At 47.6% G+C, this 144,179-nt stretch overlaps 1 protein-coding gene across 1 annotated transcript; it reads right to left on the bottom strand.

Annotated features, from left to right (window-relative positions):
• Positions 1–8,371: 8,371 nt before the first annotated feature.
• LOC149367204 (uncharacterized) lies at positions 8,372–85,541 on the bottom strand. Its single transcript, XM_089554523.1, has 32 exons — positions 85,279–85,541; positions 73,491–73,532; positions 72,763–72,923; positions 70,599–70,847; positions 65,714–65,860; positions 63,352–63,547; positions 62,331–62,571; positions 61,794–61,959; positions 59,924–60,091; positions 58,727–58,876; positions 57,713–57,857; positions 55,369–55,652; positions 53,282–53,398; positions 52,207–52,535; positions 50,757–50,939; positions 45,162–45,432; positions 43,602–43,743; positions 42,532–42,638; positions 41,637–41,796; positions 39,378–39,736; positions 32,824–38,862; positions 31,766–32,086; positions 29,508–29,673; positions 26,629–26,804; positions 24,424–24,707; positions 23,333–23,673; positions 21,359–21,594; positions 18,182–18,548; positions 16,238–17,005; positions 14,829–15,274; positions 12,714–13,151; positions 8,372–9,287 (listed from the first exon to the last, which is right to left on the bottom strand). Exons 1-32 carry the CDS (start codon positions 85,322–85,324, stop codon positions 9,192–9,194), a joined length of 13,341 nt encoding a protein of 4,446 aa, XP_089410649.1. The 5' UTR covers positions 85,325–85,541; the 3' UTR covers positions 8,372–9,191.
• Positions 85,542–144,179: the final 58,638 nt, after the last annotated feature.

Genomic DNA, 144,179 nt, shown 5'->3' on the forward strand with positions numbered 1-144,179 from the left:
ATGCCATTTGGCCTTTGCAATGCGCCCGCCACCTTAGAGAGATTTATGGACACTATACTCCGCGGTTTGAAATGGGAAATATGCATGCGCTACCTCGACGACGTTGTAATTTTCGGAAAGACGTTCAGTGAGCACAACGACCGTTTAGCTTTCGTCCTGGACTGTTTGCGCCAAGCTGGACTTGTGCTTAACTCTAAAAAGTGCCACTTTGGTATGCGTCAAGCGTTAGTGCTTGGACACCTCGTTGATAAAGACGGCGTCAGACCTGATCCAGCCAAAACTGCAGCTGTCGAGTCGTTCAAGCCACCACAGTCTGTCAAAGAGCTGCGGAGCTTCTTGGGCTTATGCTCTTACTTTCGCCGCTTTATTCATCGCTTTGCGGACGTAGCTTACCCCCTGACTGGTCTACTTCAGAAAGATGTGGCTTTCGAGTGGACACCTGAGTGCGACTCCGCCTTTCGCAAACTAAAATTCCTTCTGACATCCCACCCAGTACTTCTCCACTTCGATCCCTCCGCTCCCACAGAGATTCATACTGACGCCAGCGGTGTTGGCCTCGGCGCTGTTCTCGTCCAGCGATGCGACAACAGAGAGCACGTTGTTGCGTATGCGAGTCGCTCACTCAGCAAGCCGGAGCGCAATTATACAGTCACCGAGCAAGAATGCTTGGCTGTCGTCTTCGCCACGCAGCGTTTCCGTTCCTATCTGTACGGACGACCGTTCACCGTCGTCACCGACCATCATGCCCTCTGCTGGCTCGTTAACCTTCGTGACCCGTGCGGGTGCCTTGCACTGTGGGCTCTCCGGCTACAAGAGTTCGATTACACAGTCGTTTAAAAGAGTGGCGGTCCACGTCAGCCATAGAGTTTCTTACTATTACCTAGAGGGAAAGCTGACAACCCGTCTATGGGAGTTTGCATGGAGGCCCCTCGTGACCACTTCAGCCACCATGGGCGCTCAAAGCATCATGGGGCGGTGAGCTACCGACTGCAGAACTACAACTTTTGGCCAAAAAATAATAGAAAAATAAAGCTGCTAGATAACTATGAATGTCCTAACATTCAATATCCTGCCTGTAGATTGCAACAAAGGAGCAGAAAAGCATGCAAATGCAAAGTTTGCCCAAAATATGAGATGGCTAGCTTTCCTATTGGCCAAGTAATGAACACTACAAAAACTAATATTTCATAATTAACAGGCGCATTTTTAAAAATATATGTTTAAAAAAATGTTGTTGCTTAGATACTTTAAGAGGTTTTTTAATGGCATTTCGGAAAAGTGAAACCTTTTATTGGCGTCATGTGTCTATGCATTTTCACTACTATGGTTATTGCACACTGCGTTCGCGCGAAAGTCGTCTGCGCACACACGAACAACGTTTTCGGAATGAAACGTCTTAGTAGTGCCACTCTGTGTTCCCGAAAAACTACGACTGTTCCGCAACAAGTAGCTCACCGCCCCATGATGCTTTGAGCGTCCATGGTGGCTGAAGTGCAGCGCCGCCAGCTTTCCCTCTAGGTAATAGTAAGAAACTCTATGACGTCAGCAGTGCATCCTTCTCCGAGCAGTGCTCCCACGTTTTTCGCTCTCCCAGTCAGTCCCTGATGTTTTGGCGCTGGTATGTTTTAGTGTGCGCGTCTGCGCTGCATATGGCGCGGGCGTCTGCAGCAAAGCAGTCTGTTTGCCGTGCTAATCCGCGCATGCGCACGCGCAGCGGGGATAGTGACAAGGGCTGGCGACGAGGTGACGGAGACCGCTGCGCGCGAAGCGTGGGAGGTGGAATCACATTCCGATTCGACGCCGGGAAGGAATTCCGAAGGGTGGTGTGCCGAAGTTCTGTTGAAGGGGGTACGTGGTTAGTCCTGGTAGATGTACTCTGGTACGCCGGTCGGGCTGTGAAGGTTGATGGCCCGTATCGCGAAAGTCAACAGCGGTGGCAAAATCCTGAAATGTTCTCGGGATTCTCGTAGCGAAAACAAACCAGAGGCGGGTGTTGAAAAGTTCGCGTATGGTCGCATTCATCGGTGCCGGGAGCCATTGAGAAGGCACCACACCATGCGTTCTCGTCGGGGACGGATGATGGCCGCTCGAACTAGCGTTGGTCCTGCTGCGACCTCTGAACATTGCGCGGTCGAGAATACTGAGGCGCTCGGTGTGCAGCAAAGTCCGTTGCGTTGGTTGAAAACGGCTCTGCCGGCCGCTGCAGAGAAGTGAACGTGTGGTCACAAGGCGGTGTCTGGCAGCGGGACAATTCCTCTCGAACTGTCTGGCGGATAGTGGAGGCAAGATAACTCGCGGAAGCAGTACCAATTGCAGCGACTGTTGTGGCCGTGTCCAAGCGCCCGAATTTCGGCGTTATTAGCCGCGTCTTCAAGTACTCAAATGTTCGGCAGTGCTGCGCAACATCGGCGACGGAGTTGAGGCTCTCCTTGCTGACAAGAAATGTATAGACGTCTTCAGCGAAGCCCTTAAGCAAATGGCCCACTTTGTCCTCGTCGGACATACGAGGCGAGGATATTGCCACGTATCATTGTAGTGTTTGTTCGTTCACGCTCAAGGCTGCAGGAAAGGGCTGTTATCATTTCTGTTCGTGACGCTAGAAGCGACCAGTCTAATCTCGATTGATCGCAGCCATGAAAGGCTGCATCTAGGTTTTTCCAGATTACTGTAGATGATCTTGTCCTGCTATCTGGAAGTTTCTTTGCCGGCTTTAAATTGAGCGATGCCGCGAGCGGCGGACATTCGTAGTTCGACGACCGCCGAGCACGCGTGTTGCTTACGCCGCCGCCGAGTGATTCAGTTCTTTTGAGGGCGCAAGTCAGCCCAAATAAAGAGCTTCGTTTGCAAGTCTTTCTGGTGTCTTCCTGACCGCTGGACTGCCGTCACTACAACGTGACATCCGGTGGAGGTGCTGGGTAGCCTTCCAGGTACCGGACAACCCCTGCAGGTCGTGACGCCAGCCCTTTGAGTTATTCGCCGAAAGACCTGACTCCAGTCTACCACGCAGCCTCTGGAGCCTCCAGCCATGACTTACGCCGCAGCAGTGCGCCGTCCTGTACCTCGACGACGAGACCCAAGCCCCTATCGCACTTAGCCAGCTGCGCTGGAGCGCCGCCCTCTCGCCCCAACTCGCCCGTCCTACGAGCGTCGTACACGGCCGAGGAAATGCGTCGAGTGGAGAACACCCGACCAGCCCCGCCCACAATGCTTCCAGTGCGGAGAAGCCGGTCACATTCTCCGGTACTGCCCATACAGGAGAATGGGCATCCGAGGGTTCCCTTACGACGCCCCACGACCCCAACCCGGCCAGCGACCAGCCGAAATCGAGTATTTTTTGCGTCGGGAAGGATACTCATCGCCGAGCCGCCTATCGCGTTCTCCGTCGCCATCGTCACCGCGCTAAGTATCTCCTAGCGTAGGCTACGCAGTGCGTGGACGTTTCCCCAGCCCCCGAAGGTTAAACTGAATAAAGCAGCCTCTGGAGGTGAGGTTGCTTCTGAGCGCAAGAACTAAGATCCTCCATCGACGAAAACAGAAGACCATGCCCCCTACGACGACGACGACCCCTACGACAACGACGACCCCTACGACAATGATGACCCCTACGACAATGATGACCCCTAAGACAATGACGACCCCTACGACGACGACGACCCCTACGACGACGACGACCCCTACGACGACGACGACCCCTACGACGACGACGACCCCTACGACGACGACGACCCCTACGACGACGACGACCCCTACGACGACGACGACCCCTACGACGACGACGACCCCTACGAAGACGACGACCCCTACGAAGACGACGACTACTACGAAGACAAATACGACGACAAAAACTACAACACCGACGACAACACCGACGACGACGACGACACGGCCAGACTTGAAGCTTTTACCGCTGCCCTTATACCTTATTAGGAATGCTAAAGGACTCTAAGTTCTCGAAGCATTCTCCGTGAATAATTTCATTTTAAAGCATCGAGACGATGCTTCTTTGGAAGGGGGGTAATGCCACGTATCATTGTAGTGTTTGTTCGTTCACGCTCAAGGCTGCAGGAAAGGGCTGTTATCATTTCTGTTCGTGACGCTAGAAGCGACCAGTCTAATCTCGATTGATCGCAGCCATGAAAGGCTGCATCTAAGTTTTTCCAGATTACTGTAGATGATCTTGTCCTGCTATCTGGAAGTTTCTTTGCCGGCTTTAAATTGAGCGATGCCGCGAGCGGCGGACATTCGTAGTTCGACGACCGCCGAGCACGCGTGTTGCTTACGCCGCCGCCGAGTGATTCAGTTCTTTTGAGGGCGCAAGTCAGCCCAAATAAAGAGCTTCGTTTGCAAGTCTTTCTGGTGTCTTCCTGACCGCTGGACTGCCGTCACTACAACGTGACAATATATACTTTGCAGAGTTTGAGTACTGCCTCAATATACTGCGTGCAAGTCTCACCGGGAAGCTGAGCCCGATGAGCCAGTGTCCGCTCGGCCCTCTTGTTCATCGCGGAAGAGTCACGAAAACACTTAGTAAGTTCTTCCACAAAGCATGGCCAGGATGTCAAGGCGTCTTCATGATTTTCATACCATGTAAGGGCCGTGTCCGTGAGCGAGAAAACGACGTTCGTTAGCTGGTCGTTTGTATTTCACTTGTAGCGTTGCACTCGTTGGTAATGCGTGAACCACTCGTCCACGTCGTCACCGGCTGCACCCGCGAAGGTGCAGGGTTCACGTTAATGCGGCCAGGAGCTGCTAAGTGCGGGGGGGGGGGGGGGGGGGGCTCGTCCATCTAGGGACATCTCGGGCACGGGAGGTGGTAGGCCGGCAAGACGTCGACTCCGGCGAGACTCAGGCGGATGTTCCGTTGTTGACTAGGGCGTACCCAGCAGGCCTCCACCAAGTTGTTACGGACGCAAAAGCTTTGCTCTAGATCGGTCCACGCTAGGCGCACCAAGTCGGTTCCCGATGGCGTTCAACCACCACCACATCCACTACGTTCGCTCTTCAACTCCTTCGTATTCGCTCGTCCGGGGCAATATAACCGCATGCTATCACTTGGCGTGATCACGGGGGCCAACTCTCTCCTTTTTACTTTTTATGACTAGGCGTCAAGGCTGTCGCCGGATGCTCCCTCCTGAGTTTTGTTTCCTACGGATGATACACACGGCGATTTTGACGGACGTATTTATTTATTTATTTCAGTACCCCCAGGGCCCGAGGGCATTACAGAGTGGAGTGGGGTACAAAAGACAAAATGAGAAAAGAACAGCAGTCACTAGTAACACAAAATGTGAACAAAAAATATGGCTCGCGCAAATAGGTTACAGCAAATACAATCCAGCAAATTAACAGTAATTAACACGAAATTATGAGTAAAAAATGAAAGTAAAGCATACCACGCAAAAAAAACAAACACAAGGAGCAAGTTGTTGAAAATGGCAGGAAAATACTGGTGCACATATTCTGTCATGTCCTTAAACAGCAGAATTTGTGAAGGGGAAAAAAAAAAAGGCCAGGTCTGTTCGGACTACCACATGAGCTGAAAAGGATATACGGCAGTGCGCAAGAACTACATGTACTATGTTACCATCAGGTTAGTTAAAGCTGATTTAAACACAGAATGGTCACATATTTCCACAACCGATCGGGGAAGGTGATTCCATTGTGCCGATGTGTTGGGGATGAATTAGTTGTAAAAGTGGTTTGTTTGGCTTGAAAGAATACCAACTTTATGACGATGATCGATCCGAGCTGAAACGTAGCAAGGTGGCGTTATAAATTTTCTCTTAATCCCTTCTTCAAGTAGTTGCTACTTTTGCGCTCGAATAAACCCTGCGTTGACTGCACTTGCGTTATACGGCTGTCCGGGGACTGGTTTATGATCTATGAGCTCAACTGTGTGCTCCATATTTGTGCCCAGTTGAAGACCGCTGTAAGGGCTCGTGAACATGTCAGTGCTTTCGAAAAGTACGGATTGCAGCTTGCCTGTCTCGCGTGCTGTGGAAAAAAAAGAAAAACCACCGTGCGTCGTTTTTTTTCTGTCCTATCGTTTTCAACGCCCATTAATCTTCGCAAGCCCGAAACAGTGCTGACGTTTGAAAGACGATCTTCGTGCGTCATCTGTATGATGTTGCGCAAGCTCTTGATAGCCAAAAACTGGCGTGATTTTCCTCGATTTATCAAAATCATTTGGTCGTGCCCTCTATGCAAAGATTCTTTTCAAGCATAACCACGTACTCGAAGATCCGTCAGTAAAATGTTGTATAAATGATTATTTACCTGATCGACGGCAGTTTCTACAGCGTGGGGGCCGTTTTTCTTAGTTTGTTCCACTCTTGCGGGTGTGCTTAGTGTTGCGGCTCTACTCGTTTTTCTTACAATTCATGAACAATATTGCGAACAATTCGACTTTTGTCGATGACGGCATGCTTCATCAAGGAATCAAAGCTTGTAAGACGGAAATTAAACTCCAGAATGCTTTAAAGAAAGTTGCGTCGTGCCATAAACAATGGCTTTTACCAATTTAATCTTGAAATATAACTAAATGGTCTCAGTGTGTGTTACGGGGGCAAGAAATGAAAATAATCCTAATCACCCAACAGTGCTGTTATACAAGATTTAACGAAGCACTATTATTTAGTAGTCCTCATTTACTGGAATTGACCTCGACAGTGAGACTGCTGCAGGTAACCGGCACTGCGACGCAGAAGTTGCTTTTAGTGCGTGTATACGTTCCTAGTCGCCACCTGGCTATTTTTTACTACCGTATATTGCCGATTATAAGTCGACTCCGATTATAAGTCTACCCCCAACTCGCGGCCCCCAATGGGCAAAAAAAGTTAGACTCCGAATTTAGGTCGACGCTGCCACATCCTGCGGTCCTAGCTCGCCCAAAAAATTTTTCATATGGCCGAGTCATAAAGAAACATTCATCTGTTCACGAGACATCTCTGACTCGTCGTCGATGTGAGGACACAGTCGCGATCGTCATCTTACGAGCCACTGCTACCGCTGGTTTGTCGATAACAAGTTGCTATCCTATTAAAACAAACCTTTGGTGCATATCTCAATTAAATTCGTTTTTTAAGCAGATCCAGTTTCGCACCGTGTCTGAAAACCATTATGGAATGGCGAGCGCACGGGGCATGATATTATCCGCGACTTGGTCGAAATTACTTTTGACCTCGCATATAGGCCGACTTTAAAACTCCGCATATACGTCGACTCCGATTATAAGTCGACCCCCCAACTTTGGAAGGACATTTCAAGAAAAAATGTCAACTTATGCACGGAAGTATATGGTATGTCCCCAGATTCCGCGTTTGCGCATCAGTTCTTCGCTGCATGCACGGTTCCAGAAATGATATTGGAAACAAGTGCCAATTTCCTCTCCAGACAGTACTTCTTTCTGGATGTTTAAGCATAGCCTGGTGTGTTCTCGACTCTATCCGCGTGCCTCGCAAGTACCGGTTGATCGATTCGGTTGCTTCGGAATTCCCGGAGATGTCACTGCTCTACTGGCATTACCTGGTGTTCACCTGTCTTACCTTTTCAATAAGACGAATAGCCGACAGAAAGTTGCGGAGACCCACTGGCTCGACTGCGGACTTTCTCTTGCATGTGATCGGCGATGTGTTCCCCCTTAACGGAACCAATCTCACCTCCACGAGCAGGTTAGAAAGGTATTCAGGGTCTTTGTTGCTTGGGTAGTCGCAATTGCCATGAAAGCAGAGTGCAATCATCTGCACGATGCCCACGGTGGAAACGGGGCTATTCCCTTATAAAAACGGTCTATAGACAGTCCATAGACTTCTTATTGACTCTATTGACTTCCTATAGATGTTGCTTTTTGTCTATTCATAGTCTATAGACTGTCTATAGACAAAAGTCTACTAAAAGTGTGCGGCCATAAATCTATAGATTCTCTACAGACTGTCTATGGCATTTGTATTGCCTATAGACTTTTGTCTATACACACTTTGTAGACTTTATAGACAGAAGTCTATAGACACTCTATAGACTGCCCAAAACTTTTTTGTAAGGGTTTGGTTATTGGTTTCGGGAAGAATGTCACAAATCAGCAACGACAGACCTCGCGTGTGACTTCTCTCCCGCATAAGACTTCTCAAAAGACCTGGCTGTCATCCAGCATTTTGCTATTGACGGCCATTTTGGCTTTTATTTCAAAATAGCAACTGTAGTAACCCCGTTCTTTTCCACAAGTTGGTTTAGGCAACAGTGCAGATAACGTTATAAAACATAATGTGCTTCATTCAGCTTGCATGCGGCGGCAAGATGAATCTTTGTGTTTCTGTTCGCAGAAGCGTCTTGTGTCAGTCTTGAGGGGGAAAAATATTAGGATCACCGGAAAAAAGACATGTCATAAATACAACTTTATTGCTTCTCTATTCCTTAAAAGAGCAAGTCTACACACTACACGACCGACGTAGACCCTTCCGCATCCGCTTTACTCTTCTTGCCTTGGGGCTGTGGCCACTCTTCACGATGTCGCTGCGGCTGTCCTCTGTCCTCATGTTGTCACACGGAAGTTCCCGCGGCGCTGGCTGTCTACGCCGCTGTACAAGCGTCACCGCACACTTATAGCACCGTTAAAGCCGATGTACTAGAAGTTTAACCACGCAATCTAAGCATAGCAATGACGCAGTACTTTCTAAACGATGACTATGATGGGAGTAACAGGAAAAAAAAATGGCGCAGAGTTAATACGCACTAACATGCAATCAGTGGATGCTTGAAAAAAAAAAAGCACTGAAATGATGAACGAGGCATAGTCACCAACCACCACCTTTGCTAAAACGCAGCTAATGACACGCTAATTGCCAGGTTGTGACGCGGCTTCGCGAGACTGCTTGACACTGTATGGCTATACACAAGATGTACTCTTACCTCATCGTGCATTTTTTCAACACTTTATTGCATTGAACACTTTGTGATAGGATCGGTGGTAATAAAAGCAAACACCCCGGCAGAATGACAAAACAAGGCTGAATTCATTATTGTAAGAAGCTTCGATAGAAAATGCAACACAAGATAATAAACGCAAAGGAGTGTAAACAACATGAATCCAGCCTCTAGGAGCTAAAGAATTCTCGGATTTTCATTCCGACAAATGCGACTTTTTTATGTTCGTATGAAGGTTACACTTCGCCTAATTGGTTGATCTTAAAATGCGATCATTGCTTCTTCTGGGTTCGTAGCGTTTTGGTCTTGGGCCTCTTGTAGGTTTTACGCTCCGCCACTTCTTCGTACATCGCTGGCGAGAAGTCGGGCTGCAAGAAAGGAAAATCAGGAACTGTTATCGTCAAGTCTTCAGAGAGTATGATGAGCTCATGTTTGAACTGTTGCGAGAGCTACCAAGAAGTCAAAGCGTTTTTTCAATGAGATGTCATCGTTGCGTGCCAATGGCAAATGAATTATATTCATCATCATCATCAGCAGCAGCAGCCTGACTGCAACAAGGGCAAAGGCCTAAACCATGTCTCTCCAATTAACCCTGTCCTTTGCCAGTTGCGGCCATCGTATCTCAGCAAACTTCTTAATATCATAAGCCCACCTAGCGGCTATCTTGCCTTTGCACTACATGCCCTGTCCAAGCCTATTTGTTCCTCTTGATTTCGACCAGGATGTCATTATCCCGCGTTATTTATTTCAGGCTTCGGAATACCTCCTGTTAACAGGCGGTGAATAGCATCGGCGAGATTGTGTCTCCCTGCCTGACACCCTTCCTTGTTGGAATTTTAAGGCGGAAGCCTTTAATGTCTCATCGTTGTAAGCAGCAATTGTCGACAGAAAATGTCACGCTTTTCAATTGGTGGAAACGGTCGTGACGTCACAGTGCGCGAATTTCAAACGGGGCCAATTGCACTTTGGCTAGTAACCATGCAACCAATTGAAGGGATCGTATAGTGATGCTCCAAGTAAGTGGGACTGAGCTTAGTTAATTGCTTAATTACCCAATTAGCCTAATTAGCTTTACTAGTCAGGCCATATAAATAAATAAAACCGATTAAGATATTGGTCGAGCTCAGGAATCGAACCCCGGTCTTCGGCGTGAGAGGCGAGCATGCTATCCACTCAGCCATGCCAGCTTGATGGTTTGGAATGAACAAAGGCGCGTCTAGAGAATACGGTGTCTTCACTCACTCTCATCCTCCTCCATTTCCTTCCGGCGAGGTTTAGGTGTCCACCGACAAATGAGAGACAGATACATTTCCTTTCCTCAAAAACCAATTTACCGACGAGCGAGGCGTAGAACCGAATGGGCGATGGCGTTCTACGGACTCCTTGGCAGCGTTGCAAGACGCTGTCGCGTTCCACTCTTAGGGGTGAAGCTTAACATCTTAACCACACATCAGTGACCACACTTTAGGTCAAAAAAGTGCCCCCCCCCCCTGAATTTTGACGGGTGTCCACCGAGATATGTGAGACAGTTACTGCGTAATTTCCTTTTCTCAAATACAATTTTCATTTTCTTCATTACGGCTCCTCTTTATCTATCTTCTTTCACTCCCACTTCCTCCCTTCCTCTGCGGTGCGGTTCAGGTGTCCACCGAGATGACAGAGATTTACTGCGCAATTTCCTTTCCTCAAAAAGCGTTTCGTTCAAAGGGCAAGGCATCGCGCCGAACGGGTGGTGGCGTTAGGTGGACTCCCTGGCAGCGCTACAACGCGCTGTCGCGTTCCACTCCTAAAGGCGGAGCTTAAGCGTCATTAATTAGCAGTTAATTAGTATTCAGGCATTAATCAGTAATTAACAATTAATTAGTGATTTGCCATCACTTAGTAATTAGTACTCAATTATATGTGACGCCACCAGTGCCACAGAAACAGCGAAGGTGGTGCGGAAAACGCTTCCGCCTCTACCCACTTTAGACAGTCAAAGTGCCCCCTGAATTTTATTGCTGACTTTATGAAGGACTATGGTAGCTGTGCAATATGGCTATCTTCCAATATTTGCACATAATACTCTTCCACACCCTGATTCCGCAAAGCCTGCATGACAGCTGGTTTTTCCACTGAGTCAAGTGGTTTCTCGTAATCAATGAAGGCTATATATAGGGGTTGGCTATATTCTGCGCATTTCTCTACCACCTGAATGACAGTGTGAATGTGGTCTATTGTCGAGTATCCTTTACGAAAGCCTGCCTGATCATTTGGTTGATTGAAGTCTAAGGTTCTCCTGACCCTATATATTACTCCTAACTTAGCTGCTAGTCTGCCAGTAATTTTTTGGCTTGAATGCGCAAGCTCGTACGAACTACTTTCATGTTGGTACACACGTAGAGTTGGAAGTCAGCTTCCCCTTTATTGCTTTGTGCGGCTCTCTTGCCTCTTGCTTATATTTGTACCGTTTTAGTGCGTGCTGGGGTTTTACACCCTAAGATTATTGTGTCCCCTTCGGGACTCGTTTAGCCTCGTTAGTACCCATGGAGGTATCTAGTAACACTGCTTTACGAGCGAACCAAAACCTTCACACGTGAAATGAGATGTCTTGTCGCTGTGCCCTCCAGCCAACCTCAGTGCTTCTTTGTACCGACTGTCGTGCCTTGGCATCCTATTGTTCTTAGTATTCTCTGCTTTACTGTATAAAGATGGCGGGAATTGGGCTGCATTTAATAATTTGGAGAGTAAAATTTATCTAGCGTGCCCTCACCTCTTTGCAGGGCCACCTGTAACACTTAGCCGCTTCACCTACTCCTCTCTCTAATGCACTTTTCTTCGCAGCGTACAAAACAGAACAATTTTAACTGTCTGCATCTCTTAATGAGGAAGGTTAGGAACTGCGCTAAAGGACGAAGAAAGCATGTAAATAAACCTATTAAGGAATGCGGCGCGACAAAAACGACAAACGAAGGAGTGGACTGGACAGGCGCTGACTGAACAACTGCTGATTCGAGATTGGATATTCAAGAAGACGAAGAAAGTTGTCACTGTTCACGCCCGAGCTGTTCTGAAAACGCACTTCAACCGAGTGTTGAACCGCTTCACGAACCTCTGCGTACAGGCCTCTGTGCGGGACGGAATGAAACAAATTTACGTCGATTGTGAAGCCTGTCTTTACATCCTTTCTGTCTTCGAGTTGTCGTATTACCTCTGGCGGGCCCCTTAACCATGATCACAGACCAAAAAGCCCAAACAGCTACTTTAAGGAAATAAACGACCACGATACCTCTAAAATGAACGAAGTAACCCGCAAGAACGTCCTGATAATGCATCTCTTACGTCGTTCAACGAAATATTTCCAGGATAAAAATGGTCTATAGACAGTCTATAGGCTTCTTATTGATTCTATTGACTTCCTATAGATATTGCTTTTTGTCTATTCATAGTCTGCAGACTGTCTATAGGCGAAAGTATACTAAAAGTGTACGCGCCATAAATCTATACATCGTCTGTAGACTGTCTATGGCATTTGTATTGCCTATAGACTGTTCTCTAGGATTTGTCCATAGACACTCTATAGACTTTATAGACAGAAGTCTATAGACAATCTATACACTGTCTAACACGTTTTTTGTAAGGGACCCTGCCGTCACCCGTGTACTGTGCGATGTCAGTGAACGTTCAAGAACCCCATGTGGTGGAAATTTCCGGAGCCCTTCACTACGGCGTCCCTCGTAGCCTGAGTGTCTTTGGGACATTAAACACTCATAAACCATAAACCTAACCTAACTTGTGAGAGAAAGGGCACGTACCGATCGCACTGGTCCCAGCGTGGGCGACACGCAGCGGGAGCAGACCGACTGGCCGACGCCGTCGTCGAGGCTGACGCACTCGCAGATCTGGCATTCGGGAGCGCTGGAGAGGGCCACCCTCCGGGCCATCACGTCCACGAACTTCTTGTTGACGGCGCGCTTCTCGAACATCTTCATCGAGCTGAAAAGCGTGCCGTTGCTCTCCAGGGCGAGCGGGACGCAGAAGTCCTTGGGCAGCCTGATCTGAGAGTGCATCTCGGGGTCACCCTGCAGCTCCTTGAGGTCCTTGGCGGTGAAGGCCAGCCGACGGTCGACGCCGAAGATGCGCTTGCTCTTGGACGGCTTGGAGGCGGTGCGCACGTTGAAGTCGTCGTCGTCCAGGATGTGCAGGTGGATGCCACGGTCGATCAGCATGCGGTAGATGTCGGCGTACATCGACTGCAAAGTGCAGACGAGGATAGACGGGTGAGGAGTTTGTTTGGGTGTGCAAAACCGAAATAATCAGCAGGCACACAAACCTTAGCTGCAAACCTTCTTGGTTTCACCCTTCGCCGCAGCATAACAGAGGTCTACCTCGAGCTCCGCCTCGACAAACGCCTTTACACCCCCCCCCCCCCCCCCCCTTCATCCACCACTCACGGTGCTGGAGGCTCGCCTTGTTCGGCACATCCAAATGAATACAGTCATCACCCAGTCTCACCTCTTTCTCTATCGCTATCGATCGGACTCTTCCTGTCCCAACTGCCCCTGTATCTATGCGGACCTGACCCATTGCCTCTTCTATTGGCCGGCTGCTCAGCAGTCGGGTCCCTACCCTCCACCTTCTCTATCCATCACCACCTGGCTCGACTGGCTTGACGCTGAAGGGGAGGAAGAACAACGACTTCTGTTCGCCCAGGCGGTCGACATGCTCGGCCTGTAATTTTTGGCCGAATAAAGGTCTTCTACTACTGCTACTACTACTACTACTACTACTACTACTACTGCTACTACTACTACTACTACTACTACTACTACTATGTATTGCGAAAGGCAGAGGGATTGAGACATTGCATGTCTAGCCTGAAAGCTGCGTATTTTTTTTAGACGGCTTTGCACGTTCCACCACCTGAAACCGAGCTCCTCAGTGTGAATTTTACTTTCTGTGGTCACGGCGCTGATAGTGCGCACTTATGCACTATCAGCGCGCTTTGAATCCGTACAATTTTTTGTTAGAAAAAAGAACACATAGCTGATAAACTATTCAGTAGAAAAATTTTAGACTAGTATGACCTTAGCTTGGAAGGCGAGGGAGGTACTACGTTAAAAGAAAAATAGTGAGCTTGTCCACAAGCATGAGTGTGAGCCCATTTCGCACTGATCGCTCTCTTTGTCAGCAAAAAAAAAAAATCGCTTTTTTTGTCGAAAGATGAACGTTGAGGGTAGAGAAAGCTGCAGCGAATTAACCGAGCTTCTCGGGCATACTGTGTCCACGCTGCTGGGAATACAGTTAGTTCTAATTAGCAATACAATACCATACCCAGCAATTCTGGATGTTTAAAAGCATTTTTGAACGGGAAACAGTTTATGAACGGAATATTTTCATATCTTGCAAGATTTAACTATAACTATGAGTATGTCCGCAGATCTCCTGTCAGCAGGCTTCCATTTTTTTTCCTATTAATGATTTGGCGATCGTCAAAACCGTTCTCCAATGGTTTTCTATGCCAGTATTAACTGTTCCATGCCAGCGATGGAAAAACTTAGATTTTGGTGCATATCGCAAGAATGGACCATTGCCTTCAATATTTCCATAATAGTACCACAATTTTCCAATATTCAAAATCTTTGCCCAAGTATGTTGGACATGTTTATGCAGAACTGATTCGCAGCAAACATATTTGGTACAGTCGGGGTCAAAAATCTGCAGACCACATGTTCATCAAACGAAGCCGATTGTTCTATTATTAGCCTGCGGCTGGAACCACACTTGCGGAGATGAAAGAACAAAATTTTGACTTTCACCTCCACAGGTGTGATTTACACCCGCCGACTAGTTGCAGAGTATCGGCTTCGTTTGAGGAACACGTGGTCCATAGACTTTTGTCTCCGACTGTACGTATTCCATCCACTCACGTTGTCGTCATCCGGCTTGCACGTCGTGCACTTCACCAAGATCATGGTCTGCATCGAGGCCATCCTGACCGGCAGCTGCCCGGCGTAGGCAAGGGCCGCGAACGGGTCGCTCTCTCCGTTACCGATGCTCAGGCTGCCGAAGGCCGACACGAGGGCTCGAATGCTGCTGAATATCTGCCCGTCGGCGGTCACCACGTGAGGCTTCTCGGCAACGCCGTCGCCTCCGAAGCCCACCACGGCGTAGCGGGTGTCCACGAAGCCACGGGCGGCGTAACGTTCCTCGATACTCTGAGCGATGCGGATGAGGTTGGGTATGACGTTCTTGTTGCAGATCTTGCGTTCCACCACGAAGATTACGTCAGCTGCGGTAGCGGGCGAGTCCTGGTCCGTGACTGTAGCGATGTCTCCGGCCAGCATCTCCGAACCGTCGGGCTTCTCGCAACGCACTGCAACGTTGAACGCAAAAAAGAAAGAGGTTATAGACTTGAATTCACGGGAGTCTTCTTCTAGTTTATTGTTTTGTTCCGTCCTCTACGCATGATATGCAGTTTTATGTGTCATTACGCGAACATAGAAAACATTTGGAAATCCGTCGACGTAAGCTGCGACTCAAGTTTTTTCACGCGATTTATCATTGTTCTGTTGGCATTGAAAGAGCGAAGTATATACTGGCACCTCATTATATATCTGACCGCGTGGACCATAGCTTCAAAGTTTCAAAGTACGGGAGATTGCCTCAAAAACTGACGCATTTCGATTGTCTTTTTTTCCCAGAACAATACGTGATTGGCACAAATTGTCTTCAGACACTGCTTGTATTATGCCTAATGATATTTTCTTTTCTACCTTATAATAACCATTTCAGTTTCGTGGTTCTGTGAAATTTTTATGTTTTTGTTTTTCTTTGTTTTGATGCAATTTGTACTTCTTTCCGTGGCTGACGCTGCTTGTGTTACGTTTGTTTTTTATGTATACCCTCCCCCACTGTAATGCCGCTTGGCGCTGTGGGTAAATAAATAAATAAATAGAGACGCTTACATTAAAAACAATAACTTATTGTCAACTGCATGGACTTCAAAGTGGGGGAACGCAAACTTAGGCAGAGTGTAGAAGGAAATTGCATGAGAAGAAAATTCATTTTAATTCATCTTCAGTTGACAACATAAAATTTTTAGCTTGAAGTGCGAGCGTAGGCCTTTCGCTTTATTAACTACGGCGCAACACGGCGCAAACGCTGTTCAGTAGCTAAAATTTCGGTTATGCCTAACGTCACCTTAAATAAGGCGTATGAAAACAGAGTATTGGTTGTTATGCGAGAAAGTAAGGCTTGTTTCTTTGTGTGTAAATGGCGCAGACTGTTGATGTTTTGTTGTTTTGTCTCGAAAAATCCAGTTAGAGCTTGTACTCACCGCAAGTCCTGGGCATGTCCAAGGGAACTCCGAACTCACGGCACTCTTCCCTGTAAGCTGCAGCGGTGACGCAAATCTTTCCTTCCATCTCATCGTAGCTAGCCGACCTCATGTCGTGCAGGCACATCTGCATGAACGGCTTCGGGTCGACCATCTTGAAGCAGCTGCGCAGCGGAGACTCCTCTTTTTCGAAGTACTTGGAACAGAGCGAAGTCGCGACGGGGTGCGTGACTGCCGGCTCCGCCAGGTTTCTCTGGCTTCTGCAGCGTCCCTGACCCACTTCCCATTCGCTGGCAAAGGCGCTTGCGTCACCTGTGACCTTCCTGTCGGGCGTCATCAGGTCAAGTTGGTCCTCGTAGTCGTACGTTCCTAGGAGGCCTCCGGTCTTGCCGAAATAGTCTCCCGTAACTTCAGTGACGCACTGGTCGTAGGCAAGGTTGCAGCTGATCTTCAGCCCGCTGGTGTTCTCCACGACGATGACGTGACCCTCACGGCGGATGGTTGTGCCGCCGACTTGAGTCGGAAGTTCGATCTTGCTTCCTGCCTTGGTGACCTTGTAGTCGGTGCTGATGTCGAAGCGGGTGCCGTCGCTGTGGACGGTTATGGACTTCTTGGTGACGCGCTGTCCGTCGCGAGCGTAGTTGATCACCACGGCGAAGTTGTCGTTGAGGAAGTCCTTGGCGAGCAGGTAGCTGCACTCGCCGGCGAACTCGAAGTGGAAGCCGTCGAAGGTGCGGTAGTGTTGAGAGCCAGCCATCAGGGCACGGGCTGCGAGACAGCGGGAAAGAGGTATTCGCTGAATGCAGAAAGCGAACATAACATTTAATTGTACGTTACACGCTGTTAGTATATGCATGTGATTGAACTATTCGCTTACTAACGTAATAGAAAAAGTTTTGCATACAAGGACGAACCATAGCGGTCCAGACATGTGAGCAAAACGTCTAAAGTAGAAAATTACAGCCTTCGAGGCAAGCGGGTAGGACAATACGAGGAACTAATTAGAAGCAATAGTCTTGTCCAGTGTGTTATGTGAAAGCGAGCAGTGAAAGCAAAACTTACCTAAAAAAATGAAAGCATATTTTGAAAAGCACGCGCGTTCGCCTCCTCAGTACAGGTATCTCCGTCCGCCTGCTCAGTATCTTACCGGTACTCAGCTATGGGGCAGAAACGAGGCTAACAAAGAGGGTTCAGATTAAGTTAAGGACAACGCAGCGAGCTATGGAATGAAAAATGGTAGGTGTAATGTTAAGAGACCGGAAGCGGGCAGAGTGGGTGAGGGAACAAACACGGGATAATGGCATCCTAGTCAGAATCAAGAAGAAGAAATGGCTCGGGACAGGACATGAAATGCGAAGGTGAGATAACCGGTAGTCCTTAAGGCTAACGGCATGGATTCCAAGAGAAGACAAACGTAGCAGGGGGCGGCAGAAACTTAGGTGGGCGGATGAGATTAAGAAGTTTGCGGGGATACAGTGGCCGCAGCTGGCAAAGGATAGGGTTAATTGGAGCGACATGGGAGAGGCCTTTGCCCTGCAGTGGGCGTAGTCAGGCTGATGATGATGACCCTGAAATAGATGCAGCGGAGGCCTCACCTGGCTTCGTCGAATTATCAGCTGAATGCTCTAGGCCGTCCGCACAAGGAAAAGGGGGTGGAGGGGGAAGGTCGTCATGTCTCCATTGATATAAGAGCCGATAGTGGTAGCCAGCGACAACCGATTTTCAACGAAATAATGGTTCAGGTAATCAAAATCTGGCAAGCATACGCCGGCTGTAGCCTAGACAGCGCCGCCACTTTCTTATGGGACAAGTTAGCCTCGCGGGAATCCACTACAACGTCGAGGGTTGTAGCAGATTTGAAAACTATTGCGTTCCTTACGCGTGATACCCGCGACAGTTGCAGCCGTGACCATTATCACCAAGTATGGCCGCCGAAGCTCTCACCTTTGAATGGCGGCAGCCAGTTGCGTGTGTCTGCGAGGCGGCTGTACTGGTAGTAGGCGTCCCACATCGAGTTGGCACCCACGTCGAAGTAGCTGTCGCGCACAGCCATCAGGCGGTCGAACTCGGGGTAGCTGGTGACGTCGAACGCCTGGGCGAGGCTATCCTTCTGGGCAGGCAACCTGACCTCGGCGCTGATCACACCGCGCTCGGGCGCGAACTCGTAGCGCAGGCCCGACCGCAGGTTGGAGTACTCGCGCACGGCGTCGGTGAACCCTTCCACTAGGCTGTCTTGGATCTGCTTCGCTGCCATGTCGATCGTTGCAGAGGCGAGGTCGTGCAGGCCTAGACTGTCGCTCACGGCGCGCACCTGTATCGCGGTCGGATAGAAAGAAAAGGACAAAGTAAAAAAATTCCTGCTTCACGTCTGAAGGCAAATATGTCAAAAACAGAGCTCGAACATCGTACGAAACACAGCTAGTTGGCCATGAAATTCCCGAACTGCTCAGAACTTACCCTCAGCTAGTCGACGCACTATCCGAGTCAAATTCATCGTCTGGGTTTCAGAAACGGGCGAAACATCTCCCTCTCAGTGTATAGTATGCATAGGAAATGAATCTGTCTCGCTGTGTGTACTGCGTACCTCGCTGTGCATTCATGTTTAAAATCGTGCTACCCATATTTCCCGCCAAAATTATGGTCTTCATAGTGTTATTGTATTAGTATCTTCATAGTGTTATTGTAGTTGTAATTGTAAGGTCATTGCATGCATTCTCTCTGCAGATCACTTCGGTGTATCCTTATATTTTGGTCGTTTTGCTTTCGTTAGTGCGTGTACATCGTTTAATATTGTACCTGGTCAGTGAAACACAACCTTTTTTGCTTTTGTTTCTTTTTATGCTTTCTTGCTTTTTCTCTCCATCAGTGCAGTGTTATTTTTGATCGTCGCGCCATTGTCTGAGGCTTTGTGTACAAGAGCGGTTCCGAGGCCCCGTCAGGCGTTTGAATACGTCCTTTGCCTCAGCTGTCCAGACAGGAAAATTGAATATGTATATGCATATACACTGTACCGGTTTCTGTCATGAATAAATGAATGAATGAATGAATGAATGAATGAATGAATGAATGAAAAGGAGCTGCGAGGACAAACTGACCCTGGATTGCATCGGAAGATTACCGTATTTACTGGCGTAAGGAACGCACTCCTTTCGTTTCGTTTGCTGTATGCAGATGGTGAAAGTGTATAATATGTTGTTATTGTTAGTAGCTATTTATTGATAACAATAACAGTGGAAGGAAAATATGTTGCTAGCCGTGGCATCTGTCATCGAAACCTGAAGCACCTGGGCTGCGGCTAGCGGGAATAAAAGGAAAGGGAGAGGGAAAGAAAGGGGGGAGGGATAGTGAGAAAGGATAGGGGTAGAGCCGCAATATGCACTATGTACAAATACAGGATATGTAAATACAGGATATGCAAATGTAAATAAATCTTAGGTTGCTTCTCTCGAGATTTTTCATGCATTTTTCGCTCACAGTCAACGACCACGCCGGGTTTTCTGCAACGCGAGCTCCGTAATGTCATCGCGTTAAAATTGTGATGCAACCGTTCGTGGTACAGTGGTTCAGAAGAACTTCTTGCTGGTCTAGATGGTGCATGCTGTAACAAAATAACTATAGAGCAGCCAAGACGAGCACAAGAAAGGACCACACAGCCATTACAACAAAAGTTTTAGACAGTCTATAGAGTGTCTATAGACTTCAGTCTATAAAGTCTATAGACTGTCTATAGACAAATCCTAGAGAACAGTCTATAGGCAATACAAATGCCATAGGCAGTATATAGAGAATCTATAGATTTATGGCCATACACATTTAGTAGACTTTTGTCTATAGACAGTCTATAGACCATGAATAGACAAAAAGGAATATCTGTTGGAAGTCAATAGAGTCAATAAGAAGTCTAGTAACACGTTCTGCTGGGCGAGTTGGCTCATATTGGTAAAGTAAAAGCCTTTAGCGCAAAACGACTAAGAACTTCATTTCTCGTACAGTGGGCCCTTCTTCCTCCTTTTCTTCGTTTCCTCTACAAGGATCTGTTTTGATCACCCACATTGCCTGGACAACGTGACGTGCAAGACGTCTGGCGTACTGCATTAGGAAAGGTCCTTTTGAGTTGGCTGTGTGATGCGGAAACGTGCTACCTTCTGTTCGTCATGCAAAGCGGCTGTGCCGGATCTTACGATCTGAGCTGTGGCGACTAGTGATAGCGCTCCTTTGTGTCTGCGTTCTGTCCCCGTCATTTGTTAGTTGTTCTGCGCTAAAAGCTTTTACTTTACCAATAAGAAGTCTAGACTGTCTATAGACCATTTTTATAAGGGAGGACTGGTGGGTGGTGGCCACCATCATCATTGGTGGCGGCATACGCGCGCGTGTGTGTGGGTAGTGTGCGTGTGAAGGTGGGTTTCATTGCACCCAGGGACAGTAATGCCTTCGCATTCCCACGCTTGAGCATTCTTAGCGTTCCAGGGGATTTGGAAGAGCACTGGCGATGTATAATACGCCGCACCCAGAAACAAACTTCCGAGGCTTTAAACACCTCAGAAAAGGTGCAAACCGTCATTAATACCGTAGAGTGATAGGCTTTGATGGATTAGGTAGGGCACTCTTTGCGGCGTTTCTGATCTGTGCAAGTTGCTGGGCGAATTGGTTGGTTACAATGATTCTGAGAAAAGCCGCTCTGGCAGGCGAGGACAAGAAGCGGGCATAACCCTTATAAAAATGGTCTATAGACAGTGTATATAGACATCATATAGACTATTGCCTTCCTATATATAGTTATTTTTGTCTATTCATAGTCAACATTCTATTCATAGTCTATAGACTGTCTATAGAAAAATCTATTAAAAGTGTATGCCCATAAATCTATAGATCGTCTACAGACTGTCTATAGCATTTGTATTGCCCATAGACTGTTCTTTAGGATTTGTCTATAAAGAGTCTGCGGACTTTATAGACAGACGTGTATAGACAGTCTGTAGGCTGTCGAACAAAATTTTTTTTTCAGGGAAAAGGGCTAAACTGCACTTCTGTTCTCTGCAATGCGCAGAGAAGCTCTTTTTCGTGTTTTTTATAACCGTGAGCACGTAAAGCTTGCGCGTGTTTGTATGCGCCAGAACTGACCTTTCTGATAGCGTTCTGGGCGACGTCATTGATGTACTGTACGTGCGGGTGGTAGACCACGTTCTCGTACACGTCGCCGACAGCGCTGCTGACAGTCTCGTAAGCGTAGCGGTAGCCTCTGGTCAAGGACTCGGCGTTGAACTTGTTCAAGGTGGCGAAGATGCGCTCCGCATACCGCCACATTCCTTGGATGAGGGCGTTCCTCTGGAGGCGCTCAACCAACGGCTTGGTGTAGGCTGCGGGAGAGGAGAAAAGATATCGTCAACCCAGGGTAAAAAGCTTCTGATCACAATTGGATTGAGTGGTGGCGCTAGGGTTCCTCAATGCTCTCGGCTAGCCGGCGTGTTTTCAGCGCCCTCTTGGTATTCGTGCGAAAATTTTTCAAATAGGTCCTAAGCAATGTCGCGACGTTCTGGACATTTAGACTGGTGTAAGTTCATTGCATCTGCTAATGCAAGTACATGCAAGCAATTTCCAATTTCTTGGTAATATAATTCAGTTCCCTGCATGTTTGCCAAGATCGGCCCAGGTTATGCATCCATAAATTTTAAGAAATCTCTTTCACTGCTTGATGTTGCATTTTCCTTGAATACCTGCTCGGTGGACTATGTGTCTTCTTTACTTGACTACGAAATAATAATCCACTTAATTAAGCATTGTAACACTTAGTGGGACAAAAATTGCGGCTCGCATTCGAAGCAAACATTACTGCTGTGTCCAAAACAGCGGGTGGTAGGCGCAAATGATTACGTATCAAAGGTCACTGCACTTTATTGTCAGAGCGCGATTAAAGACTCTTGGTTCACAACGTTTCCAACAGCACTTCAGCGCTCCCTACAGAGGCGCACACACGAAGCTTAGTTAAAAAAAAAAACGGATCTCATGTCTGGAAATTGTATTTAGCGGTTTGATCTCTTCCACGTTACCTCCAGGTTATCTAATCCACATGTTATCTCCCACGGTCTGCCACATGGGTTTATGAATGCCTTTAACACATCTTTGTGAAGCAATGGTTTCATGCATGTATTCCGCGCTTTGAGACCCCGATGGCCAGGTCAACGACCCGGACGTACGAGTGACGGTTCGACTTTGGTTCATATGAGTGGTATCAACGGAACACGCTATACAAATGACAAGCCCTCGAGACCACTTGTGATTGAAAGGCGGTGGTGATTTTATGCATTTACATTTAATTTTCAGTTCCTGACGGATCATGCTCGAGTTATTGAGGGACGCTGACCCTGGTTGACCGCGAGATATTCCTAGTCGCGTAATGTTTTAAGGAGAATGGGGAGAGGAAAATTTGCTGCAAAGGCTTCATCATCATCATCAGCCTGACTACACCCACTGCAGGGTAAAGGCCTCTCCCATGGCTCTCCAATTAACCCTGTCCTTCGCCAGTTGCGGCCACTGTATACCCGCAAACTTCTTAATCTCATCCGCCCACTTAACTTTCTGCCGTCCCCTGCTACGTTTGACTTCTTTTGGAATCCACTACGTTACCCTTAAGGACAGTGGTTATCTTGCCTTCGCATTACATGCCCTGCCCAAGCCCATTTCTTCCTCCTAATTTCAACTAGGATGTCATTAACCCGCGTTTGTTCCCTCACCCACTCTGCCCTCTTCCGATCTCTTAACGTTACACCTATCATTTTTCTTTCCATAGCTCGCTGCATTGTCCTTAACTTAAGCTGAACCCTCTTTGTTAGCCTCCACGTTTCTGCCCCATAGGTGAGTACCGGTAAGATACAGGTTTTGTATACTTATATCTTGAGGGAGATTGGTAAACAGCCATTCATGGCCTGAGAGAACCTGCCATATGCGCTCCACCCCATCCTCATTCTTCTAGTTATTTCCCTCTCATGATCCGGATCAGCGGTCACTACCTGCCCTAAGTAGACATATTATCTTACTACTTCCAGCACCTGGCTACCAAATGCGAACTGCTGTTTCCTTGCTAGGCTGTTGACTTACAGGAAGCCATTTCCATGATCCTGTTGAACATGGCGCGGACCCCAGCGGTTGACGGTCCGTAGCGCTCGCAGAAGCTGACCACTCCTTCGGCAATCCTGTTGAACAAGGCCTCCAGCTTGACCATCAGGGCCTGAGCGGCATCGCCGAGGGCGAGCGAGACGCGGTTGATGGCCACAACCAGCAGGCGCTCGATGAAGATGAGCGTCTTGCGGCTGGTCTGGGCGAAGCATTCGACCATGTCGGCGATCTTTTCACATCCATACTGAACCCAGACTGATGAGTACCGGGCCACGTAGTCGGTCAAGGCAAGGACCAGGCGGCTGGCGTCAGCCAAGACATTCCTGTGGAAAGAGTTGACCAGTCGGTGATATAGACTACTGTGTAATAAAATTGGTAAATTGATTTTTGAGGAAAGGAAATGGCGCAGTATCTGTCTCACATATCTCGGCGGACACCTGAACCGCGCCGTAAGGGAAGGGAGGAAGGTGGGAGTGAAAGAATAAAGAGGGAAAGAGGTGCCGTAGTGGAGGTCTCCGGAATAATTTTGGTCGCCTGGGGCTACAAGGAGGTGCACCGGCGCTACCCGGCCCCTTGTAAGGGTCTGGATCGCGCTGGCGAGCGCCTCCTCATCAAAATTCTCACTAACACTGTGCTGTGCCCGGCGGTGCTTAAACATTTTAATACATCCTTTGGTGGCGCGTGCCAGTTCTGTGGGGAGGTGGCTGACACCTTCCACATGGTTTGGGCGTGCAAATCAAACCCATCTATCCAACCCAACCCCACCAGAGAGGACTGAGAGGCGGCCCTGCTCGGCTGTCAAGACCTAAAGAGCCAAAAGGCCTTGGTTCACCGGACGCGGGCGGCGTTGCTTGCCAATGGGGCCCCGGAATAGGGGCTCCACCTAGTATTGTTAGGGAAAAGGGCCAATAGGGCCTACCCCAATCACCTCTCTGTAAAAATTTAATGCACGATAAATGTTTTTCACCACCGCCACCACCAGACGGTCTGCCGTCAAACCATCGACTACATGTTTATTCTTCACTCACACTTGGTGCGGGCATTGTCGTCGCTGCAAATTGAACTCTACTTACCCGACTGCTGTGACGAGTCCGGAGCAGGCCGACACCACTGTCTTGACGTAGAACTGATCCTGGCGGTACAGCTCCTTCAGTGCCGCAACTGCCCGTGTGAGCTCAACGTCCAGGGCGCGCCAGTCGTTGCTGAGGTCTTCCAGGAGCGGACGGATCTCTTGGTTCAGCGACCGACCCATCATGAAGCGCTTTGCACGCAGCTCTTGCTGTGTCTCCGTGCTGAAGCTCTGCCAGATGCCATAGAGCTGGTTTCGCATGCTGCTGTACTTGTTCAGGGCGTAGTCCTGGACATAGCGCAGCAGAAATGCAGAGTTCAGGCCTTTTGACGATTTGGCTAGGGTGCATCGTTTAAAGCATTTCCGCCGAGCAGACGACTTTATCCAGCTTTTCAGCAAATGTAACAAAACTTCTGTTTGGGCTAGATGGTGCGTAGCTTATCTTGAAATGAATTTAAGCGCACAAGAACACGTACACAAGAGGAGGAAAGGCACAGGACAAGTGCTAACTTCATCTGATTTAGTCGCAGGCAAGAAAGCAAATATATACATAAAAGGAGACATGCGCAGTAAAGAAACACATCGTCAGTTCACAATACGCGCTCAAGATACCTCTACCGTGCCGGCAAAAGATTAACAGACGTGTCACTCAGGAAGAGGGGGCATGATATGAGGGGGCATGTAGGGCAAGAGGGGGCATTAGGGGGCATATAGGAGGCGTATAGGGGGCAAGAGGGGACATGGGGGGCATATCAGGAAGAAGGGGCATGGCGTGAGGGGCATATATGGCAAGAGGGGGCATATAGGGGCATAAAGGGGGCATATAGGGGGCACGAGGGGACATGGGGGGCATATCAGGAAGAGGGGGCATGACAGTGTGAGTGACACGTCTGTTAATATTTTGCAGGCAGAGTACAGGTATCTTGAGCGCGTATTGTGAACTGACGATGTGTTTCTTTACTGCGCATGTCTCCTTTTAGGTATATATTTGCTCTCTTGCCTGCGAATAAATCAGATCAAGTTAGCGCCTGTCCTGTGTGTTTCCGCCTCTTGTGTGCATGTTCTTGTGCGCTTAAATTCATTTCAAAAAAAATTTTAGCAAATGATAACCTTAAATGAAACCCCAACCAGTTCTGGATCCCTTTTAACCGGAAGGTGCCTGCAGCACTCGCCAGTGCCCATATTCTGGGGCACCATGCAATGGCAAGTTGCATGATAGAGCGTTTCGTTCCCAATAAATTTATTTACGTGGCTCCAGCACCGCTTCTTACTCTAATCGGGGACAGCCCTCTCTGGATATGCAGTGGAAGGTACGAGCCCGAGACGCCGGCTTGCACAAGCGCGGTGATCGCACGCTGGCACGAGCCAGAAACAAACATGTGAGCGCCCTCTCGTAGCTCCCACTGCTTAGCCACAGAAAGTTGACCTCGAGTATAAAGCATATGTGGTTACCGTACGTCTTACAGCGGAATTTTAAAGTCTGGTGGAACTCTACGAATTGTCCGCGCATCACGAAACGCGCGCAAGTTTTTCTTTCGGCATACGTATTGAAGCACGCTGAACTCTTTATCAAAGGATTCTTTTTTTTTTTTTGATGAATGCGAGGACGGGGCTGCGTAGCATCTGCAATCCAGTTGCTGAAAGCGTGCTAGCAATATATGTTGGAATATTCGGGCCGTGTGTGTTTTGACTAAGACGATTGTGTCGTATTGCGCATTTCGCTGCTAATGGAAGGGATTGTACTTTTCCTTGTTTTTTTTTTTCAGCTTAATTTAAGGACAATCAGCGAGCTATGGAAAGAAAAAGTGATCGGTCCTACGTTAAGAGATCGGAAGCGGGCGGAGTGGGTGAGAGAAAAAACGCGGGTTAATGATATCCGAGTCGGAATAAAGAGGAAGAAATGGGCTTGCGCAGGGCATGCAATGCGAAGGCAAGATAACCGCTGCTCCTTAAGGGTAACTGAGCGGATTCCAAGATGAACCAAGAGTAGCAGGATGGCAGAAAGTTATGTGGGCGGATGAGATTAAGAAGTTTGCGGGGATATGGAGGCTGCAGCTGGCAAATGACAGGGTTAATTGGGGAGAGACATGGGAGAGGCCTTTGCCTTGCAGTGGGCGTAGTCAGGATGATGATGATGATGATCCGCAGAAGCCAGATTTTTTCAAGCACGCCTTAATGCAGGTGCAGTGCAATGTGAAGCATAGCTCACCGAAGCCTCCTTGCCGAGTTCTGGCCTCCAGCTAATTTCAGAAGACAAGAAGCGTTTCTCTCGAAGACCCAGTTTGATCAGGATGTCAGATACGCTGCGTCCAAGTGAGGTGTGCGACAGACGGAGCTCGTGCTTATCCATAGAAGCCGTGGCCGAAATTTTGGCTGTAGAGGCATCTGCAAAACAAAAAAACAAACGAAGAAATATCAACTGAGAGTGCGCGGTAACTTTGGGTCGTCTAGAATTGAGATGAATGTTTAAATGAATGAAAAAATTGTTTTTTTTTGTTAGACTGAATGAAATTTGCACGAGTAAGCTCGACATAAAATCATTTTCCTTGGGGAACTGACGTGCTTTATTTATTTATTTATTTATTTATTTATTCTTAGAAACAGTACAGAAACTCTTGGTTGGACCCATAGCCTTTACGGCTAGTGAGGGGTCCAAAACAAAACAAGCACAATACTACTGCAGACCGTGTAAAATAAAAAACTTCAAGGTTAACACACACAATTGATTCCTACATTTCCATGGAAATTAAATAGTGTTTTAAAGATGCCGAAAAGTTATTTTTTTCTTTAACTTCATTCGGGATTTCATTCCACACATGGGCTCCGCTGTATTCTAGGAGTCTCCGGCCGTACATATTGTAACAAGGTGGTAAATTAAATTGATTGCTAGTTGCAGCTCTTGTTTGTTTCACTGGTAATCTAAATAAACTAAGGGGCAGGGGGTTGTTAGATTTTATTACATTGTTTACTATTTCAGCTATCTTCAGTTTATATGCCATTGATAGGGGTAAGTTACGAAGCTGCTGAAAGAGTGGCCTGCTGGGGTATGTATTATTTGAATAAGTTATCATACGAATAGCTCGTTTTTGAAGGCGAGAAACAGGATCTAGGTATGTTTTATATGTACCACCCCATGCTTCCAGGCAATAAGATAATTGACTGTGCACAAAGGCGAAATACAGAACGCGTAGAACTGGAAGATCAAAGCAGTCCCTGGCTTTTAGTAAAACGTGACAACCATAGGCTAATTTGGAGCAAACATTATTAATTTGTTCTTTCCAGTGCATATCAGACGCGAACAGGACACCAAGATACTTCTATTGGGGCACCCTCAGCAGAGTCGTGTTGTCGATAGTTATAGATATATGATCGTAGTTCATGTTCTTCCTGCGCGAGTGAAACACGGTGTACTTTATTTTCTCAGTATTAAAGGTTAACCGATTACTTAATATCTCCATTCTCTTCAGAGGGTTATATGAATTTGCCACGGACGGAAAAGAAGATTTTATCTTTAGTTTCCTTTCGGGTGATGTATATGTACTATGCTTTATGAGAAGCAAGCAGCATTAGTTTCTGTTCTGTTCAGTGTATGCCTATGAATCTAATGGAAATGAAATGAAAATGGAATGGGGCTATGCATCCCCGCTTTTCTAACCATCCCCCTCCCTTTAAGCGCGCCCCTTCCAACCTCACAATCTCATGCTGGGCAATCAAAGAAGGCCGCCTGTGCGGAGATGTCGACTTGATCGTAGCCATGTAGGGTATTAGGCCGCGAAGATAGGTCTGTCTGCGAGAGAGGGTAGTTTGAGGACTTCAAGGAAACAAAGGTTGCGAGAATGCTAGCGTTGCCAATTGTTCGACCTCCCGCGACGAACGGAGGGTTTCTGAACACTGTTGTCGCGAAGCATGCATAATGGCTGTCAATCTACAAAGTTAACCCCATTTTCGCTCGGACGGAAAAGTACAAGAATTCGCATTTAACCTTGTCAATAAAAGAATGGAATGAGTTGCCCTCTAGTATCGCTACTATAACCCAGTTTTTCTTATTTCAGTCCGAATTGCTAACTTATCTGGAATCCCAGCGTCTTGAGTAACCAGATTTGCTTTTTATACCACTCACTCGCAAATCAGTATGTCCTCTTTCTTTGTTATTTGTGCATTTTTGTAAGAGCTTTTACGTTGTTATGTTCTTTCTCAGCTTGACGTATTAACCATCTGAAATGGTTTTTTGCCTTTGAAAATTGTGCTCTGATTTGCCCCCCCCCCCCCCCCCCCCCCCTGTGTAATGCCCCCAAGTGGGCCCTTAGGGTATTTGAATGAAAAATGAATAAATAAATCTGAAAAAGCTACCTTCAAAACAACTTTGTAATACTGCATGCCCATAAAGAAGGGTTCCATAAAACGAACGCCCGACTCAAACTCTCATAGATCAAGACTCTCCCAGAATTCCTCGACAACTGGAAACACTTTATCACCGACTTCGCTTGAATTCTGCATGTACAAACGGCTTGCGATACCGTTTTGGACAAACGAACAGTCCGCATTGTGACAATTGTGCCTCGATAGAAACTGTGGAACATATCCTACTTGTGTGCCCTGCGTATGCTAACTAGCGTGCGTACTATGAACATTGCATGCAGAAGCTCTGCCCAGTGCCCCTAACAATGGACGAAGTTTTAGGTCCCTTAGCCTGCCTTAGGCAACAGAGACTTGCAATGAACTTTCTGTTTGCATATTTAAGAGACATTGGACATCTCGATAAGCTCTAAATTCACTTGCACGTTACCTTCATGCATTCTTCATGCAGTGAACTTCGTCAGCCCATTTGTCGGACTATGCGCTCCATCATTCCATAGGTTACATCAATACTCGCCATTGCATCCTTAGTACCCATTTCATGGCCGCATTTTATCTTCGGGTTTTTTTTTTACCTCTTCCACTCTGCTCTCCTTCTGTCTTTATCTCCCAAATTCCCCTTCCTACGCAGAGTAGCATGCCAGCGATTTTTAAACGCCGGCTAAATTCTCTGCATTTCATTAAAGAGTCTCTCTCTCTCTCTCTCTCTCTCTCAAACTCTCAGGAACTCACCTGAATCAGTGACGACAACCTCCATATTGCTGTGCCTCTTGTTGATGCGCACGTGGGTCTTGGTTGGCGGAAGCTCGTTGAACTGGTGCTGGAGCGACATTCCGAACTCCTGGCCGCGGTCGTACATCTCACCCTTCAGTTGGTTGCGGTCACGACCGCTCTGAAGCTGTCGAAGAAGACACCGAGAAAAGGATAAGTATGCGGTTTATTTAACCTTTATGGAAAGAACGTTCATTTAAAGCATTTCTCGCCCGTGCCTGGGAATACAATTTCATTTTCTAACCTTCACACAACGGCTGAAGCGTCACTCCCTGCTGAAAAAAAGTTCTATGATGCAATAACCTCATAGAGGCTTCATCATAGAATATCATACAATTTGTATGATATATCATACAATTTGTATGATATTCCATGACAGCTCTATGATGACTGGATAATTTTACAAATGTTGATTTGATTTGATTTTTGTGGTTCAACGTCCCAAAGCGACTCAGGCTATGCGGGACGCCGTAGTGTAGGGCTCCGGAAATTTCGACATGTATGACATTTGTATAATAATTTTCTATGATTTGTATGATAAGTATATGATATTTGTATGACAAACTGTATGAGTTTATTGCGTCATACAACTTTTTTTCAGCAGGGTTGTGCTCCAGTTATTAATGAAATTAGCCCTCTTACCCTTTTATTAAATCTGACAGAAGAAAAAAAAAGGTGAATTAAAGAGAGAGAGAACCCGGACCGAGCTTGACCGGGCTTAAAGCCAATGCAAGATAAACAAAAACGAGCTGTATGTTAAAAAAGCAGAAAATTAAATTCATCTGGTGATAAAGAGAGCTCATAAGTAACACGCGAAAAAGAAAAATAGGCATCTAGTAACCGATGAGAAAAAAATGCTAACAATTAAGATTATGCGCTCCAGATATTTAATAGAAAAAAAGTTGGTACGTCATAAAACGTGTGAACACGGGCAAGATGGTACTCCAATAAAATTATTATCTCCAAGAATGAAACTTTTTCTGATATCTTCGAAGTCTACCGCTCTAGGAATGCTTACGAGGGGCACCTGACCTCTAAGTGGGGTCATGCATGCACCGAATGTGACTTGTATTAAATAATAAAGGAATCAGTGTAGATGGAAGCTTACGTAGAATTCCATTTGTACTTAGAGAATCAGTAAACACTGACACCGTGGCCCTGTAATCTTAGTGCGTTAAACATTCCGCGTGTCGCTTCCATCAAGGTGCCTTCATAGCACAACACTGCGGCCCGCCCACTGTGTCCGTGGGGGTGGGCGCCTCTGTTAGTACCAAGAACAGTTGGGAATCGCCGACTGTTTCCTTCGGGGGAAGGCATTGTCTTTGTGTTTGACAGCGCTTTGCGGGTCGGGGCCGAAGCAGGGAGGGGGGGGGGGGGGGGGGGGAGGGGTTGCTTTGACAAGGTCAATCAGCAGGCACGCCGATATTTATATCGGAGAAGTGCACCCTTCGCTTGGATGCTCTCCGACCAGTGCTTCGGGGGGCCGACGTCATGAACAAGCACCGCACGAACGTTCCGACGTAGAGTGGGACCGTGCGGTGGTCCAGGGGCCCAAGGGGGGTCTAAACACACTTGCCATAATAAAGTGTTTCTCTCTCTCTTTGCGAGTGTTCCTAAACAAACCTCGCTCCTTGCTCTAAAAGTATTCTCTCGCATGTGATCGGAAAGCGAGAATAGTGCAAGTGCCAGCCACAGGGAGTGGACGGAGGTTCCCTCCTCGCTTGAAATCGTACCTTAAAACAGCCCTCGACTACTTGCGACAAACCTTTGCGATTGTTTACACGGACTCGGTTTATGAAATAGCAGTTCTCCCATGAGAGTACATCATTAAAGCATTAGACACACAACGTGTAGCACTGGGTGAGTAGCGTCCAGTCACTTACGAAAAAATGATAGGTGTAACGTTAAAAGAACGGAGGCGGGTTGAGTGGGTGAGGGAACAAACGCGGGTTAATGACATCCTAGTCGAAATGAAGAGGAAGAAATTGGCTTTGGCGGTGCATGTAATGCGGAGGCAAGATAACCGCTGGACCTTAAGGGTAACGGAGTGGATTCCAAGAGAAGGCAAGCGTAGCAGGGGGCGGCAGAAAGTTAGGTGGCCGGATGAGATTAAGAAATTTGCGGGGACACGGTGGCCGCAGCTGGCAAAGGACAGGGTTAATTGGAGAGGTCTTTGCCCTGCAGTGGGCTTAGTCAGGCTGATGATGGTGATGACTTACCAGCACGTCTATGGCCTGGCGTAGCTTGAGTATCGAGGCCTTCAGCTCCTGTACTCGCATCTCGCGGTTTCGATTCATGTAGTTCACGGTGACATGGGCTGAGGCCTCGTCTCGGGTGTTCCTGAGCTCAGCGACAGTTCGAATGTCCATAAGAGAGACGGGATGGCGCGCCGTCAGCTCTGCGCTCATGTGCGATCGGCCATGGTTCTTGAGGCGACCCTCCAGCATCACATTGTGGCGGGCGTCGGTCGAGTACTCAAGTTCTGTCTTGCCGTGCACCTCGTCGCTGCTCAGGGAACCTTCCAGGCGCATGGTGATGTCCTGCGTTTGCGTTGGCATGTGCAGAGTTTATTAGTCTTCTAGCAACGGGCAAATGTTGCAGATTTCTGCAGTTGTGAGGAGCTTGAGAGGACACTCTGCTCATAGTAATGTCGAACAAGGGTGACATCGTTTTAAATGCAGTCCAAGCTTTGAGCGGAGAGACCTATCTCTTTAGTGCTTTTAAATGGGCTAATAACCTGATGCGTCTGTTCCAGATCGCTTCTAAGAAAGGTTTGGCTTGGTTTATGGGGTTTAACGTCCCAAAGCGACTAAGGCTATGAGAGACGCCGTAGTGGAGGGCTCCGGAAATTTCGACCTCCTTGGGTTTTTTAACGTGCACTGACATCGCACAGTACACGGGCCTCTAGAATTTCTCCTCAAAAGAAATTCGACCGCCTCGGCCGGGATCGAACCCGCGTCTTTCGGGTCAGCAGCCGAGCACCATAACCACTGAGCCATCGCGGCGGTGCTGCTTCTAAGGCTAAACGTGATACATTCAGACATTCTACCTAGAGATTTAGCTGAAAAACTGCCTACTCTTCAAGGGATTTCCTCATTGGCGTAGAGTTGTGTTACGTGCTCTGCATTAGCCACACAGTGTTATAAGCATTTCTCAGGCACATCGTTACAAGTATATGAAATGTAGCCTGCCCTTTCTGAGCAGCTTCTAATAAGAACAACCAAGTCGTCTGTCTGAATTATGTAAGCTCTCCATCGCATAAACGAAAACACTTTACCTTGTTAAGCTTTGGGTGCTTCAGGGATGCCGACATCTTGTGGGCCCAGGCCGACCTAGAGCTCAGGTTCTGATGCTCCATAGCGACAGTCACGTGCTTGGTACGGTCGCGAACTGCGTCCCAGAAGAGCTCGCAGGACATGCTGTTGATGTTTTTCCTCTGGCTCTGGCTGGCGCGCACTTCAAAGGACCTCAGCGGGAAGTTGATCTGGCAAGAAATGTCCCTGTTTGATAGGTCACGACGCACGCTACGGTCCACCCTCATATCGTAGGAGAACTTCTCGCTCTGTTCTTGGCCCCACTTGAGTGATAATTGATGGACTAGGCTGGAAGCCTGGTTCTGCCACAGGGTCTGCAGTTCAATGCTACGTTTAGCTGACTGGAACTTGCCGATCAGTTGCTTTCCGGAGTTGACAGGGATGTACTCTCCTCCAATATCGACGCGAAGAGATGGGACGTTGACGGCAAGGTTGCACTTGTGAGCCTGGAGATTCTTCACGTACTGAGCTGCACCTTGGACCTTTAGGACATTCATGTCGTTTACGTTAACATCCCCGGCAACCTTGTACCGGCTAAGTTCATACGTAGCTCTGAGATCGCGCAGCTTTGGAACACTAGTTGTCAGCATGAGGTTGCCCTTCATGTCCCTCTTGTCGTGGTCAAGGTTAAAAACTGCCTTCTTTGCCTCAAGGTTGCATTCAAGGTTCGTCACCAAGCGAGATCGGCTGCTCTGTTGCAGAACCCTGAAACCAGCAGAGCGTAGTCCTGTGATGGGTGTGACAAGAGTATTCTCGAAGAGGAAGTTGAGTGGCTCGTGGTAGCTGTTCGCGTGCCGCAGCTCGTAGATTTGGTTTCTGGCGTCCTTATAGGTGGCACGGAATGTACGTTTCTCGCCTTCACGGCCGCATTCCATGCTAGCCTCGAAGCGCTCCATGTTCCTGAAGGGCGTAGCCATGGTCGCCTGCACGCTGAACGATCCAGTTAACTTCTTCATAGCAAGAGTGGCAGCAACCTTGTGACGTGGGCTCCACTCGTGGCTTGCACTAACTGAATAGTCGCGAGGATAAAGGCGGATATCGGCTTCTGTTGTGTACCTGCTGCCAGGAAGCACGACAGTTATTTTAGGTGCCATAATAGAAAGATCTTTGTTGTGAGTACACAGCAAAGTGGCCTCGAAGTTCGGCAGTTGTCTACCGGGAAGACGTCCTTGGAGGTTGGCTTCTATGGATCCATCTTTCCTTCGCATCTTGCCAGAGACGCCGGCGTCCTGGAGCCAAGGGGCGGAAGACTTCACGGCGAAAGACCAGTCAATAGCCCTGTTCTGTACGTTACTGAAACTGGCATCGACGTGGGCGAAGCGCAGAAACTCGAAAGGTGTTTCAATTTTTACGTTGGCCTCCATTGAGTTTATGTCTCGAGCCGACAGAGCCATGAAGCATGTGAGGCTCTTGCGCTGTGTAGACAAGATGAGCGAACTCTCAATGCGGCCACTTCGGTAGTCGTTCCTGTAGTTGAAACTTCCCTTGAGGTTCTGCTCGCTTAGCAAATGCGAATCAACCGTCATCTCTGCATCTAGGGTTCCCGGAATTTGTTTCCAATTTCCGGAAAGCCGGTGGGTGTTCTGGGAGTTTTCTACAGTAAAAAGGAGGTTGCCTCCTTGACGGTTGGTGGTAATAACACCTTCGGCCTTGAGGAAACGGCGTGGCACGTAGCTCGACTCAACGTCCATTTTACCATTGACCCTGCTGCGCCCCCAGTTGCTTTCAATGCTGATGGTTTGCATGTCTCGCTCGAATCCTGCGCTGAGCACAGCCTTGACGTCATTAGGGCTCCGAGATGACAGGAGAAGACGCCCAGCAGCCGCGCCTTGTTTCAGGAAAGGGCAGTTGAGTCTTACTTGAGTCTCAATGTCGGTGATCTTATTCTCAAAGCTTCCCTCAATGACGTGCGTCTTTAAGGCGTACTCGCCAGTTGCCTTGAAATCGACATAGTAAGCACTGGGAGCGTTCACAATGTAGCTTATCGCAGCCGTGTTTCCGGGAAGGTTCGGGCAGTTAATTCTGATAGATCCTTCGTAAGGACCACGGTTTTTAAGATTCATCGAAAAAGAGTGGTCTCGTCCGTTTTGCGAGAGCAGGAAATCGCCATTTATCGTTTTCAGACCTTCGGAATTGATGTTGATTTTCAAAGTAGAGCTCTTTTCACCAACTGGATTGTATTCAGTCAACAGGTTAGCCTCCATCGAAACATCGGCTCCTTTAACTTTTTTGGCACTCATTTCGTACTTCCAGGCGTCAGCTTTGGCCATCAGCGACACCCTTGCGAGCTGGTCGAGTCTCTGGTACTCAGTGACCAGTTCGACGTTCTCCAGGAGGTAAATAGGAGACTTTAGGCTTAGCGATCCCTTCATGTCATTGATGCTGTTTGCCTTGAGGTCGCCAATGATTCTGATGAACTCCAATCCTTTGAAAGGTGTTGACAGATCGATGTTTACATTGGACTCCCGTTGCGTGCACTTGCCAGATGCTGTCAGGGAAATTTTCTCGCCTTCTTTTTCTAGAGCAATGTTGGCTCTTTTGGACTCCCTGGCGACATCAATGTTAGAGCTCAGACTAAGCTTGCGGTATCCTCTGAAAGGAGTAGTGAGCACCACGTCGTAGGACAAGGGTGCAGCCGCCTCTGTCTTAAGCTCGATGATGCCGTCCCGAGACCAGCGCAAGGAGAGATTGCCCTTCTTGCTTTGCCTGTTTCCTTGAATGTTTCCTTGAAGTTCAATGGACTCCATGCTCTCAACAGGGCTTCGGAACTCGAGCTTTACCGTTTGGCGGGCGAGATCTAGCTGTCCATTCAGTTCCACCTTTTGCCTGTCGACCTGTACGACTCCAGAAATCGACTTCACGCCGTTGCTCGAGCTTCCGCCCAGGACCACCTGTACGTTTCTGGCGGTCTGGAATGGAGTGTTCAAAGTCAGACTTGCTTTTGCTTCACTATCTGTTTTCAGTAGCTCCGACTCAGCAGTAATAAATTTTCCCTCCCACTCAGCGTTGAGCTTCGAGATTATTTTATTGGAGTAGAGAGTGTATTCGCCGTACAGTTTCTGTTTCGTCATGCCGCGAATAGGAGTGGTAAGTCCTACTTCGATGGTTGAACCAGAGCCAGTGTTCTTAACGTTCCCAGTCAATTCGTACTTTTCCCATTGTGAAGCGAGAGACACCTGCCCCTTGAAGAGTGTTTCGTCAGAGAACACGTTTCCTAGCACCTGGATGCGCTCGTAGTTCCGGAACGGAGTGGTTAGGGACAAATCGATGTCTGCACCGCGAGGCTTCCCAGTTGCAGTGGCGCTAAGTGTGACGATGCTGTCGGGACGTGGGTCCCACTGCAGAGAGACCTCTGCAGACTTCTGCGGGGTGGCGATATCGTATTTTGCGTTCATGGTGATAGCTTGCAGCGGCCTTATTGTGCTGGAGAGGGCTAGCCTACCTTCTGCAACGGAGTAACCGCGATTCTTGAGGGTGCCCTCAATAGTGACAAAGTTCCTGTGATTCCATTCAGAACTGATCTTGCTCACGGTTTCCTGGTTGTTGGAATTGTAGTTAGCATTTAGCCTAGCAATGCTCATGGCCCGCCACGGAGTGTTAAGTTCAATTTTACCCTGAATGTCCTTGAAATAGGGCGTCTGCTTTACAGAAGCGTCCATGGTCAGGGCCAACCGCCTTCGGTTTTGCCATTCAACTTCGCTGCTGTGGAACGCCATGCCTCTCTGCAGCTGGTTCTTGTTTTTGACATTGAGCACTGGGAGGAGAGCAAGAGGAGTAATAATCTCAAGGCTGTGGTCGAAGTTGCCGACGTCCCTTATCGTGAGGTGGTGGTTTATGCTCAGCACAGGCCTCGAGCTCGTACACTGCAGGGTGGTGTCGTAGGTGAGGTCCACCCTTTTGTGTTTGAGGTCGATGCTTATCTGTTGGTAGTCTCGAACTGGCGTAGTTATGAGCATTTTTCCAGTGATATCGTGGCCACCCTGGTAGAAGACGTAGTCTCCATTTGCCTCGACTGTGAACTTCGAAGGTCCGACGGTGAGATGACCCGTGGATTTCACATTGCGGCTTGTTGCTGCGTGGGAAACTTCCAAATTGATGCGTTCGTAGTTTCGCACAGGAAGATGGATATGAAGGAGTGCCGTGAAATCGGAGACAGATGCAATCTTTCCTTCACTGCGTACGGATGCCTTTTTGCCGTATGGGAGGTTTGCTCCGACGAACGCTTTGAACTTTTCCATGTCGGCGGAGTAGGATCCAGTAGCCTCAATGTTTTCATATCCGTATACCGGGCTCTTCAGGTGAATGTTTATCTCACGAGATACGTCGTAGCGGGACTTAATGAGAGACATTTTGAGGCCGGCAGCAATCTTATCTCTGTTGCGAGCAATTTCAATGTCGGCGATAGTGTTCCTTACGTCATTGCTAAGGCTCAGCTGCGATGTCAGCAACTCGGCGCCCCGGAAAGGTGTTGTAAGCCGTAGCTTGCCTTCCAGACCAGCTTTCACACCGTTCCTGTTCAGCTGACCGTCAACATCCAGGGTAACTCTCTGGTAACTGCTCCACTGCACAAGGGCCTGGCATTTCACGGTCTCTGGGGTATGAACGTGATCCAGAGAAGCGGTCATCCTGTCGTAACCTCGGACTGGAGTGAGCACTTCAGCCTTCGCTTTAAGCATTCCACGCCCGTAGGCGCCGCTTGCTTCGGCCGAGATCACCCTGTCTTCGTCCCAGCGCAGAGAAATCTTGTTGTTGGTGTCGTAGTACGTAGCTCCATGGACGGCTTCGAGAATGTACTGTCCGCTGTACGGCGTCTGGATTCTCACCGTCGCCTGGGCTGTCCTGCGGGCCCGGTCGGACTGGAAGAGTCCGTCGGTGGAAAGGGCGAGGACGCGGTTTCGTGGCAGGGTCATCTTGGCTTCTGAGTTCCACTCGCGCCCGTCATCGTTGTGCGTCAGCACGACGCCGAAAGAGTCGAGCATCCTGAAGGGCGTCGTGATCTGAGCGTCCGCCCTGAGGGAACGCCTCCTGTAGTCAGGGTTCCATTCCAGGCTCGTTGAGTACGTCATCTTCTTACGTGGCATCCACTCGAGGTCACCGCGGCTGCTGACTCGAAGCGGTCCGTTGGAGCCGACCCTTCCTTCGATCGTTGTGGAGACAGTTCCTCGAATGTCCTGCTTGGGACACTTGACCCCGAAATTCGCATTGTATCCTCCAGGAACTCGGCGGACTTCGGCATTAATGCTAGCTCGCCTGGATGCGTCGCGGGCGGCGTCCCATTTGCAGTCGAACTTGAATGCCTTGCCTTCTGCGGAGGCCGACATCTCTGTACTGGCCAAAACGTCGCGGTGGCGTCCAAGCTTGAGGCTGACAGTTGCACCAACCTTGCCCGAGCTCGTCTTCAGGTCTCCGGCCGCCGAGTAAGTATCTTGTGGCGTGTTCACCTTTATGTCGATGTTGTGGTTGTAGGCTCGAGGAGAGCGGTATGAACCGCTCAGTTCGAACTTTCCGCGACTGCACTCAGAGGCGGCGCTGACGGCGTAGTATCCTCTGGACGCCCTGAGCGATCCGCTCACAGTGACGGGGCGCTTGTTAGGGATGCGAATTTCGGCCTCGAAGCTTGGAGTGTACTGACGCCTGTCGTAGCCCGGCTTGAAGGTCCCAGATGCCTCGATCTTTTTGTCCGAGTTCCATTGCAAAAGCACGTCACCGCGATACTCATCTGGACTGCTGCTGCGGTAGTTGCCGGTCATCCTCATTTGGCGGCCGGGGTAGTTCAACTGAAGGTCGGCCTTCGCGTCGGGAGCGACCGAAACGTCAATGACGGTATTGATCTGCCGTCCGGGAGAGTAGGTCAGGTCCATGCGGTTGACTAGGCTTCGGGGCGTGTTTTCGTGCTTCATCTCCAGTTGCCAATCGACGCGCTTCTGCGGATACTTCAGCTTCAGCGACAAACCGGCGTTGTTGTTAGCGAGAGTTCCGGTGTAGCGGGCGATCTGCTGAATCTGCAAAACATTGAATAACGAAACAATTTGAAACACGCTTTTTCGGCAGCTCTCACGAATACTATGTCAGGTTAATTTAGAGAAAGTAATTTTAATGAGAGGAAAAGGTGGAGAGGTTGGTCGGTGGTAACATGGCCCTGTCCTGCTACTCCACACCGGGAAAAGGGAAGGGGAAGAAAGGTTAATTTACTTTACCCCTATGCAAGGTAACATGCGAGTCCTACATGCTCGTCAGCGACAAACGTATGTGCGCCATGCACTACATTTCTTACAGACTACGATACAAAACGGAGGTGCCACTCGAATGTGGACTTCGAGTATGAAATGTCTTTGATGCCGATTCCCGCGAGGGAGCTTTTTGGGTGGTGGCGTCTGGTGAAATTGAGATTGAAGAAAGAAGAAAAAAAGTGTCTTGAAAGCTTAGTTGTAGTTTCGCTTGTGCGCGGCCTAGCTGAACAACGCCTCGACACAACTGATCGCAGAGGTGGTAACGAGGAGCCCTCGACGTCACGCACCTTGATGGTGTTGCCGCTCTTCTTGCCTCCCTCGCCTCTCACGATCTGCAGCGAGTTCTCCAGCTGACCGTCGGTCTTCTGGCAGTCCCACTGCAGCTCGGTGTTGAGCGCCGGGTGGAAGGTGTTCTGGAAGGACGCCGCGCCGCTGTACTTGGTCAGGGAGCCCGACGAGAGGTCGCGGAACTTGGCCGTGAAGCCCATCTTCTCCGGGCGGCCGCTCATGAGACTGAACTCGCCGTCGGCCTTGGTGGACCAGTTGTCGCCGGTCTGCGTGTACCCGCTGACGGATCCGTCCACGAAGAACGACCGCACAGAACCTTCGTAGCGCACGCGTCGCTTGTCAGTCATGTCGAGGTCCACTGCGAGGCGTACGAAGGAAAGAAAACAATCTCGAGAAGCTCGAAATGCATCCAACTTAATTCACTTTGAGTTGTGATAGTTGGTAACAACGTTTGTCGTTCATCCAGGCTGCAAAAGACTGGAATGATGTTCCCACTGATGCCGTGCTCCACTCCATTTCACATTTCAAGATATTAATTGAAAAAATATACTACTGTATTAAGTGATTTTGTTTTCCTTTTGATATGTCGATATGTCACCGCTATCCCTCATGTAATACCCCATAGCTAGGGCATTTGAGGTGTGTTTTTAACTAACTAACTAACTAACTAACTAACTAACTAACTAACTAACTAACTAACTAACTAACTAACTAACTAACTAACTAACTAACTAACTAACTAACTAACTAACTAACTAACTAACTAACTAACTAACTAACTAACTAACTAACTAACTAACTAACTAACTAACTAACTAACTAACTAACTAACTAACTAACTAACTAACTAACTAACTAACTAACTAACTAACTATCTAACTAACTAACTAACTAACTAACTAACTAACTAACTAACTAACTAACTAACTAACTAACTAACTAACTAACTAACTAACTAACTAACTAACTAACTAACTAACTAACTAACTAACTAACTAACTAACTAACTAACTAACTAGCTAGCTAGCAAGCTAACTAACTAACTCACTACCATAATAACTAACTAAATAAATAAATAAATAAATAAAGAAATAAAGAAAATGTGCAGACAGACAAAGAGAATAATCAAAGTTAAAATGACGACTTCCACCAAAGTGGGCAGAACGCACGCCTCTTTCATAAAGTTAAGATTGCTACTGTGCATTCCATCATAATCATTCCTCGCATTGCTCCTCGAAGAAAAGAGCAGAGAATGTTGGCGTTTTCACGGAAGATAATGAAAAAAAAAGTTATTGGAACGATGACACACACGCACTGACATACACGATCGAGAAACGCATCCTGAAGCTCTTATGTATGCCTCCTGTGGGGCGTCGTGCGACAGCGTGGGTCGATCAAGAGGGAGAAAAACCAAGATTGCTCAGCTACCAGTTTGCTGGCTTCTGACGAGCCTGAATGCCAGGAAGGCGTGCATAGGAAGCTAGGGAGGGCTCACTTTTGCTTCACGAGGGAACTTCTGGCCTGCACGATAGGCTGTGACTTCGACGAACGCTGACTTTTTAGAGTGACTTCAATTTTGTGCTACTCTCTTTTCTCTCTTTTTTTTTATCCCCCTCCCCCGTGTAGGATAGCAAACCGATTATTCTTCCGGTTATCCCCCCTGCCTTTCCTCTTCTACCTCCTCCTCCCGATTTAAAAAATGGCTTGTTTCCGTAGGCACATTAGGTGCTTACGAATGACGGCGCCATCTGGAAATGTGAACTAAAAGCTATTGCCGCATGTCGCCATTGTCTTCTTAAAATCTTTTTCTTTTCTGCTTCTTTTATTTCTTAATTTGCTAAATATACCATCTGTTCGTGTGATCGCTTCTCAGGGACCCCAGAACAGGGGCGAGGGGGGGGGGAAGTTCAAGTCTAGGACGCTATAAAGCACTGTGGGGCTGAGATAGTTTGCTACGTCACCAGTCGCAAAGCATTTATTTGAGTAAACTTAACCAATCACATCTCAACAGATGTCGTCGACTGTCTGGCCCATGTTCACGAGCATGATTAGCAAGAGTGAAACAGACAATGCGCGAACTTTTTCTAATGCATCCGATCACTCCTCGTTTGTACATCTTTAAGTAGTGCAAGATAGGAAAAAAGCAGTGACAAGAAATATTTAGTTTAATATTTATATAAAATGTGACAAAAGTAAAAACGAAACAAACTCTAAATGTCTTGCCACCCAAATTAAAGAGAGCAAGAAAAAGCACTAACTTCTGAGCGAGACCGGTTTCTCGGTGAGGTCCTGGATGGTGACGCTGCCGCTGTACTTGCGTCCCTTAGTGGCCGCCCATTGGCCGTTGACCAGCAGCATCCTGTTTCCCCGGTAGGCCACCTCGGTCACGTGCGTGTACTTGCTCATGCTGTCGTCGCCCTACGAAGGAGAAGCGACAACGCTGCTCACAATGCGGCCACGAGGGGTCGCCAACAGACTAACTCGTGATCTCTGTGGCAATAGACACCGTTAGCATACCTTTACAGTTACCGGAGTACCGGGAGCCCGCTCACCGCCGGTGAGCACGCGCTGATTGGTCCCGACGCTGCAGGCGCGCGCGCAGCTGCCGGGTACCTGGCGCCATCTGGCGCCGTCAAAGCGATTTGCGCATGCGCATTGGCTGCCCGTTAGCTCCCGGTACTGGTAACGGTAACACCGTACATTATATGCTAAAGGTGTCTATTTTCTTTTAATTCACTCTGTCGCGTTAGGGTTAAGTGAACAAGACACCGACGGCCGCTTTTGACCGAGCCAAGATTCACTGGCTATTGGGATGCAAGGTCTGTCGCTCATTACTCGAAGCTGTTTGCCAGTTATGTTATTAGCCCGCCCTTCTCTGTATCACAGCGCTTTTTCCGTAAGCAAACACTTGTGCTAAATATGGTAATAAATTCCTACGTGGGATTCTATGGGAGTACTTTCACTTTGAGAAGTGTTAACTGGAGTGCCTAAGCCTTTTAGAACGCTTGGCTCCAGGAGAAACCTGGTAGAGATTAGGGCTGTACCTTCGACATATTAGTGCTCCATAAATCACTGGCGACGCTGTGATCAGAAGCCTGAGTTAAAAGGAAAGTTGGTTTCTTGAAATCGATGGTACTTTCTTAAGGCACTCACCGACGGACCATCAGCCTTGAGTTCGGTGATGAGCTTCAGGATGGCTTCATCGTCAGCCTTGGCTTGCAGGTTCAGCTTCTTTAGCTTCTCGTCGAAGTTGTACTGCCCTGAAAAGTTGAGAGCACAAAAATCGCGGGGAGGTTTGGTGAGGCGATTGCCTGCCAGGTTTCCTCACTGCCAATTTATCCTTAGGTTTTCTGCGGCCACACTGATTCGTCTTAGTCAAACATAGGCGACACACAACGCTTCGCTTCTTTCTGGGTGTAAGAAACATGCACTGCTTCTGAAGAGTCAACCACCAAAGCGCCGACTGATTTCAGGTTAAGAAAACAACCTAAAAACCAGTCGATATAGACAACAGAAAAAGGGCGAGTTGATTGTTATGCATGGTGGAAAAAAGCGCGCGCAGACGACGCCACGACGAATAACCACAAGGACGAGTTCTCGCTCTTCTGGTTCTTCGTCCTGTCGTCATCTGCACGCACCATTTTACACTATGCAATATAAACAAGTTTGCTGTTATATTATTTTGCGTAGTGCAATCAGCATGGAGCCATGGTAAAAAGAAACACGCTGGCTACCTCACTTGGATATAAAATTTATAACTAACTTGTAGCTAACTGAATTTGTGTCAAATTAGATGGAGAAACGTGTAATTAAGCGCAATTAACACTTGATATCCCCGAAAGATGTATAATTTGGGTATCGATGTAGCCACGGGAAGGATGGGCCGTCACATCCACAGGAAGTCGTGACGGCATAGTGTCCTCGGCTTTCGCCTCTCAACACTTAAGTTGCCAAAGTGTCCTCGGAGTTTTGCTCAAAATACGTGCGGAGTGTTTCCCTACCTAACCTGATAATTTTAAGCCGGCCAGTTTTGGGTGACCTCCACCTAACTGCTTGTACGTTGAGAGTCGGGTTTAGTGTAGCCATTAAATTAAATAGTGACAGTTGAGTTATAGGAAGAACATAACTTTTTAGCAGCATGAAAGCGAATCAGCTGTCGTCGTCTCAAGATGCCGGCGATTCATGCGAGGCAAGCCGGAGTGAAAACTTCCCTTCCGACCCACCTTCAATGCTAAGCTTCTTGGGCGGAGTCTTAAGCTTGAGCGCAATCGTCCCGTCTCGCAGGTTGTGCTGCAGCGAAGCGCTGATCTCGCGGTCCGTCGTGGTCCCAGGCGTGTTAACGCTCACAACGGCTGCCACCATGTCCTGTTGAACAAAAAAAGGGGTGTTGTTTTAATCCACTGATGCGCTGGGCAGAGATAAGAACTAACTGGCAAGTTGGGATGTTGTGACTTGGTTTGACCCAGAGAAGTCCAGTAATCTAATTTGGTAACGTCAAATATAGTAAAAAAAATGCTGTCGCTGACACTCACATTTTGCACGTTGCAACCGCGCATATATCTCCATCTATCTGCCAATATAGCCTAGAAGCATGCTACGCGTCGGCTATTCGTCCTTTTCTAAAAGGCGATCTTTTTTAAAGCCTTTACAGTTTTTTATTGAAAACAAATAAACTTTGAGAGAGGCGGCGGTATGGTCTGTGTAGGTGGACTGCAATGCATGGTGGATATTATGTACGAGATAGAGAGCTCAATTATTAGGCGAATAAATAAACTAATAAGCTTTTTATTTTTACTTTAGGGGACAAGTTACTGTAAAATTCAAGGCCGCCATATCGAAGGTGAATAGAGTTTGTTTCAATTTTCTTTATCAGCAGCGTAATTCGAGATATCGAACGTCAAAAATACGCAATTCAAAGCTTTTTGAGTTGGCTTTCCCGCGTTGCACCTTTATAAAGTGGTTTCGCTGCGCGTGATATCACCGCCGAATTTACGCCATATGCTTCAACGTCACAAAATACACAAATGGCGTCTGTCTTTGCTGCATTAAAAATGCGAGCAACATAATTTTAGAAATGGACTCTCGAAAGCCAGCTCAGAGAGCTTTCAAATGCGCATTTTTGACGCCCGATGTTTCAAACCACATTACCGATAAGGAAAATAAAATAAAAATGGGTTAACCTTCGATGTTGACGGCCATCGATTTCGCAATATAATCTTGGCTCCTAAATGAAAATAAGTACATTTATTATATTTTACATTTAATATAATACATTTATTTATTATTGACTCCTCCTACCGTCAGCGGTGAGTTCTAAAAAAGGCGGGAGCTTGGACGTTTAATACAAAGTAAATTAGGGAAATCGGCAGCACAGGAAAATAATTCCAAGTTTTAAGAATGCTTGGAGCGTGTATAGATCAAGTTCCCGCGGTAAAAAGACGAGTTCAGATTCCTCTTTAGTGCACCCTTAATCTTTATTTTGACGTCCGCTCATATCTATCCTCCCAGTGGGCACTGGTATTCTCTTGGACGTTCCGTGGACGTGCCGTAAACGTCCACAAAACGTCCCAGGAAGTTTCAGTGCCCATTGGACTATATTCGCGCAGTTCAGACCGGCAAAGCATGGAATGTCTTTCACGTTGACCTTTGAATTTGTGTTCCTGGAGGAGAAAGTTGTGTAATAGCTTCATTCTACTACTACCTCCTGGATATCCCCTACAGGCTTTGCCTCGTGAACGCAATTCAATGGGTGCCCGATGTTACTGACTCCAAGCCTTCCTCACCTTCGTGTTTGTCCAGCTGGATTCGAAGTCGTACGACGTCAGCGTGGGATCCGTCTTGACGAGGCGCAAGCTGAGCTCGGCGTTGCCGCTGAACGGATACATGGGCGAGCGGTAGGTCTGCGTGGACACTGGGAACTCGGCGCGGCCGCACAGTTTTACGCCCAGCGCCCTGTCCAGGGTCGGGCCCGTGCAGGCCTCGGTTTCCATCTTCTTCTGCGGCTCATTCTGGTGCTCCAGTTCCGAGGCGCCGTTCACGAGGAAGATCTTGCTCCTGCGGTGTCAGAGCAGAATGATAAAGCAAGGTACCTGGGTAGCACGAATTGGAGATTTCAGGCCAAATAGCAGCTCAGGACTACATTACACGACATAAAGTTTAGTGCAGTGAACTACGGCGCTTAACTTTTCAGCGCGAAATTTAATACACGCAGTTTGTTTTGAAGCCGCCCGAGTTCGTATCGCATATATCTGGAGCAGTAACAAAGTCATGCCTTTCGGCTCGTCTACCACCTCTGGTAAATGATTTACAGAGCACAGTACTGACTTTCGCTATGTCTGATGCTTCCAGAGGCGTTCCTTCTTCAGAGACGTTTCCCTTCACGATTTCATTTCATTTATTGTTTCCTTAAAGGCCCGAAGCCATTACATAAGGGGGACACATTGGTTTACAACGGCGAAAGTGATGCGAACATGCATAACGAAAAACCAAAGGAACAAACAAACATAACAGGGGCTGTAATCATGTCAGGGTTCGCCAGCAGGCGGTAAACCCATCTTCAAAGATATACGAGGTCTGTTAGAAAAGTATCCGACTTTATTTTTTTTTGCGAACACCTGTTGGATATGAAACAAGCGCGCTTACAGCAGCCGACCTTGAACCCTCGTGCGCATGCAAGAATTTTTTCCCGCCTGCCGATAGCGTCAGTCGCTGGGAAGCAGCGTTTGAGTGAGGCAGTACGGAGTGCTCTCGTCGGTTTTTTTATTGCAAGAAAAATGGCGGAGCGAGAGGAGCAGAGCTACTACCTCAAATTTTGCCAGAAACTTGGCGATAGCCAAGTGGAAACCATTCGAAATGTTCACACGGCTTTCGATGATGATACTGTGAGCAGCACACAGATTAATCAGTGGTGCAACTGGTTCAAAGACGGCCGCACATCTGTGGAGAGAGAGCCACGCTCCGGTCGGCCATCAACATGCCGAAATGACCAGGTAATTGCCGAAGTGAACGCTGTGGTGATGCGGGACTGCTGTGTGACTATCCGAGAAATGGCGGAAGAGGTGGACATCAGCAATTTTTCTGCACATTCCATTATCACCGAAGATTTGGCCATGGAGAGAGTTGCGGCGAAATTCGTGCCGAAGCTGCTGACGGTGGAGAAAAAGCAGCTTCGTGTTGAAGTCTCACAGGAGATGCTGGGTTCCACAAACAGTTGCCCTGACTTCACCGACGCCGTAATCACTAGTGACGAGTCTTGGGTGTACGGGTACGACCCGGAAACCAAATCCCAGTCGTCACAGAGGACGCATTCCACGTCACCAAGACCAAAGAAGGCCCGCCAAGTGCGCAGCAATGTCAAAGAGATGCTGACTGCTTTTTAGAGCGCAGCTCTTTGGCGTCCGTTCCTGGGTTTCGCGTCGTCGTCGGCGTCGGCCTCGTAACCAGCTCCGCCACCAATGTTACTCTTTTCAATTGGTCGAAATGCTCGTGACGTCACAGTGCGCGAATTTCAAATGGGGCTAATTGTACTTTGGCTAGTAACCATGCAACCAATCAAAGGGATCGTATAGTGATGCTGCAACTAAGTTGGACTGAGTTTAGTTAAGTGCTTAATTAATTAATTAGCCTAATTAATATAGAGGAGAATGAAGAGGTCAGAAGAAAAGAAAAGAAAGACGCGCGCCGCAGCGACAACAGCGTCCGCGGAAGGAGACGCTGCTGAAAAAAAACAGATAAGTACGAAGCCGCGTTCCCTCCACCACCACGCACTTCCCCACTCAGTAAGACGTTGATCGTTTCATATACGTTGTGTCGAACATCCTAGACAGTTCCAACAATTGACAGGTTAATGACAGAACACGATGGATAGAAATACAAGAATGTAAATATGAAATAGCCTAATTAATCTTTCTAGTTAGACCGCATAAATCAATAAAACCGAGAACAAAATTGGTCGAGTTGGGAAATCGAACCAGGGTCTCCGGAGTGCGATACGAGCACGCTAGCCACTCCGTAATGCCAGCTGAATGGTTTGGAATGAACAAAGGCGCGTCTAGCTAATACGGCGTCTTCGTTCACTCCCATCTTCCCCCTTTCCCTTACGGCGAGGTGCAGGTGTCCACCCAGATATGCGAGAGAGATACATTTCCTTTCCTCAAAAAATAAATTTACCGTCCAGCAAGGCGTACAGCCGAATTGGCGATGGCGTTCTGTGGACTCCCTGGCAGCGTTGCAAGACGCTGTCGCGTTCCACTCTTACAGGCGAAGCTTAACATGTTAACCACACATCAGTAACACACGCAGACAGCCAATGGACGCGTCATTCGCTGGCAGCACTTGATTCATCATTAACAACCACATTCTTAACGTACGCTCCCTTGCCGCACATGCCAAGGACGTACACCACGATCACATTCTGCGCCATTCCTCTGTACTTTGCTTTGCTGAAACCTGGATGGATCCCAAAGAGCCTCTCGAAATCATAGATTTCCTATACTGCTGTGGTGCTCGCAGAGACCACAACAGAGCTGCGGGAGTCGCTATCTACTTGCGCACAGGTCTCTCTGCAATACCAGTCGAAATGTTTGGCACGTCACATGAAGTTGGCGAACTGTGCGCCGCAAAGTTGCCCAACGGCTTGCTGGTAGTAGCTGCCTACTTCGCCCCTACCGCACTCACGAAAGACGTCGTGCACTTCCTGCAACTCGCATTAACCGTCCATCGATCCACACCGATGTTAGTAGTGGGGGACTTTAATGTTGACATAAAGACAAACAGCAATTTCCTAACACTTATGCGGGAGAACATCCCGTTCCTCTCGCTCGTAACGCGTCCCACGGCTGTGACAACCTCGTGAGGCACTTGTATAGATCTCGTCTTTGAGAATCAAGCATTGGTGTACCAAGTCGAACATATATCAGTCTATTTCTCCGACCACAAAGCTTCCTTCATGACTGTCAAGAACTGTTAGTGGAGTCTTTGTTAAAGGAATACGTGTGAAAAATAAAAAAAAAATTCTGTGATAGCGCATACATGTGTTGCTCGATTTCTTTGCCTCAATCTATCGAAAAGGTGAAACAGCTTATTTGCTGCGCTCAAATTTCGCATTAGGAAGTAACGTAATCGTCGGTAATTTTTTTTGACTCCCTCTGTGTGGCACACCACGAGTACGCACCCCACAGGATGAAAGAATGACTAAAGAGTACTACAGGGATGTCCTCCATCGCCTACGTGGTGCTGTGCGGAGCAAAAGACCGGAATTGAGGTCAACAAGAAATTGGCTAACACCATCTCTCGGGCTAGTTGGTTGCGATCCATATGTATCAGCAGCGCGAACACCACACAGGAAGAAGAAGGAGAAGAAGGTAAAGAGCTTTACCTTCTTCTCCTTCTTCTTCCTGTGTGGTGTTCGCGCTGCTGATACATATAAGAAATTGGCGCATCCCTCGCGGCACTGCTCCTGCACATTCCTCGCATTTGATTCATACTTTTCTGGCGAAAAACCGGACTACTGTAGTTCAACAGGCTCCTTACTCTCCTGATATATCCCCCTAAGACTTCTGGCTGTTTCCTAAAATAAGAGGCCATTGAAAGGAGCGCGATTTCAGAAAAGAAAGGACATTATGGCTGCAACGACAGCAGAGCTAAATTCCATTCCGAAAAGGGCCTTTTCGGAATACTTCCAACAATGGCAGCACCGCTGGGAGATGTATATGGAGTCCCAAGGAGACTACTTTGAAGGTGATTAGGTTTCTAACGCTCCAGTTATGCCACTTTTTTTTCTTCGGCCAAAGGTCGGATACTTTTCTAACAGACCTCGTATGCTACAAAGTGCGCAGAAGCGATCAAAGTCTATACAAGATGAATTTTTTTTTTCCCGCGGAATGTTTTGTTTGTGATCAGTGCATGAAACGATGTCATTAGGCAGTGAATTGCAGAGTGCTATTGCGTTGGGAAAAAAATTGCTGAGGCTCAGCTTGGCTAAGCCTGGGGAATGCGAAGCATATTAGTGGCTAGGCTTGGTAATACATGGCTTTCCTTGGCTGAATACTTGGTCATTTTAATACAACCACTAGAAGCCTTCGTCGTGGGGGAAGACAACGGCATGGCTACAGCGGAACGCCGACTAACCCCGAGACGCGCGTTGGGTGAGCGCCTGGGTTGCCACGGAAGCCGCGTCTGCCTGCCCGGTGGAGCGAGCGTTTCACCTACACCGAGTGTGAACGCGCGTTCGAAATGCGCGGGAATGCGCGGGTGTGACGGCTAGGGGTCCCACGGCGACGGCGCGAGCTGGAGGCCGGCTCTCTCATCCGATGTCACGTGGTGTGACGTCACGCTGTCACGTGGCGTGACGGCTAGGGGTCCCACGGCGACGGCGCGAGGTGGAGGCCGGCTCTCTCATCCGATGTCACGTGGTGTGACGTCACGGTGTCACGTGGGGGTCCCACGGTGACGGCGTGAGTGGTAGCTCCAGCAATATGCTTCGCATAAAAAATGAATTGTTGTAAGCAGACGTGTGGCCACTGATGGGTGCTATCGGGTTACCGTGACTGAGCCGGGAGGACGTTCGTAGTGGGGCGGTTAACAGAGGGTGCCGTGATCTTGGCGTGATTGCGCCAATAGGCTCCTTAAATTCGTAAAGGCTAAGAAGTTTCGTTATTTATATGGCATACTACATTCACCAGTGAACGAGCATTTCATCATCTTCATCATCATGATCATCACCACCCTGACTACGCCCACTGCAGGGCGAAGTCCTTTCCCATATCCCTGCAATTAACCCTGTTCTATGCCAGCTGCAGCCTCCATATCCTCGCAAACCTCTTAATCTCATCCGCCCACCTAGTTGACGTTAGAGCGTTGCACCCCGTCGCACTGATGTATCGCTGAATTAGGAGCACACAGTGAAGTGCGCATGCAGTTCAGTTTTGTGGCGAAAGCTACATTGGCCACGAACTTGCGGTTTCGCTGTGGCGGTGCTCCGAGGGGGCACAGAGAGCGACCTTGAGCCGTTGCCTAGCAACCGCCGCAGCTGGCGGACGCCGCACGCTCGCCGCGCCATCTGGCATGACATCACGCCGCGTGCCTCGCCGCGGAGCAGCCGCCGCCGTTTGGTATGACGTCACAGCGCTTGCCTCGTTGTTGCGCTCGCCTCCGCTCGCTTCGCCAGCTGTGTCTTTCGCTACGTATATCCTGGTATAGCCGAGCTAAGCCACTGCCAATTTTTATACCATGTAGTCCCTCTTTCACTTTTTGGACACGCTTACACATCTCTGGTATCGATGCCGTTAATGTTTATGATACTCCTCGGAAGTCCACACATGCATCCCTGCTGGTTGCGCACGAACACACACACACTACCAAAAAATATCGGAGCTTACTTGACATCGATGAGCTCCATCTCCTTCTCGGGCATGTTGAGCTTGGCCTTGATGGCCTGGCCCTGCTGAAGCTGCAACGACCCATCCACGGACCAGGAAGAGGACATGGTGGCCACCATACGCACACCGGAGGTGGACTTGTGGGCATCCACACTCATCAGCATCGCCAGCTGAACCGCCCCGCTGCGAACGACGCCGAGAAGAACGTGAACACATGCCCTTAAAAATGTTCTATAGACAGTATATAGACTTCTTATTGGCTCTTGATTTCCTATAGACATTGCTTTTTGTCTATTCATAGCCTATAGCCATTCTATAGACAAAAGTCTACTAAATGTGTATGGCCATAAATCTATAGATTGTCTACAGACCTCTGTCTATGGCATTTGTATTGCCTACAGAATGTTTCCCAGGATTTGTCTATAGACAGTCTATAGACTTTATAGACAGAAGTATATAGACACTCTATAGACTGTCTAAAACTTTTTGTAAGGACACAGTCACACGAGCGACTCTGTCGAGCTCGTTTACTTCTAAAGCTCATTGGTGGCCCATTCTTCGAAGGCTAACGCACAGTATTTGAACCAAGCGCCGTAGTACGAAAAGTGTTCGCAGTCAAAACAAAATGCTGGAACGGTAGTAGAATATAATTTGAGTTTATAGGAAGGGAGAAAATACAGGATTTTGGAAATCCTAATGGCAGCTATAGCACTGCCAGCCTTTGCTTATACGTCATCATTTCTGTACCTTCGTCATAATTATGAGCACATGGCATGCAGAGAAAAAAAATCAGAGCACTGCAGTCCGCTGCACTGAAGAAATGCGAAAGCATTTACGTTGCACGTAAGCGACTTTTTTTTGCAAGTCATGTTGTCACGTGACACTTATAACGTGACCCTTTGATGACGTCGGAAACTTTTTGAAGTTATTGTTGTCACGTGACATTTACCACGTGTCCCTTGGATGACATGATCTCAGTTTTGCAAGTTATCGTGGCCTAACATCGGTACACATCCCCAACACACTTTACCGTCGTACGCACCACAACGCGTTCACTTCGAGCCCCTCTAACATGCCTGAACCAACCAAAGCCGGCGAATTCCTTTTTCGAATGGTAATTTTCGTGCGGACACCCTCTGCCGACAGGTCCTATACACGCCACTGATGAGACAAGAAATGCATTCTCATTAAAAATCTCCAGTCACTCACTACCATGATAGCATCCTCATCAACCTGAAACCGAACGCGACTGGTTCTGCATAAGACCTGTTTGCGCACACGCAACTTAAAAGGGTATAGTTGAAGGCCAGTTGGTAAGACATTACAACGATCCTGTGTGCTGCGTCCTTTGCGGATTTTTATCCTTTAACGTACTCGCCTTCTCTGTTTGCCATGAAGAAAGTACCATATCCAGCTATTGCGGTGCACTGAATTCTGCTCGCACACTGACCTGGGTTTGATGAGACCCGTGACGTCGATGGATCCCTTCCGGAACTGCGAGTTGCCGCCGACCTTGAGGGCGACTGTGGCGGATCCGTTGAGCGACACGCGCAGCGGGAGACCGTTGCTCGCCGGCACAGTCAGCGTGGTGTCGGCGAACAGGATGCTCTTGGTCAGGTCCAGCCCCTTGGGGTCCGATAGGCGCGACATCCAGCTCATGAGGTCGTTGTAGGGGTTCCCAGTGGCGCCGGCCATCTGGAGCGAGGCGATCTCGTTGCCGAAGAACTTGATGTAGGCCGAGGCTTTCGGGTCGCCGCTATACTTGGATTTGATGGCGAACTGCAGCGGAGGGTGGCGAGGAGCAAGTGTCATATAAGAATAATCATCATCATCACCACCATCAGCCTGACTACGCCCACTGCAGGGCAAGGGCCTCTCCCATGTCTCTCCAATTAACCCTGTCCTTCGCCAGTTGCGGCCACCGTATCCCCGCAAACTTCTTAATCTCATCCACCCACCTAACTTTCTGGCGCCCCTTGCTACGCTTGCCTTCTCCTGGAATCCACTCCGTTACCCCTGAGGACCATCGGTTATCTTACCTTTGCATTAAATGCCGTGCCCAAGCCCATTTCTTTCTCTTGCTTTCGACTAGGATGTTATCAACCCGCGTTTTTTCCCTGACCCACTCTGCCCTCTTCCTGTGTCTCAACGTCGCACCGACCATTTTACTTTCCATAGCTCGCTGCGTTGTCCTTAACTTAAGCTGGACCCTCTTCGTTATCCAACACGTTTCTGCCGATAGGTCAGTTCTGGTAAGATACAGCTGTTGCACACTTCCCTCTTGAGGGACATTGGTAAAGTACCATTCATTATCTGAGAGAACCTGCCAAATGCGCTTCACCCTATCTTTATTGTTATAGTTGTTTCACTCTCGTGACGGTCAAGCTTTACGGCGCTTCCATTTTTTATTCTGCCTTTGTTCCTGTGGATTGTGTGCTTACACTTCCGTGACCCTAAATACGCTCCCACACATTTCACTTCGGAAGCGTCCGGTTGAAGTTGAGTTTCGTGCTTGGAATACGTACCCTCCTGTCTAGCTCATCGATCTTGTCGCCGATTGCTCTCTTGGAACGAATGTCGTTGTTATCGCCCGGAGCCCACTTCTCGATGATCTTGTCTAGGTGCTCAGCGCGGGCGCCAGCCTGCGGAAAAAAAGTGTCGATCATAAAACATTCGCGTGCCGGATTTGAAGCTATATTAGTCATCAGTGGCGCAAAAGTTCGCTCGCAGAAACTTCCATAGCAGACGCAACTTTCTCGAGCATAGTAGTCTTATACAAACCAAAATTAACAAGGCTGGACCTTTTTACATTGGTAGATCCCTGGGAGTCCTCACACCACTCCTTGGGCAGTGGTGCAGCGGTTAAGAGATGCCCCACTGCCCTGCGATGGCAGTTGCTGCCAAAGGTGGGGCTCGTGAGAACCAGGTTGTTCTTCCTTAGCAACCTATGGCTACTATTAATAAATTGAACTACCACTTGCCACGGTGGGCTAACAATCCAGTGGGAAAGTTGTGATTGTGTCACAATTTCACGTGACCAAGGTGGCCCCTCCTGCCACCGAGCCCTTCAAGGTCGCAGAGGGACCGGACATATATCGGTGAGATTGGAGAGTAGGTGTTCTAGTGCTGGCCCACCTTTTTACAAACCTCGGTGCGTTTTCTTGGTTAACGCATACTTGTAGAAATAAACTTCTGAAATTGCAGAAGGCTGCGATGAGAGCCATAGCGAATGTACAGTGATGAGCAGCCTTGTCTAGAGCGCTCGGGCGGTGCACTAAGATTTTGTGGCAGCCTCTAGGGTCCAGCTGCAACTCTTGCACGGAAGTAGCGCCAGATAGCCTCGTAAACAAAGCAAGCACGAAAACTTTGCCCTGTAATGAGGGGCTGTAATTTCGGTTTTTGTTACCAAGTGCGCACTGCTCAAGCGCTCTAGACAAGGCTGCTCACCACTGTACCTTTTATGTCACACAGTAGCTCCCACTTTTCAACATACCACATCATAGAAATCGAAAAAATATATGAATTTCGCATTCTTAGGTTCTATAAAATTCAGGTTAAACAAAACAGTATGTTGTTTAGAGGCATTGCTAAATTACATGAGAATCTCACAAATTACACAACACGATGCCACGAACATTGGCACGTTCCCCATCCGCGCACAAACTATGGCTTTGAAACACTTAGCTATGCTTTGCCATACAGATTAAATAAATTTTAAATTACACAACAAAATATTACCAGCTCTTCTTTTTCTTTTAAAAGCATAAAATAACTTTTTTCTAATGGCCCTGTATATTGATTGCACGAGTACCATTATAAAGAGAACATATAATAATGTCTTTTATTCTTGTATTTGCACAATTTTTGTCCAACTGTACCGCTTCTGGCTGATTCTTGTTATTTGTTATCTTTTTATTTATTTTATTTTATTTACAAATACTGCTATCCCAGTTGGGACATTGCAGGAGTGGTACATAGGATGGAAAACAGATAAAACAGTAGGATAGTGCATAAACATAAACAAACAAACATAAACATTTACATAAACAAAAGTGTGCTATTAATAAGAAAATACATGATTAGACAATTCTTGCGCAAAGCGGTCAACAGACATCTGACGTAATGTAATATCCAAATTATTCCATAGCTCCACTGTCGAAGGAAAAAATGAATATTTGAAAGAGTCCAAAAACGGCATAAACGGCACAATGTTAAGCGGGTTAGTACGGCGAGTGACACGTGCTGAAGAACTGGCGAAAGAAAAGAAAAGCGGGGCGTCAACATAAATGCATTTGTTGATGATCTTGTGAATAGTGATAAGGCGATCACATATGCGTCTGTGTTGAAGTGTGTCAAGTGATAAGGTGCGGGCATGAGCTGTGGGAGAGAACTGGCGGTCATAACGTTTATATATAAATCTTATTGCTTTATTCTGCACATTTTCTAGTTTAGTGATGAATCTGTGTAATCGTGTAATCTGTGTTTTCTGTCCTGCAGTGCCGAGTATAGAAGGGTAATGGGAGCTTTGTCAAGCTGCTCTTGAGCGGCTTTTACTCCCATACACTCCAAACATGTATATAAACATGCTTGTTTGAATTAAACTCAAGCTCACCTCAAACAGGTCGACCTTCTTGCCGAAGATGTCGAACGATGTGGACACGCGGGCGCTCCTGGGGTAGTAGGAGTCCGGTGTGTAGATGAGGTCACCGTCCAGCTCGAAGCCAGTGTCCAGAGGGTCGAAGAACATGCGGTAGTGGACGTTGCGCGAGAACTTCCGGAAGTCCAGCTCGAAGCGGTTCTTCATCGCCGGGTCATTGGCGATTGCGCGGTACTCGCGCTGATAGGCGCTCGGCTCTCGGGCCAGGTTGCGGATGTGCGAGTAAACGAACGATCCGACTGCATATAGGGACGTGGAAGAGGACAGAAAGGGTTACGCTTAGCGAAATTACATTGCACCGGCAAACACTTATGGCCACGCGCGGGTGTCGAGAGTAGGGTTTGCATGATATTAAAAAATAGGCACACGATTTCCTCATAGTTACGGCAATGCAGAATGACGCCTCTGTTGTAGCGAGGACACGTCATTGAAGGTTGCTAGTAAGGGAAAATACGTATCATTAAGATGAATTGAACACCACTGGAAAAACTCGTCAAATGCCATCACGTAATGGCATTGCCAGTATTACGTCCGAATAATGCAAAAGAACCAACTACGCCTGGAATTGTGAATGCTCTCCCTGTCGTTACGAATCCCAGCATCCTTCGTACGTCTTGTTCTCTCTAGCGCTCACAGCCAGTGACACTACTGGCGGCTCTGAGTTCAGGCAAATATTTCATCATCATCATCATTAGCCTTACTGCTCTCACTGCTTCTCCAATTAATGCGGTCCTTTGCCAGCTGCGGCGACCGTGCCCCACAAACTTCAATAAATCAAATCAGTTTTATTCAAACGGCTAGTAAAAGATACATGCGAATCATCTGGGCCCTTAGCCTTCCCGGCTAGACTTCGGCCCATGCAGAAAGTGCAAAAAATAATTATAGCGAAACAACTCAGTATTATACACAGAGTTCATGTGCAGAAGTTATGCGAAATTATATTCAAAGAAAAGCGAAATACTCAAGAAATTATACAATAGTTAGGAACCCGCCGCGGTGGCTCAGTGGTCACGGCGCTCGGCTGCTGACCCGAAAGAAGCGGGTTCGATCCCGGCCGCGGCGGCTGAATTTCTTGAAGGCGAAATTCTAGAGGCCCGTGTGCTGTGCGATGTCAGTGCACGTTAAAGAACCCCAGGTGGTCGAAATTTCCGGAGCCCTTCACTACGGCGTCTCTCATAGCCTCAGTCGCTTTGGGACGTTGAACCCCAATAAACCAAACCAAATAGTTAGGAGGACAAAAACAAAATAAAGAATGAATGCATGCAAGAGAAACACTGATTTATAGTGGAGTCGAATAATGCTGGCTCCGAAAGTTTTTTTTTTTATTTCGGCGATTGACAATTTACCTATTTTTAAGTTAGCTGTTCACCTCATCTCATTCTCATCCGCCCACCTAACTTTCTGCCGCCCCCTGCTACGCTTGCCTTCTCTTGGCGTCCACTCCGTTATCCTTAAGGACCAGCGGTTATCTTGCCTTCGCATTGCATGCCCTGCCCAATCCCACTTATTCCTCTTGATTTCGACTAGGATGTCATTAACCCTCGTTTGTTCCCTCACCCACTCTGCCCGCTTCCGATCTCTTAACGTTACACCTATCGTTTTTCTGTCCGTAGCTCGCAGCGTTGTCCTTAAAGGTGCACTGAAGAAGATTCTGAACTTGTCTTTTGCCGCGGGAACTCGATCTACACGTTCCTAGCATTCTTAGAAACTGCGACTTATTGCCCTGTGTGGCCAATTTCTCTAATTAAATCGAATTAACGTCCGGCTCCCGCCTTTTTTTTTTGAATTCTGCCTCGTACGATGGGCGGAGTCGACCAACGCGTGAAGTTCCTTTCAGCCAGCTCCGTGGAGGCTTTGCTTTCGCTTTATTTTTTTTTAGGCTTCCATGAATAAATAGTTTCATTCGCAGATAATACAGCCGCAAAATAAGCCCGCAGAAATAAAAATACGCGCGGACTATTTGCTACTACGGACTACTACGTATTACTCCGCTCATGGCAGAGCGGCAAGCCGCCACGGGACTGGGTGAAAGGCACTCCACGCGTTCGTCGACTCCGCCCACCGTACGAGGCAGAATTAAAAAAAAAGGGCGGGAGCCGGACGTTAATTCGATTTAATTAGGGAAATTGGTCACACAGGGCAATAAGTCGCCGTTTCTAAGAATGCTAGGAACGTGTAGATGGAGTTCCCGTGGCAAGAAGACAAGTTCAGATTCCTCTTCAGTGCACCTTTAACATAAGTTGAACTCTTTTCTTTAGGCTCCACGTTTGTGCAGATACTTGGTGCGCACTAGACCCACCCTGCTTGATGGACTCCACGCGCAGGGTGTCCCTGATGGCCTCGATGACTGGGCTGCTGGGGCAGCGAATGGCGGCCAAGTAGCTGGCGATTCTCAGCTCCACGTTCTCCTGCACGTTCTGGTAGATGCTCAACATCTTGTTGCGCTGCGTGGAGAAGCCATAGGCACAACATGCGTCAACGCTTTGGATGGAGGCAGTACATCTTTACTTTAGGAAGATGTCCAAAGAATACGACGGGTAAAAGTTAAGGAACAGCACGGCGCTTGTTATGTTTGTTTTGTCGACCTTTACTTCATGCCAAGTGCTAAAGAGCAAGGTAGTTTAATATTGCTGTACATTCCTTTTTTGATATGCTCCCCTCACCCAAGCTTTTCAGTGCCTCTGAGGTAGTAATAACTAACTAACTAACTAACTAACTAACTAACTAACTAACTAACTAACTAACTAACTAACTAACTAACTAACTAACTAACTAACTAACTAACTAACTAACTAACTAACTAACTAACTAACTAACTAACTAACTAACTAACTAACTAACTAACTAACTAACTAACTAACTAACTAACTAACTAACTAACTAACTAACTAACTAACTAACTAACTAACTAACTAACTAACTAACTAACTAACTAACTAACTAGCTAGCTAACTAACTAGCTAACTAACTAACTAGCTAACTAACTAACTAACTAACTAACCAGCTAACTAACTAACTAACTAACTAACTAGCTAACTAACTAACTATCTAACTAACTAACTAACTAACTAACTAGCTAACTAACTAACTAACTAACTAAATAAATAAATAAATAAATAAATCTCAAGATAGAACACACCTTAAGGCAAAGGTAAACTGGAAGAACGAGACTGCTTAACGCAAAATAAAAAAAAAAGCACTTTTCTGCATTAGCGTCCCAGATTTCTGAGCTGTGTTACGCCTCTTCGGCGATCTGGAATCGGCTAATATTTCACGCTGCCTTATCGCAGCGGAATCGCAGCGGAGCTCTTACGGGGATGTCACAGTCGAACCGGCGGAAGGCCTGCACGGCAGCTAGGCGAATCTCGATGTCGAGCTGCGGATTCTGGAAGCAGCGGTAGAGCGTGTCTTCGGCGCCCTCCGACTGTCCCAGGTTACCGAGAGCCTTGAGCACCATCAGGGTCTGTAACAACGCAGAACGAGAGCAAAGGCAAAAATGACTCCTCCCATTTAACCGTGTAAATTTTTAAGATGCTCCGCATCCTAGCACAATTTGATCCTAGTGGAATCGCTGCTGGAAGCAAGCAGCCAGCAGTTTTACATAAAAGCTAATTGAACTCGCTGAAGCAAAGACCAAGACAACTTGAACACATTGTAAACTACGAAGACAACCAAAACTATTTCACTCTATCTTAGAGGGGCCCTGAAACACCTTTTGAGGAGAGCACATCAACTCATCCACTCACTGCATTGTGTTGTCAGGAACACCTCAGCCAAATGATACACTTCTACACGCAGCACATAACTTACAATTACGCATGAAAGTTCGCGAGCCCTTTCCGGGCACTTTTTCGTGCTAACACCCACCTCAGTTGCTCGCACCTGCTTGTACAATTTGAGAGGTGGCTATTGGTTAGATTCTTTCTGACGTCAGGCAGCTACCGTGGCCGCGGCCAATAAGCGGCGCAGCTCCAGCGGGTCAGGAAGCTCCGCCTCCGGAGGAGGGGCCGGGCGGAGGAGCGCCCGCCTTCCGGCGTGCAAAAAGTGACGAGATAGGGAGAGGGAAAGGCGCGAAGACGCTGACATTCAAATTTTGACTACAGATATCTCAGCTTCTACGCAGAGCACTAAAACAATTCTTGCTGGACAATATTCGTGAAGCGGGGTTCTTTAACATCCCAGGCATACCGCAACTTTATTAGAACGCATTTCAGAGCCCCTTTAAAGAAACTAAGTGCGAGGTGTAGTTGCTCTTAAGGTTGTCTCTTGAAGACCTGCGAAACACATTTTATACACAAGCACAAAATTCGCAAAACTAGAATTGTGAACGTTCAACTATGCGTCAAAATCTGTGAAGACTGTTTGTCGGGCTGAAAGGTTAATAGACCAAGCTGACAATGCTACAGCAGTGACTATGTGACTGTGTCCTTAAAATTAAACGTTTTTCTAGGAAACTTCCTAAGCCTGGTTTTTTAAGCAGCGCTAACGGGTTGAGGGTCACTGCACTCACCGTCGTGGCATCTCGGGCGTAGCAGTTCTCGCCGAGACTCAGGTAGAGGGCGCGGACGAGCTCCTTGATGGGCCTCATCGAGCCGCAGTTGGCGTTGTTGCGGCAGAAGGCGTAGGCCATGGTCGAGACTCCGAGGTACGCCTGGGATCGCTCCAGCCTCAGAAGGGGCTGTGTGTTCAGATGGCACGGTTTCAGATTTCAGACAGAACGATGATACTCCTTATTACAAGTCTACTCCAGATTACGGGAATCCCCTGAACATTGGACCTATCAGATAGGACGATGGGATTAAGAGACTATCAGCCCGCGCAGCTGAAAACAAGACATATTATTTAGCCTCCGGGTTTTACAGAAATTCTGGAGTGGCACCATTAATTCTTGGCTTGTAAGACCGCGGGAATTGATAGTAAGCATGACTGAAGGGCAAAAATAACCCGCTGCCGTGGCTCAGTGGCTTCGGTGCTTGGCTTTTGGTCACAAATTTGTGAGTTATTCGATCCGAGCCGCTGCGGCGATATTTGCATGGAGGCGAATTGGGAAAACGCCGATGTGCTGTGCTAGGTCAGCTCAGGTTAAACACCCGGGATGGTGTAAATTAATCCAGAGCCGCCAACTCCGGCCTCCCTGATAGCCTATATGTCCTTCGGGACATTAAACCCCTAATCACACTTTTGAATTTAAGTCCACAAGCATTGCTTGACGCAAATGTTAGAGATCATCAAAAAACAAAATTACGCGCAAACGGCTGCTAGCTTTTACGAATGCTCAAGCCGAGAGGGTTGAGCATCCGCCTCACACGCGGGAGGTACGGTGTTCGATCCCCACTGCCGCCGGGTACCCATCGGTGATACTATGGACACAAGCTTTCTCAGGGCTGGTGTTGGGCTTCTCTGGGGTGAAATGCCTGCAAGAGTTGTTCTTGACACCATCTTGGGTAAAGTAAAATCACCACAGTAGGCTTCACCACATAAAGCGGATATAGGCAATTCGAGGATCGATTATTTATTTAGGGAGGCGGGGCAGAGAAGCCCGGCACCAGACCGGGGGACATCTTGTACCCATTAGAAAACCGGCGAGTAGCCGGCTGTTTTGGGGATCGAACCCAGCACCTCCCAAATGTGAGGTGAATGCTGCGGTCTTTTTTGTTTTACTTGTTAGCCAAAGGCAACCTCCGTTCAGGACCAGCTTCAACAGTTAAATATTTATTTTTGTGGTCCCCAACAAGCTCTGGAATCAACTAAATCTTTCCATTACTCCTAGTGCTGCCGAAGTCAGGATGTCTATTTAAACTTGCCACTGCAACGGAATCAGTATTTATACCCTGAGAAAAACACAACCGCAATTCATCCGCCTGCAAAAAGGTATAGAAGCATGCCTAAGTCGCCATGTGTGCCCATTTCGAGAACCTCAACCGTCAAACAAGCGTATTCTTTGTGATAAAGATGGAGTGTGGAAGGTGCGCTGCACGCACTCGCGCGCGCGGGAGTAGAGAAGACGACGAAGTAGTAGAATACAGTTCGGCTCGACCGTATGCTACGTGTACTGTTTCATTGCTAATTATCATTACTTACGATACAACATTCTTCACGTCCCGTACATGCCGAAAATAACTAGGCGGCATTGTTTGCTTCTTACTGGTGTAGTGGAGCCCTCATAACTTCCCTAACGATCAAGAGGTCCTTGAAGGTTACGAAAAGGCTTCTTACATTTCAGGGATTTAGAGATTGAAGGGTGGCATAACAGCTCTACTATGCGAGTGATAAGCTAGCGGGAGCTATCGGGGTGCCAGCAGTCCGCATCGAAGAGCTTTTTTTTTTGGAGATGCTATCCCCATACAAGAAGCCGTTCTCTTGAGTCGGCAAATACGCACCACAGCATACTCGACCATGTCGATGGTGGGCTTGGACACGAAGGCCAGGGACGTAAGCCACATGTCGGCCTCGACACCGCTCACTTGGCCCGATACCATGGAGTCGGTCATCATGCGGATAGCGGCGGGACTGCCGACGGCCGGCAGAGAGTCGACGAAGAACTTCCTACAAGGAATAAATGAAAACGGCGTTTAGTTGGCGTCGTTATCACATGTGCGAGAAATTGTGCCCTTATAAAAATGGTCTATAGACAGTCTATAGACTTCTTATTGACTCTGTTGACTTCCTATAGATGCTGCTCTTTGTCAATTCATAGTCTATAGACTGTCTGTAGACAAAAGTTGACTAAAAGTGTATGGCCATAAATCTATAGATTGGCTATAGACCGTCTATGACATTCGTATTGCCTATAAACTGTTCCCTAGGATTTGTCTATAGACTGTATAGACAGAAGTCTATAGACACTCTATAGACTGTCTAAAATTTTTTGTAAGGACCCCACGCCCATATCCAGGGCTATGAACCCGTGCACTCACTTAGCCTTGGGTGACATGCTTTCGGCACGGCGGAACATCATCTGCAGGTCGCTGACACTGAGCTTTCGAAGGCTGAACACGAGTTCGGTGAAGAGACCGGGCGACGAAGACCTGACCACGTCTGCCGCCGACTCGGCGACTGCGCGCAGGGCGTTCTCGGCTCGTTCCAGGGAGCTGGAAGACTCGTCCACATCGTAGTCGTGATCGAACAGCAGGTCGGTCTCACTCCCGGCACCGTAGGCTGCAGGAAAGCGTACACAGCGCGGCTCCAGATCGATTCACGGAAATTCGGTACGAGCAAGCAAGAACTGCCTACTCCTGCGTACTAACTGCCTACTAAACTGCGTACTAAACTGCCTGAACTGCCTAAACTGCCTACAAAAAAAACAAACCCATACGAAATTGGATGCCGACCAGAAATGTGGTGTTCATATCGCCCGGAGTTTGGTGGCTAGGCGCGGGATTTAGACGTCAATAATTGCACGGCTGATATTCATCTGCCTATACGTATGCTGTCTCCAGTGCTTGCTACTGTGCATAGGAGTGGAGAGCTGAGGTCGAGGAGCAGTTTGGTATCGTTTGCATACGAAGTGAGTGAGGGGCGTCACGAATGTCATTGCACCAGAGGATACCTCTGCGCTCTGTCGCTAAGGAACCCTGAACAGCTGGTCATGTCATCCTGCGCTAGTAAGCTCTATTGCCTGAGCCAGACTACGTCATCTCGAGCATGGATTCCTCTCCTATTCATCACTAGTGATGAAATGGTGACATGGTGACAGTGTGGTCTCGTGCCCCTGCTACAGCATTATGATTCTACGGAAGTGAAGTGCCCATGCTCATCCCGGAACCATCGCGGCGAGGGCCTTGGTAAATAAATAAATAAATAAATAAATAAATAAATAAATAAATAAATAAATAAATAAATAAATAAATAAATAAATAAATAAATAAATAAAAGTGCGAAACAGAGAAACTGTAGCAACCCTGAAGCCCCGCTGCGGGCACACGGGTTCAAGCTCACCTGCACGCCTGCCCTGACCTCGCCGCTGGCTGCGCAGGTTAAGCCTCTGGGTGACGTCAGTGCGGGCACCGTTCTCGTGCTTCGAGAAGGGGCGCACCACGTGGGACTCCTTGCACTCCACGCTGTCGACGAGGCCGTTCTGGAAGACCTGCTTGCACTCCTGGCTACCCTTGACCACGGGCGCTGACCTCAGGTTCTGTTGGAAGAGGCGTAATACACGCGTTGTCACTTAGCATCGTGGGCACACATCTCGCACGCCGGCTACATATACAGGGTGTCCCAGCTAACTTGGACCAAGGTTTATAAGAAAACTAAGCGTTCTTCAGAACTGAAATCGCGTGGATGTGGTTAGGGTTTATCTAAAGTTAGAGTACCATTTTTTCGCTCCTCCTATTTGAATAATTAGTCCAGATAAGTAACTTTTTAAATAAAGCTTGAAACGTTCAAGCGTCAATAGGAAAGTTGTGGAGCTCCACAACTTTCCTAATGACGCTTGAACGTTTCAAGCTATATTTGAAAAGTTAATTTGCGAATATGGTGCTTTCGCATTCTCGCACCTAAGCAGTCATAAGTGTGTCTTCCGAATTTAGATTATTTGTAGGGGTGTGCGAATATTCGAAATTTTCGAACATAATTCGAATATTATATTTTTAGTATTCGTATTCGATTCGAAGTCCAAGTATTCGTGTTGTTTCGAATATGCGACACGACGCGAATATTCGTATCAGGCCGAATATTCTATTGCGAGCACCGGCGTTCATTTCGGTCCGCAAGTCCTAGCGACAGAGACATAACAACATGGCGGCGCCCAGAGCAATGCGTAACGTTGGGCCATGCAGTAGCTGACTACACTGGTTAGCTTCTTTGTGGCTATACCTGCGAAGCTCGTATAGTCAGAGCTGTGCACGAAATACCTCGCAATACGAGCCAGTTCAGTGCCAATTGATAGGGCATTTTCTGTGGCTGGAGAAGTCGTTCCAGCTAGAAGGGAACTACTTATACCTGACCATGTGGAGCAGCCGGTTTTCCTTCACGACAACATTTTATGTTCATCCCAGCAACGCGCTTTTGTGCTTATGGCAAGCTAGCCTTGATCAATGCTGTGTACTAGCCATCTTCTCTGATATTTCCACTCTTCTAAAAACAATTTTCGAGGCTTCGATACTTTTTGTGCAGCCACACACACCTTTTGTGCGCGTTTCATCACTGATAGTTGAACTGTGATGTTCTTGGGAACTCAAATAAATGTTTTGCAGTGGTTAAATGCGTCTGTCCTTGATTATTCGATATTCGATTCGATATTCGGAACGCAAGTATTCGTATTCGATTCGTATTCGAAAAATTTGATATTCGCACACCCCTAATTATTTGCTTTAATGATTCAGTGTTGACAGTACAGTAAAAATGAGGCCGTTAATATTCTTCGAGAGGCAGCGTACATTCATTCGTATTCATATATACTAATTTTAGAGGCGTTGCTGCGATACTTGTTACCACCTGGGCAATTTACTGAAAAAGGAATTCCCAGAGGACCATTATGCTGGTGCCGAACCCGACGCCGCATCAACGCGGTTCCTGGGAAGTTGGCCACTCAAAAACAAAATTCCTCAGGGGTGCATCGCAACGCAGATAATGAAAAACTTCCAGATCACTGCGGTTACATGCATTGGAGGAATGCGTGAGCAAAACGACGACGTACTATATCGACTTCAGCGGCTGTTTTGACGTTCAAGTACTATATCGAGGTCCATGGCTATTTTGACGTCTAAGTATATTTTTTCGGGTTTAACTAACTAACTAACTAACTAACTAACTAACTAACTAACTAACTAACTAACTAACTAACTAACTAACTAACTAACTAACTAACTAACTAACTAACTAACTAACTAACTAACTAACTAACTAACTAACTAACTAACTAACTAACTAACTAACTAACTAACTAACTAACTGACTAACCAACCAACTAATTAGTTAATTGACTAACTAACTAACTAACTAACTAATGATGAGATGCAATTAACTAATTGCACCTCAACCAAATTTTTCCCACGGCAACATTTTATCATGCACTATCTCTCACAATCACATTTTCACGCATTTATCTTCCGAGAATGACGTAATACTGCGGACAAAATTTGCGGACACCTGCTGACGCGACAGTCATATAATGCTCTCGCATTAGCAACTGGAATTGTGCGACGCGCATCGTGCAAATAATTCACAACGTAACCCAGGCTGTTGCATAGACCTCAAAGCTTTCTTCTTTCGTCGTGAGTTCAGCCGTGATAAGGGCTCTTGTCGCCACTGCTCCGCGAAATGGACAACACAGGCAAGGTGGTGAGCAAGCTCTTCTTACCCCTTCGACTGCAGAGGCTTGGAGGGCGGTGACTGCGCTCTCGCGGTCCTTGCACTGCGAGAAGTCCTTGATCCTGCGCACGCTCGTCGAGGACCAGCCTTTCGGAAGCGGCTCGTAGGCTGTTGGGCACCGACCAGCGATGTCCAGCTGCGAGGAGAAGGGGAAACGCTCTTGCTTAAAGGGAAACTGCATAGGTTTCAGAAATCAACGAGCTTAAGAGGGTCGAATGTGTGAAACTTGCAGGCAAAGCATGCGAAGACTTTTTGGGCTAGCACTTGAAATAGTGAAGTAATCGCCGGTTACAATCCGGACGCCCTTTAAGCTTCTCCGCAGCGCACAACGCCAATTGAGGGGCGCACATGACGTCATCGAAGGTATCGGTACATTTCCAACGCACAAACGCCTGCTTTGAAGGAAAAAAAAAACGCCACCGAAGGCGAACGCTGCCGAGAGTTGTTTGGCAGCGTCTAACGAGTCAGGACAGGGTGTTCCTGACGACAGCGGTAATTTGAATCCATGCCTTCCGTGACGTCACGATGAGTTTCCCTGTACTCCTCCCATGCATTGAGGAGAAGCGCAAATTTCAATCGTCGATTACGTCACTATTTTAAATGCAAGTGCAAGAACACTTGGCACGCTTTACCTACAGCCCATATAGATTTGAATCCTTGAATATCGCGAAATTCTCAAAAAAGTGCTACAGCTGCCCTTTAATACCCTAATACCCTAATCGAGACTACGTGGGATTTTGGGTAACGTGGCCCCTGTATATTAAATACTAGAATAAATACTAAGACCAGACATTGCTACATTGGCCAAAATCTGTGCGTACCCCAGCAGCACAGCTAATAGGCACAATATTGGAAGTGTGTTGGCAAAGGTTGGTGCTACAAGGGACCAAAGTGAAACCATCAATTATCAGTATTGCGCCGATTACCTGCGCTGCATTGGTAAACGCCTTATTTAGACATCATCATCATCATCAGCCTGACTACTACTATTGCAGCCCCGCCGCGGTGGCTCAGTGGTTACGGCGCTCGGCTGCTTATCCGAAAGACGCGGGTTCGATCCTGGCCGCGGCGGCCGAATTTCGATGAAGGCAAAATTCTAGAGGCCCGTGTGCTGTGCGACGTCAGTGCACGTTAAAGAAACCCAGGTGGTCGAAATTTCCGAAGCCCTTCACTACGGCGTCTCTCGTAGCCTGAGTTGCTTCGGGACGTTGAACCCCAATAAACCAAACCAAACTCCTACTGCAGGGCAAGGGCCTCTCCCATGTCTCTCCAACTAAAACCCTGTCCTTTGCCAGCTGCGGCCCCCGTACCCCTGAAAACTTCTTAATCTCGTCCGCCCACCTAACTTTCTGCCGCCCCCTGCTACGCTTGCCTTCTCGTGGAATCCACTCGGTTACCGTTAAGGACCAGCGGTTATCTTGCCTTCGCATTACGTGCCCTGCCCAAGCCCGTTTCTTCCTATTGATTGCGACTAGGATATCATTAACCCGCGTTTGTTCCCTCACCCACTCCGCCCGCTTCCGATCTCTTAACGTTGCACCTATCATTTTTCTTTCCATAGCTCGCTGCTTTGTCCTTAACTTAAGCTGAACCCTCATTGTTAGCCTCCACGTTTCTGCCCCATAGGTGAGTACCGGTAAGGTACAGCTGTTGTATCTTAGACAAATCCTCATCAAACCTGTAACAGTTCCGAGGCATCAGTGGTTGAAAGTTGGGTTTGTCTTTTTTTGTTTTGTTTTGAAAGCAAGATCTTGTGGGCTCTCATTTAAAGCCGCCAAAAGCGGCGCTAGAGCACTGAGAGGTGACGCTGGCCACCCTGGAAGACCAGGAGGGGCTAGTAGCCATCGCCAAAGCGTCGGTGGAAGCTACTGGAGTCCTGGAGTGAGGACCCCACCCACAATCCGCCCCCGTCTCCTTTTGCATAATAAAAGTTTATTCTCTCTCTCTTGCGGGCTCTCCGCGGTGGCATGTTGTCTCATTAGCTCTTCGCTAAATCATTCATAACGAAACTTTGCTTTAGTTTCGCTGAACATGACAGATAACACACTCCGTATATGTTATGAAGGTTCACTGGTCGATATTTCTAAACACTTAAATATTTGCAGGTAATTAAGAATAGTTAACAAATACGGCGCACTTGGTCTCGTAGTTCAACACATAAAAAAAGCATTGCACTCGCTGTTTGCTCGGAAAATTTCACCACATGAAAGCCGTTTTTATATCTAGGAAAAGTAGGAATGACGAATATGTATGGATATGTAGCTTTGTTTGCTAAAAAATGAATATTGTGCACGCTGGCTGTGATCATGTGTCGACGAGGATTGTCCAGGCTGTCTAAGAGAAGCTGTGAGAGCGGGTTTCAGTCGTATTCTGTCATAAAACACAAAGTATGACGGGTAGGACACCCGTCTTTTCGATGTGATGTATCCTAGCAGTCAGGCATGTGAGAATTTTCGGTCTCTTCATCCAGTACTTTATTCAGCAATATTCTAAATTGATCAACACCCCAAAATAAATAAATAAATAAAAAAATCCCTGGTGCCCCTTGGTTTCTGTGGCTGTTGGCTTCTTTCATGTTTATAACGAGCCCCTCATTCCCCTTCCCTTCTTTGCTTAATTGCTTAGCGAGGGCCTCGGTTCTGGCAGCCTTGACGCCATAGGAAGCATAAGAGGGTTCTCACGCAGCTTCCACCCTCTCCGTTCGATGACGTTCTACGTCACACCTGCGGTAACTCAGGGCTTTCTACGTCCGCCGCTTATGAACGTGGGTGGCGCTGATGAACACTCTCAAGGTTAGGTTACTTGTAAAACATAAATACCCCCGAAAGCAGAAGATTTGACAGCCGTCGCCGTAGCTCAGAGGTAGAGCACCGGACGCGTAATTCGGAGGTCGTGGGTTCAGATCCCACCGGCGGCAGGTGGTTGTTTTTTCTTCTGCTTTTCTAATCAAATAGCTTTAAGCGATAACATATTCAGCAATATTCTAAATTGATCAACACCCCAAAATAAATAAATAAAAAAATCCCCGGTGCCCCTTGGTTTCTGTGGCTGTTGGCTTCTTTCATGTTTATAACGAGCCCCTCATTCCCCTTACCCTCTGGGGTTTTATGAGGAGTTCTCTTGTAGCAAATCGAAAAAAAACTGTTTAAAGATTTGTTTACAAAAAAAAAATGAAACGAAGCCCGCGGCGGAATATTGCCGATACTCAACAGTTTACTCCAAAAAAGAACATACAATGAATTGATGTCTTCTTTTTTGACACCCACTTGCAAATTTCTGTTACAGGGGGGCCGCGGCGGTGATTTAGACAGCGGTGAGATGGCGAAAAAGATCAAGAACTCCGACGCCTCATCCTTGCAAAGGTGACACTGGTAGGTACATGTCACCCGACCTGACCTCTAACTGTGTCTAGTTCCGGGACGAACTGATTCATGTGCACACATACACGAGGTTGTCAACTGTATTCGAACCTCGATCGAGATGTCTCTCACGACTCATCTGAACAACACTATAATACAACATTTTGGGCGAGTTGGTTACCTACATTCATTATTACAGCGCAAAGACGGCACAGAACAAGAAGGGGACACAACAGCGCTGACTGTCAACTAAGTTTTATTCGAGACCAGTAGGGTTTTTATACCACCTGGCGATCAGAACGGGAAAACAAACATACAAGAATAGCTGTAGGCATGCGCAAGGGTACAGTAACGGCGGTTATCCGGCACGTGTCAGATTTCACAATCTAGATACTTCATCTCTTTCAGGGACAATGCCACTGAAGGTGCGCTTATGCACTCGTCCTGCATCTAGATACTTCATCTCTTTCAGGGACAATGCCACTGAAGGTGCGCTTATGCACTCGTCCTGCAGTCTTATAAGTTGACAGTCAGCGCTGTTGTGTCCCCTTCTTGTTCTGTGCCGTCTTTGCGCTGTAATAATGAATGAACAACACTACCTTCGGCGTGAAGGTCAGCGCGGCATTTCAGAACGTTAACTCCAATACCCGAATCACTCAAGGTTGCGTTAGTACGAAACCCAAGGTCATATAAGTGGGACCAGTGGGTAGTGCCATTGGTACACAGATTATGGATCACCTAATTGGCGTAGAATGTTCGAAGTGGTATCAAACGATTCAGCGCGTTACGGAGCATACGATTAGTAGTCGAATCAAAGCGTAGCGTATTACAGAGATTCGCACAGACGACCTTTGTTTCCCAAAACCGTGACTTCGTGAAACCTAAGACTCGAATTACGGCCAAACTAATTGACGTAGGGCATTCGAAGTGGTGTCAAACGATTTGTCTTCGTGCGCTGTATACGTTGGCATCAGTAAAATAGGTATCCGGATACAACAAAACATTTGTACCGGATGTAGCAAAGATGGATAATTACGCAATATTCGCTCGCTATTGATAACGCTCGATACTCATACGTTGCGTCAGCGTTTTGCTCTTTCTTGGTTCTGAAGTGCAGCGCCGAGACCGCTTATACAATAAGTGGTTTGGTTTGGTTTATGGGGTTTAACGTCCCAAAGCGACTCAGGCTATGAGGGACGCCGTAGTGGAGGGCTCCGGAAATTTGGACCACCTCGGGTTCTTTAACGTGCACTGACAGCGCACAGTACACGGGCCTCTGCAATTTCTCGTACAAAGAAATTCAACCGCCACGGCCGGGATCGAACCCGCGTCTTTCGGGTCAGCAGCCGAGCACCATAACCACTGAGCTACCGCGGCGGCGTTTATACAAATAAGTCTTTTATACACCGGTTGCATTGAAATGGAACGGAAATGGGACAGAACTGTACGACTATCTCTGCCCGGGAGTCGGCGTACGCTTTGATGGAAGACGCGGCGGCGTTTGCCGGAACTCACCTCGACCACGTCCTCGTTGACCTCGAGTTCCTTCATGCTGTTCTGGAGCATGGAGAGGATGGCCTTCTTGACGTTCAGCGCCCTGGGCGTCTCGGCTTCCGCGGGGCACAGGTTGTCCACGCGCCCGTCCTGGTAGGAGAAGCGAAGCGGGTACCGCTCCAGGGCCTCCCGCAGCTCCGCCTGGTTCGGCGACGGCCGCCGGTGGCCCGGCCGTGAGGGGTCCTCCTCTTCCAGGCTGGTGCCTCGGATCTGCGTTCCAGGTCGCACAGGGTGTTAGAAGCAGCTTTGCTCGGTTATGTGGTAGCTTCAGAATACGCTGGGACCGCATTGAAATGCAGTGGCCAAGACAGGATAAAGCAAGACATGCACAGCACGCGGAGTTGCAGAGCGAAGGACGTGAGTGCATATTGATGTATGTGTGTCTGCACCGGCCGCCACTGTACGCTCATGGACTTCGCTCCTAACCTCGAAGGAATGAGAAGAATTAGCCGGGAAAAAATGCTGGCATGAACCCAAGCGACAGCGCTCTCTGTCAAACCAAGAATGAATATATATAAATGCATAGGGACGACTGCCGTCGATTCCGTGTCTCTCGCTCTTCCTCCTTCCTCGCCCGCTTATCACGTCTTTCAACGATTTAAAGCTGCACATCGAACTACCCGTTGTCAACGCTAAAGAACTCAAACCGGTTCTGCGATGTTGGGTTTGAAATTGAAATCAGGATTTAAGATTTCATGCCCTATGACGTTGGAGGGGACCGGTTTATTTATTTTACTCCAAGCGCGCCGATCGATCGTCCGTTTGAAATGGGTGCGCTTCGTGCGGAAAGCGAGCAGCACGCGCGAATAAATGGCCGAAGACATCTTCGGAACCCGGCAGGCTGCGCTTGAATTGACATCACTTAGTGGAACGCCGTGAAAAGATGCCGTTTCGGGAAGCGAACATAACAATATTGCTATCTTCTGCTATGTCCGTTTCCGACGTTTCCAGACAGCCGCGGGCTTTTTGAGCGAGTGAAGCTTGATTCCCAAGCCGTATCGGGGCTTCTGCTTCTCGTAAATTTTCCACTACATTGAAATTGCCTTCTGTAAGCCCGTTAGTTTAAGCTGAAAGAGGTACACGTACCTCGGAACATTTGGCCGAGCAGGACTTATAAAAGGCACAAACCCGCTAACGATGTCTTGTCCCGGTCACGATTAAGCTCTAAGATCTGTCAGCTGGTTAAGGTGAAATAAAACAGCGCAAGGGACGGGACGAAACACGAAGGAGCAAAACACAGACACGGGCGCTGTGCCGTGGCCGGTCGAAGGTGCGAACCCACCAAACAACGCAAAGACTTCAGGTGGTAGTATTTTGTGGCGGATGCAAAAGGAAAGGGTCCGGGACTGGCAGATCGCGTTGGCGGTGATGGAGAGGAGAAAGTTTGGTTCACAGGTGAAACAATTAACAGAGCCCGAAGAACAAGAGATGAAGTTCAGAAGTGCAAGATGCCGGGCTAGTTGGTATTGCATAATGAACTAAAACAGCGCAAGGGACGGGACGAAACACGAAGGAGCGCCCGTGTCTGTGTTTTGCTCCTTCGTGTTTCGTCCCGTCCCTTGCGCTGTTTTATTTCATTACGCAATACCAACTAGCCCGGCATCTTGCAGTTCTGGTTAAGGTGCGCTGAGAGCGACTGGCGGAGGAGTATACCGACAGGCATGTTTGAAAAAAGCGGCGCCTAAAGGGCGGACTACTACGGAAAGATTTGTGTCTTCAACGTCAAACCATTCTTTAAGAAGTAACATAGGCGCAAGAGATGATTTAAAACAATGCCGATAATGCAAAATGTTGTTGTTCAACTGGTTTAACATGACCGGGAGCCTCTTCTTAAATTACGTGAAGCCTACGACAATGAAAGAGTATTGTGCGTGCCGTATCAGTAGAAAGGGTTGAGAATTGGGCGAGTTGGTACGAATTCATACTGCTGTGGCGCCACAAGGACAAGGACATTGACGGAGTGACGACAACCGTTGTGTTGTGTGTGTTGAGTGGTGTGTGTATTGTCGTCACTCCGTCTAAGTCCTTGTCTTTATGGGGCCACAGCACTGTGAATCCATATCAGTAGTAAGCTCGAGCTGCGAGCAAATGCGCACGACGTAAATAAGCTAGCATCGACACCTACCTGGACTAAGAAATCGCATGATCCCAAGGGTTCGATTTCGACTTGACACGCTATGTGGACGGCCACCTTCTGTGATGTCGTTCCCTGCATTGACGTCTCCGTCGTAGATGCATAGTCGTAGAGGTAGGTCGTGCCCGGTTGGTAAGAAAACTTGCGGCTGTCTGTAGATATGAGAAGACAAATGCCGACATCTAACTGTTGATGGCTCAATGAAGGTGACTTTCGTGTAGTTATGCAGCGCTCACGACAGGACAGTGGCTAACGCCATCTATGAACAGCAGAAAATAACTTCTTTTTCTTCGGACTTCTGAAGCACATTCATCGGCATAACAACAGCACATGAAGTAACCGTAGTTAAGGCTGCTGTGGTCACCAGATTGGAGAATAAGTTGTGAACAGATTTTCCGTAATGGCCAGTTTTCTTTGTCCGGAATCATGTTTTCTTCAACTAGGACGCTTTTCTCAAAATACTAACTTTTGCTGTAGCGGGGGGCTGCGCTTGTATGAATGCTGAAGTGTAATCACTTCAATATTAACTTATATATATATATACCAATATGGCGAGCAACCCTTCGAAGAAGGGTTGGTCGCCATATTTGCGGGTGCCATTAAAGCTCGCTCCATCCTGCGCTTATATATATATATATATATATATATATATATATATATATAAGCGGTTTACATTTTCCGCCGAGACAAAGTGAAACAGTACAGAAGGGAAATCTTACCAGTGCAATGCCTAGAACATGTTTTGCTGCGGTCCACAGGTCCTGAAAACAAAGAAAAAAAACAGATTATTGAAGAACTTTTCCTCGTTTTAATATACATCGTAGCCTTCGCAAACTGTTCCACAGGAACACCTTCATGGTGACGTGTAACCATTTGCAGACGGTACAGCGCAATACGGACCAAAGAGTAAGAGAAGACGATACGGACGAGCGCTTGATAACAACTGAAGTTTATTGAAAAAGACAAATAATTTGCACTCAGTCTACGAACGGGAACGCATGCGCTTCCCCAACAAGATAAACAATGTGTTACTGATAGGAATCCAGATATATATAATTCTATGCATATATTCATATACAGTACCATTCTGTATCATGTTGGCCCTTATAAAATGGTCTATAGGCAGTCTAAAGACTTCTTATAGACTCTATTGCTTTTCTATAGATATTCATTTTGTATATCATAGTCTATAGACTGTCTGTAGACAAAAGTCTACTAAAAGTGTACGGCCATAAATCTATAAATTGTTTATAGACTGCCTATAGCATTTGTATAGAGTATGAACTGTTCTCTAGGATTTGGCTACAGGCCGTCTATAGACTTTATATACAGAAGTCTATAGGCAGTCTATAGACTGTCTAAAAAACTTTGTAAGGGGGACGCGCATGTGCTCCTGGTTGTAGATTGAGTGTATATTGTCCATGTCCTTTTCAGTAAACTTCATCTGTTAGCAAGCGCTCGTCCATTTGTTCTTCTCTTCGTCTTTCTTCTGTATTGCGCTCCATCGCCACCAATGACGTAACAGCTAGCTCAACTGTCCGTTTTACTGCCGTTTAACCCTTGCCTCAAGCTTTCTCCAACCTCCAATGCAAACAATGTCTTCCAGCTGTACGTCTGAGTCAGTTCATGTTGCCGCTTTAGGAGGTGCAAGACATCGAAATTACAGGATTATACGATCTCGTCTTCGCGACGGACAGTCTACGGCATTCTAAGCTCGTCATAACCACGTGGTGTAACTAATAAGGCTAACATCTTCAGACTTTAGGCATCTGAGGTCAGGTTTCAATGCGCATATTTCGTCGGCTGTGGATGTGGAAGTACCGCCAGGGTGCGGCCGAATTTTCATGAAGACAAAATGGGACCGTGTTTTCCGTGTGCTGGGCCCGCCGCGGTGGCTCAGTGATTAGGGCGCTCGGCTACTGAGCCGGTGTTCCCGGGTTGAAATCCTGCCGCGGCGACCGTTTTTCTATCGAGACGGAACGCAATAGGCGCCCGTGTGCTGTGCGACGTCAGTGCACGCCATGAGATCCGCAGGTGGTCGAAGTTATTCCGGAGAACTCCTCCTTGGCACCTCTTTGCCTCTTTCTTCTTTCACTCCCACCTTCCGCCCTTCCTTTAATCCATGGTTTAGGTGTGCACTGACATGTGAGACAACACCTTTCCTCAAAAACCAATTAAAAATTTTTCAATTCGTCCTTGTTCTGGCATTGAATGTGCGCGCATTAAAGCATTTCAGTTGTTTAAGCTTTATTTGACGCTCTCCGATGCGGTATTACTTCGTAGCCCGCCATATTGTCTTGACCCTCTAAATATAAAGGTGAAGGAATCGGTTTGGTAGAATGGAGTTTAACGTTCCAAAGCGACTCAGGCTATGAGAGACGCCGTTGTGAAGGGCTCCGGAATGAACACAGATTGATCGGGCGATGGCGTCAAAAGGAGCAGCGTGTTCAGAGGAGTGGCTACTTGTGCTATGAACAGATTAGGGGCTCTTAAAATAATACAGCTTCGTCAAAAAATAAGAACGTCTATTGTCTGGACATGGTACACAAAATGCCTGTTCAACGGTATTAGGAGCCGAGGAGGCAATGTTCGAACCAACGTTGCAGAGTTGCACTTTGCAGGTTTTCGAAAGTATGGCAGCAGTTTGTATTGGAAAATTTACGCGTATTCATGCTGTCCAGAAAATGCCGGCTGATGATCTCAAAGCTAGCGGTATGAGGAAAAGAGCATCGACACTGCTCACGTTAAGCTATCTCTCGATCCGATCGTGTGGAAAAAACGAGATTAAAAGGGCCAATATTATAATTTTTGTAATGTTCAGCCACGTGTTTTGAGTAAGTCCTCAAGGTCATCTGATTATCATTACTGTACTTCAATGGCTAAGCTGCACGGGAAATATAACCTCAGCATCGCCATTCTTCTGTGTCGTCACTTCTTGAACATTGTTATGGGACATTGTCTTCGACCTGTAACCGTTAGTGCTTCATCATTACCCCTAATGTCGCTGCCCGTGCCAGTAAGCGTTTCACTTCGGTACGAGTTCCAGAAGCGAAGCCTAGAGTTTTTAATCTTGGAATAGCAAAAAGAAGGCTGGTTTCGCTATATGAAAGCTTACAGCTGTTACACAAAAATGGTAAGAAAAAGAAACAAATTCTCGCACAGTGGCACCATATGCCATAGGTAATACTACTTTACTCGGAGGGGCTGATATCGTCTACCACATTGGTCAGGAACCTATGGAGGCTGAACGTATTTGAAAGTTTGTGACAGCTTGTAGCGTTGTTGCGGAGTTCACGTCATGAGGTGGTTGTCCATCACGAAAACAGCGCAGTCTTTACCAAGGACGCAGAAAGTTAAGACGAAACGCGGGCGCTGACTGACAACTGAAGGTTCATTGCTGCGACACCTCGGTAAATATACTCAAAGCATCAAAACAACAGGGGCAATGCATGATTGGTAAACATCCGAAGCAGGAAACGGGCAGGAAATCATGATCGCTGAGCTGTTGAAAGGAAACGAAATTCCTTATCCTGGACGCAGTGCTGAAGCAGCGGTCTTTTAGGTTCGCGATGTTTTTGACTCAATGAGTTCTCGCCTGATTTGGTCATCGCACCCGCTCAGCGCGTGTGCCTCGTCTTCCCTTTCTGCGTCCTTCTTGAAGTTTGCGCTGTTTTCATTGTTGTGAAGCTGGCTAGACCTGCGTTCTGATGGTCAGTGAGTATGAACCGCACTCCGATTATATGTCTACCGTTTCGTCTTCGGTATGGGTGACAGCTAATCAGCCGCCCTATAGTGGACAAACAGGCTTGAAAAAACATTGCCTCGGCGCTAGAGACCCCAAATCAGGCACTATACTCGGCGTCTCGCTCGGGCGCTTATTCAAAGAAGGAGCTGTGACTCAGAAGGAGCCCTCCCCGGCAACGATCTTAATTCCCTATCGGTCGGTGGCCACTCCAAAGCACGTGTTGTCAGCCATGTTTTGTGCCGAGTAGACGTCGGCCAAACACTCTTCCTTCGGCCCTTCGGCCCTTGCACAGCGCTAGCTTGCCACGATAAGTGTTTGTTGACGACCAGCATCGGTCCTCCGCCTGTCTCCTGTCGGCCGCCTCTGGCCACGACCCCGTGCTGATCTTTGGCCCCTAAGATACCGGCCCCTCTGCTCCGGGAGTCTCCAAGGCGTTCTTCAGTCAACGCTCTCTAGCGACAATCGCCACGTGCTGGTCCTTCTAAGTGCCCGCTCGTGCCTTCGGGCAGCGAGCGAGGCGCATAGAAACAATGGTCGGGCGTAAAGTGCTCGGAGCCGTTGACAAATACTATCTACCAAGATTGTCGAGGAAGGATTTCAAGAATAAGAGTATACTCCGGGCTCCTGCCTTGCTGCATTTTTACAAGCGAAGCGCAGTTGCATATGGCGCCACCTATCTTTGCAAAAAAAGTTTTAGACAGTCTATCGAGTGTCTATGGAATTGTATCTATAAAGTCTGTAGACTGTCTGTAGAGAAATCCCAGAGAACAGTCTATAGGCTATACAAATTCCATAGACAGTCTATAAACAATCTATAGATTTATGGCCATGCACATTTAGTAGGCTTTTGTCTATAGACAGTCTATATATTATGAATAGACAAAAAGCAATATCTATAAGAAGTCAATAGAGTCAATAAGAAGTCTATAGACTGTCTATAGACCATTTTTATGAGGGACGTGAATGCTACGACGTTTAAGCAACATGCCCGCCGTATACACAGGCCTAAACGTCGGTTTAAAAGCGCACCAGCAAACTCGGTTATGCTAACCACGCTTCCAGCTGTCTGTGTTCCTCCGTCGTGGCTCACTGGCTACGGTGCTCGGCTGCTGACCCAAAAACGACGCGGGTTCGATTCCGGCCGCGGCGGTCGAATTTCGATGGAGGCAAAATTCTATAGGCTCGTGTACTGTGCGGTGTCAGTCCACGTCAAAGAACCCCAGGTGGTCGAAATTTCCGGAGCCCTCCACTACGGCGTCCCTCCTAGCCCGATTCGCTTTGGGACGTTAAACCTTCATAAACCAAGCTTTTTTTGGTGTGTTTTTCCATCTTTAATCGACCACACTGGAATTACACAGTTCGAAGTCGTTTCGTAGAGTTCAGAACACGCTTCTTTTGGTTCTTTTCTGCTTAGCCAGAGGCTACGATCAAATCCTCAAGAATATGAATGTGATGCCTAATCGCCACGTGCAAGCACCTTCTCGCGTTTTCCTTCCTATCAGAAGAAGCTATCTGCAGTCGTAGCGATAAGTTCAATGCGAGAAGAAAAAGTGCCCACGCGTGCTGTACTGTCATAATAGCGCCTACGCAACCATTTCTGTGCGTCTCGCATTCTGCCCCTTTGTCCTGGCGAAGAAAAATCAGTGCCGCACGCTTTCATGGCAGAAAGAGATTGCGACTTCACGAAAAGGCAAGCAACACTGATAGACGGAACGCAGTAGCGGATAAGATTGGCTGCCACTCCAAGAAAAAAGATAAGGTGGCAGACGGTCAGGCGGCGCACGGTTCTTGAGGCAGCTGCAGCCGTTCCGAGTGCTGCGAGAAACCGATCACGTGACGATAGTCTCAGCGAATAGAAAAAGGTCCGGCAAGGCTTGCGTGTCGTTGTCGCTAAGGGCTAAATACTACCTCTAGAGGAGAAAAGATGGCGCTGGTCACAAAAGTCCCTACTGTTCGGCCACATCTGCATTGCATGCAATTGCGCACAAAATTTCCTGTCTCCTCGCAGTAGTACGCAGCTTGTTACTTGAGAAAAGAAATGAATGCCGCGGCCTTTAACTCTATCGCGTTAAAATGTAGCTTGAACTACGCGTTGTTCGTGTATGGCTATCAACAGAGGGCGCTAGTTAGGGATACAAAGGGATGTACTCATAATCTACGGCTTACCGTAAATTGCCTCAATGAGGACATAAAACCGTCACCCAGGAAAGGATATTCATTATCTTTTTTTTTTTCTGCAGGCCGCTTTGTTTCCTAGCCAGACGTTTACTTTAAAAATCGAGAGCACACAACTAAAGATGGTTGGTTGGTTGGTATATAGGGTTTAACGTCCCAAAGCGACTGAGGCTATGAGAGACGCCGTAGTGGAGGGCTCCGGAAATTTCGACCACCTGGGGTTCTTTAACGTGCATTGACATCGCACAGTACACGGGCCTCGAATTTCTCCTCCAAAGAAATTCAACCGCCGCGACCGGGATCGAACCCGCGTCTTTCGGGCCAGCAGCCGAGCACCATAGCCACTGAGCCACCGCGGCGGCGCCAACTAAAGATGGGGTTGAGCAGATGCTGTGGTTGGAAAGGACCAATGAGGGTCATCGTCTCTCCGGAGCGTTCAATTCATTTGTTTCCTATGCCATTCTCTGATATAACAAAATGTTGGGTACAAGACCTAAATCAACAACTGTTTGTAATGTCACTGAAGATCCGTCGAGTGGCGTATTAGCTGGTTTCTTTTTTTGGCGACCTCCTCTTTAGAAGGGCGATCTACTGCGTGCAAAGCGGAGGGAACGTATTGGTGATCTCCCTTTTTGGGATGTGTCTTTATAATACGGGTTTCCCGCCCAATTATCCTAAATTGGCTTGAAAAAGTGTTTGGCGGCACATTGCAGTTGGAATTTCTTGGGTTGGCGTTGCGCACACGAAGAAACAAACACAGGAAAGAGCAGAAGATGACACATAGAGCGCAATCAGTCATCTGCGCTCTATCTGTCATCTTCTGCTCTTTCCTGTGTATGTTTTTTTCGTGTGCGCAACGCCATCCCAAGAAAGCTATGCACCAACTCGCCCAGCAAGAAGTTCTCCTACATTGCAGTTGGAGTGCAACAGTACGGCAAAGAAAGCGAGAGCATCCAGCCATTTTTATCGCTGTCTTTCCGACCAGCGTCATTCCTTGAGAACAGACACTGTTGAAATCAAGGTTTCTGTTGCACGGAAATGCAGAAACGGCGAGCTCATACAGGAAGGCTCTAAGCATATTTAAACACGATTAGGTGACTTTCATGTCAATGCGCGTAGTGCACAGAAATTCGCCAGACGTAGACTCATGGGCAAAAGATTTCGGGATGCAAATTCGCGGATTTTTTTTTTTTTTTTACACGACAGCGTGTACAGATCGGCCGGTCGAAAAGCCGTAGGCCTAGTAAGAGTCGGCACCGCATGTTAGCACATTTTAGCTGTATTCCGATGTACTACACCGCTTGCAACGCTATGCCGAAGAAAGCGTTCTTCTAACCGAAAAGCGTACTTAAAAAAAAAAATTCAGGAGGCACTTTGTTGACCTAAAATGCGGCGAGGCGAAAGCCTTAAGCGTGGTGTTGCTGCTTGCGTCACTGATGTATGTTTAAGGTGTTAATTAAGTACACAGTTGTTTGTGAATCTTAAATGTTGGAGACACTGGAGGGCGTTTGGGAGGCATCCGTCTGATTCGACGCCTTTGTGCGAGCACTCTCCAGCGTCCTAGATAAGGAGAACTACATATGTGTTGGCAGGAAGTAGCGTAGCCATCAATAAAGAAAAAAAGGAAGTAGCGTAGCCATTAGCACGCTCGGCTGCGGAACGGAAGGATGGTGGTTCGAATCCCATCGTACACAAAGATTTTGTTTCTGGTCTGACTAGAAAAGCGTGAAACATTCTGCGGACAACCTTCTGTCGACAACGGTGAGGCATTAAAGGCTTTCGCCTTAAAATTGTATCAAGTCTTAGGTGAAACACCCTGTATATTGTCCCAAATGACAATGAACAAACTTGGTAGTGACTTCTAGGGAAAGCCAGCTTCAGTGGCCGGATTTGAAGCCCTATTTTCAACTCAAGGGCAACATAGGCGACAGCGGCACTACGACATGAAATTTACTTCCGCCAATGTGCCTCCAGAATGAGTCAATTGTAAAACAGAATTGACAGCTTGGCTTGAACCCTGATGCGTTTCCGGAAAGATGAGCGTGAACAAGGCGACGATACAGTCCCGCTGTTTAAGCGGACGACAAATTTTTCGAAAATGAAGAGGGTGGGACCATATTGCCACGAACGATGAAATTGTAGTTGAAGAGTGATGCGAGCAATTACAAATTTCGCTTCGCGATTAAGTTGACCTTATCTACGTAAGCAAAGCGTGTGTTGAATAGACTGGCGCCTCAAAGAGGGGCGAAATTTCTGACGCTCACGTTGAGGCTCGGTGGCGGTGCAAACAAAGAAATCTAAAAAGTTTGCAGGAACTATGACCAATGAGCAACTTTCTATGCGTCAAAACTAAAAAGTAATTTAGCCTCCCTAAGCAACTCAGGCTATGAGGCACGCCGTAGTGGAGGTCTCCGGAAATCTCGACCACCTGTGGTTCTTTAACGTGCACTGACATCGCACAGTACACGGGCCTCTAGAATTTCGCCTCCATCGGAATTGGACCACCGCGACCGGGAACTTTTGCAAATAATTCTAATGCAGTGTAATTACTTTTTGAGAGCAGTAATTTGTGATGTAATTTAATTACCTTTGCAAGATTTCAATGAAAGTATTAATGTAATTAAATTACTTTTCAACAAGAACTTTTCAATGTATGGTCGTATCGGATATTTAGGAACTTTAAATCCCGATTTCATTTTCGTCTACCCATTTAGCCAGTTTAGAAGGTTGCGATAAAACGAGAATGGAAATACGCTGCCACGGTAGTTGACTTTCACTTGTAAATCGATCTGCGAGCTCGCCGACCGAGGCAGACTCAACCCGTGATCCAAGGCGTCCACGCGCGAAGGGAAGAGACGCCCAGAGCGCTGTGACAGTGAAATGTGAGACTGTCCGAGCGAAAGTGAGATGTCTTTCGTGCGGCGCCGCTGTCGGCTGAAAGGCGACTAAGGCTGTTTTGCAACAAAACGCTGTCACAAACAGTTGCCAGGAAGCAGAGGCGGGGGGGGGGGGGGGGGGGGGGGTGGGGAGGGGATTCCCCTCTGTGGAAACTCCAGACGGGGTGAGGTCAACGCTCGACAAAGATACTGGTGACTTGGCGCAGTTAGATCACGGGATGGGAAAACTTCGTTGGTTCAGTGCTCTTCAGCTTAACACATGGCAGAGTGCTTAACAAAGTGCTAATAATTTCAAACACAGCTTTTTTCCTCGTACTATCGAACATCGGAACTTAATTCCTTGCATAACGTGGCCTCTTCCTTTAAACTCATTTTTAACAGCTATCGGTGCCACATGATGTTTTGATTGTGTTGTGTTCATTGTACACTGCTTAAATTTATTAAGCGTCTCTCATAGCCTTAGTCGCTTTGGGACGTTAAACCCCATAAACCAAACCATCAATTTATTAGTTACTGCCTGTCACATTGTTTGTGCTTTGTATTCAACCATGTTAGATGTAACTTTTGTATGTGTGTGTGTGTGTTGTACATTGCCGTGTCTACACAAATTGTTAACCCAACTCCTGCAATAGCCCCAATACGGCCGAAGTATGTAAAAATAAATAAATAAAATAAATAAAGTCTTAACACACGGCAGAGTGGTTTGGGACACCGTTACCCAGTTTTTTAACGGTAATGCTGAACATTCGTTCTAATGCCTCGTACGCTTATCTCTAGTGCAGATTGCAGCTGACAGCCTTGCCTGCCTGGCGCCGGAGGCAAATTCAAAGCTGATAGCGACTGTCTTAAATGCCCTTGAGTAGTAGCGCTTTCAACAGCGTGCATGATTAGCATAGGCAGTGTTGCGCAAATATTTATCAGTTATCAACTGTTTGAAGGATATCTAAAATATAGCTTCCGAAGACAACTTAGCATGAATCCGTGGAAATCAAACACGTGTTGCGGAAGATAAGCGAACATGTACTGCTGTTTTTATTGTTGTTTATTTCTTCACTTCCCCAAGGAAGACTGCGCCGTATAGTTGAATGGGGTGCACCGCTTTGGGATTGTATTGAAACACTGTAGTAAAATCAGTCAGATTTTTTATTTCCACAACATTCAAGACTCGCACTGCAGAGTGCACGCTAATGTTCAATCGTTACACGACCGTCATAATCACTTCATAATCATCATAGATGAGCGTAGGATATAGGTGAAATATACTGGTCTTCTCAACCACTGGAGGCAAGTTTGATAAGAGACGTCCTAATTAGCTTGTAGTGCAGAGTTCCAAAGCGCAAAACGGTTTTAATTTCTCAACTGCAGTTCAAAACGTTAACAAAGACGTTTAGAGTGAAAGAAATACTTCTTTTGTTTGCCTTTTTTTGTCCCGTGGACCTAAATATTTGTGTCAGCCAGGTAAAATAGTAAAGTCCTGAACACTCGAACTTCGGTTATGATCTCAACTATCCATATCTTAAGAGAGCAGCTTTGGCTCGTCTGTAACTGAAACAGCTTAGAGAATGAAATGAAATATAACATTCGGTTGTCATGTGTGTCAGGATTCAATGACGCAGGCACCACGTATATTAAATTCTTCAGAGATCCCAACAATTTTGTCATACTCAGTGGTGAGAACTGCGCGCATCATCTTTACCAAATTTGACCGCACATTAATAGAGTACTGGGTAAGTCAGGAGGGAATATGTTTGGGCGTGTTGATTCATCTTTACACAGAAAGCATAGCGCGGTAACTACAGAAGAGGTTTAACATGCAGGGAACAACTTACGGTTAAGATTCAGGGAACGTTTCATTACTTCGTCAGGGATCCATCGCAAACGTTTCTTTTGATTATTATCGCGTTGTTTTGAAGTGCTAGCACTATAAAGACGATTTTGCCATGTGCCGTTATGACAAACCAGAGGCGCCCAAAGGCGGGTGTATATTTCTTCCAGCGAGCATTTCAAACACTTACGAACTAATAATGTTGGCATCAAGGTCATAATTCAAAACAAATGGCATATATTATTGCGCACAGGAGCATTGAAATCAGAACAAAATTCTGAATAGTTGAAACTGAATCTTTTGGACGCAAGGTGTAAGCACGAAGTTGTTATACCGAATAATGTTCTTTTGCACAATTTCGGTTCTACACGTAAGGAAAAACGATTAAAGTGGACATGCTGCAGGAACCGTCGTTAATAACGTCACATTTTTTCTTATCACCACTACACTATGCACGCTATATTCGTTGACTAGTTGGGCACAGAATAGTTCTTGTCTTAACATTTCCGAAAATGAGACGGGAAGCAACTGGTTTTGTTTCTTCCGAAGAAGTGAAAGGCGCAGTAATATCTCACTTTTCGGTGGACACCTCAACCGCACCGTGAGGGCAAGGAGGAAAAAAGGAGGGGAGGTGCCGTAGTGGAGGGCTGCAGAATAACTTCCACCACTTGGGGATTTTTAAAGTGCCCTGACGTCGCACAGCACACGGACGCCATTTGCGTTTCGCCTCCATTGAAACGCGGCTGCCGCGGCGGGATTCGAACCCGGGTACTCCGGCTCAGTATAAGAGCGCCCTAACCACTGAGCCACCGCGGCGGGTGGAAAGAACTTCTGCGGACAGTATGCTGACCTATACCACATGGTATGGGTCTGCCAGTGCAATACACGTATAGTCGTTATAAATCAGCCAACTAGGGAGGGCTGCGAGGCGGCCCTGTCCGGCTCGGACCTGGAGGCCCAGCGGGCCATGCTCCAGAGAGCGCTGGCAGCAGCGGGCAATGGCGTCCCGCAGTAGAGGACTGCCACCCAGAGCAAAGACCATTCCCACCTCCCTTTCCCAAATCACTACTGTGCTATAAGAAATTTTCCTCCTCCTCATCGCCTTTCTATGCGCCGCGCTACAGATTACGTTTCAAACTGCACTTCCAAACGTCCTGCAAATATTGAAGCCAACACACCTAAGTGAAGGGTTATGTTGCAGCATGCGTGACTGCGATACGAGCTTAACCTGGTGTGCTAACATTAGTTAATACTAATGGGCGCTACGCCAGAATAATATTTTGCTATTACAGCACAGCAAATTCCTCATTTTCGTCCTCCTATGCCAAGCTTATAACCTGGTGAACAGACAGGATTAGGAAAAAAAAACAATCCCGAGAGTAACGGGGACTTCTAGAATCATCAGCGCGTAAACTTAGGTAGCGCGAGCAGCCATTTGTGCATTCTGATTTACCGGCCTTTGCACGCTTAAATAGATATTCCTCTGAAACTGCACTCACTCAGGCGGAGTTTATATAGCCGCGAAAATTTCACAGGGCCATGTGAATCACATGCTTCAGCAAGCCCTTTACAGCTACAGTTTTCGGTCAGATTGATCACTCCCTCAGCTGACTCCTGTTCTCTGAACATACGACGCGACTCTTCAATTAGAACCTATCTTCCCGGGGGCCCCGGGGTTTGTATTGCATACATCATTTGCATTGTTGTATCATTTGCATTGTTGTAAATCATTCATCACTGATTTAATTAAATGGCATGTTAGCCCAGACTTCATGTAATGCCCATAGTTGGTCTTTGAGGTACTAATAAATACCAGTGCTAGCTCAAGCAGTTTCTGGAACAAAAGGTACGGAAACGTGTCCTACCTGCAAGCGCTGCCGCAGCGCAGAGCAGTACGATGGCGGGCTTCATGACTTGACGCGACGGTGCTCCCTGCGTAGGAAGTCACATCCGTCAGTCCGCGGCAACACACGAGTCTCTTCGAGTCCCCCCTGAAGACACCCACAGCCTCTTCGTGCCTTGGCTGCGCTCTTCTCTTGGTGAAGAAATAAAACGTGAAGGAAAAAAAGGAGTGTTGGCGAGACGCGACTGTGGCTTGGCCACTAGAGAATCGCGTATGGCCTGCGCTCGCGCCAAGATGGGGCCTTATATGCCGTCCCCCTTCTCGCGCCCACCGTCACAGCCCGCTTTCCTTTGGGAGAGGGGCACGCGGTAAGCATAGTGAGATAGCGAGGGAGGAGCTACGAGAGAGCGAGGCTTCGAGATACCAACTCGTAGGACTCGTTGGGAGAAGTCCAGCTGAGAGGAGGTCGGGAAAGGACTAAGGAGGAAATGGCCACTGTACTGGCTTTAAGAAAACCTGAGGGACACTTAAATTCATCTTAAGAGTATGACGCGATAGCATTAAACGGTTCCTTCGGTCGCTTGGCCCTTATAAAAATGGTCTATAGGCAGTCTATCGACTTCTTATTGACTCTATTGACTTTCTGTAGATATTGTTTTTTGTCTATTCGTACACTATAGACTTTCTATAGAAAATAGTCTACTAAAAGTGTATGCTCATAGATCTATACATTGTCTGGAGACCATCTTTAGCATTTGTATAGCCTATAGACTGTTCTCTAGGATTTGTCTATAGAGAGTCTATACACTTTATAGACAGAAGTCCATAGACACTCTATAGACTGTCTAAAACTTTTTTTGTAAGGGGGGCTCCCCGGTGCACCAGTTCTCTGTAATCTGCAAGCTTGTTGCCGTCAGATATTACTTTACGACGCACCATCGTCCATATTGTTTGGCTGTGCTAATTAGTGCGCCTAATTAACTAACTGTTCCTGCAATGGAATTCTCCTGCTGTGCGGTATGCGTTGCTCGTACAAGGCCTTCATTTATCTCACTGAACGAACTTTCTTCAGTGGTGTAGAGGTATATTGCCCGACTGCCGAGCGAAAGGACAGCGGTACGATTTCGCTTGTGCACCTTTTCTAAAGCAATAGAGTTAACGGCCCCGTTACCCAGAAAATCCGGCGTCGAGATTGTGCCCGAAAAATCACGACCATGATTCTAGCAGGCGGTGGCCAGAGAGCAACCTTGGAGGCAGGTGGGCTACCTAGGTCAGGTGTCCTTGCGGAATTATTACAACCTGCCCACCAGATAGTGAGCAAACTGCTAAGAGGGAACAGCGCAAACACAGGACACAGGAACGAACAACACAGGCGCTGTTCCTGTGTCCTGTGTTTGCGCTGTTTCCTCTTAACAATGTTCAACCAACTAGCCCGCAACAGTACCCTGGTGAGCAAACTGCCCACCGTGGCAGGTGGCCATTAGATTAATGATGATTAATGAATGGAAGATCAACCTTGGCCGCACAAGGACCACCGCTGGGAGCACCTGTCATCGCAGGGCAGTGGCACATCGCTTAACCGCTGCATCACTACACCAGGAGGGGTAAGAGGACTCCCTGGCATCTATGAAAGCAAAGTAGGGAATGACCTGCGCGTGTATGGGAATTAACCCATTGCGCTATGGCTTCGTACACTTAAGGCAGAGATGAGGCCTCCCCTGTAAATTTTCTTTTCAGCAAAAATGCTGTTATACGTCCCTACCCTGTCGGCCAGTAAGATTTTTCCCGCCAGAACGACGCCAACGCCGTACCTTTCGCTGTACGGGACCTCTCACGCTATCGCGTTAAAAAGGGCGAAAAGGTACTGGCATGTTTGTTGCAGTGGAAATGTGCAGAGCCAGATAGGGGTAGAATTAAGAGAACAACACCAGCGGGGGCATCAGCTGCAAGAAGGGAGCAAAACTGAAATGTCACCAACAGAAAAGGGTTGAGAAAGACCTCAGCGTGAGGTGCAGGATGTCTCAGAGGGGCTGGACGAGGATTGCAAGTCACCGAACAAGAGACTGGAACAGCTCAGAAGCCGAGAGTGGCAACAGAACGAGATCGTCTTTAGTTTTCAGAATAAACTAGTAGCATCTGCTTCTCTTCTTTACCATCTACTCCGCCGCGGTGGCTCAGTGGTTGCGGCACTCGGCTGCTGGCCTGAAGGACGGGGGTTCGATCCCGGCCACGGCGGCCGAATTTCGATGGAGGTGAAATTCTAGAGGCCCTGTACTGTGCGATGTCAGTGCACGTCAAAGAACCCCAGGTGGTCGAAACTTCCGGAGCCCTTCACTACGGCGTCCCTCATAGCCTGAGTAGCTTTGGGACGTTAAACCCCAATACACCAAACCAAACCATCTTCTTTACCATGTCATAAAGAAGATGCAGATGATGTGAATTGGACGCGAGAAGAAAAAGGCGGAAAGTGGCAGTCGAGAGCCCGAGCAGCCACTCTTGGATTCCTGTCACCGGGCGCCCGTAATCGGAGCCGCGTATCTTTCGGCGTCCCGGCCGATCTCTCTGGAGTGATCATTCAGGCAGCTCGAGTGTTTTGCGCCTTATCGCGTGCGCGCGCGGCTCTCCTCGCATGCAGGAGCGATGCGAGCGCGTGTGCCCGCCGCTGCTGCGGTTCCTTGCTGGGCTGCCTGGAGGGGGACCCCCAGTGTTCGGCCTTACGAGCGCGGTCGGAGCTCTCCTCTTTGTCCGCGCACCCTCCCCCGTCCATCGGTTCCCCTCTCTCTTCTGCCGTCTGCATGCAGGGTACAGACAATCCGGCTGGCACTGGCCTCTCCCCTGCCGACAATTTAAGGCAGCGTCCTTAGAAAGACCTTGTCGTAGCCGCGGACGGCGATACCCTGCAAACGTGCTCAGGCGCGCCCCCGTCGCTGTTAGCACGTGGGCATCGAGAGCTGGGTCGTTGGTTTCAATCCAGTGATCACCAAAAGGATAGACACTGAGTTTGTGCGAATATTCGGAATTTTCGATTTAGCGCTGGTCAATTCGTTGCCATCATAAGCAGCGCAACAATTTTTTTTATGTATGTCATAAGAATCCACCGTCCAGAGTTAAAAAACTTACTTTTTTTTTGCCTAAACGGGCGAGACCTCTCAAAAATTCACCTATAGGCTCATTAGGTTGCCCCTCCACATGGCAGTCATTACTTTAGTTAGTTTAGTTTACAGGGGTTTAACGTCCCGAAGCAACTCATGCTATGAGGGACGCCGTAGTGAAGGGATCCGGAAATTTCGACCACCTGGGGTTCTTTAACCTGCACTGACATCGCACAGCACACGGGCCTCTAGAATTTCGCCTACATAGAAATTCAAGTGGCCAGTGCGCTGTGCGATGTCAGTGCACTTTAAAGAACCCCAGGTGCTCGAAATTTCCGGATCCCTTCACTACGGCGTCCCTCATAGCCTGAGTTGCTTCGGGACGTTAAACCCCAATAAACCAAACCAACCTACCGGCTTCACAACATCAGTAAGTTTGTTTGCTTGTTTGTTCGTTCATTCGTTCGTTCGTTTATTGGGAGAGATCAATGTCAACTCCACAAAATATAGCACCCCACCACGACATGGCGTCCTCGCTAGTAATTCACTGTTGTGCAAGATTAATTGTTCTGTATGTTTGTTCGCAGAATCGCGCATATTCGTAAATGTATTCGATTCGTATTCGAATCGGTTCTGTCACTTTTCAATTCTTATTTGATTAGGTGTTTAGCTACACTATTTTTTTTAGGTTTGCTAGCGAAGCTGTACTACTGGTATTCGATTCGGTATTGAAAACAGTACTCTTGGCACACACCCCTAATTGCCACATAGCTGCTGCATTAGCTACGTACTTTGGTTGAAGCGTGCGTGTTTCTTTGGCCAAAAGGTACCATTGCATATAGTAGAGAAATTTTTCATGGGTGCGACAAGGAACTCACTCGATAAGGAATGATTTAACGTTTATTTACTTTATTCATTTATTAAATAAATAATTAATGAATAAATAAACAAAACTTTCACATTGAGTCGGATACCTGCATGTGCTCATCAGCAACATTTCTTCTTCAAAGATCCCTTCATTCTCATTGTGTGGGTGACTGCGCTTCACCCTTTACAACATTCTGAGGCTGTTAGGCATACCAACACCACTTTACTGCCCATCTCCTTTCTCTTTTTTCCCAGTCCCCGTCAGCACGTCTCCTCTGGCTCTGTACAACTGTACTTCGTATTATCGCCCGTGAGAGCAGAGGCTGACTTGGCTTTTGAGGCTTGCATATCAGGGGCACGTCTGCTGTCAGCATGGGAGGTGAAATGCTAATCGGAGTGGAAGTATGGCGCGTATCTAAGCGCACGTCATCGTTTTCGTTGGCGCCGGACGTCGAATAGCTTCATAGCCTGGTAGGTGGACATCAGATGCGGTAGGTCTGCTCACTGTGTTTTGATATTTTTTTAGTTTTCAACTCGAATGAAATCGGACGAGTGCTAGACACCGGCATTGTCATCTGTGCCGCATTTACCGCTCAAAGAGTCAGCAACGGACCCAAGAACCTAGTTGAGCTGAAGAAGTTGGTGGTGTTGGTAAAAAGTTTATTCTGCAATAAAAGTGAAGGCACGCAGGCCCCCTGGGTCTCCGCACGACCCCACTCAGGCGTAAACATTCACGTGGTGTTGGTCCATGGCGTAAGCAGCCCGGCTAACGGCGATCATCTGTCTGACCAGGTCCGCTGAGTGCAGTGAGGTCTCCCAGTCCTCCCAGGTTCGGAGAGGCACCGGCCCGGTGGGGGGAGGGGACGTCGGGCATGATAGGAGGATGTGCGTAAGGGTGGCCTTGGGGTGTGAGCGCAAGGTGCATATGGGGGGTAGCAGCATAAATTTAGAAAGATTGGCTAATGTAGGCAGCGTTCGAGTCTGCAGACGACGCCAGATAGGCTGTTCTCTGGTACTGAGGGATGGGTTGGGTGGCGGGTGCATGAGGCGTTCAGCACGAGATTTTGGTGTCAGGCCAGCGAACGAGTGGATACGCTCCTTCGAGAAATCCCCCACGAGGTCCGCCTGTGCCCGGTTTCTAGACCCTCGGGCTGAGGAGTCGGCGGCCTCGTTGCCAGGATTTCCCGAGTGCGCAGGCACCCAGATGAGCTCAGCGCATCAGGGGAGGGGGGTGGGTAGGCATGTGCAAGTAGGCATTGTGCAGGGGATGAACTCTGTCCCTGGTAAAGGGTAGAATGGCTGTTTTTGCGTCACTAATAATGTAACGGGTCTTAGTGTATGCCAGAGAAATGGCGATAGCGGTCTCCTCGGCTTCCTCAGAGGTGGTGCCTGAAGGAAGTTTCAATGTTAGACGGGTTTTGTGGGATTTCTGGACAATAGCAGTGGCTCCGGGCTCAACCCCCTGCCATTTGTGTAGCGCTGCCGCGCGCGCCTTCCTGCGACCTTGGTCACGGTGATAACATTCATTCATTCATTCATTCATTCATTCATTCATTCATTCATTCATTCATTCATTCATTCATTCATTCGTTCGTTCGTTCGTTCGTTCGTTCGTTCGTTCGTTCGTTCGTTGATTCATTCATTCATTCATTCATTCATTCATTCATTCATTCATTCATTCATTCATTCATTCATTCATTCATTCATTCATTTTATTTCTACTCTTGCCATACAAATTACCAAAACACTGACTGAACCCATAGCCAGAGGCTAGTGTGGGGTTCAGAAACAAAATATATGAAGGCTCTGAAGTATAGTGCTTATACGTGCCGGTACCGGCATGCTGTCAGCAAGGTTCATTTGGAAGGGTGCCTTTTCTTCCTGTCATCATGGCGGTTGAGAACGCACACTGACAAGCAAAAAAAAAAACCGCACGCGTTCAGAAGCAATTTTGCTGTTGTAGACTTATCAGGGAGGCTTAGCGAAATTGACGCGCCTGCTTCTTAGTTTACGGAAAATTGGGGGACGTGGACCAAAACTCAATATTGCCAGTAAGCGCTATCACTGATAGCTTGTTTCAACGCTTTATTGAGCCTATATATGCTATCTCGCGCGCTAATCCAACTGAAGGGGCGGGGAACGAAAAAATTGCGCATGACTGAACACCCTTCGGCCGGAGCCATCGCAGCTCTTCGGGCTGGTGGATGCAGGTCCCAGAGGACGTTCTTCAGCCGCGGCCGATTGTGGTTAGTTTGCCGAATGCGTTGTTTTGCTTGGCAAGGCGAAGGTGGCACACACTCAGTTAGGTGCGATGCCGTAGCGGGAGGGGCACGTTTGCCATAGAACCAAGACTTTTGCAGGGGAGAACAGGCGGCTAACGTTGCGTGGAGTCAGAATGTTCGTAGAAGCGTGGTCGTACAGGCGAGTGCTCTAGATATGAGGGTGCTCTCCCGATTTATCGCACTTCCTGCGCCACAGCCCTAGTCGAGACGATCCAGTTATTCTTCGAACCCAAGAGAACGCCTCAAAGGAGATCTGAATCATAATGGAGTAGTGGGTGCTTGACGCTCACAAGCTCAACAAGGAGCGCAGGTGGCACATGCACTCTGATTGGAACAGAGGTAAAAAATCTGCGCTTGCAAGTGTGCAATACGAATAAATAAATAAATCAATCAATCAATCAATCAATCAATCTACCTATTCATCAATCTTTATTTCAACTAAAAGGCAGAGGACAGAAGAAAATGCTCTGATGAGCTTGATAGGCTTCTGGGCCCAATGTAAAAATGATACAAATTCAGCGGTTCAAAAGAGCAAAACCAAGGAACTCATATGCGAGGGAGGGTGGTGCTGAGACCGGTAGAGCACCAGTTTCAGACAAAAGCATGGACAGCGTGTCTCGTATCCCTGCAGTCTAGATTGCGTCCCCTCTGTTATTTCCACCTTGCGAATACTTTTCAGGAGGCATCATTACTTCGTCCATTGGGGGGCGCCTCAGGTAAAGCGCTTTCAGGTGTAATACGAAAAATTGTTCTTCTGTGGCACTGATGAAACTGAGTGTCTGCCAGCACTCGCTCTTCGTCTAGCACGCTGAAGATGTCGCCGAGTGCCTTCCGAGCACACATCTGATAGGTTTCCACTCGCATTGCAGCATCCCGGCTGGAGATAACTGGGCGCATTTTAATCGTCGCTTTGCTTCCACGCTCAGGCACACGTGCGTGTGCAAAGTCATCAGTCCCGCTACGGGACGTCACTCGGAGTTAAACAAACATTCCTGTGGGACAAATCTGGAAGCTGCGTTCAGGCAGTGCCACCTGTATAAACTAGGCCTTAATGTTTCCTCCTCTCCACAAGACCGACGTCCCAATTTTGTTCGGGCTGCTCCCCGCAGCTCGCACTTTTCATGTACGAGACGATGGCATCTTCTCGCTCTCGACGAGTTTCCGCTTGTTCGCTTATGACCAGGTCAATGGAAGAGGCTCAAGATGAACCACGACCACCGCCGTTCCGTAAGACTGTGCTTCGGGCTCGCCAGCACATCACAGATCGCGGGCACGTCCGCAGAGGCGCGTGCATGGCCTCTCATCGTGGGGCGGATTCATCTCGCCCACGACGGCTCTGCGCTCCTCTCCGTCTTCGCCATCAGCACCGTTCACACATGGGCACTGTTGGACACATGGCACTGTTCTTCGACGACCTCGTCGGCGCACCGAGTAACATCCCCCTTTCTCCCGCCACCTCGTATGTGTGAAGTCACCCTCCGCATCGTCATCAACCTGCCAGGCGACCGCAGCAAGTGGATCACATCGGTCGTAGCGCTTAAACAGGAGGTCGCGTCAGTACTGGAGGGACAAAGCAACACCCTCAAGCTGTTTACCAACGGCTATGTCCTGTTAGACAACTGCGCCGCCGCCACAGCGTACACCACACCGGCCATCTCCAAGAACCGCCTGTGCAGACTTATTCGTGGCTTCTTCAACGACTGCTGAGATCGCCGGCCTTCGTCTGGCAGCCGACCTTATCGCCGAACAACAGGAGTTGGCAGAAGCCGTCATCTATGCGACTCTCGGGCAACCCTCCACCTTTGGAGGAGAAATCCTAGAGGCCCGTGTACTGTGCGATGTCAGTGAACGTTAAAGAAGCCCAGGTAGTCGAAACTTCCGGAGTCATCCACTACGGCGTCCCTCATAGCCTGAGTCACTTTGGGACGTTAAACCCCATAAACCAAACCAAACCAAACCAAACCAAACTTCCTCATCCTGTCCACAAAGGCACACTGACGATGCAATGTCTTGCCGCGAAGCACCGCGCCTTCGAAGGCCGCGGGTGCACCGTACGAGTGCAGTGGGGGTCAGCCCACATCGGCATCGACAGCAACGAGGCGGCCGACGAGCTGGCCAAAGCTGCCCGTCTTGCTTCAACACCTGTCAGGGCCGACGTTTTTCTGATGGACTTGGCGAGATATGCGATGCGGCGCGAGCTCCAGTTACATCAACCGGACCCGCGCGTCGCAGTCAGCCGGCCATCCCCTCGCTCTTGTTCAGACGCCTGCCTGCTGCTCCGCTTCAGCATCGTCTGCTTTTGAACGGCGGAGTGCGTCTTCCGCCAAAGGCGGCAGGCCTTTGTTGCCTGCACTCTCTGCGACGAAGCCGACAAGACGCTGGAGCACCGTCTCCTGGAGTTCCCGGAACTTGCCGTCGACACCACCACGATGGTGTGGAAGAGGAAGCCACCAACTTTCAGCGCGGCGCTCCGTTCTCTGACATGTGGTCACTAAGCTGCTTCCTCCAGTATCTCGCCGATCCTGGCCTCGCCGCTCGCTTCATGACCGCCGTGTTCTAACCCGCAGTCATAGCTTTCTCCAGCGGAGAATTCACTACTCACTACCCTTACTCCTCATCTTGCTACTCATGCATAACCCAGGTACGTCAGTCGGGCCTTCTTTCCCCTCCCTACCCCCCCCCCCCCCAAAAAAAAAAAATTTCGCCTGGTGGCATTTTCCCACCCTCTCTCTCTCTCTCTCTCTCTCACGCACACACACACACACTCTCTCTCTCTCTTTCTCTCTCTCTCTCTCTCTCTCTCTCCTCTTTCCGTCCCAACCTCTTTTCTGCTTGTTTTCTGGCGGGAGACGGAACATGAACTTCTTGATCCCTTAATGAATAGTGTAACAGTAGTGACACTGAACGGCATCAGAAATAAAAATAATATGGAAAAAAAAACACAGTGGACAGTTACGATACTCGCTATTGCGAATTTTCACTGACAGCCTTTGAAGTATTTTTATTTCGTGATATATTAAGTTAAAGAGTGTGAGTGCACATGTATATGTGAACTGTTATAGACCACTGTTTTTATTTTCCACATACCCTCTCGTCATTCTTCTAGCACTCCTTTCCAGTCTGCCGCTCCAAACGCGCGGCACTGCCGGCGCTGAACCTCTCCTCAGGCGGCGTATTTCGGAGAAGCTGTCACACAGCTTCGCTGTCTCCATACTCTCCGGACCAGGCTGACCACCCTTCAGCGGTCGCTCTACCGCATTACTATGACTGCCTACTGCAATGGCACTAACGCGCCCAACTGAAGGTACGGACTTAATAAGCTTAATAACTGTGCTCTAATAAGATCTGAGGGCTAGCCATACGTGTGAGTCTTCCCGAAAGATCTTTGTTATGGGTCCCGTGTCGCAGTCCGGCGCCGGTGCGTTTGGAACAGCCACCTACCGGGCCAGTGGCGCATCGCTTGACCGCTGCACCACTGCACCAAGAGTGGTATGAAGACTGCCCGGGATCTATGAATGTAAAGTAGAGAATGACGAATTCCGCATATGTGGGCATTGACCCATCAACGCTGTCGGGTTCCTTAAGACGGCGCTGAAGTGTCTCCTGCAGTTTTCTGGCTCGCGTGGTAAACTTTGTGGCTTGTTATCGTGTGATTGGCCTACACGACAGCTGATATCGTTCACTTGTTATCACATAGTAAATTCCTAGCTTGCAAGAACCATTATGAGTGCAAATTCATGAGTGCTGCATGGATAACTGATACATCTCTTCCAATTTCAGCCGTTGGTCGCTGCAACGGCTTACGCAACATCGGACACAGCTGAGACTTCTAGCTTCAGTTAACGTTCGGTTTGACAACTGTGCGCAGCCTTGTCAGCATGCACCGACATAGCGGAGTGCTAAGCAAACTAAGTGCGGCTAGTTAATCGGCACAAACAAGGGCATAGTACTAACGTAGGACGTTTGCTTTGCGGCTTCAAAGCGAGACTGTCTATGACAGTCAAAAGAGATACGGGCCCAGTGGCTCTGGGGGCGTTTTCAGGAGGCAAGCTCGCTCATTTTCTAGGATCAATATCGTCTCGTGTCTCGTGACTTCGCATGACCCACACGAAACATAGTTTGGCTGCCTGTTGTCTGTTTATTTCTGACGCCGCTGCTGATCTCTTCAGCATGAACTGCAAATTGAGTAACCTAGTAAAGCGATTCAGTTTTCAATCTGGTAGCTATCGGCCTCTTTAGCCACCTCGAAAGCTTCTAACGTACTTTTTTACAGCTAAACTCCTTGAACAACATGGCTTTTGTCCAAACTTCGCTAAATAGCCGTGGGGATAAAGCAAGAGACAGCTGTGTAACTCTATTGCCTGAGCAAATCAGAGAAAGAATTAGGCTTTCCTTTCTTTTTTCTTGGTTCAGTAATGTCAATACCCAATAGAACGAAGCTCATTGCTGTCTATTAGTTGCACCGCGCTACATAATATATGCAGTTCCTATTCGGGTGAAGGGAAACGCGAACTGAATAATTCGAAAGCTGTTACGGAGCAGATATCTGTTAGTGCTAAAAGCTCTACTCTCCGCATGTAAGAGAGAAAAACACTATTTTATTAAATGAATTCGGGCACGCCCCTGGGTCCCCGAACGACTGCACTGCACTCAAGTGTTTATGTTCCTAAGGCCCATAGTGCTGGCAGCCCGGCCGGTGGCGATAGTCTGCACGGCCGGGTCCTCCGAGAGCAGCAAGGTCTCCCAGTCCTCCCAGGTCTTGAGGTTCTCTGGGCCCCGCGGGGGAGGGTCCGCCTGGCAGAGGGGAAGGATGTGGAGGGAAGAGGCGAAGGGTTCTGGGCATAGGGCGCATGCCGGAGTGGGGAAGGAGGGGTGATAGTGGGCTAGGGTAAGGGTTGAGGGGACAGTGTGTGTCTGTAGTCTGCGCCAGAGTGCTGCGTGTTTGTTATCTACAGACGGGGAGGAGGGGGGGGGGGGGGGGAGGCATACCTGCGTCAGCTCGCTCAATGAGTGCATGCGCTCCTTCGTGAATCCCGGATCCGTGGCCACCTGAGCCCGGTTTAAAGAACCTCGGGCTGTCAGCTCGCTCAATGAGTGCATGCGCTCCTTCGTGAATCCCGGATCCGTGGCCACCTGAGCCCGGTTTAAAGAACCTCGGGCTGTCAGCTCGCTCAATGAGTGCATGCGCTCCTTCGTGAATCCCGGATACGTGGCCACCTGAGCCCGGTTTAAAGAACCTCGGGCTTAAAGGTTGGCGGCCTTGTTTCCGGGATTCCCGGAGTGCGCAGGCACCCATATCAGCTCCACTTGGCGGGGTGGGGGTGCATCGGGCGAGCCCAGTATGCCAAAAGCAGGGACATGGATTCGACCTCGAGTAATCTTTATTGATTGTAAAACATTTTATTCGCTGGAAAGAGCTTGGTAAGAGGTCGCGTTAAGTGGTCGAGAGTACGTAGCCCTCGACGACTTTGTCTGCCCACTCCACCGCCAAAACTTGCGTTCTGGGGTCAGAGCTAGCCAGCACGGTCTTCCTCCGCTCGAGAGAAGGAGCGGTAACTAAATCAACCGGAGGTGGATCTTTAGAATCGCAGTTCTGGAGTCAGTTAAAATTTACCGGGATTCCGTGCTGGTGATGGCGATTGCAATGGCGGTTGCCATAAAAAACTTCGAGAAGACGACGGAGCAATAAGAGGCACAAAGACGCACACACAAAGCACAGAACTTCCAACTGATTTTATTTTGTGAAAACAGGGCGCTTATAAAGGCTACCAACGTGACAAACAAGGTGCACACGCAAAAAAATCGTGCGCAGGGCGAAGACAGTATCAACAATGGCACAGAGTGATTAGGACTGATGGAGCCCGGATGTGCCTATCTAAGAATTCAATCTCTTTCCTTTAAAGATAAGGAAGGCGAGCTGACACAGTTGTCACCGTTTTTGGAGATGTAGTAGGCCTCGATAACCTTTCTTTCGGTTTTTGTTTTTGCCTTAGCAGGAAATTTTGTTTTCTCCAGACAAGGAAAACAATTTCTGAAGTTGCAGCTCTAACAGTGCAGGGGTAGATTATTGCCAGTGCCGGTGCGTAGGGATCGCCTGTGCTCGAAAGCGCGCTCATTAAAACAACGGCCAGTTTGTCCTATGTAGGACCGTCCGTACGAAAGAGGTATCTTGTAGAGGACTTCGGAAACGCATTTTGTGAACTTGCTCTGATGGCTCTTGCAAGTGGTGGGTTCCTTTCTTCTTCTAGTCAGTAAAGGGCACTCTTTTTTTTGTTTTCAGATTGCAGGGCGCCGAAAAAAACGACGTAGATCCCATACCTTTCCGCAATTTTCTTGATGTTGTGTGAAAGAATGAAAATACAGCCTGACAAATGGTGGCTTTTATTCCGAGCGTGGTTCTTTTTTATCTAAGTTTTTATCCTTTGAAGCAGGCTTTCGCAAGTGCTGAAAATTAGATAATGGGGGTAACCAGCACAAAAAAAAGCGCTCAACTTGACGTTGAAAACTGGTTGACATGGTGTGAGCACAGGACTTGTGTAGGGCGGAGAGACAGCCAGACATTATGATGCCACGTTTCACTAGCTTGGAATGAGCATCTTGTAAGGCAGCAAACTTTTGTTCGACCTCGGACTATACAACCAACAAGCGTGGCCATCGATGAAGTGCAAATTTAGGTCTAAAAACTGGATGTGGTTGTCTTTTGTCAGTTCGTGAGTAAAAAGCAAACCTTGCCCTTCAATGGCGGCTCCTCTGCAGCCTCTGGGGAGGTATCTGGGGGGAGAGATAGTGTGAGGAGGGTGGATGAAGAGGAGTCCCCCACAGCTGCTGTCGCTTCATCACCCGTGCAGGCAGCGTCCGCCCATACGGCGTCCGGCTCGTATCCATGTGCTCAGTGGAGTGCGGGAGAGAGAGAGAGAAAAGAATTTTAATGAGAGTAAAAGGAGGAGAGGTTGGCCGGTGGCAACATGGCCCTGGCCTGCTTTTCCACACAGGGGAAAGGGAAGGGGAGGAAATGGGAAGTGCGAATGAAGGTTGATGATGGCATAATACAATCAGTTTCATGGGTGATGTCCACACACACACACACACACACTGGCTGGCACTCGCACCGCGGTGAGTAGACGCACGTGGAGTTCATATCTTGAACACACACACCGACACATGTCATATAGCACATAGCAGCGCATATGCGCATAGCAGCGCATATGTCACATAGCAGCGCAAAGAAACGGGGACACAAGAGAGACACAACCAACAGAACTGGCGTTGAACTAAGGACTGAAATTTTATTGAAAACGGCAGAGCTTTAAATACAAACAGGCCATCACAATTACAAGAAGATAATGACTCGCCATAAGATTATATAATGCCAGCATCAAAACCACTCCAATGGATATCACACAACGCGATAATCACGAGAAGGCATGTGCAACTCGTTAAAAAACCGGATGAATCGTTAAAAACAACAGAACAGAATGTAATCTCGTATCAAAGACTGAGACACAGAAGTCAGTAGCGTGGCAAACGCCGAGTCAAACGTGTGAAAGTAAAACAACGAAAAAACACCCCAGGGGCCCCCGCCAACAACAGAAGTGACACCTTAAAAAAAAAAAAAAACGTAGTGAAAACAGCGACAAGGAAGTGAGAGAAAGCAGTAAGGAAAAAAAAAAACAAGGCACACTGGGAGGAGAAATCCTAAAAGCACAAAGGCGGCTAACCAATGCTACCGTCCAGAAACCTGATTTCTTACTTCGATAAGGCAATCGATGGCTTGCTCACGCACCAGTCCCCGCCTCTGGATATGAGCCAGGCCTCGATCACCTCCCTCTGGCGTTGGGCCCTCGCTCTGGCCCTAATTTCGGACTCCCAAAGCATAGGCTTACACTTGAAGTCGCAGTCCGACCCGCAGTCATACTCGCAAAAACACTTCCTGCATTTCTTGCAGTGGTTTGCTAGATGCCCGCGCGCATTACCATTCACACACCGTCGATGTTCCGCTAAACGTTCATTTACACATCTACCAGCCTGCCCTATGTACGAACCAGCACACAGAAGCGGAATCTCGTACACGACTCCCGTGGAACAGCTCATCGATTTCATCGCGTGTTTGATTTCGCAGTCATCACGATCTTTTGTCTTGGTCATCGTGCAGCAGATGGTAGAAAGCTTGCATGGCGCAGAAAATACTAGAATAATCTTGTACCTGCTGGCTATTTTCTTCAAATTGTCCGAGAGCTTGTGGTAGTACGGGATGACGTGCACAGGATTCCCATCTTGCTGCCTAGCACACTGTTTTTTGGGCTTGAGCTTTTGCAGAATGGCTTCTGATACCCTGGAGATCACATTTGCTAGATACCCACTCTTAGAACGGGTGCACTGTATCTGAGAGGACCGATTACCAGCGGCTGATACACGTGAAGTAAAGATCGCTCAGAGGGACTACTCGGTCGTTGGTACTCGCCTGCTTATAGTTGTCCTGGAAAGCCTGCGAATGATGTTTTGCATGCCATGCACAATGGCATTTTATCGGGTCACCTTGGCTTCTCCGGCACTCTTGACAGAGTCTGTCAGCACTTCTAGTGGCGAAAGAAATCGACATAATTATCAGCCTAACTACGTCCACTCCAGGACAGTGGCCTCCACCACATCTCTCCAATTAACTGTAATATAAACAACAAAATAACACGTCGCAAGCTGCGACAAATGCCAACGCCTGAAGCCTCGCACCACCCCTCTTGCAGGGTTTCTTACACCCGATTAAACCGCCCCTATCGCTTTTCGGAAAAGCCGGAGTCAACCTCATGGGTCAATTTCGTAATTCATCCGATGTCCCCCGCTGAATTATAGTGTGCGTCGACTATCTGATAAGATACGTGGGAACGGCCGCTTCCCTTCCGCCGGAGGAAGTAACGTCTCATGCTTTATGCCCGACTGCACCATTTGTCGCCATGGCGCTCTTATAGTCATTGTTATAATAGCGCGGCATAGAAGAAAAAACAACATATATTGAACTAACAGACCAGGGCGATGCAGCTCTTACAATTAATTGTATTTATTTTAGATGCCTTTTTTTCTGCTCGACGCTGGAGGCTGATTAGAAGATATAGTTACGTACCGGCTAGTAGAAGCATGAAACGAGATGACTGATGGCAATGAGATGATTTAATGGCCGCTGGCTTAGCGCAAAGCTTCGCGCCACTGCCAGTTTCGTATTCTTCGTAACATTATGAAGATGATGCCGGTATACCTGAATTCTTGTCTGTGAAAGCACGGAGCTCAGCTACGTATCTGTACTGACCGGGGCTGGCGGTTCCCGGTCGGTGTCTTGGAAGAATTTCTTCGCCTGGGCGCTTCAGGCTGTTGTCATTAACATCAGCCTGACTACGCCCACTGCACTGCAAAGGCCTCTCCTATGTCTTTCCAATCAACCCTGTCTTTTTCTAGATGCGGCCACTGTATCCCAGCAAAGTTCTTGATCTCATCCGCCCTACTAGCTTTCTGCCGCCTCCTGCTCAAAATCATCAGCCTTACTACGCCCACTGCAGGGCAAAGGCCTCTTCCATGTCTATCCAATTAACCCTGTCCTTTGCCAGTTGCGGCCACTGTATCCCCGCAAACTTCTTAATCTCATCCGCCCACCTAACTTTCTGCCGTCCCCTGCTACGCTTGCCTTTTCTTGGAATCCATCCGTTACCCTTAAGCACCAGCAGTTCCTTCGCTTTGCATGCCCTGCCCAAGCAAACTTCTTCCTCTTGATTTCGACTAGGATGCCTTTAACCCGTGTTTGTTCTCTCACCCACTCTGTCCGCTTCCGATCTGTTAACGTTGCACTTATAATTTTTCTCTTTGTCTCCATAGCTTGCTGCGTTGTCCTTAACTTAAGCTGAACCCTTTTCGATAGCCTCCACGTTCCTGCCCCATAGGTGAGTACCGGTAAGATACAGCTGTTGTATACTTTTCTCTTGAGGGTTATTGGTATACTGCCGTTAATGACCAGAGTGAACCCGCCATACGTATGCGCCACACAAAACAAACAAAGACGGAAAACAATAAAACCGAAAAAGAAAACAAAACAAAAGCAAAACCGAAGGAACTGAACAAAAAGCAGAACCCTAGATAGCAGGATATGATTGATAAAACGTGGTTATCGAGGTGGCTCTTGGCACGGTGGATCACACGTGATAGCTCGTTTGGATTTAGGTTTCATGTGGTTTAACGTCCCAAAGTGACTGGGGATGCGTGGGGCGTCGTATTGGAGGGCTCAGGATGATTTTGGCCTCCTGGGTTTCTTCAACGTGCACTGATATCGCACAGTACACGGGCCTCTAACATTGCGCCTCCATCGAAATGCGACCGCCGGGGCCGGGATCGAACCCGCGTCTTTCGGGCCAGCAGCCGAACACCATAACCGCTGAGACCCCGCGGCAGCTTGATAGCTTGGGCCAGAGCCTTGTATTGAATCCTTTCCCTGACTAACAGACAGCACGAGAAACGTTTTCTTGTACTCCCAGCTTGGCGTGAATGCAAACCATTTTCGCACGCTTGTATGAGCGGGGAATAATCTGTCTGGTATTCTACCAGTCATTGCTTCGTGGCCTTAGGACGCCCGATGGCCTGGTTGACACAGGTGAGAATGCATACCTTGAACATAGTTATACACCTTGAACCTAGTTACACAAGCGAGTGCTCTGTCAAGAATGATTTCCGCTGTCTCAGTTCAAATGTCAAGGTCAAGGCCAAGCATGAAGGTCAAATGTTAGGTTCCCAATGGTTACAATCATATGATCTCGTGGTCATACTACCATAGCTTGGGCCATGCTACCACGCAATTAAGTTCGGTTTGTCCTTGTGAGGCATTGAAGATGATTGTCTCATCCACATCGAAATCGGAAGCTGTAACCCGAGGAGTAGACCTCTCGCTTCAAAAAATTCTCCTGTGATGACCTTCGCAACCCGATCACTACCGCGAGCAATAGCCTCGAAGGTTTGGAGTAAATTTACCGATTCTTATGCCAGGCAGGTCAGTTAGTGTTTCTTGCACTAATAAGAACGGGCAGTGATGTTTTCCGCCATTCGCACAGAGTCGTCTGATAGTTCTTGGCGACTTGATTTTCTACAGCGCTTCCCTGGCAGTATGTGTATCCTATGCCGACGATGTTCCTCCAATACAGCGTGATACCGACGCAACAGGTGCCAAAGTTTGCCTACTTTAAATAAAATAATCTTTTTTTTTCCAGGCATGGTCGTCTTGATAGAGGCGTTTATTGCATGTCATCGCCGTCCATCGGCTGTACTTGCAATTTAACACACAGACAACAAGAAGCCATCCGTCCTCGACAAGGACCGTGGTTCTTGGAGAAGAGTCTCCTCTTTGAAGCGATAGGCATACTCAACACCCGCATTACGGAATTCTTCCTTATCTCCCACTTATCCGACACGAGCCGCCGCCGAGATTGAGCCACGAGCTTAACGATAGCCGTCAGACAAGCCAGAATACTACGGGACACTATCAAGATGTGAAAAGGAAACGCCGAGTAGAATGAGAGTAATAATAAAAAAAGACAGAAATTAAAGAAAAACCGAATATTCCCGCTTGAAGGTTAGGTCTCACGCCACCTCGTGACCTGTTCAAGCAGCATGGTAGCTGGAAAGGCTTTGCACTAGCTTTAAAGTCTGGCTGCCGGGGTCGAAACGCATCCCAGCTCGTATGTTTAAGAACATGGATACGTAACTGGATATTTTATTCTTGTGCACAGCAGGATAAAGAACAAAAAAAAGAAGGAGGAGATTGTTCGCGTGATGCGGCGAGTTTTTATGACCCGACAAAAAACTGCAAAGTGGCAAATGTGGCCAAAAGGAATCATTTTCTTGTAGTACTAGCAGGCGTTGAAAGCGCTGAATACGTTCCATTGAAAGCTGTCGCATACATTGCATACATTACCGAAGTTTTAAGGATAATCTGCTCCAGTTGAGAGCCCATATTGAGGAAAAGCGTTTTACATAATATTCTCATGGGCTAGTCGTTATAACTCTCAAATTTTCAGGAGCCAAGCACGAAACAAAAAAAAAATCGCTACCGGTAAGGAACGCTGTGCTACTGGTGAAAAAAAATTTTCCAAGAAACTTTGTGGCAGCCACGTTCAGCTTTGGTTCCCTTCATTGTTTACTTCTTTCTATCTATTATATTAGCTTTTATTTACTCGTTCTATTTAGATCTCTAGCTATATTTATTCCTAATTTTAGTTTTGTTGTCTTGCTGCTTTGGTACTCACATTCATTTCTTCCGTTTTTACTTCCTTTTTTTTACCTGGGTATAACCAATTGCTACTCCTTGGCCGAGACTTAGCCGCGCATTTTTCTGTCCTTTTGTATGCCTGGCTGGGGACTACTTACTGGAGGCCATCGAGGAACCAGAAGGCGCCTTCGCAACCTTTACTGACGCTGCACCCATGACATTGCACCCAGTTATTAATTAATCAGACCAGTGCAAGGCTGAAAACACTTTAAGACCTCTTCGCAACGCAAACTGAGAAGCAGGAACCTTCCGAAAACGTTCCGAAAACAACCGGATAATGCTCAGAACGAAAACCAGTACGTTAGGCCTCCAGGAAGCGCCGCTTGAGACTCGTTCAAAGCGCAGAACAAACACTGACGCACTTATCTTGAACGCAGGAGGTCTCAGTGCCTTCAATCCCTAACAGTCTGATTACAGTGACGCGTTCTGAATAGGCATCGCGGTGAGAACCTCATATGGTCGCAATATACCCGAAGCTGTTCCATTGCGGCATCCCTCCAGACTACGTTGTGGCTTCAGAAAAAAAAAATGACGCTAGATTTCTTTAGTTAAGCCAGATGCGAATTAGGTTCGCTAGCACTTAGGTTTATACTTTGGTTCCCGGTCTTCAGATCCAGTGTTCACGGACAGCAGTGTTCAGATGGCATCATCATCAACCTGACAGCGCCAACTGCAGGGAAAACGCCTCTCCAATATATCTCTAATTAACCCTGTCCTTTGCCAGTAGCGGCCCCGTATCCCCACAAACACCTTAATCTCATCCGCCCACCTAACTTTCTGCCGCCCCTTGCTACGCTTGCCTTCTCTTGGAATCCACTCCGTAACCCTTAAGGACCAGCGGTTATCTTGCCTTCGCATCACAATCCTTGCCCAAGCCCATCAATTAAGAGGAAGCTCTTGATTTCGACCACGATGTCATGAACTGGCGTTTGCACCCCCACCCACTCTGCCCGCTTCCGGTCTGTTAACGTTATACCTATCATTTTTATTTCCATAGCTCTCGGTACTGTCCATTCTCTTTAACTTAAGCTGAACCGTTTTCGATAGCGTCCACGTTTCTGCCCTCTAGGTGAGTAGCTGTAAGAAACAGCTGTTGCATGGCTTTTCTATTTATGGATATTGACAAACCTCCATTCATGATATGAAAGAACCTGACATAAGCGCCCTCCCCCCTTATTCTTATTCAACTAGTCATTTCCGACTCATGATCCGGATCAGATGCCACTACGTGCCCTAAGTACACGTATTCCCTTTCTACTTCCAGCACCTCGCTACAATTTGTGGACTGTTGTTCCTTTGCGGGACTGTTGAACATTACTTTAGTCTTGTGAATGTTAATTTTTAGCCCCACCGCTCCGCTCTGCCTGTCTAACTCACTGATGATGCTTCGCAGTTCATCTCCTGAGTGACGTAGCAAGGCAACGTCATCAGCGGATCGCGGATTACTTAGATATTCTTCATTAACTCTTATCCCCAACTGTTCCCAATCTAGGCCTCGGAACACCTTCAGTAAACATGCTGTGAATATCACAGGCGAGGTCGCGTCTCCCTGCCTGACACCCTTCCTTATTGGAATTTTATTGCCGACTTTAGGGAGGACTGTGGCAGCTGTGCTGTCGTTATAGACTACGTGCACAACGTACCTATTTTCGCCTCAAGAGAAGAGTATACAACAGCTGTATCTTACCGGTACTCACCTATGGGGCAGAAACGTGGAGGCTAACAAAGAGGTTTCAGCTTAAGTTAAGGACAACGCAGCGAGCTGTGGAAAGGAAAAAATGATAGGTGTAACGTTAAGAGATCGGAAGAGGGCGGAGTGGGTGAGGGAACAAACGCGCGTTAATGACATCCTAGTTGAAATCAAGAGGAAGAAGTGGGCTCGGGCAGGGCATGTAACGCGAAGGTAACACAACCGATGTTACATAAGGATAACGGAGTGGATTCCAAGAGAAGGCAAACGTAGCAGGGGACGGCAGAAAGTTAGGTGGGCGGATGAGATTAAGAAGTTTGCGGGGATACGGTGGCTGCAGCTGGCAACGGGCAAGGTTAATTAGAGAGACATGGGGGAGGCCTTTGCCCTGCAGTGGACGTAGTCAGGTTGATGATGATGATGCTCAACGTAGCAGTGCATTATGAGAACAAAGAAAAAATTCAGGGGGCACTTTGACTGTCTAAAGTGGGTAGAGGCGGAAGCGTTTTCCGCTGATCGGAGTATCTGTCCTCGCTTCGGCGAGCGCGGCTTCGGCCGCTTATCTGATTTTTTCAGCAGCGTCCGCTCCGGCGGACGCAGTTGTTGCTGGGACGCGCGTCTTTTCTTGCCTTTTTCTCTTTCCTCTGATCTCTTACCTCTCCTCTATCTGCACGTGGCAGCGGTGGTGGCTTGGATAGAGCCAGTAGCAGGCCCGTGCAATTTCCTTTTCATCCTTCTCTCAGTCACAACAACAACAACAACACCACGTTCGCTGTTTCTGTGGCACCGGTGGCGTCACATATAATTGAGTACTAATTACTAAGTGATGACAAGTCACTAATTAATGGTTAATTACTGATTAATGCCTGAATACTAATTAACTTAATGAGGCTTAAGCTTCGCCTTTAGGAGTGGAACGCGACAGGGCGTTGTAGCGCTGCCAGGGAGTCCACGGAACACCACCCGTTCAGCGCGATGCCTTGCCCTTTGAACGCAACGCTTTATGAGGAAAGGAAATGGCGCAGTAATTCTCTGTCATCTCGGTGGACACCTGAACAGCACCGTAGAGGAAGGGAGGAAGTGGGAGTGAAAGAAGATAGATAAAGAGGAGCGGTAATGAAGAAAATGAAAATTGTATTTGAGGAAAGGAAATTACGCAGTAACTGCCTCACAAAATTCTGGGGGGACTTTTTTGACCTAAAGTGTGGTCACTGATGCCCCTAAGAGTGGAACGCGACAGCGTCTTGCAACGCTGCCAAGGAGTCCATAGAACGCCATCGCCCATTCGGTTCTACACCTCGCTCGTCGGTAAATTGGTTTTTGAGGAAAGGAAATGTATCTGTCTCTCATTTGTCGGTGGACACCTAAACCTCGCGGGAAGGGAATGGAGGAGGATGAGCCTGAGTGAAGACACCGTATTCACTAGACGCGCCTTTGTTCATTCCAAACCATCGAGCAGGCATGGCGGAGTGGGTAGCATGCTCGTCTCTCACGCCGAAGACCGGGGTTCGATTCCTGAGCTCGACCGATTTCTTAATCGGTTTTATTTATTTATATGGCCTGACTAGTAAAGCTAATTAGGCTAATTGGGTAATTAAGCAATTAACTAAGCTCAGTCCCACTTACTTGGAGCATCACTATACGATCCCTTCAATTGGTTGCATGGTTACTAGCCAAAGTGCAATTGGCCCGGTTTGAAATTCGCGCACTGTGACGTCACGACCGTTTCCACCAATTGAAAAGCGTGACATTTTCTGTCGACAACTGCTGCTTACAACGATGAGACATTAAAGGCTTCCGCCTTAAAACTGCGCAAAAAGTACGGGACAAGGGAGAAGAGAACCACACGGGACTAACGCGGGACAAAGGCGTTTGTCCCGTGTGGCTCTTCTCTCTTGTCCCGTACTTTCTGCGCAGTTTTTCTTTGTTCTCATAATGTCGTACCAACTAGCCCCTCGCTGCACTCTTGTAGCAGTGCGCACGATCTTTAACTAAGAGGACAAGTTATTCCCGTGATATTAAGTAACTTGCTCCATTTTAGAGTTTTCCGGTTACGCGCGCATGTCCGTTGCTTATTCCATTTTTAGTTTTCTTGCGAGTAATCCCGGAAGGAAAGTGTTCTTCACAGGACGCTTTTGTTATGCTTCGCCGTTATCGCCACCCGCCGACTGGTGCAAGCAAACTAACGGCGGCCAAGGCCGTACCAGGAAATTCCAGGAAATTCCTGGCACCAGGTACCAGGAATTTCCTGGTACCTGGTACCAGGTACCAGGAAAGGCCGTACCAGGAAATACTGCTCTAGATATGCCGTTCTGGTCACGCACCGCAGGCGAAGATGCCTTCGTTGCCTGTTGCCCTCTTGTAAAGATTAGGCAGAAAGCTGTCAACAAGGACAGGGAAAACTAACCGGGTCGCGAGGAGAAACGAAGGCTTCCCTGGCAGTTTCTTATCAGCGAGAAAGAAGCCACCCAAGGAGAGCAGAGCATGAGAAAAATCTCAGTTGATGTTATCTGAAATTGAGTCCAGCTGCCAAAGCCTCTTTGTCGTAGCTGCGCGGCAGAGAAATTGCGGGATCGCTTAGTGATCATTATGCGATAACAGAGCGTTAGCGTTAGGTCTTCCCCTTGCCTTCGGTGCCATTGTTAGTCATTATCAGGTATGCAAAGTAATTTTTTTGGGGTTCTTTTCGTGGCAGCCAATTCCGGCGTCTCCCTCTTGTCTTCTAAATATGGAGAGGGGAATTTCCCTCTCTCCACTTTCCCACCTGCCAACAGTGGCAGGTGGCACTAAGTGAACACAGGCCTACACCGTGGGGCTCCAAGTTGTAACTCATAAAAAATTCTGCCTGTGTTTGAGGTATGGCCAGCTAATTTATTTCCCTTAATTTCAACACCATTTCCTCCACGAGTCCCAGAGAGGCCTTTGTGGGGCGAGTCTTTGTTGCATCATTAAGAAAGGAACAGCGCGAAACAAGCACGGACGAGGTGGTGTTTGTTTTGTGTAGTTCCTTTTTTAATTAATCCTCTTAATAAGATATACGATCTCCGTAATAGGAAAGTTTGCCGCCCTGCTGGCCTTGCGTTGTGTAACTTTTTCAGCCTGCTGCTGAATAATAAGATTAAGCTGGAGTTCATCTGGTGTCGCTCTTGCGCCTTAACACCCTCCGACAGAGCGCTCTTATTCTTCTGTCCAGGAAGCTTCGGTGCTTTGAAAGAGGGCATGCCTTGCAGTCCTTATACCAGGTGTCCCAGCTAAATGTAACCAAGCTTTTAAAAAACACGGGGTGTCCTAGCCGTCTGAAACCAAATGAGGGTTATTTAGAGTCGCGTGACCTAGTCTGCAGTATTTTTTTCGTTGCTCAAGGATGACTAATTAGTTAAGCTTAATTAACTAACTTTTTAATTATTGACTTGAGGAACAAAGTGCCAATGAAAAAGTTGTAGATCGCTTTGAGAAACAGCTTACTGGGACATTTGCAGCAAAGTAACAATTACGTAAAGTAGTTTTTTTACCGGCCTTTAACCACAACTCGCACAATAAGAAAAAGCTTCCACATGATAGCTGTGCCACTTCAACGTCCCAAGACGCGCCTTAAAGAATAAAATCAGTTTTTTCTGAAGTCCTCTCTTCGATGAGACCTTGGGTGCACATTGGGGCAGAGAAGTGAGCGAGCAGCTGGTCACGTGACAACTTTCTTTTAAGGCCAATAAATGAAGCTACGTAAATCGTAACTTGACGGAAACAGCACTACTAGCGGTTTTTCGAGGCGATCTAAAACTTACCTTTTCATTTACACTTTCTTTCGGTAGTCAATTATTAAAAAGTTAGCTAATTAAACTTAACTCATTAATTAACTTAGAAGAGCGAAAAAATACTCAAGACACGTTACTATGAACAACCCTCAGTTGGTTTCACTGGACTAGGACACTTCGCCTTTTTTAAAAGTTTGGTTACATTTAGTTGGGACATCCGGTATAGGCCAATTTCCTGGGGGAGCTGTATTTATACGGTTTACTATTCTTAGCTCTTTTACTTTCAAGCCAACCCGCCGCGGTGGTTTAGTGGCTTTCGCGTTGGGATGTTGATCTCAAGGTCGCGGGTTTTACCCGGCCGCGGCGGCCCTATTGTTGCGTAAGCAACACTACACTAGTCGCCGAGCCATTTCGCGGAGCGGAGGAAAGGCCATACTGCGCATGCGCGAGGAGCAGTGACGGCGCACAGCTGGCGCCCCGCCGCCGTCGCTGCGCGGGTGACTCAGAGGTGCCGCCGCCGCTCTCGCTAGTTGCGCATGCGCAGTAGCGGCGCACAGCTAGCGAGCCAGGCCAACACCCTCTGGCCAGGCCCGCCTGCACGCCATTTGTGCTTAGTGACGTCACTTGCTCCTCGCACATGCGCAGTATGGTCGTGCAAGAGGACGCGAAACGGCGAGACTTTGGGCAATTTAGCGCACGCAACAGTATATGGCTACGCGCAGATGTTGCTTTCGCAATCCTCCAGGTTTAACCAGAGCTAAACCACAGCCAATTTTTTCAATCATTTTTAATGCAAGCCCGAGCTGTACTCGTAATGGAATATTGTACTATTATCGTGAGTGACGAGCCGCACTCGTCGACAGTGATGCTGCTTTGCTTTCGCTGCCAATAACAAGTTCCTATTTTTATTTAGTTTAGTTATTTTATCAGGGTTTAACGCCCCAAAGCAACTCAGGCTATGAGGGACGCCGTAGTGTAGGACTCTCCCTAACGCTAGACGTCAGGAAAAATCTAAAAAAATGATGTTTTGCTTTTGACACGTGGCAAAAGGGTTTTAGAAATGACTAGTATGGACGCATAAAGCTACTAGCGGTGACATTTTACGAAATCGAGTAGCTTTTTTGATCATTTCGGGCAGCGGAGATGACGAAGACACAGAATATACCATCCGAGAGCGAGGCTGACGTAGTTATTGAGTCCTAAAGCGACTCCGACCACGACCAGAATGACTGCCTGATACTTTTACTACCAGCCATACGAGTACTCCTACTGCTCACCGTAGACGCTTGATGCAAAGAAACTAATGACGACAAATAAATGCCACACAGTAAACAAGACACGCACACAAGGCCGACTAACAACTAAGCTTTACTCAAGCAAAAGCAGGCAGATATATATAGTGGAATGAGGGAGGGGAGAGTAAAAATGAGGGAAGGAATGCTGCATAAAGGTGCGCGATCAGAAGTAGTCGCGTCACAGGCTAAGAGCTCACAGAGAATGATAATGCAGCTTTGCTTACGTGTCTTCTTTACTGTATGGCGTTTATTTGTCAGCTGTAGTTTCCGTGCATCACGAATCCCCCACTAATTCAAGAGCAAATCATTTTGCACGGATACTTGTAATATACTAACCAGATACCTGTCATACAAATCGATATCATCTTAGTAACTGGAGGCAGTAAAAGTAAACCTAGTGAAAGTTACTACCTCAGGAAGCTAGTGAAGAGCACTACAGTCCTGAACAAAAAGATATTGGTATTTACTCACAAATGCGTAGGGACTATTTTTGCACATGTTGGTAGATTCATAGCGTAGCGTGTTGACGTGGCTTGTTGAATATGTATAAGCCGAAAAAATAAAACAACTTACATATTCAATGTTACCAATGCCAGACGCCGTTGAGAGGAGTGTGGTGGCCGTAAATCACACACTTATGATTGTACATATCGAGCATTACGTGCGCAAATCGTACAAGGCGATGGTATCAAACAACCCTACCGGGAACGCAGAAAGGCTCAATGCGAGAAAATCACAAATCAGAATGGGTCAGAGAACAGCGACGCTCACTACGCGCGCAAATGTCAGTCTTTCCGCGTTTTATACTCTCAGCAAACTGAACCTCAGTTAAGGGCTAGCGTTGAGGTAATGTGCCAGACTTAATTATAAACTTACGAGCGTAGAAACAGGTTAGTCTGCCTATCCGCACAAAACTGCCGGAATGTTTGCTTACAAAACCATTTTATTCACACTATATTCCGTGTCGGTCATCTGCGATTTATTTCTATGGTTAAAGAAATTGTTACTAACTAGTGACCACAGGTGGCAAGAAGGTAAGAAGGGCCATGTTTTACTGACTACTTTGAAGAGGACAATAACGGTTTGGGAAAAAGTAGTAACAAGCAGTCAGAGTTAGTAACTACTTCACTCACCTTTTTAAAATCGTTTTTTTTTAAACAGACGCGTGGCAACCTTGTCTGTGCCTGTGCTAGCGCGGAGCAAAGTCCGGGCATCTTATATTTTGTTGCGGTGTGTCTGTTGAAACACATACGGCACATTTCAGTATATGCGATCAGAAAGCTGCTGCATGTATCGAGGTCAAAGGTCTCTAAAAACTGTGATTTACTTTGTTATTGTGTATTTGGCAATCACGAACCAACCAAACAATAAATTTCCAGAACCAAGAAGATTAAAAAGAAACAGGAAAACAGGAGCAAATGCTTAAAAAGAGTGGAAAACTGTGCAGACTTTTTCAGGAAATATCTTCGGATTTTAAGGGTTAATGAAGGAGGCAGAAATAAAACTCTGTTAACTTCAGACGCATGCCTGCAAACTTTGTTCTAAATATTTCGTCTGCGAAATTAGCTCGCGTTCGCTGCGGCTAGCAGCAACACGACTGTAATCAACACCTTTACTTTCTTCTTTACTTCTGCCTACGTCACGCTAGTTGTCCCATTGTTCTGTTGTTCACGCATTGGAAACGACGTGTCGAATCCAAATTTTTGGGCTACTAATGCCTCACGCCGGTCCCTGCTTCCTTTGGTTAGGCATGGTGCAGCGTTGCACTGCGCTGACATTCTTTCTTGCGCTCTTTTCGTCTTCGGTGGTCAAGTGTCTTATTTTGCTGTGCTTGCGTTTGCGTGCGCGTTTGCGCGTGTTCGTGCGGGTGTGCCTGTGGCGCAGATGGTTGAAGCGGGAGCTGCGGAAAAGCGTGAAACAATTATACGGCGTTGAGGAAATGCAAACGCCGCACTTGATGCAACCTGGGATTGTGTTGAGTTCCCGAATGCCGAGGCACTTACGACAGTGGTTCCAAAGCGCGCATTCCCCGAGAATGATGGTCGGAGGTAGTGCTGGATTATTCCGCATTCGCTTTCGTACCCATGCATCCAATGGTTTCGTACCCAGTATGCATTCCAATGGGAGTAGTTGAAATGTCTTTATACGTCTTTACGCTTAGTAACTCTTGAAGCGATTGAGTTTCGTTTGGGGAGAAAAAGTTGGTACTTTCATTGCGCTTCAGGCCGGGCAGTGCGATATAAACGAGCAGAAATATCCAGGTCGGTGTGAAACTGTAAGAAGAAATACCGTAAGAAGTTTCTTGTGAACAGCGGTACTAAATTCTCATTACTGTAACTATTCCGAAAAGTGTAACCTTTGTTTTATCGTACATTCCTCTTGTCATATCTTACCAACTGTGATATGATCTATTGTGTTCGCTTGGCGACGACTGTCACGGTTGCGTCTACTGGGTAGAAAGTGCTGAACCAAATCTAATGTGTAAAGCATGTATTGGTTTAATGCTGTATTCACTATGCTCCCGATGCACCACTCAATTACTGTTTTATTTTGTATCGCCACTCTGTTGTATAGCAAAAGAAATTGTCTCTAATGCCGTGCGATTCTGACAGGAAATAGCCACCTTTTGTTTTCCCATTGACTAATCCTAGGACAACTGCTTGACGGAACTTTGTTATGATAGCTTTCTTTTATGTACAGGTGCAGTCAAAAGTAAATGGAAGGCAATATTCACGAAAAAATTTAATCGTTGGCCCCCCAATTCATGCACCCTTGAATACATATGTGCAGTCTGATTGTGATTTTGCGAATTGCACTGTGCACCAACAAGCATGGACCACTATGCTGTAGATTTAAAGAAATTAAATATTTTTTGACAAAGTCGCCTTCCATTTACTTTTGACTGCACCTGTACATTGTGCAAGGGGGCCGGGGCCCTTGTCAGGCGCTCCGTCGCTTTTAGCCTCGGCCCCCTCTTGGACTGTGTCTGTGGAAGCAATAAATAAATAAATAAATAAATAAATAAATAAATAAATAAATAAATAAATAAATAAATAAATAAATAAAAGAAAGGAAGAAACTACTACTTAATACATGTTTCATGGAATAGTGTGTACGTGCATCGAATATAGTTCAGTCGTTTTCATGCGTGGTGCAAGTTTGCGAACTTCAGCTCCAAGAGAGTGAGTGACCTCATCACGAAGCTGCCACACTGAGATGCAGCCTTGGAAAAAAACTGTGACAATTAACAGTGAGAGGGTGCACCTATTTTCTGATGCCTTACCATCGGTTTTCCCGAAATGTCTGGAATACCTGAGCACAAACAGTGTTCGTCGTGCATTTGTAGCCTCTAAGCTAACTCGAATGGAAAACGAGGCCTTGAGCATAGCAGTCAAGGGCTCCATAGACACAGCTGGAGACGAAGGGGAGAGAAATGCGGTGCCATAATTTGAGGACTTAAGAGGCAAACTTTCTTTCTGCAGCGGCAAGTTCTGGACCGTCGGCGTCAACGACCACTGTGTAATGTTTGTTCGCATCGAGGATAATACTTCGCCTCATGTTAGGCTTTCCATCACAGTGTTCGCTGATCTTTCAGTCTCTGTGTCAGTAGGTATGATCAAGTTGATTTCGTTACCCTGTGGACGCTCAGTTCCAAATGCAGTACGGGACGCCCATACTTTGTCCTTACCACCCTGGCAGCTAAAAATCCACGTGGCAGACACACCAGGGGCCGCATTGTATAAGCTGTCCGTTTTAAAATGGCCATTTCATGTCCGTCTTGTCGTCTGTCATTGGTCAGTGAGATATACCCACGGCTTTCAAGCGTCTGTAGAAAGCGACACTGCCATTGGGTGGAAGGCTACCGACCCTCACCGTTGTCTACATATCTCATCCAATGGCATCCAACGTGCAGGTTCGGTCGCTTGGTGTTGATGCTGCGCTGCTGTGCACCTCACCAGTGGTTGCATACTGCAGTCACTGTCAGCCAAGGGTGTCCGGTCCCTAACCTCCCAATTGCCGAGTCACTTTCCACAGGCGCTTAAAAGCCGCGGATATGCATAGGTGAACAATTGCAGAGGACCAGACGTACGCTAAATCTTAGGATAAAAAACAGCGCAAACGGGGACGAAGCAGAGAGAGGGACATGTGTCCCTCTCTCTGCTTCGTCCCCGTTTGCGCTGTTTTTTATCCTAAGATCATGCACCAACCAGCCCAAATTTCCACCCTTTTGAAGTACGCTAAATGGACGTTCGAAAGTGAACGGCTTATAGAATACGGCCCCAGAAGTTACAAGTGTGTCAAAAAGAACAAGAGAGTCGCTACAGGTGGGCTTCTTGCCGAATCAACTGTCTGAAGACATTGATGCAACAAAAGAACGCAGTGCCTTGTTTCGAATTCGAACTGTGGAGATTGCTCGCACTGTCGCTGCACCCATTCGTAATTACAGTGCTAAAGTTTGCTCTTTTCTGGCATCTTCCACTCCATTCCTCCGCGCGCTTAGAATTTAGCGAGATCAGCGTCGGTGTTGACGTTACCTCATCCTTGAGCTCTGCGCCGTGTTTGCTCTAAGTATGCAAGTGATACAATACAGGAGCAAATCAAAGCCCACTTTCTTTCGTGCATCCTAGAAAGGGTGAAGTGTATGAGCGGCGCCAAAAGACGGCGACAGTAACTGTCGACGAAATCTACATCAAGCCGTACTTCGATTTGCAAAAGCGTCAGCCTAGTAAGATGTTCAGCTAATTCCCAAGAAGCAGACACAACGGCCCATGTTTTCATGGTTCAGTCGATCCAGTCGGCCAAAAAAGATGTGATACTATTGCTGTCCATTTCTAAAATGAACTCCTAAATCCTACAGGAGTTCTGCGAGAAGATAATTTTGAAAGTGGAATCTGTGGGCCTTAAGGTGATACCTGTCTTTACTGACAATTTACTCAACCGGAAAATGAGTCAGGTGAGCATTGTGTATCTCTACGCAGCCAAAAAACGCCGCTCTGTTTTTGACGTCGGTCCTGTGCAGATATTGAAATGCATCAGGAATAATTGGATAAACCAGAAGAACAAAGGAACATGTTTCTACTTTCCTGAAATGAGCTTGTCTGGAGTAGTGCCCGATGCGCCTCCCAGAATGCCAGCTGCATTATTTGAAGCCGTGCGACAGCCGTATTCATTAGAGAAGACTTCGCTTCTAAAACTCGACTTCGTTCTAAATGCCAAAGCAGTCAATCCAACACTTTTGGAGATAAGCGGGTATTGCACGTCATGAACCCGTTTGCCTCAAGCGCACTTGAAATGCGTAGCAAAGCCCTCGAACTCATGAGTGCCAGTTCAACAGTCCTCTTCATCAACATTACAACGACATAGTGGAAGGTCGTCAAAGCTAAGACCCCTTCCAAATGTTGCCGACCGAATGACTGTGCAGAATCCAGTGAATTCTATGGCTGATTTTCCTGAATGGTATAGTACAATGGCTGGACGCTTGGTGCAATCTCAACGTGACCAATGGCTGCATGACGAAGGAAACGCATTCTGCTTGGACACTAACTTGCTACTGTCTTGTTGAGTTGTCGCGGTACTGCATAGAGGTATGTTCTGCTAGGCAAATTGCAGGCACTCTTCAAGATCGTTTCGGTCGCTACCGTCAGCTTGCTGGTGCACAGTATCATATTTCTGTGTGATAGCTTTTCGAGTCCGAAAAGAAAATGCGGCTACAAAAGCTTCTGGCGCTTCCTCAGCCAGAGAACAGCAGCGAGAGCGACACGGGAGAAATTTCACAACACAGCTTCTCTGTGCTGGTCTGTGATGAAGATATTTCCAGCCCGAAGCACAAGATGGAAGTCTTCGCCTACATCGCTGGATAATGTGCCCATTCAGCTCTCAAGAAGGAGTACTGCAGATTGTGCCGCAACACGTTCAGTCTAGAATATAGGGATGTAGAAGTTGAATGCAATACAATGATTGCCAACCTGTCAAAAGGAGGGTTAACCGAAACTATGCACTGTTCACATAGTGCTAGTTACGAGGCTTGTTGAAAAAATTGGTGATGGCTTAGCTTTGGTTAAGCCTGGTAGGTTGCGAAAGCAGGTGTTCTATACTGCATGTGCAGCGCCTCTAGTGTTAAGAGCGCGGCGCGCCGTGCCAAGCGGCCGCCGTTACCCGACGAGCCGAGTTCGTAGCCCATCTCTCGCTCCTGGTATGACGTCACGCTATAACGTCACTAGCGCCTCTAGCGGGAGAAGCGCGGCGCGCCGTGGCAAGCGGCTGCTGTTACACGACGAGCCGAGTTGGTAGCCCGTCTCTCGGTCCTGGTATGACGTCACGCTGTGACGTCAGTAGGCATGGTATGACGTCAGGGGTCATTCTAAAGGTCAAACGTGCCAAGTGGCCGCCGCTACGCGAAAGGCCGTTCTTGGGAGTGGTATTGCTTTCGCAATAAAACTTGCCACGGGCGAAAATGCAAAGCCGTTCCTCGCATCCGGCAACCAAAGCGCCATAGTATTCCACTGTCAGCTCTATTCTCGGAGATGTTGGCCTAGAAACTAGCGAAAATGGTCACACGTCAAAGGCTCTCGTGAGACATGTAGTGCAGGCTGCAACGAACGCAGCTTTGAATAACTTTTGTAGAGTGCAAAACGATATAATACAAAGCACTGCACGTAATAAGGCTGTAGGCAGAGAGATGAAAACATTCAGCAAGAAATTAAATGCGTCGGCTCTAGCACTAGTTCGCAATAAAAAAAAAAAGTTGTAGAAAGGAATTTGTGACTCTCAGCATGCTGTCATAAAGTTCAAAGCAGCATTAGATATTCGCGGTGGATGCCTTGGCGCTGAAGAAAATTGTACCTATTCTACTCGAGTGCACTAAACTGGATGGCCTAAATCATTTCCCCACGCCGAGAGCATGCATTAAAATGGGCGCCTGTTCTCACTCGCGGAAGCGCCCACGACATAATACAACGCCAACGAGTGGCTAGTCTAAACCCTAAGAAATTGCGCCAGTACTTCATAAAATTGTGAACCACATTGGATGTTATATTTAGTTTTTTCTACTGTGCTTTCTTTGTTTACAATTTTGTACTGTTATTTATGTCAACTTGTACTATTTTAACTATTTTTAGCTAATTTTGGCGAATATGATGCATCACAAACTGTATTATGTTGCCGCAACTAGTTTTTTTTTGCGTATGGTGTACATTGCTATATATTCACATTATTTTTTTTTCTCAACTTCACTGTTCTGCCATGTAACGGTCTCCTGGGCCTCATCAAGCTGCTCACCCAGCTTTTAGCCCAGGAGACCATTCCAGTTCTTTCTGGGAAAAATAAAGAATGATTGATTGATTGATTGATTGATTGATTGATTGATTGACCGAAAGGAGCGGCCGAATGGCTGGTGGGCATCCGGATTGACGTCACGGCCTCCATGGAGGGGCTTTGTCTAGTCAAGAAGGTATTGGTGTAACACGTCCGACATGCTGTGGATATTATGGAATATATCCAGAAAGCTCGGCGGAAACCGCTGAAGGACGCAGAATCCGCGTGGGTAGCGATATCGCCACGATGCCGTGCGGCCTCGCTTTCTGAAGTTGAACGCGGAGATTAGGACCGTATCCGCGCTCGACTGAAATCACTGGGGCAGTGACACCAACGGCCTAATGCTATCCCGAGAATTTTATTGAGTGGGATGCCCAGTTTTCGCTTGGCTGTCGAGCAGGCTGCCGGCTTTTCGACCTGTGCGTCATCTCTTTGCCACTCGAGACATTTGCCCTGAGCTAGTCAGCCCTCATACGTTGACAGATTATTTCGCAGCAAACAGTTTCCCCATTTATTTATTTATTTATTTACCCACAGCACCAAGCGGCATTACAGTGGGGGAGGGTATGCATAAAAAACAAACATAACATAAGCAGCGTCAGCCGCGGAAACAAGTCCGAATTGCATCAAAACAAAGAAAAACAAAAACAAATAAAATTTCACAAGACCACGAAACTGAAATGGTTATTATAAGGTAGAAAAGAAAACATCATTAGACATAATACAAGCAGTGTCTGAAGACAATTTGTTACAATCGCGTAGTGTTCTGGGAAAAAAAGGCAATCGAAATACATCTGTTTTTGAGGCAATCTCCCGTACTTTGAAACTGTGGTCTACGCGGTCAGATATATAATCTCTCTTTCAATGCCAACAGAACAATGATAAATCGCGTGAAAAAACTTGAGTTGCAACTTACGTCGACGGATTTCCAAATGCTGCCATTGCAGTCTTTCTGTCAAAGTCTCGGCAGAGATATCTTTTCTGTAAATCCCTGACATAAACCGAGCAGCTAAGTTCTGAACCCTTTCTAATTTGGCTTTATCTCGCACCGCTAGAGGATCCTGAATTGTGCAGGCATTTTCAAGGATTGACCTAACATTGGTTTTATACAATAATTCTTTTGTAGGTAGTGGAAAAGACCTGGCATTTCTACGCAGAAGGCCCAAAGCAATCGCAGCTCTGGATGCAACATAATACTTGTTACGCCGTTTTCTGTCTTTCTTTGGTATCTCCAGACAAGTTTTAGAGCGCAGCTCTTTGGCGTCCGTACCTGGGTTTCGCGTCGTCGTCGGCCTCGTAACCAGCTCCGCCCCTCTTTCATCCCCCCAGCTCTATCGGCGTCAGCGGCATCAGTCAGTCGCTGCTATCTCTTCCCTCCTCCCTTTATCGTGTTGTCCGCTTGCTGCGCGCGCTTCTGCCCCCATCGTTTGCCGCTGGGTGTACACGCCCCCCCCCCCCCCCCTCCCCCCTCTTCCTGCGAGTCTCCGGTTGTCAAAGCGCCGGCTCGAACTTAATTCCGTGATAGCGCATACATGTGTTGCTCGATTTCTTTGCCTCAATCTATCGAAAAGGTGAAACAGCTTATTTGCTGCGCTCAAATTTCGCATTAGGAAGTAACGTAATCGTCGGTAATTTTTTTTTCGTCCCAAAAAGCAACCTGGGTTTCACAAGTGCAATCGGTGGCTGTGTGTGAAACAGCCACCTGCCAGGGCAGCGGCGCACCACTTAGCTGGCCGTTGCACCACTACGCCAGCAGTGACATAAGAACTCCCCGCGATCTATGAATGCTATTCAGAGGGTTGTTACGTCATCAATGCCACGTGGCCACCAGTGGACTAATCAAAGGGCACCGCCAGATTTGGAAGTTCGCCCATTTCCTTAAGTTCCAAAGGACTCCCAACATTTTTGAAATAGGCCCGAAATAAAAAAATTCTGGGCGGCACTTTGTTGACCTAAAGTGCGGTGAGGCGGAAGCCTTAAGCGCGGTGTTGCTGCTTGTGTCACGGATGTGTGGCTAAGACGTTAAGCTTCGAGTGGAACGTAGCAGCGTCTTGCAACGCTGACAGGGAGTCCACAGAACGCCATCGCCCGTTGGGCTTTACGCCTTTCTCGTCGGTAAATTGGTTTTTGAGGAAAGGAAATGTATTTGTCTCGCATATCTCGGTGGACACCTGAACCTCACCGTAACGGGAAGGGAGGAAGATGGGAGTGAACGAAGACACCGTATTCACTAGATGAACCTTTGTTCACTCCAAACCATTCAGCTGGCATGGCGGAGTGGTTAGCGTGCTCGTCTCGCTCTCCGGAGACCCTGGTTCGATTCCCCAACTCGACCAATTTCCTACTCAGTTTTAATTATTTATCTGGTCTGACCTATAAAGGTTAATTAGGATAAATTGGTTAATTAACTAATTAACTAACCTAAGTCCCACTTACTTGGAGCATCACTACACCATCCCTTTAATCGGTTGCATGGTTACTAGCCAAAATACAACTGGCCCCGTTTGAAATTCGCGCACTGTGACGTCACAACCATTTCGACCAATTGAAAAGCGTGACATTTCTGTCGACAACTCCTGCTTACAACGATGAGGCAATAAAGGCTTCCGCCTTAATAGGTCCGAAATAAAGTTGAAAGTTCAGTGCCTCTGTCCGTGTCATCCTTCTTCCTTGTCCGGTGTCCTTATTTGCGCTGGTTCCTCTGAAAGCATGGCTTACCAACTAGCAAAAGAAGTTTTGCACCACATAAAAGGGATCAGCGGGTTGGATTAGTACAATCCTCAATGATAATCCATTGGAAGGTACTCGGATATTGTGAAAGGTACTGACTCATGCGTACCATTTACGACAATCGAACCGGTTCCAACGAGAGCTTTGGCGGGAAAATCGCAAGTGTAACATTAGACGCTCTTTGCAGACACAGCAGCAGGCAATCTGAATGTTATTGCATTTTCTTCTCTAAGAATGTGGTTAAGAAGTCTCCGAAGTTCTATTTTTCTTCCAAATTATAAACAGGTATTTTTCAGGTAAAAAAAAATTATTTCATTAGCTATTTCTCTTTGCTCAAAGCCGCAAACAAAAATATTTCCATATGATTTCCTTGATTTCAGTGGCTGTTTGCTTCCGTCATATTTAGGGAGCATAGGGGTGCGCTACACGCTGAATAACGGAGCTACACTTGAAAGTGAGTACAACGAATAACACTAAAAAGAATGTAGGCATAATGGCGAAGAAAAAAAGTTGCATCACTGCAGAAATTGGTGATCATAGCAGCTCGCACGCTGTCTGTTTGTTGAAGCAGCAGATATCTTGCGATAAAAGAGGCACCGAGGACAACTACAGGTAGCTGTCTCCCGCAAGAAAATTTAATCGGCTTTCAGCGCTCTGTTGACGTCTGTGTAGCAGCAAAAGTCGTAATTGCTGAGGAACTTGGAGTCATATTTCGAAAGTTTTTTTTTTCACCTCTCTATTCAAATTCAGGCCGCTGGCGTTGACCTCGAGTGCATTACGAACTCCGTGATCGCCGGTGATCGCCGAATGGGCGATGGCGTTCTGTGGACTCCCTGGCAGCGTTGCAAAACACTGTCGCTTTCCACTCTTAATAGGCGAAGATTAACATCTTAACCACACATCAGTTACACAAGCAGCAACTCCACGCTTAAGGTTTTGCCTCACCGCACTTTAGGTCAACAAAGCGCCCCCCCCCTGAATTTTTGTTTTAAGGGTAAGTGCTTATGTTTTAGAATGCAACGAGCTTAAAAGGTTTGGATGATTAAACTTGCACGTAAAGTATGCGAAGTCATCTTTTTGGGCTAGCATTTGCAATGGTGACGTAATCGTCGATTAGAATCGTGATGGCCTTCAAACTTATCCACAGTACACAGCGCTAAATGAGGGGCGCATGATGACGTCATGGAACTGGAGAGAAACCAGCAGAGCAGGACGCGCACACAAGAGAAGGAATTCCTTCTGTTGTGTGCGCTTCCTTCTCTTGTGTACGCGTCCTGTTCTGCTTGTTTCTATACCTGGTGCCATGACCTAACTGTCTCAACAAGCTATGCTTCTACAGTTCGACGTCATGAAAGGTACCGGTACATTTCATCATCATCATCATCATCATCAGCCTAACTACGCCCACTGCAGGGCAAAGGCCTCTCCAATGTCTCTCCAATTAACCCTGTCCTTCGCCAGTTGCGGCCACAGTATTCCCGCAAACTTCTGAATCTCATCAGCCCACCTAACCTTCTGCCGCCGCTGCTACGCTTTTAGTTTTTTTGGGACGCCTGGATATGCGCAGTGCGGCGTTTTCTGTTCTGCAATGTCTTTATTAAGATAACAAAGATTTAATTGCTAGTCAGCCGTCTTCGTGTCTTATCTTCTTCCGTTCTTGCATTTTTCTCCTGTTCATCACCCAGGAATGTCAAGCAGCCAATTGGGCCAGTTTTCAATTCTTACCCTCGTTGAAAAGGGTTTGGTAAACTATAACTGTGTTTGCAAGGCATGAGCTGTTCTGAGGCAATCATCATCATCATCAGCCTGACTAAGCCCACTGCAGGGCAAAGGCCTCTCCCATGCCTCTCCAATTAACCCTGTCCTTCGCCAGCTGCGGCCATCCTATATGCGCCAACTTCTTAATCTCATCCGCCCACCTAACTTTCTGCCGCCCCCTGCTACGTTTGCGTTCTCTTGGAATCCACTCCCTCACCCTTAAGGACCAGCGGTTGTCTTGCCTTCGCATTACATGCCCTGCCCAAGCCCATTTCTTCCCCTTGATTTCGAGTAGGATGTCATTAACCCGCGTTTCTTCCTGTACATTTACAATGCATAAACGCTTGCTTTGAAGGGGGAAAAAATTACGCCACCAAAGGCAAAGCCCGCCGAGAGTTGTTTGGCAACATCAAAGGAGGCACAACAGAGTGTACTTGACGGCAGCAGCAATTTGAAACCATACTTTACGGGACGTCACTCCGAACTTGCCCGCACTTCTCCGGTACGCTGAGGAGGAGCGTAGAACTTAGTGATCGATTACATCCCTATTTTAAATGTTAGCGCAAAAATACTTGGCATGCTTTACTTACTACCAATGTAGATTCGAATCGCTGAATATCGTGGAATTCTCAAAAAGGTTTGCAGTTGCCCTTTAAAACTTCGTTTTGGCTGAGAATGACCTTTTTGGTATAAGTGCACGCTAACCATTTGATACTTTCTAAATTCAAATTTTCCTTAGCTACCCTTCCACATTAATTTCGGCATCGAACACCGCTCCACCGTTGTGTTCCATTGCAGAGCGCATCGAAGCAAAGCTTTCCGCGGTGGAAAGCTGCAGCGGAAAACGATGAGAGTAAATGACCGACAACTAGGTGAGTGGAAACATAAAAATAAAACTACAATTATTTGCAAGCGGTTATTTTCTTTGAACCTTCCGAAAGACTGAGGATTGGGGAAGGCATGACATTCTTGTTGTTGGCGTTTTTATTGAACCACAGGGCCACAAGTGGAGATTATTTTGCACCAGTTATCAGTCACGTGTGATAATCTTTTTCCGCAGCACGTCGGATGCCTGCAGTATGTTCTTTCATGATGTCCATACTTTACTTGCTACCAAATTTGGCTTTTCTTTCCGTCCATTATGGTGAAGTCCCGTCCTCCATTCGCAGCCCTTGTATCGTTGAGAAAGCATCATGAATTAAAGGAAAGGAAAGTTTGCTCCTCTCTAGATCACGTGGCTTCTTGGCGTCTTTTGCTTCGAACCGTTTGGGTCCAAGTCTCCAGGACATGCCTCGCGGGCAACGAGGAAAACAAAATACGAGTGTCCCGGTGCCACGTGCCGTTCACGTGCCTCTCGTATCGCGTACCAAGCCTCCAAGCATCCCGCGTTCTCCGGCCGGGAAGAACGATGTCCCCGCCGATAGCGGCGCCGGCGCGGGGAACGCAGCCACTCTCCGGCTCCAGTCGGCACGCACAACGCGCACAAGAGTCCTAACTGTTTCGCCAGTGGATCAGCGGCTATTGTGTTCGGATGCTGCGCTGAAGGCCGTGGGTTAGAATCCAGGTTGCGGCTGCCGCCTTTACGTGGGGGCGAAACGCTAAAGATGCCTGTGCGCTGTACGATCCCTTATAAAAATGGTCTACAGACAGCCTATAGACTTCTTATTGATTCTTTTGACTTCTTATAGATAATGCTTTTTGTCGATTCATACTCTATAGAGAGTCTATAGACAAAAGTCTACTAAAAGTGTATGGCCATAAATCTATAGATTGTCTATAGACTGAGTCACGAATTTTTCCCTATCTCTCGTTGATGTTGATGTTGCTCTCCTTCGATGTTGATGTGGAGCGGTAGAGGGCGGGTCTCGTGAGTTACCCGGGGGACGTACTTCACGACTGGTGAGTTTAGACAGGTGTGCAGGTCTTCGGATGGTGAGGCACTTGGAAGGCTTTCTTCAAGAAATTATTTATTACAAATGTATACACAACTTATTTGCATATGCCGAATGATTTCGGCCTCTCCACTTTCACTAAAAATAAAACATCAAAACTTCCAAGACTCCGGACCACCGCTGGCTACCACACGGCCAACCCGTCCGGCCGCCGCTAAACTAACTTGCGTCCAACTCTACGCTCTCGGCCCCGGGACCACCACCGGCCGCACACGACCGATCTGTCCGGCTGCCACACAACGAACCTCGGCGCTCTCCTTCGCGCGCACCCATCTCGTCACATTCGCGCCAAAACCTCCATCATCAGCCAATAGGCAATCCTCCCGCCAAAACTTACTTTTAGCCAATAGATGACTTTCCCGCCATCGTTTAGACGAAAGATGTCACAAGGCAAAAGTAAAGTACACAATCTAAAACACATGCCTCGCTGTAAGCGGCCATGGCTAACTAGAAGCTATTACAACAAAAAGAAACAAACACAATTCAAAACACACGCTCCACAGTTAGCCGCTCTGGCCAGCTAGCAGGAACGAAAGCAAGCACAGCGCGTGTCCTCCCCAGCCGTCCTGTCGTCGTCTCGGGTTTCGAACCGACTTCCGAGAAGAAACCATTCCCCACTCGCTGGGGCCGAGAAGCACGACCCTCGCACGCTACGCCGTTTTAAGTCCTCCTTTTGTCTGCGCATTCCCCTGCTCCCTTTCGGCGACACTCCTCACACTTTACCACGACGCACGCTAGCTGCGGCGTGACAGACTGTCTATGGCATTAGTATTGCTTATAGACGGTTCTCTAGGATTTGTCTATAGACAGTCTATAGACTTTTTTGACAGAAGTCTACAGACACTCTATAGACTGTCAAACTTTTTTTGTAAGGGATGACAGTGAATGTAAGAACTGCAGGCGGTCGAAACTAGCTCGGACCTTTCCACTTCGGCCATCCTTAGTTTCTTCCATACCGGGCCGCCGCGGTGGCTCAGTGGTTATGGTGCTCAGCTGCTGACTAAATACGCTGTTTCGATCCCGGCCGCGGCGGTTGAAGGAGAAATTCCAGAGGCCCGTGTACTGTGCGATATGTCAGTGCGCGTTAAAGAACCCCAGGTGGTCGAAATTTCCAAAGCCCTCCACTGCGGCGTCTCTCATAGCCTGAGTCGCTTTGGGACGTTAAACCCCATAAACCAAACCAATTTCTTCCATACCCAGCAATTCTAAACAAAAGAAGTTTCGCGCGGAAAACTATATATGAGCGCAATTTTTACCCTGTAATATAAGACTTAACAATAACAATCAATAAGTTCGTAGGTCACCCCACGACAGTCTTGCATTTTTTTTTTCTATCACCGATTTTGGTATCGTCAAAAGCCTTCCCCATTGATTTTCTATGGCAGTCATATCTGTTCGATGCAACCGATGGAAACACTTTAAAAAAAGATTGTGCTACATATCAGAAGAATGGATTGTTAACTTAGATATTTGTGTAAAGGTATCTTACAATTTTCCAATTTTCAAATATTTTTTTTGTTCGAGAACGTTGGACATGTTTCGCTTCCCTATCCTCGGTTCCTTTGTTGTCGCATTGTGCGGCTTCTGGGTTTGATCCACCATCATTTCGTAACTCAAATGAGGAATATAGCCCTGAAGTTTCGAGATTAGGATGAATCCTTTATTGAATGTAATATGCGCGATGGTATTCTTTGCATAGGATAAAATTGTATGCACTCCGATGGGACCTCTATTTTGCATGCGCTTATCTGTGACCCACATATGAATGTAGTTGCTTGGCTTCTGACTTCATAATCACCGTCTGTTTCGCTGCTACCTCCGTACAAAAGGGAATAATTGACACACAAGCTTTAACACAGCATGGCGTTCAATCTTATGCCAATTTCACACTCCATTTTAAAGTTGTGTGCTATCCTATAACTCCCTGCTATAAGTACAAGCACTATAAGTACCTAGGTATAAATGAGTACTATAAGTGTTTATGTCGTCTGTCTCGTGGTCTGTGTCCGCGTCAAAACATCTAAATGTGCACTCATCTCGCAGTTTCGAGATAGATTTGATGCTGGGAGTCGACCTGTTACGATCGAGTGGGAAGAAAGAGATTAGGTGTCAAAGTCGAAATGGCCGCGCCTTTCTAAGCAACCTTGGAGATCGACGCTGCCGTTAGTTTGAAACGTGGTCGGCTAAATTTTCAATTTAGCTTGTATTATTCTTCCTTTTGTAGAACCTGTTGTACTGTAGCACCCTTTCTACCGCATAATGCGTGAGGATGCGACCTTCCGCGCGGTCACAACGCTGGTAAAATAATGGCAATAGCTTGTTGCATCAGTTCTAGAGTTACGCTCAACGTTCGAAGGGCCAGAAATATAGCCTAAAAAAGCGGGATGGTCTGCACTCATACACATGGTCTGCGTTCAGGAACAAATTGGGAAGTTGCAAAATAATTTTCTGTTCAACCAAAACTCTGTTACGAACAACTAGAAAACCATCAAGTTTGAAACTTTCGAAATGGAAATCATTGTAGCGCAATTTTATGAGTGCCTGTTCTCCGTGCTGGATTAATATTTTTCACCTTCATCCACTCTTCCTGCCATAGGCCTTTCCCTCCTTTGTACTCGACGCGAAATGAGTGTTTAAAATATTTTCATGGTATTGTTAATTCATCGCGCTTTGCTTCATTGCCTGAGTATTTGCAATTTTCAACATCTTCATTTACAAGGAGCTACCACCCATTTAATGTAACACCCATTCACGCGCGCACTGATATGTTCAAATTTTGTTTTTTTTTCCTCGTGTTATCGAACGATGAAATTCTTTACCCGGTGATATACGCTCCCTGGAACCAAACCTATTTTTAAACGTTGTTCCAAATCTGCAATTAGTCTGTTCAGTTACTGTTCTGTATTTTAATGGTGTTCACTTCTGAATATGTTGTCCCTCTCTGCCTTTTCTTTTTATTTTTTTTATCTTCCTCCCACTCCTGCAATAGCCACATCGGGGCTGCAGTATATGTAAATAAATAAATAAATAAATAAATAAATAAATAAATAAATAAATAAATAAATAAATAAATAAATAAATAAATAAATATACCGACCGGAAAAATTTCAGCGATGTCCTCCACTGATTCTTTCTGACGTGACGTGAAAGCTTCTATGTTACAAAGCACGTTGTTTTCCTTCTCTTAGGGCTTTATTTCTTATCTACTTTTATGTTACATTTGCTCTAATGCTCGCTTATATTTCTCTTCCCGTCACTGGCCGCCTTATTGAGGTTTTGTTTAATTTTTACATGGTGTCTTGGCCGTCTATTGCTTGCAGTAATCAACTAAAGTTCTTGAGAAGTGAATTCGTGAAAAAAAAAACGATTGGGTGTCACCTTGCTAAAAATTCAATTGGTATTTGTCGAAGCAAAAGGAGCGCACATGTCTCCTATGTATTTCTATGCTTTATATACTGCAGCCTATTGGGCTATTGCGTCAGTGGGTGCATCTCGTTTCATTCACCTGTTGTGCCTGACCGCGGAGAAATAAATTTTTTGTCAAGAATCCGCAGGTGGTGGAAAACATTTATCAACCACTAAATAGTTACTGAGAGGTGATTGGGGTAGGCCCTATTGGCCCTTTCCCCTATCAATACTAGGTGGAGCCCCTATTACGGGGCCCCATTGGCAAGCAACGCCGCCCGCGTCCGTTGAACCAAGGCCTTTCGGGTCGCAACCCGCCAACTTTTCTGCGTATTCATTCAGGAACACCTCTCACGCTCATTTATTTCCAGGCATATGTCTTTGAAACGTAATCATTCCATTTTCAGATTTCCCACTCATGCCTGAGCTGTCAAGAGGCAGAGAGGAGTGTGTAATTAAATAATTGTGACCAAAAGCGCAGTATCTTTTCATGCCAAGCGTGCGAGAAAACAGGCCCGACTTTAATACTTTCGTTTCGGCTTTCTCTGATTAAAAAAAAACTTTAGTATCGTTGTTTTGCAGCGGGTATTTTGCGATTTGTCTCCTACTTTAGATTCCTGCTCATATCAGGCAAGTCGTTCTTTCTTAGTACCGCGATTTGCGACGCTAATATGCTCAGCAGTTTTACAGGCAACCAAAACGTCGTCGATCTTTCCTATATGCGAGCTTTGACAAGTTATACTAACGCTGATACAACTGTTTGTATAGCCAGTAAGAATAATGTCCTTAATGCTAAGACAAGAAGTATTACTACATTGCTAAGACGAAGACGATTACCCTACGAAGTTTAGCCATAAAGCGTTATCGCTGAGACTTTTTAAAGCGTTTCTGCTGCGTCGGAGCAGTCAACGAGAGCCTACGTTGAAGCTCTCAATGGACCCTGCTGATAAAGTATCGTGAGGGGCGACAAATGTCTGAAGCGAGCGGTAAGCGCACACCCTTTGAGCACTCTAAAGAAAAAGGAGTGAAAAGGGGGTAAGTTGTCCTCTAGCGCGCACCCTTTTATAAGAGCAGTGCGCTAGAGGACTTTACTCCCTTTTTACTACCTTCTGTCTAGAGTGCAAAGCCCCATACCCGTGCCTCCACGTAGTATGGTGAATTAAAAAAAAAATGCCCAGACACGCATGAGGTCCAGTGCAATATGGTTAGAGCGCATATTTAGTGATAACGCGTACTGTCACTTAGCCCTTACATTCGCTATACTCTACGAAATATGCATTGCTGTGTGTACACGTAACGCCTTTTCCACCACGAACCAAGCAAAGGGTTTATTAGTTAGCTGCATATGGGAGCACTTATGGCAGCCTATGAGCTCCAAATCAGCGCCCTGCAGAGGGCGTAGTCAGGCTGATGATGATGGTGATGATGATGAAGTGCTCCTCTGTTCGGTTCAGAAGCAAACTCCGTCGTTAGTTCACTTTTGGCTAAGACGTTGTTTCCTAATATGATGGATTATGTGCATCCAGAGTGGAGGGACGGCTGCCGCGAGGCCATCTCGCGGGGCACCAAGATTCGATCCTGCGACCTCGTGCTCAACAGCCGAGAGGCGAGAACCACTCTTTCCGCGAACAAAGCCTAACTGCATGGCGCACAAGGGAGGGTCAGAGTTGAGACGTATCGCCTACGCGGCGCTGGTCTCCTTGCATTGCTAGTGCAAAAGAAGCCCATACCTCAAAGGGCCTTAAAGGTTGAGGTTGTTGCATGCTACTGGTGGGGCAGTTGCCGGCAGTTGCGTCACCGTAGCGACACTTCAATCCTAAATAAGGTCCGCATATCAGGATGTCTGGTCTACATAGCTCTAAACACAATTATCTATAAAAGTCAACAGTCAACTCCTGCTGCGACTATCTTGAGTCCAAATCCGAGTCCTGGAGGACATTTAAAAGAAGATTTGGTTTCTTTTGGTTTCATTGGAGTTTAAAGTCCCAAAGAAACTCAGGCTATGAGAGACACCGTAGTGAAGGGCTCCGGAAATTTCGACCACCTGGGGTTCTTTAACGTGCACGGACATCGCACAGTACACGGCCCTCTAGAACTTCGCCTTCATCGAAATTCGGCCGCCGCGGCCGGGACCGAACCCGCGTCTTTCGGGCCAGCAGCCGAACGCCGTAACCACTGAGCCACCGCGGCGGGGCTTTTAAAAGAAGGTGTGAAGTCTGTCTCCTGCCGGTAATCCATGCTCATAATCTTATATTAGATGTGTGCCAAGAGATGCAGCAAGCGCATAGCGATATGTGTTGTTTAATGTACTAGGACCTCCTACTCGGCAGATCTTCTTTGCAGAGCTATTGCTGTAATAGTGCTGCTAAAATGGCAACCGTTGCTGGATGAAGAAACAGACAGAGTCTGACGGCGCGAGCACACGTCAAACAACTCATTTTGCGATGCCCCCCGGCTCGGCGCGTGCCGCCATTACCGCCTTGCATGCTGGGAATGTGCAGCGCGTGCTACGCCCGATTGAGGACTACCCATCAAGCATCGCCCTCGCGCTGGAACGAAGCCAGGGAGCACGCGTCCCGGAGTTTATCGACGACTCAGCCAAGCCTTCGGTGGTGACGAGCGTGGGCACTCGTCCCGCTCGAGAGTACCTGGACGCTTTGGAGGAGAAAAAAAGAGCAAAAAGGAAAGGAAAACCAGACTGAGTCGAAGAAAGAGAGCGCCGGTGATTCCGTATCGGGCCGTCTCAAGTTTCTCGATAAGCGAGGGGGGCCGGCAAGGATAAGGTTCGCGAAAGGTAGCTCCGGGACTGACTGAAGATGTGTTCTTCGAGAGCGGGGCTTCTCCGTTCTTTGGTGGGCCTCTTGAGAGGCGCCTTATCAGCGAACCTCGGAGCGCTCGGCGGCCCCCCGGGACGACGCGTGCGTGGTACGGAGTGCCTCCGTGAGCGATGCCAGTGGATGTGCCTGTCACCGGCATTTTGCGATGCCGCATTCTCTTAGATTCGTGCATTTTCAAAGAGTGCGCGAAAATACGGAGTCAGAAAGACAAGGCAAGAGTTGAGTTGAGTTTAATGGCGCATGAGCGACTAAGGCTATCAACGCCAAGCTCAGGGCAAAGAAAATTGTATTATATACAAGGCAAGACATACAGCGAAGATCTGCAACAACTAGCGCCTTGAAAATCATTTATTCGGCTCAAACACGTGTAACGTTGGCGTGGTGATGAAAAAAATAGCTGACGGTTCAGCACGGCGAAGCGCGGAATATATTGCAGTAGCTCTTGTTACTGTGGGCATTTCAGGTCCTTATGTGCTAAAGGCATTTGAACTAAAGGCCTATACTCTGAAGGCCTGTGGTCTAAAGGCCTTATTATACAAGTATTTATCATGAAAGCTTTCACACTAAATGCCTTTATAACAAGGCCTTCACTCTAAAGACCTTTGGGTAAAGGACCTGGGTAAACGCAACCCCTGCCCCCCGGGCTACGAACGAACTTAGTGCACTGCCTAATGAACTTAGTACACTACTTCGTATATAACGAACCTTAGTATGCGACTTCAGATATACCGGCCTTTTGTGTGTTAACCTCGGATATAATGGACCTAAGTCTACCACCTCAGATACAACGAATTTTTGTGTGCCAACCACGAATGCAACGAAACATCAGCGTTTTACCTCGCATATAACGAACTTTAGGACGTCAACCTCGGATATAACGAACGTTTGGCTGCGAATGCATTCAAACGATCCATCGAGGATCGCCTAAGAGTTTTTAATGTCCAAGCATTTCTTGTCTCATGAGTGACGCGACAGGACCTGTTGGCAGAGCGTGTCGGCAGAGTGTGTCCGCACGAAAATGACCATTCGAGAAGAGGAATTCGACGGCATTGAGGTTCGAACCCAGGCCCTCTGTGTGCCAGGCGGTCACGCAAAGCATACGCCACTAAGGGCCGTTGCTTCAAACGTGTTAGAAGGGTACAAAGTTTAGTTTTATTGTTTAGATTTATTGGGGTTTAACGTCCCGAAGCGACTCAGGCTACGAGGGACGCCGTAGTGAAGGGCTCCGGAAATTTCGACCACCTGGGGTTCTTTAACGTGCACTGACATCGCCAGTACTCGGGCCTCTAAAATTTCGCCTCCATCGAAATTCGGCCGCCGCGGCCGGGATCGAACCCGCATCTTTCGGGCCAGCAGCCGAGCGCCGTAACCACTGAGCCACCACAGTGGGTAGAAGGGTACAAAGTGAACGCGTTGTGGTGTGTACGACGGTAAAGTGTGTTGGGGATGTGTGCTGATGTTAGACAACGATGACTTCCAAAAAAAGTTGGTGACGCCATCAAGGGTAACGTCATAAGCGTCACGTGACAACTATGACTTGCAAAGAAAAGTTGCTGACGTTCAAACGCAAATGCTTTCGCATTTCTGCAATGCAGCAGACTGCGGTGCTATCCAATTTTTCTCCTCTTATCTCTGCTGTCCTGAGCGACCGCTACGGGATTCAGACGCCGTACGCGAGTGCAGCTAACGTTTGCGAAATTCTTTCCAGTCGTAGGTATATACAGACTCCCTCCTCATGCGATGCAAAGAAACGACAGGGAACATGCCCTGTAAGTTGGCTCCACGGGATCAACGCCATGAAGCATGGCTTAGTGACTGGGGAAAGAAGCTTCCATCGGCGCTTAATTTCCTCGGTAGATAAGTCGTAAGACTCTTGCACCGGCTATATCAGGCTTGGACACTTGGCGTCAAATTGCAAACGGTGTGAACATGATGAAAAAAGATTGCGCCCCATCTTCTGAGTCGACACGTGTAATATCTGTAAGCGCGGACCATAAGATACTGGCAGCCTTTCTTGTACACGTGGAAAGGCATTCGTGCCTGATTAAACCAAATGTTTATCTATTTGCTAAGGAATTGAAGATCTTGTATCGGGAGGGGCACTCGCGCATGCCTTTTGATTGTGGAGACTTTTTGGCTCCTGATCGATGCTTATAAATGCGCGGTAGTGCTGAGAATAAAGTCAGTTGATGTCTAGGGCTTGTGTTGTCTTATCTCCTTTCGTTTGGTTTATTGGGGTTTAACGTCCCAAAGCGACTCAGGTTATGTGGAATGCCGTAGTGAAGGGCTCCGGAAATTTTCACCACCTGGGGTTCTTTAACGTGCACTGACATCGCATAGTACTTGAGCCTCCAAAATTTCGCCTCCATCAAAATTCGGCCGCCGCGGCCGGGGTCGAGCCCGCGTCTTTCGGGTCAGCTAGCGGCCGAGCGCCGTAACCACTGAGCCACCGCTGAGGAGCTAGACTTTTTGGCTCCTGATCGTTGCTTATAAATGAGCGGTATTTCTGAGGGTAGAGTCAGGTGATGTCTAGCGTCGTGTTTTCTTCTCTCCTTTCTCCCTGTTATTTATCGCTACAATCATGTACTCTTCAATCTAAATAGAAACTAGCCCAGACTGCTGCCTTAAAAGCTTTCACGACACAGCCTGCCTGAGCGCATCTGGAGGCAAGATTGTGCGCCCTCTGGACTCCAGGCCATCAGGGTCTTCGAGGGCATGAGGCCGCACACGCGGCTGCGTGAGCTCTCCATCTCCCGGGTATACCTCATACCGACTCTGATACCTCGGATGCGGGCCAACTCTTATTCCGATTTTGTGAAACCCTGAAATACTGTCAGCATGAACATTAACGCTACCTATGCCCGGCGAAAGGGCTTTGAACTTTAGTAAAACGGCGAGTTGAGCGAGTTGGTACATCTTGAGGAAAACAGCGCAGGAACAGGGACAAGAGAAAAGGGACAAGGGTCTTCTTTTCTCTTGTCCCTGTTCCTGCGCTGTTTTTCTCAAAATAGCTTTAAATAGCAGACGAACGCTGCTCCTCCGACTTTTTACGAATACTGTCGTACGTATGCTCGGCCATACTGAAACATTTCAACCCGATGGTCACTTGCCTGTGCTCGCACTACGGGCAGGTGACTGACACCTATCACACGATGTGGGCCTGCCAGCAGAAGACAGCGCTTTCCCCAAACCCCTACCCTCCACGAGAGGACTGGGAGGCGGCCTTGCTGGGCTGCTCGGACCTCCAGGCCCAGCGGGTCTTATTCGGGCGGCGGCCTCTACAAATGGGGTCCTGGACTAGGGACTCCATCTAGTATGTAAGGAGGCTTCCCACTAGGGTAAGCCTCCGAACACCTGTCTGTATATGTATAGAATGAATGCTTTTCACCAACACCACCTGCGTGGTGTTGAAATCAAGAGGAAGAAATGGGTTTGGGCAGGGCATGTAATGCGAAGGCAAGACAACCGCTGGTCCCTAAGGGTCACGGAGTGCATTCCAAGAGGAGGCAAGCGTAGCAGGGGGTGGCAGAAAGTTCGGTGGGCGGATGAGATTAAGAAATTTGTGGGGACACGGTGGCCGCAACTGGGGAAGGACAGGGTTAATCGGAGAGACATGGGAGAGGCCTTTGTCCTGCAGTGGGTGTAGTCAGGATGATGATGATGACCTGCGAAAAGCACACGTGGCGTGCTCGAGCGCGACTAGGCCGCGTCGGGAGAACCAAAACGACGAACTCCAGAAGCCAAACGTGCGACTGTGATAGTTTACAACGTGGTCTCGTTCTATACATAGCTTGCACGTGACGTCACTTCCGCCTCCATCAAGCGCTTGCGGCCATGCTGCCGAACCATTCGGCCGCCCCCGCCCGTCCGCCCTGTGAGCCTGACATCTCCTGGGGCGCTTTGGATTATTTGCTTATCCTTTCGGACATGATGCCTACTCCACAGAAAAATGAGCCATTCATTGAAGGCTACTACTCGGAACTTATCCGATCGGCGTGCGTACTCTATGCACAAAAAGTGAAAATCTGCGTCGATATGGGCCGTATACGCTGCGACCGGGAGTCGACATGACGATGGACATTGATATGTGTTCTCTGAAGTGACCCACGGGGATATCGTGTACTCTCCCGGCTTTGAGACATTGGAAGAGACTAAAGCCTTCAAGTCATTGGAGGCACAGAAAGATTTCTCCAGCAGGTGGGTGAGAAGCCTGACTGCGATGCGCCTACGAGACGAAAAGCTCGGCTTCGGCACGTCGCTTTCTCTGCCGTCGTTGCTCGCTGCGGTCGCTGCGGAGCAGCCAGGAGTGGCACATAAAACTGTACCGAAGCCACGGATGGACGAGGACCAACACGATGCGAGCTAACAGAGGCGGCGGAAGGCTAGAGGCGGTCTGGTGGCGGTTCGGCAGTATGGCCTACTGGTATCCCGCGCCCACCGGATGTGACGTCAGTGCAAGCTATCTATACCCTATACATCAGGTGCAACGCTGCCAAGGCTAGCGCTCTTCTTTGCGCTGCGTACGTCTACCACCAAAAAAGTGCTTTGCGAAGCTTTCCCAGACAAGCGGCGGCAAGGTGAGCTGGGCTTCTACCACTGCTTCGCACTCGGTAGGAAAGGGTAGTGACATAAACAACACAAACAACAAAGACAGTCGTGTCACAGAACCGAAGGACGCGAACAGCGATGCGCTCAGACGCGAGCTAGAACTGGCTCGAATCAAACAAAACGAGCTCGAACGCAAAGTTGAGGAACTCACAAAAACACTAAAGGAACAACAGCGGGAACTCGACACGACTAGAGCCCTTCCAAAACGACAACCACAGGCATCGAACGAAGGAGACCTTGAAACACGAATGCAACAGATGATGCAGCAGATGATGCAGGATATGATGCAGCAAATCCAATCGCAAATTCAACAGATGCAAGTACAATTCCAAGGGCAAATCTCAGAGATCAGAAGCGCTTTTAGAAAGCAAAAACATACCGAAAACATTAGGGAAAGGGCGTACAACCGTCCAGCGCTAACAGCTTTCGCAAGCGAACAAGGCAACAGCAGTAACGTGTAAACATGACCAATACGTATCGGCAAGAACAAGAATACTTAGATATTTGGCAATGGAACTGCAGAGGCGACCGCAAAAAGCAGGCCCTCTTAAAACAATATATAAACACACAACTCACACCTCCTGATGTAATTGCGCTCCAAGAGACCGGAATCAAGCCGACCTTACAAGGGTACGAGGTTTACGAGAGTCAAAACGAAGGTAAAGCGGCCGTCCTAGTCAGCAAAACCATTACCGCCATCAGGCACGATACCATCGCCGACACCGACGTTGAACACGCGCTTGTTGAACTTATTCCGAAAAAGCGAAAGGGACGCAGCACGTTCTTACTGAACGTGTACAGCCCGCCGAGACAAAGAAAAGCCAAACTCTTCGAACTGTTTTATGGAGCGCACAAGCTGGCCAAAGAAAATGCACTCATCATCGTAGGAGATTTCAACGCCATGGACAGGAGTTGGGGATACCAGAAACAAGACATCAAGGGAAGAACATTAGTGGAAGTAGCGGAATACTTTGGCTGCAGTCTAATCACAGATCCTGCGACCCCCACGAGAATCGGGAATAGCGTGAGCACGGACACATGCCCGGACCTCACCTTCGTAAGGAACAGCAGGGAGTCACAGTGGGAAAACATGATGGAAAATCTAGGCAGCGATCACTTTATCCTCCGGACACGAATAGCATCCGACACCATAAGACGCCAGATTGGACAGGCGAAAATCACTGACTGGAACGCGTTTCGCGGGGCTTGCAACAAATCTGAAGGCGGTATCCAATCACTGGAGGAATGGAGCGGCATGCTGAGAGAAACGCGACAACGATGCACAAAAAGCCTAAGGAGAACGACAGCAACGCCTGAAGTAGACGCCCACCTCCTCAGACTATGGGAAGCGAGACGCAGTCTCACCAAAAGATGGCGGAAGCAAAAACACAACAGGAAACTAAAACTAAAAATAGCAGAAATTACGGCAAAGGCGGAAGAATACGCGACGCAACTCGCGAAACAAAATTGGGACCAACTCAGCGACTCACTTAGGGGAACTGTAGGCACGGCCAGAACCTGGAATCTCTTAAGAGCACTAATCGATCCGACCAAAATAAAATCAGAAAACAATAAAGCCATCCACCGGTTCATCCACTCCTTCGAGGGATCAGACATCGCCCTACTGGAGAAGGCACGAGAAAAATGTTTCGGCGATCACAACCCCCCGCGATACCAAGGAACGTATCGAGGAGCCGAAAACGAGAAACTCGACCGCCCCATAACTGTGGAAGAGGTTTACGCGGCCATAAGAAACACCACCAGAAACACGGCAGCCGGAGCGGACAGAATCGACAACGCCCTAATCCGCAACCTGAGCGACGACCTCATACAAGAGCTCGTCACCTTTCTTAACAAACATTGGGAGGCGGAGACGGTTCCCGAAGATTGGAAACACGCCGAAGTAATAATGATACCTAAACCTGGTAAAAAGCTACAAATTGAACACCTCAGGCCTATATCACTCACGTCGTGCCTTGGCAAGCTTTACGAACGGGTTGTGACTTTCAGACTGCAAAATTATATGGAAGACAACGACTGTGTACCACATACCATGTTCGGCTTCAGAGCGAAGCTCTCGACGCAGGACGTTCTCCTCCAAATACAAGAAGATGTCCTGCGAAACGTACCTCGGACGGGAGAAAATGTCATAATGGCCCTGGACATCAAGGGGGCATTCGATAACGTCAGCCACGAAGCGATCCTTACGGGCCTAGACAACCTGGATTGCGGACGCAGAATCCACGGCTTCGTCAAAGCCTTCCTGTCTGATAGAACTGCCACCATCGGCATAGGAGACCTTCGATCGGAAAAAATTCGCACTCCAAACAAAGGAACACCCCAAGGGTCAGTTATCTCACCCCTACTCTTCAACATAGCTATGATAGGCCTAGCTCGAAAACTAGAGAACATCGAAGGCATCAGGCATGCAATGTATGCTGACGATATAACAGTCTGGACAAACACGGGCTGTCTCGGAGAGAAGGAAGAAAGGCTACAGCAAGCGGCCTCTTCTGTCGAGCAATACCTCGCAGAAAGAGGACTCTCATGCTCGACCGAGAAATCGGAACTGCTGAGAGTCTGGAGAGGCAAGCAAAACCGGACCGTCCCAACCAACGAGGACCTAAAACTCAACGTCTACATAGAAGGGACGCCCATACCCGAAAAGACAACAATAAGAATTTTGGGCATGTGGGTTCAATCCAACCAGCGCAGTACTCACACTTTTACCCTACTGAAAGCAACAAAGCTACAAGTCGCACGCATGATCACCCGCATCACCAACAGGCGACATGGCATGCGTGAAGAAGACACACTAAAACTAGTCAGAAGCCTAGTAGTTAGTCGAATCACGTACAGCCTACCCTACCAGTGCCTCAACAAAAATGAAATACAACAAGCGGATGCCCTGCTACGCAAAGCGTATAAGACAGCGCTCCGACTACCACGCAACACGTCTACAGAAAAACTCATGGCCTTGGGATTACACAACACCTTTGAGGAGCTACGAGAGGCGCAGCTTGAGTCGCAAAAACTCAGGCTGTTGCAAACAACGACAGGAAGAGCGCTCCTGCAGAGGCTCGGATACCGCGAGCAGATGCGAGAAATGTCGAGGACGGCAACGATCCCCGACGAGCTTCGCAAGACCCTCAAGGTAGCGCCAATACCAAAAAACATGGATCCCAACCTCCATCGAGGCAGAAGAGAAGCGAGGGCCGAATTCATCGAGAAAACATACGCTCCTCAAGCCACGACCGTGTATACAGACGCGTCTTGGAGAGGAGGAGATACCAAAATCGCTGTAGCGGCGGTGGTCGATTCGTCTTTACGCGAAATGACCAGCGCGTCTCTCCGAGGCTGCACAGCTGCAGAGTCCGAGGAAGTAGCCATTGCTCTATTGGTGGCGGAGGGCTATAGAACCGGGCGGTCACTAACAATACTTACGGACTCTCAAACAGCCTGCCGAAATTACATGAATGGCAGGATAGGTCGTCACGCGCTCCGTATACTCCTCGCAGCGAGTGACAGAATTAAAAACCGGGAAGAACAAAACGACAAGATCCGACACAAAATTGTGTGGGTACCGGGGCACACGGGGGTGGCAGGGAACCGAGAGGCCGACAGGATAGCTCGAGGATACATTACTTTCCGAGCTTCCGATGAGACCGCGGAACTCGCGCCAGCACCCAGGGAATACTCGGCCATACTACAAAACTATAGAGGCAGAAGAATGCGATATCCCCCACCGCACAAATCTCTCAGCAGAGAGGAAGCTGTCACTTGGAGACAATTACAAACAGGCTCTTTCCCAAACCTACATATACTAAACAAAATGCACCCTACGATATACACGAACAAATGTCCCTGGTGCGACGAAAAACCTACACTATACCACATCACATGGGCCTGCCAAAACATAGACGTGGTCCCCAAAATACAAAACCCGAGTGCGGAGCAGTGGGAGACTCTGCTGTCCAGCGTCCGCTGCGAAGACCAACAAGGTCTGGTACAGCGAGCTCAACGGGCGGCAGTGGCCAGCGGAGCCCTGGACTGAGGGCAACCGACCACTGATTAGAGGCGGACGACTTCGACAGAGAAAACTCCTGGGGGTAGAACCAAGACGTCTCTGAAGATGCCCCCAAACCGCAGGAAAAAACATTAGTGTAAATAAAGTTTTCCCTTCCCTTCCCTTACTTGTGCAAGAAAAAAAAATCTGGTTTTTGAGGAAAGGAAATGGCGCAGTATCTGTCTCACACATATCGGCGGACACCCGAACAGCGCCGTAAGGGAAGGGAGGAAGGTGGGAGTGAAAGAAGAAAGAGAGAAAGAGGTGCCGTAGTGGAGGTCTCTGGAATAATTTCGACCACCTGGGGATCTTTAACGTGCACTGACATCGCACAGCACACGGGCGCCTCTTGCGTTTCGCCTCCATCGCAAAGCGGCCGCCACGGTCGGGTTTGAACCCGGGTAGTCCGCCTCGGTAGAAGCAAGAAAACCGCTGAACGCTTTTTCTGCAGGCCTATTAATCAAACATTTTTGTGTGCTTGATTGAACACGGACGTCGGCCAAATGCTCTAAACTTTTTAATAGTTATTTTTTTTTTGTCGGCGTGCATTCCTTACGTGCAGGTGCGCTCTGCTCTGTTTAACAATTTTGATGTAGTCCTTTTTTTACGAATTGTAGTTTTTGTTCACGATGGGGTTTCGCTATCCCCGTAATGTGCTTTACCCAGTTCTGAAAAGATGGCGTACAGCGCAGCGGCTTCGAAGAAGTCCTTTGCTCACATGCCTTCCAAGACAGTTTTTTTTGTTTAGTCTGGGATTATGGAGGCTTTGTTTCTTGAAGCACTAAATATACCGGGTGGTTCACCTGAGAATTTACGCAATTTTTAAAAATAGGCTTTATGAGTTAGAAGAGCGCTTTTTCGGCACAGCATTTTCAGCGGTGTAGTACAAGCTAAGATGTGCTGGCTAGCCGGCTGGTTAAATTATACTGAATAATTAACAGTTTAACTGTTTCTGTTGGGCGCCTTAATTATTGAGAGGAGTGTAATACACCGTTAATAATATCCGTATCAGTTTCAGAACTACGAAAACGCGATTACCCTCGACGCTGGGGCTGAACAAATTTTGGCTATTTCGGGAGTCACGTGCACTTGAGAGGTCACTTTGCCTGCAAGCGCGTGTATTTTCGCTCGATGTAGCCAAAATTTGTTGGGAACAACGCCGAGCACAACAGTTCTCGAAATTATAAAAAGTGATATAGATATTACTCCCGCTGGTCTACACGACTCCCAATAATTAAGAAGCCTAACAGTAATAGTTAAAAACATTACTATTCAATATTAGTTAATCAGCCCGCTAGTTAGCTCGTCTTTGCTGCATTATGATGTACTACACCGTGACAATTCTACGGCGAAAGAGCGCTCTTCTAACTGAAAAAGCCTGTTTTTTAAATTGCGTAAGGTCTTAGGTAAACCACGCTTTCTGTTATACGTGGATTAATCTCAATTCTTGAGGGTGATCGCGCTTGCACATGTTGTGCGCTGCGTTTGTCATACTCCGTCATTTGCCGCAATGCCCTCTCCAGGGTATTTGACGTCACAGCCTGCGGTATCGTTATGAGAGCCGTCTAAGCTCGATTCGCTGCTGGCCCGCACAACGGACACGCCGAGACGCATCTACTGACGCATCTACGAGACGGTTGTCTCTCGTACTTGGTGAAAAAAAAAATGCTGAAACCTTCAAGAACGCTCATTTTCTCCGCGGTAAGCGAAGAGTTAATTATTGAGAGGCGTGTAGCCAACCGTAAGTGATATCGATGTCAGTTTTAGAATCAATCAATCAATCAATCAATCAATCAATCAATCAATCAATCAATCAATCAATCAATCAATCAATCAATCAATCAATCAATCAATCAATCAGACAATTTTATTTCCTTAAAGGGGCCCAGAAACACAATCTTAGTTAACTGTTTTTTCCTGTTGATTGCATACAGTGAGTTATAGTGGTGCTATTAGCGTCGGTAATACCGCGTACATTCCTTTTTTTTAATATTTTAATGTCCTCCCAAAAACAACTTCATGGCTCTGATGGCGTCGCCACACAGTGGCGGGTTTTTAGCAGCGGATATGACATCACCTGGCGCGAGCTTGACGACCGGACAAACAGTAAATATACTGCAAATTGTGTGAATAAATAGAGACACATTTTGTCACCTGTCTGTGTTTTATATTAGATCAACAAAAACAATTTGTTTGTCTTAGATAAAAGCCCTGCAAAGCAAGTAAAATAAAAATACACCACCAGGGGCGCTCTGGCATGGAAACAACGCTGCCAGTCTCACAGAGAGCAGGCAACCATGGAGTACAAACTTCCGCGACGTGCTCTGGCTGGCTGTTTTGATTGGTTGCGCCAGGTGCCGTCATTGGGAGAGCGAAATAGGAGTGGGAAGCCCCGCCAAAATCGAGTTGAGGGCAGCGTTTTGTTTGCTTGTATTTTGAAATTTCTTCACTGAATAACTCCCGTTCCTGTGCATGGATTCCTGTAATTCTTTTTAAGTCAGCATCTGTGTGACATAAAGAACCCACCTGAAGTATAGCCGGTATTCCCCCAGGCAGTGTTTCGCAGCCCCTTTAAAGCCCTTTTCAGGGGCAATACATAAGGGGTGGGTACAACGTTTGGTGATACAGAAAGTAATCATGTGTGAACGCCAGCTATCCTAACACATGCGTTATGGTGATGAGAAATAGCTGTATGCTCTGCGCGCGTAGTTCGCGGGACAGGTTATTGTTGCAATGTCAGCGGGAAGGCCACTCCAGCCTGCGGCAGTGCGAGAAAAAAATGTAGCTGCTGAGGTGACAGTGCGTGCACGTGGACGGCTTATCTGGAGTTGATGGAGAGTGCGGTGAGATATGCGTGCCGGAGGGACCATGTAGGGTGCAGTTCGTAGATGGCTGTAAAATAACTTGTGAAATAATAAAAGACTGGCTGTGCGGCGGCGCAGCTCGAGTGGCTGTATGCCTGAAAGCGATTTCAGATACGTAACACTCGTGCTGTATTGGTATGAAGAATGAATAAATCTGACGTCGCGGTTTTGCAAAACTTCTAATGCGTTGGTCAGCTTGAAAACGCAGTCACCTTTGCCGCTGTGGCCTAAGAAACTATGGCTATTTAGACGAGTTACGTGCAGTGGAGGATCTGGTTTGCCTGCAAGTTTTTCGAGAGTGAATGCGTTTTGGCGCGATGTAGCCAAAATTTTCTGGGTCTTAGCGCCGAGCGTAACAGCGTTTTCGAAATTCTGAAAATTATTGTGGATATTACTGGGATCTACACGCCTCTCAGTAAATAATGAGACTAGCAGTAACAACTCAAATTTTCACTATTGAGCAATAATTAACAGACTATTAGATAGCACCTTTATCTGTGTTCTAATGCACTACACCACTGCCAATGCTATACCGAAGTAAGCATTCGTCGAAATCAAAAAAGTATGCTTTTACAAATTGGAGGACATTTATGTGAAACACCCGGTATATTGGCTGGACTCATGTCCAGCATTCCTGGACATTTTTTTTAATATTGAAATATTATAAGGCACTGTTATGGATACATTGAAGGTAATGGGCCATTCTTCGAATGTGTCGCAAAAGTTTTCTTTTAGAGCGTTTCAATCGATCGCATCGACCAGTTAAGAATGTCATAGAAAACCAACGACAAGCGCTTTTGACGACAGAGAAAACTTCATTAGCAAAAAAAATTCAAGCATGCGGACGAGTGGTCTGCGGATATATTGATTGCTATAGTGAAATCATACAGTATACGAAAAAACTGCGTTCATAAACTGGATCGCGTTTAAAAATGCTTTTGTCCAGAGCTGTTAGGCATGAAATCATTGTGTGGCCTATATAAACAACTTTTCAAGCATTTTGTTCAAAATCAGTCCATATGACGTCAGAGATGGAGGCACTGTGGCAGGTACAATGTGCTTGATGACGAGATAGTGTAAAAATGTCACAAACTTGAAGCAAGTGAAATCATTGCAGACGAAGTTTTCGCTTCATTGGAAGGGCTAAAAGCGGTCTAAGTTGGGTCCGGTATTAAGCAGCTGGAGTCTGCCAATCCGATATGAAAACACAGATAAAGCGAAACGCATTATCACGACCCTTATCTGCGCTCGCATGGAGTTCCAAGTGCGAGCTCCGACTGTACTCTCTCGCGAACGTCGCACTTAGCTTCCGTGACTTGCGCTGAAGGATAGGTCTGAAGACGGGGCAGAAGGTCGGATGTCTGAAAGTTTTTTTTTTGAAAGTTTGAAGTCATGTTTTGTTTATCACAGAGCATGAAGTGCGAACGCACAACTACATGGGGCGAACAAAAATTGTTTAAGGGTCCCAACCGCTTTAAGCTAACACATATGTAGGCAACAGGAAAAGATAAAACAACTATTTAGCAATAAACATATTACAGCAGTAGGCACTGAACACTAGTGAAAACGTGAAGAAAACATGTTATTTTTAGACTAGAAACACAAACTAAAGCACTAAAGAACATTTACTAGGATGAATTGAGTAGGAAAAGTTTTTTTTTTTGAAAGGCACGAAGAGCAGGTGAAATTTGAACTTTGTTATCAAGATTTTTCTACAAATGAGCACCCATAAATTCTAGTGTTTGCCGAAAGTAATTGGTGTGCATTACAGGAAGCAAGAGGCAATGTCATGTAGTAGACATGTTGGTGCGTAGTAAGTGACAAAGACATACTATTGTTAAATTTAGTTTGTTTTAAATTATCTGATAAATTAAAGTAGCGATATTTTAATAGTAGATAGTATATATTTAGGTAGCCCATAACGGCAAATAAATCATCCCGATGCTCATAACGAATATTTTCGAAGAGCCCTGTTTTGAAAAGCATATACGGGGGCCGTGTGTGAAGAATACGTGTATCCCCAAACAGATATACGGTAATTAATACGTGAATGAACAAAGGCGGAATAAAGGTTAACAAGTACATCAACAGGGGGTTGGAGTAGAAGCCTGAGCAG

Source organism: Amblyomma mixtum, chromosome 1 (assembly GCF_055824585.1).
Source record: "Amblyomma mixtum isolate Tamu chromosome 1, ASM5582458v1, whole genome shotgun sequence".
Classification (NCBI taxonomy): Eukaryota; Metazoa; Arthropoda; class Arachnida; order Ixodida; family Ixodidae; genus Amblyomma; species Amblyomma mixtum.

Bases quoted from the DNA above. Each gene is read 5' to 3' on its own strand.
- LOC149367204 (XM_089554523.1), bottom strand. From the start codon at position 85,324: ATGAAGCCCGCCATCGTACTGCTCTGCGCTGCGGCAGCGCTTGCAG. The intron at 55,653-57,712 runs GTGGGTCTAGTG...CCCTATATGCAG, and splicing joins CGTGGAGTCCATCAAGCAGG to TCGGATCGTTCGTTTACTCG. The intron at 50,940-52,206 runs GTCAGTGTGCGA...CGTCGTTCGCAG, and splicing joins ACGGGTCTCATCAAACCCAG to CGGGGCGGTTCAGCTGGCGA.